We start from the raw sequence: 111,141 nt of genomic DNA, 5'->3' as shown, positions 1-111,141 counted from the left end.
CAATGTTCTCTCTGACTCTAATGGTATGGGCGATTTCTTATACCAGGAACACCAGGGTTTCAGTTTGACCACCCTAAGTGCATTTGTACAGTCAGTTTGTGTTAGAATAAAGAGATGTATGACTGTTCATGTTTTTCCGTTTTGAGATGAATGTTGCGTGTTATCTTAAAATAAAAACTTTGAAAACAGAACACCTAGTTGCTGCTTCAAATAAGCTTGGAATGTAACCGATTAAACACTTCCTTGTTGAGGTGTGCTTGATGGGTCTAGCAAATTACTCTTGCTTACACTATTTCCTATTGCAAATAGAAATATCAGTGATTTTCTTGAAACACAAGCTGCAGAAAATACAATCTAAAATAATATCTAAACTTCGGCTGTCAGATATGACAGTATCAATGATTTAGCACCACAGAAACACACAACCAACATGTATCCATCCCAACATGTCATGTGCTGCCAGGTTGGCAGTGCCAACATATGAAATCTTCTTTCCACCTTTCATATTGAGCTTGACAAACCAAACTTATGCCAACAGCCACTGAGGCTGAGCCATATATATATATATATATATATATATATATATATATATATATATATATATATATATATATATATATATTGTGTGTGTGTAGTAAACTGTTAGCATGCAGATATTTAGGAAATGAAAAGGCATAATCTTATACCAAGGAAAGGATGGGCCATGGTTCAATGCTTGCCCTTTTAGATTTTTGTGTGATAAGCTGATGAACTAAAAGGCTGTTATCAGTGCTGCTGCAGTAGCTAGTCCTAAATGCTATACCTATATGATGATTTTGCTGATGTTAATGTTAGCAGCTCTCTTGCATAGATTTGGATCCAGCAGTGTGGGAATGTTACTCGACGAGGACTGGTCGTCAGCGATGCCTGAGTGAATTCGAAGTCAGTGTTTTTTATCGGACGTGTTCTAGACCAACACTACAGATAGTGTGACTGTCCTATAGAGCAGTGGTTCCCAACCAGGAGTACTAGGACCCCTGGGGGTACTTGGCCTATCCACAGGGGGTACTTGAGAAGACTCATGAGACCATAGGCCTACTGGTAAAATGTACATGGGTACTCCAGGCAGAGCAACATTTAGTTGGTGGTACAGTATCCGAGAAAGGCTGGGAACCACTCCTATAGAGTAACGCACATTTCACTGTACACTGAGTCAGCTTTTTATGCTCCTTGCTGGATGCTGAGCAGCATATTGAAGGACGTGTCGGCCTATCAATGATTGCCTTGCCCCTTTGAACAAGCATGAGGAAGTGGGATTGAAGGGGATTGGCAAAGTAGATTATTTCATTATATATTTTACATGATCAAATTGAAATTAATAGATGTTCCATTTGGTTTCTTTCTATAGTGCACTGTATTCTCCAACATAATTTTGACAAGGCTTATCAGACCTGGTTATTTTTAATCTATTGTCCATCATGTTCTTGATTTGAACCTTCACAAAGATGTGAACCCTTTAAATAACATATAGAGCTCTATAAATATCAATGGAAAGGTATAAATACACATGGAACAATATTAAAAGAGGAATGGCTAATATTACGCAAAGTTGGCCAACCTCTGGCTAAAGAGAGCTCACTTCTTGGACTCACTTCAAGATAAGGCAGACCATCTTTGGAAACAAAATGTTTGTTTTATTTCGGATGAGAATAATAATACATGGACCACGGTTACATATGAGCGTGTCAGTGAGTCGGTTGAAAAGATCTGACTCCTAGTTTAGCTAATCCAACTCAACTGACTCAACTCACCACTGGAAAAATACACTGGACAATGATAACATGACCCTCAGCTCAGCTGAAAATGTGGCACCAAAATGGCAAAAATAAGTAAGATGTAAAAAATACTATAGCTACAGGCACTCGTAACGCAGCTAACAAACACACACAAAAGCCGAGGGTAAGTAAAACACAGCTGTTGAAATGTAGCCACACTGCAAAAACATCTATTGTTCTCTGAAAATTTGGAGCGAAATTGACCACTCAGAGGATGGTGGGAAAGGATTCTGAAAACGTATTGGAATGTAGACGTTGAAATTCCCTGCTTTTTGCCTCAGGTCTAACATGTTGATAGATAGATACCAGTGAGGCTGCTGAGGGGAGGACGGCTCATAATAATGTCTGGAACGGAGCAAATGGAATGGCATCAAACACATGGAAACCATGTGTATGGTGTATTTGATACCATTCCCCCGATTCCGCTCCAGCCATTACCACAAGCCCGTCCTCCCCAACAAAGGTGCCACCAACCTCCTGTGATAGATACACAATGAAAAGTAGGCCTACTTGAACTGTTTTCTTTGGTTTCGTTGACAAATGACAAAACCAAGGCCTGACAGTAGAGTTCAAACAGGAAAACAGGAAACCAAGTACTCTTATAATGAATTTCCTCCCACACAGACTCTGAGGGGAACATATGACCCCCGACCCCCATCCAAATGGCACTCATCCTCAATGTCTGAATGCAGCAACTTCTTGCAGTATTTGCAACACAGTTTGGTAGGATATGCGCTGCCGTTTAAAACAACAGACTATGCTCTATGCACCAATTCCACAGTAGTTAATATCCAGCCAAAAATCTTCGGGACATTGGAAGGGCCTGTCCAGGCTGACCATCATTTAAAAACACAGCTGTTAGTAGCTAGGTCATAACATCAGGTGCCAGAGCTTGGATTATGTCAATGAGTTAAAGAAAAGTAGTTAACGTTATCACAAAGGCAGCTGTAAGCAACATTATTTATTTTAAAGGGGCAGTGGTATTCTGGGTAATGTAGTTAAGTGGGGGTGAACCACACAAACATGAAGCCTTACACAGGGGCATTCATTTCATCAGTCTCAAGCTTCGGTATGAATGACCTTCACGCATGTTATTAAATTCATTACTAGTGTTGTCGAACTAGTCTAGTTGATTTGGTTGCAGGAAAATCACCAAAAATAGCGTGGATCGTTTTTCTTCCAGAAAGAAAAGAGGTGATGGGGATTGTGGGTAGTGTAGTGTAGGATGATATAAGGACCAATGAGGTAATTTTAATCCAACACACACACACCCACACACATTCATGCATGCTCATACACACACGCACACAGTACTTCGATGTCATCAATATCACTGACGTCTCATTGCATGTCACTTCAAAATATCAGTGTTGTGTCTGTCTCAGACATTCCAAAGTCACTTTTATTTTCTTTTTTTTCTGGAAAAGAAAATCCAAGAGAATTCTCTCACATAAATATTCCAAGTGTTGAGAAAATTATTTCCCAGTTTTTATCTAAAATGCACTAGCACAGGACAGAAAAAACAATGAATACCATGCTTCTGTTTCCAGAGGGCATTTTCAAAAAATAAAAACGTCCAATAAATATATCTTTAAAATAAACAATGTATATATATATAGATATATAAAGAGATATATCTGTCCTTCATACAGAAAGTTAAGATTAAAAAATCATGGCGGTGTATAAGAGATGTCATTTCAAAAAAATGCTTGTTGGACAATGCTGGGTGAGTGAACAAACCCCTTCCTCTTTCCTTCTCTCTTTCTCTCCTTCTCTCCTTCTCTCCTTCCTTTTCTATCTCCTCTCTACCTCAGCAATCTCAAAGTATGAGAACGCAGGGATTGCTCACCTTGGCAACAACAAAAAACAAACAAACCAACAAAACCTGAAATAATAGAAAGGAAAGAAGTTAGAAAAATGTAATAAAAGACCTAAAACGTAGATGAAAATGAAGTCGGGAAACAACAGCTGGCTATCATAAGATAAAGAACATTTATGCCTTTTTTTTTTCGGGTGGGGGGGTGAGTTTTTGTTGGTTTTCATGACGTTATGGTTGTTGTTGGTTTGTCATTTCTCCTTGAAAAGTCAAGTTCCGGGAGGAATCACATGATGGTGCAGCACTTGCAAGGCTGCTTCTCCTTGTTGTTGAGCTCAGTAGCGCCCCCTTCTGGCTCTCCCCCTTTCTCCCCCGCAGAGGCCGTCTCCTGGGGGGTCTTGGTGGGGTCAGCGGCGCTGCCGTTGGGCGGGGGCGACTGCTCTTCCTTGGCGCCTCCCTCGGTGACGGTCACGGTGGCTGGAGTGGGCCCCACCATCACATTCTTGCCCTTGCCGTCCTCGATGACCACCAGCTCGGCCTTGACGGTGCCCTCCAGGCCCAGCACCTTGTTGGTCTCCGCCTCGTCCTCCACACTCTGGTAGCCCATGAACACCATAGTGACAGGGTTCTCGGCGCTGGCCTCCACCTCGCCTCCACCTGGCTGGGGACTGGCGCCGCCTGCCTTGGCCTCCATGCCTGTGATCTCCTTCTGGGGTGTCGTCTGCTGCTCGGCGGCCAACTCAGCGTCGGTGGGGAAGACAGGGGCGGTGGAGGTGGCGCCAGCGGTGGTGGCGTCGCTCATCATGGACTCGTCAGCTTTGTGGATGAGCTCGTCCACCTCGTTGGCGCTGAGCTGGTGGACCCCGTTCTCCCCGTTCACCTCGTGTACCACTATGAGAAAGAGAGAGATGGAGAGCGACAGATGTGTCACTAACAGAAGAGACTCATGAGGTGGATGGATACGACTAGGAGAGAAAGTTGAGCTGCAGTCTTCATACAGGAGGAGGTGGATGGATACGACTAGGAGAGAAAGTAGAGCTGCAGTCTCCATACAGGAGGAGGTGGATGGATACGACTAGGAGAGAAAGTAGAGCTGCAGTCTTCATACAGGAGGAGGTGGATGGATACGACTAGGAGAGAAAGTAGAGCTGCAGTCTCCATACAGGAGGAGGTGGATGGATACGACTAGGAGAGAAAGTAGAGCTGTAGTCTTCATACAGGAGGAGGCCAGACTGATCCGTGGAGAACGGACACCAAATTAAAAAATATTCATTTTGGTCCGTGCGCGTGTGGAGTGTGTGACTTAAAATGCCTCCTCTTTTCTAATTGGCTAAACGGATGGTTATGTATCCTTCGGCCCATCAAAAGGTCAACTCATCTGAACTTTTGGTCCGTGAAAATGGATGGAAATTCTATAGACATCTCTGCTAACCATCAACTCCCATTGAGAAAGAATTGGAAATCACAGCTACGGATAAAATCAATGGGCCAGTCTGGCCTCGCCCTTAGCCTTACGCCAACACTAACTTTTGGCTATGCAGCAGAGGGTTCATTCTTCGGACCTTCAGGGCACTATCACAACCTAAGACATGATGGGCTGGTTTCCCAGACCAAGATTAAAGCCTACCCCTGAACTAAAAGTATACTCAATAGAGAATCTCCATTGAGAGTGCTTTTTAGTCTAGGAATAGGCTTAATCTGGGTCTGGGAAACCGGCTCTAGAGGTCCAAACCTGACACTGCACTCCCAAAGAAGTGAGAGGACCAGTGGGGATGTGTTGGTTGTGGCGGGTGGGGTGTAGGGAAGGATCATGCCCAATACCAGCAGGTGAACTAAAACAGCTACAGGGAGACCAACAGGACCATTTCAAATGGGTTTTCAATGTATTGACAGTTTTTTGTACCAATACATAATAGCCCAAGTTCACATTCACAAATGTAACTATTGAATTAGAGTTATTGGCTGAAAAGCAGGTCTATAAGTAGGGATGGACTTATTGGTCACCCTGCAACACTGTGTCATGCTATGCTTAACTACAGATGTAGGATCTTAATATGAGCCAGTTTGCTACAGCAGGAAAATAATCCTGCATCAACAGGAAATGTTCATTATTATGTTGATTATAATGAATAGACATTTTTGTAGGGGTAAATACATTTTTCGTAAGGAAAAATCAAGTCTGAAATTTTAAAGTGGAAATTAAAAACTTCAGAAGCCTCAAATACACTACAAGTTAAACATTTCCTGCATTGCTGGAAAGATCTCCTGCAACAGGGTGATGAAATTAACATCCTACATCTGTATGTAGTCCTTTTGCTATATGAGAAGTAAAATCACGTTAATAATATCTACAGTCAATGAGTGGATTCATGCCAATCATTATATGAGACAGAGTATATGGGAAGCTTTTATAGCCAAGTGGAAATACATTATGAAGTTTATTGAACCACAAGATGTAGCCTATGTCTTTAACTGGCTACGATCAAACAAGCAATGTCTGTAATAACTAGAATTTTAGGTATACTTATCTCAGATTATATCTTAATCTTGTGATATTATTGTTATAAATTTGTTCTTGTACATAAAACAGTATTCTATCATAGCTGTTAACACTTCTCGTAAAGGCATTCACTTTGCATGTCTTAGCTGAGTGTCTCCTTTTGCTGTTGGAATCATGTTGGGAAATCACCTTTCTGGTAATCCTCATACACCTTGACCCCTTGCCCAGAGAGGTTAATGGGCAGTAGGGTGTTGGTGGACAACACCTTAGTCTCGCCCGTGACATTGTCCCTCTCAACGGTGATCTCTACTGAGTACATCGCTGGGTGCATGGGGTGTCAACGAGAGGAGACGTTAGGGCCCTGCAGAGGTGTCCTCTCTCACTCTCCCTCTCACACACACTCACAGTCATCCCAAACATCTATATGTTACAAACTACATAGCCAATCTCTCTCTCTCTCTCTCTTTCTGTCATTTGTACCACACTGCCACATCATCTCTCTACCACTATTTATAAACAGGACTAGACACTCAGCAGTTCCACTAATAACCATTCACTATTCAATCACTTTTTTGTATTTTTTAAAGACAACCACTATACACAACAATGCTACAATGTTCCACTAAAAGCCATACTAAATCAGTCTACACTAGCCACCAATCAGTATGCCCATGTAACACCAACACACATGAAGTAAACATAACTACAATTCATGATATTCCTTTGACTGGGGTAGCTCCTGGATGGAAAAGGTAAGCCATATGTTTGCCGAATTACATGCACACCAGGTTGTAAGGAAAGCATGTACAAAATGCATGTCATTTGGATAATTATGCTATTACGCAACAGCTGAGACTGTGAAACTACTTTGCTTTTTGAAAGCAACACTATAATTTGTTGTAATGTGCACACTGTGTGTGAATCTAACGCTGCCATGACGACAGATAGAGAAGTTATACTTTTTAGCGGAGCTGCGTTGCCTTGGCAACATCGCATCATCTGATAATAACTACATATAGGGTATCTCCACACAACATAAATACTGTGAGAACTGAATACTCAGTATACCATCTCTTTACAAGCACTACTCTACTTTTTTTAACTCCTTTAGCCACAAATCACATTGAATGTCCACAAGAATGAATAAGAACAGACCAACACGCAGGCAGAGAGACAAACTCACACAAACTCATACACACACACACCCAAACAGATAGACAAACACAGAGAGACAGACAGTTGATCACTGTGAAGATTAGGACAGAAGACAAATGTTAGGGGAAAATACAGTACAGAAACACGACTGAGAGTGACAATAAATAGAGGACATGAAATACAGTATACCAAATCACTTCAGAGAATGCAACATGTTGTATGGCATTCTAATTGATTTTGTCTTCTCCTAAAGGTGTCGTGAGTACTTAGCTATGATGAAATACCCGAGTGGTCTGTCATTAAAATAGTTCCTCCCACGTGACTATGTGCTGGGAATACTGTTTAACCTTCCCACCCACACATTCACATTCACATAGTGTGCCGATGTACACTCAGGCACTACAGTACAGTCAGGCACTACAGTACATTCAGGCACTACAGTACATTCAGGCACTACAGTACATTCAGGCACTACAGTACATTCAAGCACTACAGTACATCCTTTTCACAGCATGGAACTGGTAGATGTATCATGTATCATGGGGTGGCAGGTAGCCCACCCATAACAGTCCCCTTGTATTGATCCCCCATAACAATCCCTCTATATTAATCCCCCATAACAGTCCCTCTATATTGATCACCCATAACATTCCCCTTGTATTGATCCCCCATAACAGTCCCCTTATATTGTATTGTTCCATATCAACGTATCTAGCTTCTAGATATCTAATGTATATCTATTATTTGTTTATAATAATACTAATTTGGGGGGTGTTTATATGTCTTGTTACACAGTTGTGGATGGACACTTGTACATGTGTGTAATGGAAATGTGTTTCATGCATATCCCAACTCCCCCTGAGACCCTGCAGGGAGTGGGGTATGTACTGGGTATAGTGATCATACTATGTTCCTTTCTTAGTTGATAGTTATTTAGCTGTTATATGATGGCCGTATTACACCATCAATGTTACCAAAACAAACTAATCCAGGAAAGCGTGGCAATTTGCATTTCATCCCAGCAGGTCTTGATTAAACCGAACAATAAGTAGCCCCATTCCACCCCCCTGCTCAGAAAGGGCTCTCTAGATGGGAGATGTATGGGGACCTGGGCTCAATAAGTAAAATAACTCATTAGTCACTGCCTCACTGTGGAGTACAGCCTTTCAGTGGAATCCCTCTCTCCTTTCAGGGCTACTGTGAGGCTGATGAAAGCGAATGTTTGATTAAAGGGGACAGAGGCCCACATGTAAGGAGAAGGAGGAAGGAGGAGGAGGAAGGAGGGCCAAGGGCCCCGTTATGACACTGCTGAAAAGCCCCCTGGATAGGAGGTGAAGCTGTCCCCAGCCATCTGTAACTGTTTGTGATTTCAATATCCTGAGCTATACTGAGGTGTTGTGTATGACAGTGGGGTAAATTGTCAAGCGTTTCGGTATCATGTTGCTGTCATTCAATGAAAATGTCATCGAAATGAAGATTCGATGATGTGTTACATTAGATGTGATACTGCTGACAGCACTCTTGAGGAGCTACTGCCCAGCCATTCAAACTGCTTGTGTTTATAATAATGAGTTCCACGTCGGAGTTACATATTGACGTAGCAGGTAGCCTAGTGGTTAAGAGCGTTGGACCAGTAACTGAAAGGGCGCTGGTTCAAATCCCCGAGCTGACTAGGTGAAAAATCTGTCGATGTCCCCTTGAGCAAGGCACTTAACCCTAATTGCTCATATAAGTTGCTCTGGATAAGCGTGTCTGCTAAATGACTAAAAATGTGCAAAATTATAGATTGTTTAATTACTAGATGGCAATGCCATTTTGTGCAACAAAATTCAGATTTAGGTTATGGGTTAATATGAGATTCTCTAACACTGTAATATCTATCAATGTCAATAATTATTTGGTAATGACAGTTTTTTTATTAGAAAAATCATAAATGTAACTAAATTATACAAAGCTGACATCAGATGTTGTACTCAGATCTATGTTAAGAGGCATCTATGTTTAAGACTTGAAAAAAGAAAAAAGAGAGTGAAAAAGCAGAATTTCTCTAAGATGTCTCTCTACAGTGTCTCAGTATGTGAGCTACAGGGTACCGAGACTCACCTGTTCTCATTATATCTGAGGCACCTCCGGACATGTCCAGACGAGGGCTGTTGTGCACTTTGAGCACTTCCTTGACCTCTATAAGCAGTCAAGGAAGTTGGGTGAGAAAGAGAGAGGGAGAGAGAAAGAGCAAAAGAGAGAGGAGAGAGAGAAAGAGCGAAAGAGTGAGGAGAGAGAGAAAGAGACAAACACAGAGGAGGTGCCCAGGTTTGGGACAAAGACAGATAAAGATAGAAGACTCCAATAGAATCTTATTGAGATGTCTTCCATTTCGGACAAAAATGGGCTCTATTGCATGTCTGATTGCACAGATACAATTTATATGATTAATATAATCAGTCAATAACGTATCAATTGACTATGAATCAATTAATATATTCCTGAATGAAACAAGGAATATATTCCTCTCATTTTGTTTTACATTGAAAGGAATAACATCACTTTAATATGCTTAGCATGACATTATAATCTAGAGTGAATCTAGGGGCAAAACATTTCTCTAAGATGTCTCTCTACAGTGTGTCTCAGTATGTGAGCTACAGGGTACCGAGACTCACCTGTTTTCATTATACCTGAGGCACCTCCGGACATGTCCAGACGAGGGTTGTTGTTTACTTTGAGCACTTCCTCTATAAGTGGTCACCGAACAAGGAAGTGGGGTGAGAATGAGAGAGGGAGGGAGAGAAAGAGAGACAAACACAAAAGACTTGTGAAAGAGGAGAGGAATGAGGAAGAAGATGTGTTACCTTGCACAGTGCCTGCCGGAGCCGCCTGAGAGAGAAAGAGAGAGAGAGAAAGAGAGAGAGAGAGAGAGAGAGAGAGAGAGAGAGAAAAAAAAAAAAAGTATTTTAATCCATTCATCGTAGAGCATCAAACTCAGAAAATCCAGTGTCAAACCCAGAAAAGACATGATCAAACCCAGAAAACGAATGATCAAACCCAGAAAACACATGATCAAACCCAGAAAACACATTGTATGGTGTATAGAATGAGAGAGGGTGACCCTTGCGTCGGTGACTTGCTGGTGCCAAGGCACAGCATGATGATTCAATCACAATTTATGGCACTGTCCGGATGGATGGCCATATGTTTACACATCATAGGAATGAAGCACACCTACGCCCGCTGCTTTCTCCAGGCAGGAACGTTCCCCAAGGGTTACTGGCGCCCTCATAGGAGTGAAGGCTGATGAAACTTGAGTTGACATAAATAAATGTAACTGTATGAATTGAATCAGGGGCGCAACTTTGGTATTAGAAGTGGTGGGGGGACGGGGGGGACGGGGACGACATAATATGAAAGTGAAAGTTGCGCCCCTGAATTTAATTTTCACGTTTGGATTATTTCAATAGCTCATAAAGAGCTGAACATTTTTACATGACACACTGTATTGTACGTGTTATGGATTTCTCTTTTCAGAGTTGCTGTTCTAAACTGTTTCGCCGGACGGCAGTCAGTTCAAAGCTGGAGCGGCACATTTATTTAGATTAAGTTGTGTTGATTAGATTAGGTCATGTTTGTGAAGTTGTATCCCTTTAGTTTCTATTGTTTCTGGCCAGTAGAGTGATGCTAATTATATAAGTCTCCTGAGTGGCGCAGTGGTCTAAGGCACTGCATCGCAGTGCTAGCTGTGCCACTAGAGATCCTGGTTCAAATCCAGACTCTGTCGTAGCCGGCCGCGACCGGGAGAACCATGGGGCGGCGCACAATTAGCCAGCGTTGTCCAGGGTAGGGGAGGGCATGGCCGGCAGGGATGTAGCTCAGTTGGTAGAGCATGGCGTTTGCAACGCCAGGGTTGTGGGTTTGATTCCCACAGGGGGTCAGTATGAAAATGTATGCACTCACTTAACTGTAAGTCGCTCTCGATAAGAGTGTCTGCTAAAAGGTAAAATATGCTTGGGGTTATGGAAATCGGATTCCGCCCTAGGTAGGGTGTCGTTGTAATCTCCTGGCTATACTTTGTAACGCCATAGTTGCAGTATATGCTATGTTACAGACTGATATATTTTTTACCTTATATTGAAGACTTATGGTATGCACTCTTTTGATAATTGTATTCTTATTGCATTACTTTTAAATTGGATGCATACAGTAGTAATATTCATACTTTAGGGTAATGATTGATGTAAAGATCTAATGGTAAAGTTAATTGCACTACACATCGTATGCTTTCACCTTTCCTCCTCTACTCTAAACTTGACTCAATTAATTTAATTCTAGAGCTCTGTTCACTAGAATCAGCTCAAAGTATCTAGATATTGTTAATTACATAACGGCTCTTTCTAGACACATGTACATTATAGTTATCTAATGGCTCTTTCTAGACACATGTACATTATAGTTATCTAATGGCTCTTTCTAGACACATGTACATTATAGTTATCTAATGGCTCTTTCTAGACACATGTACATTATAGTTATCTAACGGCTCTTTCTAGACACATGTACATGATAGTTTTCTGAGCCAGGCGATGCACAGGCTTGCTACCTTGCTAAAAGCACTTTCAGTGTAAACTTAAATGACTAAAACCAGATTTACTTTAATTTACTTTAAAACTGCAACATTTCCTCTCAGCTTCATGGCAGAATATGTAGAATATCAAGAAATGTGCTTTAAAACTGCAACATTTTCTCTCAGCTGCATGGCAAAATGTGTAGAATTGCAGGAAATTAGCTTTAAAATTGGCAACTTTTCTCTCAGCTCCATGGAGAAATTCGTAGAATGGCAGGAAATTGCCTTAAAAATGCAAACAATTGTCTACACCGCCAAGATGGGGGCCTCTAAAATGTTATCTGAAATTCAGCTGCGCTGACCGGACGACCGCACATCCTGCCACGCCCCTTGCCACGCCCACCACCTAAACCCCTTTTTTATCCAGAAAAAAACCTGGAATATAGAGTCAGATAAAAAATATTATCAGGTTAGAATTTCTCCTACACTTATCTGTCTTCCTCAGAAAGTTGGAGTGGATTTTCAGTCCATTCTACACTGTAAGGTAAATGGCATGCTTTCCATTTTTAGAAAGAGCTTTGTATTACTGCAGCAAACTTCACCACACAAGTATAGAAGGTGGGTCTATTTCTGCAATATGAATCATCAGGAGCCACACAGTCGAATAGCATCCGTTTAAAAAAATACTATAAGATTGAGTGAAACGGTTCTACTGACAACCCACAGCTATGAGGTATTGGATTTGCTTCTTGAAGAGACACTCTTATTCAAAACCATAGCTACATAATTAATTAACATTGTGTCACATATTTAACATATTTCTTTGAAAACCTAGTTTGAGGGAAGGAACATATTTTCCATTGAGGTACACCATAAAAAACATGGCCGACAAGGAAGCAAGAAAAACGATTGAGGTAGAAAGAGATGCCAAATTAAATAAGCACTTTCCCTTTGAGGAAAGCGGTGCCAGGATGGATGGTTTGAGGAAGTGGATATTGACTCGTGAAGGAAAGAGCCAATGAGTTCAAGAGGGAGACAGAAGACACAGAGCATCTTTTCTAGCCATTGCTATGAAACCCCCATGCTAAAAGCTACCCAGTGTGTGCTGTCAATATGGACTTACCCTTTGGGCAAGAGCCCCCCTCCTGTCAACAACTGTTCCCCACACACTGCTTGTCAGACCCAGTGTCTGACTCTCCAGGCCCATCCGGACTGTCACTAATGATATTACTGATGGCATAATATCAAGATGGCATTTGCTCAAGTGGACATGTCACTGTCAGTCTATCACAAGGCCAGTTACGGTACACACCGTTTTTTTTTGCTTTCATTTATGGCCCAAGGCTTGCTCTGGCAGTCCGGCCCCCTAAACGTCCCCCGTTCCTCGATTCCCACTCTCCTACTTCAAACATGCCCCCCAACACACTCACACACACACACACACACACCCTAGGCAAATACTCTTGTCTCCAATAGTGTGTGTCCCTGGTGAACCTGATGTGTCCAGCTGACTCGGGGTGGGGTGGGGGGGGACTCACTTTGTTGTCGGCTGTCTTGGCTTCCTCCTCCTTGGCTGCATCTGTCAGACTCTCTTTGGTGGAGGTCGCCGAGACGCCTGTCCCCAGCTCCTCCAGTTCCTGCTCCAGTCTGCAGAAAAGGGAGAAACGTGATCATTGACACACAGCCATGGTCAGTGACACTCACAAACAGTTTGAGAATGTGTTCCACACCATCTGTAGTATTCAAAAACAGTTTGAGATTTCTGTCTAGTCTATCTAAAATGTTTGTTTTTTGAGCAACTATGCACACAATGAAGGCTTTATAGTGTCAGAACATCTGAATGATTCAGAGGAGAACTGGGTGAAAGTGTTGTGGTCAGATGAGACCAAAATGGAGCTCTTTGGCATCAACTCAACTCGCTGTGTTTGGAGGAGGAGGAATGCTGCCTATGACTCCAAGAACACCATCCCCACCGTCAAACATGGAGGTGGAAACATTATGCTTTGGGTGTGTTTTTCTGCTAAGTGGACAGGACAACTTCACCGCATCAAAGGGACGATGGACAGGGCCATGTACCATCAAATCTTGGGTGAGAACCTCCTTCCCTCAGCCAGGGCATTGAAAATGGGTCGTGGATGGGTATTCCAGCATGACAATGACCCAAAACACACGGCCAAGGCAACAAAGGAGTGGCTCAAGAAGAAGCACATTAAGGTCCTGGAGTGGCCTAGCCAGTCTCCAGACCTTAATCCCATAGAAAATCTGTGGGAGCTGAAGGTTTGAGTTGCCAAACGTCAGCCTCGAAACCTTAATGACTTGGAGAAGATCTGCAAAGAGGAGTGGGACAAAATCCCTCCTGAGATGTGTGCAAACCTGGTGGCCAACTACAAGAAACGTCTGACCTCTGTGATTGCCAACAAGGGTTTTGCCACCAAGTACTAAGTTATGTTTTGTAGAGGGGTCAAATACTTATTTCCCTCATTAAAATGCTAATCAATTCATAACATTTTTGACATGCGTTTTTCTGGATGTTTTTGTTGTTATTCTGTCTCTCACTGTTCAAATAAACCTACCATTAAAATTATAGACTGATCATTTCTTTGGCAGTGGACAAACGTACAAAATCAGCAGGGGATCAAATACTTTTTTCCCTCACTGTATACACCCAGCTACAGAGCTCATCCACTGGGAAGGTGATACACTGATATTTTTCATCTAAAATGAATTGCTCAGAGCCAAAGAGAAACCCGTGAACTATCCCTTTAAATGTCCTCATATTGTTAAATACCAAAAAAATACTCACTGGGGCTTTCCTGGCTATGGCCTATCTAACAGAATTAAGCTCTTATTTGGGATAGGGACAATAGCTTCTCCTTAGCATTATCCCATTCTGTATTCTCCCTAGCTCCGGCCTTGACAGCGGCCATTGTTAGCTGGCGTTGCTCATTGGGAGTTGTGACAGTTTAGTGCCTGTGTTGCCCCAGTCTGAGCCCCAATACAGCCAGCCAGCGCCAGCGTTCTGCCAGGGCTGGGCTGCAGCAGCCAGGAGGAATTTAATCAGCGAAATGGACTGCCAGAGAAGAAGATTGATGACACTGTTTTGCTATGAGTGAGAAAGAAAATGGTTGGATGGAGGAGGGAGGGGGTGGGGGCTCATGGCTACTGGGTCTCCTTTATGTACTGGAGAGATTGATGAGTGCTGTTCCAGACGTTGTCTGCGTTCGTCTCTCCACCAGTGAGCACCCCCATTACTGCCTCTGCCATTCCCCCCACCCCCCACCCACTCTCTTAAGTCTGGCTAGTTTTGTCTAACTGGTATTGAGTGCTTTGCAGCATCTGATAGGCCTATACTCCTTTCCAGCTAAGAGTTCAACTTATGTCTTATTAAAATGTTTCAAAGAAACGTTGCATAAGGGTCTCAACCATAGCAAATGTGCTGCGCCACATTGCCAGAGAGCCGGCATGGCAAAATGAAATAGAGAGAACAGGAGATCAAGCTTTGACCATGTTAAGAGCAGGTTTTGCCTGGTTAAAGACTGGTGAACTAAAGATATATAATTAATCCAGAAACATATAAAGGTAGTAGGTACACCAGTGTTCCTGGGTTGTAGACGTACCTAATGATGTTCTCCTCCATCCCCTTGAGCTTGACTTCATCCTCCTCCAGCTGTTTCTTGGCCTCGTCCTGCTCCGACCCAGCAGCTCCATCCAGCAACCATTTTTCCCTCAGGGACTTTTGCTGGACAGGACAGAAGAACATAGGAACATCAATCACAGAGTAATGTCTGATATAAAATCACTTTTTGCTGAAGTTGATGTTTCATGGTAAAATGTGTGAAAGAGATAGCACATTGTAAACTGTAAGTCAGGAGTGTCAAACAATGTTGGCCCCATCAGCAAAATTACATTGACAAGTGCACCTTTGCCATTTCTAGAGGACAGAGACCTTGGAAAATAACACTATGAGACACTATTGTCCCCCCCAGATGTTTTTTAAAGATATTCTGATCTCTGGTTCATGGACTATAATGTGTAGGTGTATTAGCTTTGACATTAGCAACTGTTTCTTGTTCAGCTTATAATGCTTAATTTTAGGACTGTTTTGTGGACTGTTATCAGTCTATACACTCTCAGAAAAAAAGGGTACGGTTAGGGTACAGTATTGTTTCCCTACAAAAATATAAAAACACACATAATGAACAGTTGAAGTCGGAAGTTTACATACACTTAGGTTGGAGTCATTAAAACCCATTTTTCAACCACTCTACAAATGTCTTGTTAACAAACTATAGTTTTGGCAAGTCGGTTAGGACATCTACTTTGTGCATGACACAAGTAATATTTCCAACAATTGTTTACAGACAGATTATTTAACTTATAATTCACTGTATCATAATTCCAGTGGGTCAGAAGTTTACATACACTAAGTTGACTGTGCCTTTAAACAACTTGGAAAATTCCAGAAAATGATGTCATGGCTTTAGAAGCTTCTGATAGGCTAATTGACATCATTTGAGTCAATTGGAGGTGTACCTGTGGATGTATTTTAAGGCCTACCTTCAAACTCAGTGCCTCTTTGCTTGACACCATGGGAAAATCAAAAGAAATCAGCCAAGAACTTTTAAAAAATGATTGTAGACCTCCACAAGTCTGGTTCATCCTTGGGAGCAATTTTCAAACACCTGAAGGTACCACGTTCATCTGTACAAACAATAGTATGCAAGTATAAACACCATGGGACCATGCAGCCGTCATACCGCTCAGGAAGGAGACGCGTTCTGTCTCCTTGAGATGAACGTACTTTGGTGCGAAAAGTGCAAATCAATCCCAGAACAACAGCAAAGGACCTTGTGAAGATGCTGGAGGAAACAGGTACAAAAGTATCTATGTCCACAGTCAAACGAGTCCTATATCGACATAACCTGAAAGGCCGCTCAGCAAGGAAGAAGCCACTGCTCCAAAACGGCCATAAAAAAGCCAGACTACAGTTTGCAACTGCACACGGGGACAAAGATCGTACTTTTTGGAGAAATGTCCTCTGGTCTGATGAAACAAAAATAGAACTGTTTGGCCATAATGACCATCGTTATGTTTGGTGGAAAAAGGGGTGGCTTGCAAGCCGAAGAACACCATCCCAACTGTGAAGCACAGGGGTGGCAGCATCATGCTGTGGGGGTGCTTTGCTGCAGGAGGGACTGGTGCACTTCACAAAATAGATGGCATCATGAGGAAGGAAAATTATGTGGATATATTGAAGCAACATCCCAAGACATCAGTCAGGAAGTTAAAGCTTGATCGTAAATGGATCTTCCAAATGGACAATGACCCCAAGCATACTTCCAAAGTTGTGGCAAAATGGCTTAAGGACAACAAAGTCAAGGTATTGGAGTGGCCATCACAAAGCCCTGACCTCAATCCTATAGAAAGTTTGTGGGCAGAACTGAAAAAGCGTGTGCGAGCAAGGAGGCCTACAAACCTGATTCAGTTACACCAGCTCTGTCAGGAGGAATGGGCCAAAATTCACCCAACTTATTGTGGGAAGCTTGTGGAAGGCTACCTGAAACGTTTGACCCAAGTTAAACAATTTAAAGGCAATGCTACCAAATACTAATTGAGTGTTTGTAAACTTCTGACCCACTGGGAATGTGATGAAATAAATAAAAGCTGAAATAAATCATTCTCTCTACTATTATTCTGACATTTCACATTCTTAAAATAAAGTGGTGATCCTAACTGATCTAAGACAGCACATTTTTAATATGATTAAATGTCAGGAATTGTGAAAAACTGAGTTTAAATGTATTTGGCTAAGGTGTATGTAAACTTCCGACTTCAACTGTACCTGTAGATACCTTTTAGGGTACATAATCGAGTATAACGGTACATTTTTGTTACCAATATTTTGAATATAAAGTTACAATCATCACACACTCTAAAAAAAAGGGATACGGTGAAGGTACATTTCTGTTTCCCAGGGTGGAGGTGTGGATTAGTGGGGGCGTGGCTTTCAGTTAGTTATTTTTGGCCAGCTGTGAGTGGAAGTGTTGTACGAGTTTAAGTGGTCTATGGTTATGTAAATAACATTTTGAGCATGTCCACTGCCAGTTCTGAAGTCTTCATAAAGGCTTACATAAGAGCATGTGACAATAATTAATAAGACCATGTGCTGTAATTAATATTGTAGCGACCTTAACCTAACACTGAGTGACCTTGTCAAGCGTAACGGACCTCTTGGTGAAATGGTTAAGGTGTTGGTTTGACAGTCGCTGGACCCAGGTTCGAGACCCGGTCAGGTGTGTCAGAAGTGGGATGGCGTAGAGGCGTGTACACGTGAGTGACTTGATATAGAGAAAAGATTCATTTTTGCCACTTAAAAACAAACCGCTTTGTCACTGTGGTGGTAACCTAAAAAGGCAAATGTGTACCTTTTCTAAAGGTACGGTTTTGTACCTGTGTGAACTATATTGTACACTATTGTCTCTTTTAAGGTATGAACTGCAAGGGTACAACTATGTACCTACAGTATACAGTAACTAATGGTACATTGGACGTACCTTACAGGGTACCACTACAGTGACAAGTGGATCTACCCCTTTAAGTACAATTCTGAACCTTTTTTTCTGAGAGTGTAGGGATAGAAAGCCACACTATTAATACATTGCAGTTGTTGGAGGGACAGCGCTGTATTCTCACTATAGATTATCCTTTGGTGTTGGTATGCAATGTAATTGCATTTCAGGGGCTAACAATTAGCTTAAGGGCTAACAATTACACCAAGGTTGCTGTATGGCTATGATGACTATTTATAAAATGATAAGAAAACACCCTTTAGCTGTGTTTTACAGGACATACCACGGGTTCTCATGACTTGTTGCTTAAATATAGGCAGACTATAAGGCTAAAGGGCTACAACAGTTGCTTCAGGCAGAACCCAATATACTGCCACATTTAGCTCCTCGAAATAGGGCTTTATTGGACAATCCAATGCACTAGCCATGTGAATAGGAGCAGAGCTATTTTCTGAACAATCAATATGCATCACGGAATGGTCATTAACTGAGATCACTCCAGTCGGCTGGCTAAACTGACACCCAAAATAATCAAGTCAGCATGACAACACTAAAGCATATAAAATGTGAGAGGATCTTCATGAAAAAAAAAACATGCACAAGTTATGCTAATGCTAACAAATAACAGGAAAAACACAGCATGTAGTCTACATCCAATTACTTGTACAATCTGACCCTATAAAACAACGCATTTTACTGCACCTCTCCGGTGTATGTGACAATAATATTTTCTTTGTACTTATTAGGGTAACTGTAGCTTCCAGCAGTTGGTCACTGTTACATATCTTTCCACAGAAGGTTTTACATGGAACCCAAAATGGTTTTACCTGGAATCAAAAAGCGTTTTACCTGGAACCAAAAAGGGTTCTCCTATGGGGCTGAAGAACCCTTTTTGAACTCTTTTTTCTAAGAGTGTACAGTAGCCCACTACACCCAGGGCTCACACGGAGGCATAGCCGCCCTCAGAATCATGTGGCATATCCCTGTTGGTGTGTGGATACTGGATATTGAGACCTTTGAAACAATGCTAACGTGAATATAACAGACAGATAACGTCATATATTATATTAGCTATAATGCTTATATATGGTATTCATATTAAAGGCCCAGTGCAGTCAAAAATGTGATTGTCCTTTGTTTTATATATATTTCCACAATATGTGGTTAGAATAATACTGTGAAATTGTGAAAATGAAGATAATGCCCTTTTAGTGTAAGAGCTGTTTGAAAAGACCGCCTGACATTTCTGCCTGTTTTGATGGGATGGAGTTTTGGCCTGCCTGGTGACATTACCAGGTGGTTAATTAGACCAATAAGAAAGAGAGTTCCAAAACTCTCAGTAAGGTTTCTTAATGGTTACCCAGAAATGATTTGATATTGCGATAAAAACGGCTGCATTGGGCCTTTAACTAATACCAAACACACCAAGACAGTCGTGAAGAGGGCACGACAATGCCTATTCCCCCTCAGGAGACTGAAAATATTTGGCATTGGTCCTCAGATCTTCAAAATGTTATACAACTGCACCATCGAGAGCATCCTGACTGGTTGCATCACCGCCTGGTATGGCAAGTGCTCGTCATCCAACCGCAAGGCACTACAGAGGGTAGTGCGTACGGCCCAGTACATCACTGGTGCCAAGCTTCCTGTCATCCAGGACCTCTATACGAGTCGGTGTCAGAGGAAGGCCCTAAAAATTGCCAAAGACTCCAGCCACCCTAGTCATAGACTGTTCTCTCTGCTACTGCACGGCAAGCTGTACCGGAGCTCCAAATCTAGGTCCAAAAGGCTCCTAACCCCAAGCCATAAGACTGCTGAACAGCTAATTAAATGGCTACCCAGACAGTTTGCATTGACCCCCCTTTTCTAAAAAAATAAATAAAATAAATTGGTCATTTAGCAGACGCTCTTATCCAGAGCGACTTACAGGAGCAATTAGGGTTAAGTGCCTTGCTCAAGTGCACATCGACAGATTTTTCACCTAGTCGGCTCGGGGATTAGAACCAGCGACCTTTCGGTTACTGGCACAACGCTCTTACCCACTAAGCTACCTGCCGCCCTTTTCTAACGCTGCTGCTACACTGTTTATTATCTATGCGTAGTCACTTTACCCCTACCTACATGTACATATTACCTCGACTAACCTGTACCCCCGCACATTGACTCGGTACCGGTACCCCCTGTATATAGCCTCGTTATTGTTATTTTATTGTAATTTTTTTTTTTACTCTTATTTTTCTTATAACTGAATTTTTGGTTAAGGGCTTGTAAGTAAGCATTTCACCTGTTGTATTCGGTGCATGTGACAGATATAATTTGATTTGATAATAGCTACCCCAACCAAAAGTCCTGAAGTGTAGGCCATTCATCACTGATAAGGGCAGGGCTCATCTGTAAAAGAGAGCTTGGTCTCAGCATGACTCCCGGTCCAAATAAAGGTTCAATATAGAAATAGGGCCATGCTATAGGCCAGCTATAGATTAGACAACACAATAACAAATATACATTTAATCCTGATGAATACTTTTGTAGATCCCTTCATTGAATAATGAAGCTCACAATGTTACCGTATGGTTTTTAAAAAGCCCCCTCCTACTGTCAGCATGTGCTCTAATAATCCTTCATAAGAACATTTCAGATCAGTAACTAAGAAAAACTGAGCATTGTCTCTATTGGTAGTAGACATGTCATCCTCAAAGACAGATCATGTGCTTCGGCTGATAAAATCATAGTGTGTTGTCTGGCTGCCATCCAGTAAAGTGAATGGTTTCCTGGCATGCTACGCTAGTGACCTCACAGTGTACAGCAGGCCACTGACATTCTGGACTCCCCCAGATGGTAAATATAATGTCTTTGAAGATGCCACCTGGTGCTTTTCACATATTCAGCTACAGCATATATCTCTTTCTCTCTCTCTCTCTCTCTCTCTCTCTCTCTCTCTCTCTCTCTCTCTCTCTCTCTCTCTCTCTCTCTCTCTCTCTCTCTCTCTCTCTCTCTCTCTCTTTCAAAGAGCAGGGAAATATGTCACTGGGTAAATGTTCTTTTTGCAGCAATGAATGAGTCTCATGGCCCACCAGTGTATCCAGCGTAGAATAATATCACTATTCATTGATTCAATGATTCAACCACAGACAGGCAAACTCCATCTAACCCAACTATCTCATGACCCAACCATCTCACTCTTTAGCTGGTCTCTCTCTCTCTCTCTCTCTCTCTCTCTCTCTCTCTCTCTCTCTCTCTGTCTCTCTCTCTCTCTCTATGTCTCTCTCTCTCACTCTCTCTCTATGTCTCTATCTTTGTCTCGCTGTCTCTGTATCTCTTTCTCTCTTGCTAGTCTTGGTGCGTACAAATCATTATGTATTTATGTGTAAAGAGAACTCCTGTCATGATCAGTTTCCATATCCCTGCCACCTCTCTTTGATGCCACAGGGAGAGAAAATCTGCTGTCACAATCCTCTCTACTCTACCTCTCTAAAGTCTATACGCTCTCTCCTCGTCCTTCCCCTCCTTTCTCTCCTCCTCGTCCTTTCTCCTCTCCATTTCTCTCTCTCTCTCTCTCTCTCTCTCTCTCTCTCTCTCTCTCTCTCTCTCTCTCTCTCTCTCTCTCTCTCTCTCTCTCTCTCTCTCTCTCTCTCTCTCTCTCATCCCTCTGCATATCCTTTCTCCCTGCCCCTCCCTCTCTCCCTGTCCCTCCCCTGGTGGACTCTATGATTGGGTGACATCATCGCCTGTTCACACCCTTCCACAGACACGCACGCACGCGCACACACACACACCGTCGACACGGTGGATGCAAGAGGACAGCCACAGCAGATACCGCACATGTGTTTGATTCATTGTTCCAGCGGAGCACGATGCCCCTTAAACAAACAACACACATACTGTAGATATGCACACTCATAGACACACACACACACACACACACACACACACACACACTCAACAGTTAGCTTCACATTATACTTTTTTTTCTACAAATCAAACATGATCAGACAAGCAAAGTTATGTGCAAGACACTGTAATAGCTTCTCAATAGCCTTGTCATATTTCCAAATGGAAGTTGAACTGAATACAAATTGACAGAAAACTATAACTATAAGAAACAAGCTGCATATTGTGGTACTGTGAGTCCCAAATGGACATCCTTTCCTGTTTTACTGCCGTACTTCCTGTGTCCATCAGGGTTGGGGCCATTTCTATTTTTATTACTCAATCAACTCAGGAAATGTATTGAAATTCAATTAAGAAATCGAAAGAATCTTTATCAACAATAACGGTCCAATACAAATTGAGGAGTTGGATTTCAGTCCATTTCATTGATTGATTGGGAGGGCATTGACCTGTCCTCTCGCAGCCCTGTTGGCCATCCCCACGACCAATAGTCTATACTGTCCAAATCCCTGCACTAATCAAAAATAAATACAAATGAAACAACAATGTCTGCTATGAGACTGAAAAAAACAGAATGCACACACACTGGTCACTTAACATATACCATATTGATAAATGTTTTTTACGCTTAATGCCTGTTGTGTTTGCATAAAGAAGGGAGTTCTTAGCCCACTATTTGGAATGTGTGTTTATCCTGACGTGTCACTGCCGTTCGGTGGCCCACTCACCTGACTATTAGTGTCCTTGCGTGGTTTCCGTGGGGACCAGTCCCTTCCTCTAATCAGCAGATTGACCTTTCTAAACAAGGGAGCCATCGGAGCCCGGCTACATCAACATTCTAACACACTGTCAGGAACACACTCACGAGAGGGGACCAAACATTACACGATACACACAAGTCATCACTATTTAGCAGGTGTCTTTGGATGTGTCAGATTTGTATGTTTGTGTAGTTTTTATATTTCAATACTTGTATCAATGTAATCAGTAATCAGTGGTTCTATTTCTACACTGACTGTTAGGCAATGGGCCTTTGTAGCTCAGTTGGTAGAGCATGTAAAAATGTATGAACGCATGACTAAGTTGCTTTGGATAAAAGCATCTGCTAAATGGCATATATTATAATTACAATTATTCTCTATCACATTGGTCGAGAGGACCAATGGGGATTCAAAGACGTTATCATGGGCGGGTTTAGTGTGCGCTGTCAAATAATTTGACTGGGTTTGTCAAAAGTAGGGGTGTAGAATGATACAGGGCAGCTAGCCAACTGAACAGGCACACTGCTATTGGTCAGCCATACTGGTCTGAATTCACTCAACATTTAGCTTCCTGCCTCTCTCTCTCTCTCCCTATTTATATTCCCCCTCTATCTCTCTCTCCTTCTCTCTCTCTCTCTCTCTCTCTCTCACGCTCTCTGTTTCTGTTTCTCTCTATTTATCACTCTCTTTCTCTCTCTCTCTGTTTCTATAATATAAATAATATGCCATTTAGCAGACGCTTTTATCCAAAGCGACTTACAGTCATGTGTGCATACATTTTTACATATGGGTGGTCCCGGGGATCGAACCCACTACCCTGGCGTTACAAGCGCCATGCTCTACCAATTGAGCTACATCTGTTTCTCTCTATTTATTGCTCTCTTTCTCTCTCTATCTGCTTCTATCTCTACATATGTTTCTCTCTATTTATTGCTCTCTTTCTCTCAATTCCATTTCAATTTAAAGGGCTTTATTAGCATGGGAAGCATATATTTACATTGCCAAAGCAAAGGGAATAGACAATAAACAAATGTTATATTATTGGCTATGTACAGTGTTGTAACAATGTGCAAATAGTTGAAGTATGAAAGGGAAAATAAATAAACAGATAAATATAGGTTGAATATTTATCTCTCTGTTTCTATCTATCTATGTACCTCTCTCTCTCTCTCTCTCTCTCTCTCTCTCTCTCTCTCTCTCTCTCTCTCTCTCTCTCTCTCTCTCTCTCTCTCTGTTCAGTGTGCCTGCTGACTGGGCAGTTGAGCTCCATGGAAACTGCTAATGAATCCAGTTTTTGGATCTTATCTCTCTCTGGCTGGCCTGCCAGCTCTCTCTCTGCTCTCGTTGGGATAGCTGTATTAGCTGCCTCACTGATGACTATGTAGGCGGTCCAAATGGCACGCTGTTCCCACTATGGGCCCTGGTTAAAAGTAGTGCACTACTTAGGGAATAGATTGCCATTTGGAATGCATCCTATGTGGAGGCCTGCTACTATCCATTCACCCTCAGTCCATCCATTCAACAAACAAACATAAGAAAATAGAACAGTAGTAGAATCCAATATGGAGTTTGGTACAAGTTAATCTAATAAAAGGGTTTACTCTTGTTGTTTCAAAAAGTGAATTATAACTGAAGTGAATGGTAATTGTAAAGCGATGAAAGTGTATGTTTAAATGTTTCAGAGGCCACAAACTGCAGTATAAGAAACCGAATAAAAGCAAAAAGCAACGCAAGCAAAAGCGATAACGCCAAACACAATTTCCACTATACAAGAATGCAGCTAAACTAGCTGAAAGAACAGCAGGGCAAGACAATGCGCTGCATATTTAGCAGGGGAAGTGTGTTTTTTCCCTGCCTCAAAACAGGATGTCCTTTAAGCCAAACTTTTTGGTATTTTTATTCAGAGGGATTCTTCTTCTTCCGCTGTCTGAGCATAGGGCCTCCTCTGGCCAGCCATGTGCCTTCAGGACCCTTGAATACACACACAGACACACACACACAGACACACACACACAGACACACACACACAGACACACACACACAGACACACGCACGCAAACACACACATGCACACGCGCACATGAAGGCACTCAAACACACATGGACACACACACTTATGCAAACACACACACATGCGTGCACACACACATTCACCCTTTACTGATGCCCAGCGAAGGAGTTCAATTCTACCAGCCCCAGCCCTTTAAGATCCCAGAGTGCTCTCCTGCTGTGCCCATTCCATAGAGACTCCCCTCTACCCCTCTAGACTTTTAGGACTTGGTGCCCAGTTCCTGCCAGACCCTTGCAAACTCACTGCCAAGCCTTACTGGCACGGTTAACTACCCCACTAAAATCTGATGCATCAACGCAGCACTCATAAATAAACAATATATTAAAAGGAAAGGGCGTAGGAAACCATCATACTCAAGCCACCACACTCAGTGCAATTTCAGATATTGGATGTCGAGCTCCATAAAAAAAAAAACACTACGTTAAAATGTCTGAATAGCCTTACCAAAGCATGACGTACCAGAGCATGACTCTCTGATATTTAAGTGATACAAGAGGTAGAGATAGACGACCAAGACATTTGTTTTCCAGAGTCTCTGAGTTGCCATGACAACCACTACTGCAATCTTTTAAGTTCCAATAAAACTGAACTTTCCAATGCTCCTGCACCCAATTCCATTGTAATGTGTAGCCCACATAACTGTCCCCCCCAGTGTCCCCATCCCTCAGTTTCCCCCACCCCCCAGCGTCTCCCCACCCCCCAGTGTTCACCACCCCCCAGTGTCCCCCCAGTGTCCCCTACCCCCAGTGTCCCCCTCAGTGTCCCCCACCTCCCAGTGTCTCCCCACCCCTCAGTGTCCTCCCCCAGTGTCCCCACCCCCCAGTTCCCCCGTGTCCCCCCCCACCACTCTGTGTCCCCCAGTTCCACCCCAGTGTCCCCCCACCCTTCAGTGTCCCCCCAACCCTCAGTGTTCCCCCCGCAGTGTCCCCCACCCCCAAGTCCCCCCAGTGTCCCCCACCCCCAGTGTCCCCCACCCTCCAGTCAGTCACCCCCAGTGTCCCCCCAGTTTCCCCCCACCCCCAGTGTCCCTCCAACCTCCCAGTGTCCCTCCACCCTCCCAGTGCCCCCCCACTTCCCAGTGTCCCCCATCCCCCCAGTGTCCCCCACCCCTCAGTGCCCCCCTGCCCCCAGTGTCCAATCCTGTCCCCCTTCTTACCTTGAGGTGTGAAAGCTGTCTCCTGTCGTCTTCCAGCTGCCTCTTCTTGTTCTCGATCTCTGTCTGCCTCTTCCTCTTCTCCTATTGGTGCATATGGAAAATACTGTCAGTATCAGGGTAGAATCAAATCAAATCAAATTTTATTGGCCACATGCGCCGAATACAACAGGTGCAGACATTACAGTGAAATGCTTACTTACAGCCCTTAACCAACAGTGCATTTATTTTTAATAAAAAAGTAAAATAAAACAACAACAAAAAAGTGTTGAGAAAAAAAAGAGCAGAAGTAAAATAAAATAACAGTAGGGAGGCTATATATACAGGGGGGTACCGGTGCAGAGTCAATGTGCGGGGGCACCGGCTAGTTGAGGTAGTTAAAGTAATATGTACATGTGGGTAGAGTTAAAGTGACTGTGCATAAATAATTAACAGAGTAGCAGCAGCGTAAAAAGATGGGGTGGGGGGGCAGTGCAAATAGTCTGGGTAGCCATGATTAGCTGTTCAGGAGTCTTATGGCTTTGGGGTAGAAGCTGTTGAGAAGTCTTTTGGACCTAGACTTGGCACTCCGGTACCGCTTGCCGTGCAGTAGCAGGGAGAACAGTCTATGACTAGGGGGGCTGGAGTCTTTGACAATTTTGAGGGCCTTCCTCTGACACCGCCTGGTATAGAGGTCCTGGATGGCAGGAAGCTTGGCCCCAGTGATGTACTGGGCCGTACGCACTACCCTCTGTAGTGCCTTGCGGTCGGAGGCCAAGCAGTTGCCATACCAGGCGGTGATGCAACCAGTCAGGATGCTCTCGATGGTGCAGCTGTAGAATTTTTTGAGGATCTGAGGACCCATGCCGAATCTTTTCAGTCTCCTGAGGGGGAATAGGCTTTGTCATGCCCTCTTCACGACTGTCTTGGTGTGTTTGGACCATGATAGTTCGTTGGTGATGTGGACACCAAGGAACTTGAAGCTCTCAACCTGTTCCACTACAGCCCCGTCGATGAGAATGGGGGCGTGCTCAGTCCTCTTTTTTTTCCCTGTAGTCCACAATCATCTCCTTTGTCTTGGTCACGTTGAGGGAGAGGTTGTTATCCTGGCACCACACGGCCAGGTCTCTGACCTCCTCCCTATAGGCTGTCTCATCGTTGTCTGTGATCAGGCCTACCACTGTTGTGTCGTCGGCAAACTTTTAATGATGGTGTTGGAGTCGTGCCTGGCCATGCAGTCATGGGTGAACAGGGAGTACAGGAGGGGACTGAGCACGCACCCCTGAGGGGCCCCCGTGTTGAGGATCAGTGTGGCAGATGTGTTGTTACCTACCCTTACCACCTGGGGGCGGCCCGTCAGGAAGTCCAGGATCCAGTTGCAGAGGGAGGTGTTTAGTCCCAGGATCCTTACCTTAGTGGTGAGCTTTGAGGGCACTATGGTGTTGAATGCTGAGCTGTAGTCAATGAATAGCATTCTCATGTAGGTGTTCCTCTTGTCCAGGTGGGAAAGGGCAGTGTGGAGTGCAATAGAGATTGCATCATCTGTGGATCTGTTGGGGCGGTATGCAAATTGGAGTGGGTCTAGGGTTTCTGGGATAATGGTGTTGATGTGAGCCATGACCAGCCTTTCAAAGCACTTCATGGCTACAGACGTCAGTGCTACGTGTCGGTAGTCATTTAGGCAGGTTATCTTAGTGTCCTTGGGCACGGGGACTATGGTGGTCTGCTTGAAACATGTTGGTATTACAGACTCAGTCAGGGACATGTTGAAAATGTCAGTGAAGACACTTGCCAGTTGGTCAGCACATGCTCGGAGTACACGTCCTGGTAATCCGTCTGGCCCTGTGGCCTTGTGAATGTTGACCTGCTTAAAAGTCTTACTTTTAAGACGGTCAGTTTGAGGAAAGACAGTCAGGGTAAAGAGGACGAATGGACGGAGTAGGGATGGTATGATCACCCTACGAAACATTGGCAACCTGTTCTACCCCTGTAGGTTCCTGTTGCTCAGTGGATTGGGGAATAGTGCCAGCAACACTAGGATCGTCTACGTTTTCTAGTAAACAGTGACAGAACAGTGAGTTATCAGTGAATGGACCATTACGGCATTAAATGCCCAGAGCAACTGATATTTGGCCTCATTTGTTTGTATGTTGGGCTCCTCAGCTGGAATAAAAAACTAAAGACCAGTACTAACCATATTCAAGTGTGCACAGAAATATACACAAATACTTTTTATTCTCTCGTGTATTTACAGAGAGGCTACTGTGTCCAGACTGTCCATTCAATCTCCTCAGTAAATACAATCTACCACAGATCATAGCAATAAAGAAATGAAAGGTCCACACTGTTAGAAGAGCCACACTCCTGACACAGTGTCACGCCCGTCTATGAAATAGGACCAAAGCGCAGCGTTGGGAGTGAACATGATGATTTTAATTAAATGCTCACAACAACAAAAACAATAAACAACGAAAGCGTGACGTCTAGTGTACAACACGCACACACACGAACAAAATCCCACAACCCGAAAGGAAAACAGATAGATTAAATATGGCTCCCAATCAGAGACAAACAGCCGACAGCTGACACTCGTTTGCCTCTGATTGGGAGTCACACCGGCAAACATAGAAAATAAACCACCTAGAACACCCACCAGAGAAACCGAAAACATAGAATGAACACACCCTGGTTCAACATAATGAGTCCCCGAACCAGGGTGTGACAGTACCCCCTAAAGGCGCGGACTGTGACCGCGCCCTAAATACGAGCAAAACAGGGGAGGGCTGGGTGGGCATTCTTCCTCGGCGGTGGCTCCGGCTCGGGCTTGATCCCCACTCCCTCTCCAACCCCCAAAGTACTCCTGGTCCTGTCTAGCCCCGCTGGCCGGAGCCGGACTGACGACACGCGCCCCTGGCTTGGTGCGTGGAGCAGGAATGGACCGGAATGGGCTGGCGACGCACACCACTGACTTGGTGCGGAGAGCAGGGACGAGCCGGACAGGGCTGACGAGACGCACCACAGACTTGGTGCGGGAAGCTTGGATGGGCCGGACTGGGCTGGCGACGCGCACCGTATCCCTGGTGCGAGTGGCCGGAACAGGCCGGGTCGGGCTGGCGACGCGCACCGTATCCTTGGTGCGAGTGGCCGGAACAGGCCGGGTCGGGCTGGCGACGCGCACCGTATCCCTGGTGCGAGTGGCCGGAACAGGCCGAGTCGGGCTGGCGACGCGCACCGTATCCCTGGTGCGAGTGGCCGGAACAGGCCGGGTCGGGCTGGCGACGCGCACCGTATCCCTGGTGCGAGTGGCCGGAACAGGCCGGGTCGGGCTGGCGACGCGCACCGTATCCTTGGTGCGAGTGGCCGGAACAGGCCGGACCGGGCTGGCGACGCGCACCACCGGCACGATGCGAGGAACAGGAACAGGCCGCCCGTACTGGAGACACACACCACTGGCCCTACGCAGAGATCAGGAACGGGCCGGACCGGACTGGACACACACCCCAGTACCTCTCGCCGTGCCTCCACACTATCCCTCTCCTCTGTGACCAGTGGCCCCCTTAACCTGGCGGCCTCCTCTTCACACCCGCTGGACCGCTCCATCGCGGCCTCCTGCTGCCCCGTCGTCCACGTCGTGAGCCCCCCCCTAAAAATTTTCTGGGGGTCTTCCCAGGCCTCCAACATTCTCTCCCATCTCTCGCTCCTCTGTCTCCAACCCTCTTCACTCAGCTCCTCCATGGGCTTGACCCAATCGAAGCTGCCACGGAGATTTATTCGCGATGGCTCTTCGACACGCTGCTTGGTCTGGTCTTGGTGGGATTTTCTGTCACGCCCGTCTATGAAATAGGACCAAAGCGCAGCGTTGGGAGTGAACATGATGATTTTAATTAAATGCTCACAACAACAAAAACAATAAACAACGAAAGCGTGACGTCTAGTGTACAACACGCACACACACGAACAAAATCCCACAACCCGAAAGGAAAACAGATAGATTAAATATGGCTCCCAATCAGAGACAAACAGCCGACAGCTGACACTCGTTTGCCTCTGATTGGGAGTCACACCGGCAAACATAGAAAATAAACCACCTAGAACACCCACCAGAGAAACCGAAAACATAGAATGAACACACCCTGGTTCAACATAATGAGTCCCCGAACCAGGGTGTGACACACAGACCCTGTGGCTGTAGCGACCAACTACAGAGATAAGATTTACTAGGCCATTCCCCCCTACTAAGTACAGAGGAAACCATAGACACTCTCCTCCTAAAGAGCTGCCCCGTTCAACAATTACATACTCTGGCATGTGCTATGTCACAGTGTCCCTCCTTCAGGCTTGGTATTTGAATATGAAAGAGTTGTTTGAAAGGGCATTCTAGGCTGAACTTCATACAGTGCTGGATAAGATGACTAATCTAAATCAATATGTGCTCTATGTTGAGCATAGAGAAGGTTTGCTGGATAGAAATGGTTGATTTGAGGTTAAAGGAACACATGGCGTGACTAAAGTGTCCTCTCTTATGCCCTAAGATGACTTGGACTTCATATTCAACTTCCCAAACACACACGCACGCACATTAACACATGCACGCAAACACACACACACACGCACGCACGCACGCACGCACGCACGCACGCACGCACACACACACATACACACATTTTAAATACTTTATTTTAATCCACAAATCATACAACATCAAGAAGTATTCAAACATTTCACAGTTATGTGATACAAGGACACTTAAGGATACAAAAAGCACCTTCTTGTCCACACAGCTAGGTTGCCCATAACGGCTGAAACAGAGCAGTACCTTGCAAGTTACTTTGCCATAGTCTTAGACAGGCCTGCCATCTGAAGGCCACATACCGTAAGCCTATGTACATGGCCATCAACTTGCACTTTTATCCCAGGCTGTCCAAGCGTGATACGAGGGGCTGGTATTTAAGAAGCTTGTCAGCAAAGTTCCATGTAACAATCAAATGAGCAACCCACTTCCGAAATGAGCACCTCCCTCTGTCCTTCCCAACAACAACACACACATACACTCACACACACACACACACACAAACACACAATGAGCCGTGCATTTCTCATTGTGCCAGGCAGAGGAGGCTCCTCAGAGGAGGAAGGGGAGAACCATCCTACTCAGTGAATTTCATAAAAATAAAAGTAGTGAAACATTTAAAAAAGTTGTCCTTTTTAGATACAACTATACTAAATATGTTCACATGTCACCAAATAACTGATTAAAACACACTGTTTTGTAATGAAGGTCTACAGTAGCCTCAACAGCACTCTCTCGGGTAGCACCATGGTGTAGCCTGAGGACAGCTAGTTTCTGTCCTCCTCTAGGCACATTGACTTCGATACAAAACCTAGGAGGCTCATGGTTCTCACCACCTTCCATAGACTTACACAGTAGTTATGACGACTTCCGGAGGATGTCCTCCAACCAATCAGAGCTCTTGCAGCATGAACTGACATGTTGTCCACACAATCAAAGGATCAGAGGATTAATCTAGTACTGAAAGCATAAGCTACAGCTAGCTAGCACTACAGTGCATAACATGTGGTGAGTAGTTGACTCAAAGAGAGAGAAAGACAATAGTTGAACAGTTTTGAACAAATTAATTTCTTAAAAAATTAAGGAGAAGCAGCAGAGACAGAAAGAGAGAGAGAGCAAGAGAGAGAGAGAGAGAGAACTATATTTAGTTGTATTCTTTTCACTTTCACTTAGCCTACTTAGCTTGCTAATGCAGCTAGCTAATTTAGCCTACTCAAACACCCGGCTCAAACAGCGAGGAATGCTATTTGTTAGCTAGCTGGCCAAGGCTATCCAACACTGGAACTCTTCCAAGTCAAGGTAAGCTTTCAGTTTTATAAATGTATTGCCACCAGGGCCCTCCGGTGCAACTGCTAAACCGCTTGCTGTACACTGTACTGCATGATTGTAGCGGGTTTACTAAAGCATTAGTTCTAGTAGCTATAACGTTAGCTAATATGGTGACAACGATGTAGGCTGTGTGTAGTGGTTAGCTTGTGTTGACAGCTGTTGTGTTGTGCACTGAAGTCCACAAGGGAAGGTGAGTGGAGGAGAGCACGTACATACGAGAAGGAATTATACAACGAGTTATGATGCTGTTTGTATGTGGCTGCTATGAATGTGAACTGTGGGTTATCAGGGGTGTATTCATTCCACCAATTCTGTTGAAAAACAATTCCTAAACGGAAGCAATCGGAACAAAATGGTGATAAACCTACCTGAATATGTCCAATAGAAACTCTCGTTTGCAACTGTTTGGACTAATGATTACACCATAGATCAGCTAGATGCAGGCAAGAGTGTGCAAGGCGGTATTGAATGTGCCACTGTCTGTCACCTCGATTACTCCAATTTGTCTCTAGACCTGTGCACCTACGTTATAAACGTTCATTCGTAGTCTTGGTTGTAACAACCTCATAATGGATATAGGGAACATTTGAGTAGTAGCCTAAACCTATCGATGTTACATTGAGCTGGGTGAATGGAATATGAATGACAGTCATCCAATATGCTGTAATAGAAATAACAGTCATGTTCATAAATGTTTCTATTGTTTATACATTTTATCCCTAAATTTAAACAGCACATACCGCCACTGGTGGCAGGGTATTATGTTAAAAAGATCTGGCCATACTCTGCATGACTTCCTCTCTGTCTCCAGACAAGCCAGCTCCAAGCCAGCTCCAAGCCAGCTCCAAGCCAGCTACAAGCCAGCTACAAGCCAGCTACAAGCCAGCTACAAGCCATAGAAATACAATACACCTGCCAAGCCTGCTATAAGCCTGCCAACTAAAACCCAATCAAAGACAATCCACTTGCCCCAACATCCAGGCACTTGTTTATCAGAGAATAATTGGATAGGTGTGAGCAATATTGTTGAAGCTATCAGCCTATTAGATGGCAAGGTGCAGCTATTATTGGCAATACCTATTTGATTCTTTCAGATTTAGAGGAAGATTGGTGGCAATGGGATAGGGGCTTTTTTTTTTTTAAACAACAACAATACAAAACAAAGACAATACGAATGGCCGCTCCCATCAGTGGGTGAGCTCGCCCCCACCCACCCCGAGATGCCAGCAGGGCGAAGCCCCCACCCACGGCCCAAAGGGATTTTCCAAGGGCGGAAAGGACCAAGCCTCGCCAGACGCCCGGGAAGGCATTGAAGAGAGCACACCCATAACCACCAGGACCGACACACACTGAGGGGAACACTGAGGGGAACACTGAGGGGTGGGGGGACAGTGGGGTGGGGGGGACACTGGGGGGTGGGGGACACTGGGGGGTAGAAAGACACTGGGGGTGGGGGGACACTGGGGGTGGGGGAACATTGGGGGATGGGGGGACACTGGGGGTCGGGGAACAGTGGGGTGGGGGGGACACTGGGGGGTGGGGGAAGACTGGGGGTTGGGGGACACTGGGGTGTGGAGGAAACACTGGGGGTGGGGCACACTGGGTGGTGGGGGAAGACTGGGGGTTGGGGGACACTTGGGGGTGGGGGGGACACTGGGGGTGGGGGAACACTGGGGGTTGGGGGGGACACTGGGGAGTGGAGGGACACTGGGGGGTGGTGGGGAGGTAACACTGGGGGATGGGGGAGGGGACACTGGGGGGACACTGAGGGGTGGGGGGGACACTGGGGGGTGGAGGGACACTAGGGGGCGGGGGGACACTGGGTGGTGGGGGAACAGTGGGGTGGGGGGACACTGCGGGATGGGGGTAGACTGGGGGTTGGGGGGACACTGTGGGGTGGGGGAACATTGAGGGGTAGGGGGACACTTGGGGTGGGGGAACACTGGGGGGTGGGGGAACACTGGGGGGATAAGGTAATAAGGTATTGGCTGAGCTTTTCACATGCCCATGTGATAGCCAACGCCTCCTTCTCCACTTGTGCATACCTTTACTCTGTGTCGGATAAGCTTTGTGAGATGTATGCTACTGGACGTCATTCCATGTTGTCTTGCATCTGTGTGAGGACCGCCCCAAGCCCAAACGATGATGCATCTGCTGACACCTTTGTCTTAGCGTGGGTACAGTACTGGGCCAGCACTCTCTGTGAGGTCTCCTTTGATTTTGTCAAACGCCGCCTGTTGCATGTGACCCCATGACCAGTCATTCTCTTTGGCTTAAAGTCTCTCAGGGGTTTGGTTGTGTCTGAAAATTGTGGGAAGAACTTACCCACATATGTGGCCATGCCTAAGAAGGTCCTGACTTCAGCCATGTTCTGGGGGATGGGCATGTGATGGTGCTGATCTTGTCTGGCTCTGTTCCAGCTGCACTGTGTCCCAAGAACAAGACCACTGACTGTGTGAAAGTACATTTTTCATTGAGTTTCAGGCCAGTCTCCTGGAGTCTGGTCAGAACTGCTGTAAGTCTTTCATCATGTTCTGCTCTGTCCTGTCCGCACAAGAGCACGTCATCTATGATGCCCCTCAGCCCATCCAACAGCTGGGACATGCGTCTTTGGAAATGCTCAGAACCAGAAGCGATTCCAAATGGCAAAACGTTGAAACAGTACCGGCCAAACGGTGTTATAAACGTTGTGAGTGCCCTACTGTCTGGTGACAGGGGTATCTGACAGATGCCTGAGTGGGCATCCAGCTTTATGAAGACCTGTGAGCCATCCAACTGAGCCAGCGACTGCTCCACTGATGGTAAGATGTGTCTCTCTCTGCAGAGTGCCTCATTCAAGTCAGTCATGTCGACACAGATCCTAATGTCCCCATTGGCTTTTGGGACCACCACCATCCCTGCACACCAGTCAGTGGGACTCTCCATTTTAGACACAGACCCAATTTATTCCATCCTCGCCAACTCTTCTTTTACTTTGGCCAATAAAGGGATAGACACACGGCAGGGGGTGGTAAGGGCATAGGGGACGGCATCCTCCTTCAGGCGGATTTTGTAGTTACCTTCTAGTCTTCCTAGGCCAGAAAACACTTTGGGGAATTTCTTTTTGAAAACCTTCCCTGGGTCCTCCAGTTCGCTCACTCTCTCAATGAGTTGCAATGCATCAATTGCTGGCAGCCCCAGCAACGATCTGGCCAGAGAGTCAATGACGAAGACAGGCTGGATGGCACTTTTGTCTTTACTCTCCAGTTTACTCACCATCTGCCGTACCACTGGTAATATCTTATTACTGGGCCCGTACAGTTTTTTGTTTGTAGGGAGCAAAGGGCCATCTCTACTGTAGCTATACAGTAGCGAGCAGGCCTTCCTAATTGACCTGGCCCAGGTATCCTGGATGGATATCGATCTCATTCCGCCAGTAGAGGATGCCTGGTTGTTCTTTAAAAGTGCTTTCCTCTCAATCTTAAATAAGCATGCCCCATTCAAAAAATTCAGAACTAAGAACAGATATAGCCCCTGGTTCTCCTCAGACTTGACTTCCCTTGACCAGCACAAAAACATCCTGTGGCGTACTGTATTAGCATCGAATAGCCCCCGCGATATGCAACTTTTCAGGGAAGTTAGGAACCAATATACACAAGCAGTTAGGAAAGCAAAGGCTAGCTTTTTCAAACAGAAATGTGTATCCTGTAGCACTAACTCCAAAAGGTTTTGGGACACTGTAAAGTCCATGGAGAATAAGAGCACCTCCTCCCAGCTGCCCACTGCACTGAGGCTAGGAAACACTATCACCACCGATAAATCTACAATAATCGAGAATCTCAACAAGCATTTTGCTACGGCTGGCCATGCTTTCCACCTGGCTACCACTACCCCGGCCACCAGCTCTGCCCCCTCCGCTGCAACTTGCCCATGCCCCCCCCACAAATCACCCTTTTTTTCTAAAAATAGCCGCCGAAATTGTCGCAACCCCTATTACTAGCCTGTTCAACCTCTCTTTCGTAACGTCTGAGATCCCCAGAGATTGGAAAGCTGCCGCGGTCATCCCCGTCTTCAAAGGGGGTGACACTCTAGATCCAAACTGTTACAGACCTATATCCATCCTGCCCTGCCTTTCGAAAGTTTTGGAAAGCTAAGTTAACAAACTTATATAAGATCACCGACCATTTCGAATCCCACCGTACCTTCTCCGCTATGCAATCCGGTTTCCGAGCTGGTCATGGATGCACCTCAGCCACGCTCAAGGTCCTAAACGATATTATAACCACAATCGATAATAGACAGTACTGTGCAGCCGTCTTCATCGACCTGGCAAAGGCTTACGACTCTGTCAACCACCGCATTCTTATTGGCAGACTAAATAGCCTTGGTTTCTCAAATGACTGGTTCGCCTGGTTCACCAACTACTTCTCAGATAGAGTTCAATGTGTCAAATCGGAGGGCCTGTTGTCTGGACCTATGGCAGTCTCTATGGGGGTGCCACAGGGTTCAATTCTTGGGCCGACTCTTTTCTCCGTGTATATCAATGATGTCGCTCTTGCTGCTGGTGACTCTCAGATCCACCTCTATGCAGACGACACCATTTTGTATACATCTGGTCCTTCATTGGACACTGTGTTAACAAACCTCCAAAAGAGCTTCAATGCCATACAACACTCCTTCCGTAGCCTCCAACTGCTCTTAAACACTAGTAAAACTAAATGCATGCTCTTCAATCGAACGCTGCTGGCACCCGCCCACCCGACTAGAATCACTACTCTCGACGGGTCTGACCTAGAGTATGTGGACAACTACTAATACCTAGGTGTCTGGTTAGACTGTAAACTCTCCTTCCAGACTCACATTAAGCATCTCCAATCCAAAGTTAAATCTAGAATCGGCTTCCTATTTCGCAACAAAGCCTCCTTCACTCATGCTGCCAAACATGCCCTCATAAAACTGACTATCCTACCGATCCTTGACTTCGGCGATGTCATTTACAAAATAGCCTCCAACACTCTATTCAGCAAATTGGATGTAGTCTATCACAGTGCCATCCGTTTTGTCACCAAAGCCCCATATACTACCCACCACTGTGACCTGTACGCTCTTGTTGGCTGGTCCTCACTACATATTCGTCGCCAAACCCACTGGCTCCAGGCCATCTATAAATCACTGCTAGGCAAATCTCTGCCTTATCTTAGCTCATTGGTCACCATAGCAACACTCACCCATAGTATGCGCTCCAGCAGGAATATCTCACTGGTCATCCCCAAAGCCAACACCTCCTTTGGCCGCCATTCCTTCCAGTTCTCTGCTGCCAATGACTGGAACGAACTGCAAAAATATCTGAAGATGGAGACTCTTATCTCCCTCACTAACTTTAAGCATCAGTTGTCAGAGCACCTTACCGATCACTGCACCTGTACACAGCCCTTCTGAAATTAGCCCACTCAACTACCTCATCCCCATATTGTTATTTATTTTGCTCATTTGCACCCCAGTATCTCTATTTGCACATCATCTCTTGCACATCTATCATTCCAGTGTTAATACTAATTGTAATTATTTTGCACTATGGCCTATTTATTGCCTTACCTCCATAACTTGCTACATTTGCACACACTGTATATATATTTTCTGTGGTATTTTTGACTTTATGTTTTGTTTTACCCCATATGTAACTCTGTGTTGTTGTTTTTATCGCACTGCTTTGGTTTATCTTGTCCAGGTCGCAGTTGTAAATGAGAACTTGTTCTCAACTGGCTTACCTGGTTAAATAAAGGTGAAATAAATAAAATAAAAATAAATACAGACTAGTGGGGATTGATGTCACTGCTGCCCCTGTGCCTAGTTTCAATGGCACAACCTCCCCATTGAGTTTAATGTCTGAGTGCCAGCCAGCGTTGTTTTCCCTGACTTCCCCCAGAAAGATGCTGTCCTACTGTGACTGCTCCTCCTCCTCATGCTGATCAACAGACCGCTGAAAAGTGTCCTCTCCTGTGACGTTTCCATCATTTGCTGGGCAATCTTTCCAGCTGTGGAAAGGGGATTTCCAAACATTTGCGACAAATACTTGAACTGGCTACTGGCGCTGTCTGTGATTGTTTTCTCCACGTCTGTCTCTGTTCTGTGTTCCCCTCTGTTTTTTTTTTGCACTTTAGGAAAATGCATGTATTTCCTCACTGCATCGACTACTGTATTTCCTCACAGCATCGCCTGCTGTTTTTTTTACTGTCTCACTTTGCCTAACCTGGTTTACAGCTTTGGACAAGGTAAGCTGTGAATCCAACTGTAACTTTTCAGAAAGTGAGATATTTCTTATTCCCCACTACAATCCGATCTCGGATCAGTTCTTCCCTGAGTGCACCAAACTGACAATGTTCCGCTAGCTTGTGAACAGCTGTGATAATGCTGTCAGCGGTTTTACCCTGCTCCTGTTTGCGCACATTAAACCTAGCTCTCTCAAATACAATGTTGTATCGCCATAGGAAATGCATTTCAAAGCAGTCTTTAACGGCACTGTAGTTACATTTCTCTTCCTCAATCAACGGTGAAACATTTAATATATCCTCTGCTTCATCACCCATAGAGTAAATCAGTGTATTAACTTGAAATGCCACATTTTTCACATTTAATTCTGAAGCTACTCTGTACCTTTCAAAGCGCCTGATCTATTTTGGCCAGTTTTGAATGTCCATACAATCAAAATTCTCAGGGGGATTCGGCTGCTTCAGCCACACCCGTTGCTAACAGGTGTATAAACTCGAGCACACAGCCATGCAATCTCCATAGTCAAACATTGGCAGTATAATGGCCTTACTGAAGAGCTTAGTGACTAGAGTGTGCAAAGCTGTTATCAAGGCAAAGGGTGGCTACTTTGAAGAATGTCAAATATAAAATATATTTTGATTTGTTTAACACCTTTTTGGTTACTACATGATTCCATATGTGTTATTTCATAGTTTTGATGTCTTCCTTATAATTCTACAATGTAGAAAATAGTAAAAAATAAAGAAAAACCTTTGAATTAGTAGGTGTGTCCAAACGTTTGACTGGTACTGTATATGTTTTATTGTCACATACACCAGATAGGTGCAGTGAAATGTGTTGTTTTACAGGGTCAGCCATAGTACTACAGTGAAGATGGCTGGCCTGGTGTCTCAGTTGGTTAGAGTGCAGAGTTCATAACACTACAGTTGTGGGTTAAATTCCCATGTAGGCAGAATAACTGTGTTCTTAAGCTAAATTGTTTTATTAGCGTTATGGATGACATAGGGCATACAAATAGAAGAGTGGTGAGAAATATGGGAAATGCCAGGGGTGTTGAGGGTATTGGCATGAGGCTGTATTGGAAGTGAGTGTTTGTTAGCATTGTTTTTTACAGTGCCCATTTAAACTGTGCAGCCTGCAGCACTGGCCTTGGCTAGGTCTATCTGTAGGTTTTGCTCATGCAGCATTATTGAAAAGGGACAGAATTAAATTGAAAGAATGAGAGAAGGAGACAGAGAGAGAGAGAGAGAGCGAGAGAGAGAGAGAGGGAGAAGGGGAGGGAGAAAGAGAGAGAGAGAGAGAGAGAGGGGTAGAGATGGAGGTAGAGATGGAGACAAGTGAGTACCTCTCTCCTCTCTCTCCATCCAGGCAGAGTTATAATAAGGCAGAATCTTTAAAGATAAATTAGTTTATGTGTGTGTGTGTTTGTGTACAGTATGTGTAGGGCAGATTAAGACATAGCGAAAAAAGATAGTTAGAAGGAGAGCGAGATAGAGGGAGAGGAGAGAGAGAGTTTGGGGTGTCTTTGGAGGAAGACGCTGAAAGACATGGGCTTAGGGATCAAAGGTTTTAATTCTCCTTCCCAGTTGGTAAGCATGAATGATTAAAGCCACTAAAGATGAACGCTCGAGAAACACTCATGGAACACCTATGGAAAGCTCAAGACGTAAATGAAAGTGGAGGAGGAAATCTCCAATAAAATCCATCAAACCCAAGCCAGTCCATCTACTACTGTATATACAGTGGGGGAAAAAAGTATTTAGTCAGCCACCAATTGTGCAAGTTCTCCCACTTAAAAAGATGAGAGAGGCCTGTAATTTTCATCATAGGTACACAAAATGAGAAAATCACATTGTAGGATTTTTTATGAATTTATTTGCAAATTATGGTGGAAAATAAGTATTTGGTCAATAACAAAAGTTTCTCAATACTTTGTTATATACCCTTTGTTGGCAATGACACAGGTCAAACGTTTTCTGTAAGTCTTCTTTCACACACTGTTGCTGGTATTTTGGCCCATTCCTCCATGCAGATCTCCTCTAGAGCAGTGATGTTTTGGGGCTGTCGCTGGGCAACACGGACTTTCAACTCCCTCCAAAGATTTTCTATGGGGTTGAGATCTGGAGACTGGCTAGGCCACTCCAGGACCTTGAAATGGTTCTTACGAAGCCACTCCTTCGTTGCCCGGGCGGTGTGTTTGGGATCATTGTCATGCTGAAAGACCCAGCCACGTTTCATCTTCAATGCCCTTGCTGATGGAAGGTTTTCACTCAAAATCTCACGATACATGGCCCCATTCATTCTTTCCTTTACACGGATCAGTCGTCCTGGTCCCTTTGCAGAAAAACTGCCCCAAAGCATGATTTTTCCACCCCCATGCTTCACAGTAGGTATGGTGTTCTTTGGATGCAACTCAGCATTCTTTGTCCTCCAAACACGACGAGTGGAGTTTTTACCAAAAAGTTATATTTTGGTTTCATCTGACCATATGACATTCTCCCAATCCTCTTCTGGATCATCCAAATGCACTCTAGCAAACTTCAGACGGGCCTGGACATGTACAGGCTTAAGCAGGGGGACACGTCTGGCACTGCAGGATTTGAGTCCCTGGCGGCGTAGTGTGTTACTGATGGTAGGCTTTGTTACTTTGGTCCCAGCTCTCTGCAGGTCATTCACTAGGTCCCCCCGTGTGGTTCTGGGATTTTTGCTCACCGTTCTTGTGATCATTTTAACCCCACGGGGTGAGATCTTGCTTGGAGCCCCAGATCGAGGGAGATTATCAGTGGTCTTGTATGTCTTCCATTTCCTAATAATTGCTCCCACAGTTGATTTCTTCAAACAAAGCTGCTTACCTATTGCAGATTCAGTCTTCCCAGCCTGGTGCAGGTCTACAATTTTGTTTCTGGTGTCCTTTGACAGCTCTTTGGTCTTGGCCATAGTGGAGTTTGGAGTGTGACTGTTTGAGGTTGTGGACAGGTGTCTTTTATACTGATAACAAGTTCAAACAGGTGCCATTAATACAGGTAACGAGTGGCGGACAGAGGAGCCTCTTAAAGAAGAAGTTACAGGTCTGTGAGAGCCAGAAATCTTGCTTGTTTGTAGGTGACCAAATACTTATTTTCCACCATAATCTGCAAATAAATTCATTACAAATCCTACAATGTGATTTTCTGGAGAAAAAAATTCTACATTTGTCTGTCATAGTTGACGTGTACCTATGATGAAAATTACAGGCCTCTCTCATCTTTTTAAGTGGGAGAACTTGCACAATTGGTGGCTGACTAAATACTTTTTTCCCCACTGTAAGCATATTAAGTGTTGCAATCGTTTCCCTGCTCAGTAATGTCAGAGTATGCAGTAGATTATACTGTATAGAAAGTGTTTTGAGGGTGAGAGTGTAGCATGATGTGGCATGATGATCTCATCACTTACCGCTATAGCCTGGATTCTCTCCTGCTGTGACAGCGCCTCAGACATCCTGGCAGAATGAGAGAGAGAGAGAGGGAGAAAGAGAGGGGAGAGAAAGAGAGAGAGAGAGAGATATGGTTAACAAGAAACCCAACGGACAATTGGCCGTGAAGACAACATTCTGAAGACACAGCCAGTCTAATAGGTTTGTGGTGGTCTTGGATACTATGGGTCTCTTTGCATTTGAAACATGTTGATATTGAGAAGTATGGGTAAGGCCAAGTTGCATTCCTTCCACCCATTGTTACCTTCATTACAAACTATTAAGTTGCTTTCACAAACAGGCATTAACAAGCATCTCCCTCCCTCTCCTTCTCTCTCCTTTGATTACAAACACACAGGAGTAGCCCCATGTTGCCAAAGCACTGAGTAAAATGAATACCAGTCAGTAGCACTTCATAAATCGGGGCGGGGGAGGGGGAGATCTGAATTTCATCCTCCCGTCTCATTGACAGTTGTAAAATCTCATTCGCACAGGTCAAGCATTTTACTAGAGAGAAAACACATGTATGCATCTACGCTTTCATACCTGAGGAATTCAGAACATTTGCAGATCAGTGCCATGGCTGCTTAGCTTTCCTACACAGATTATTTCCTAGATACACTCATAGTCATGTGTATGGTTAATAATCATATGATTATGGTTAATAGTCATACGTGTATGGTTAATAATCATACGTGTATGGTTAATAGTCATGTGTATGGTTAATAATCATATGTATATGGTTAATAATCATGTGTGTATGGTGAATAGTCATATGTGTATGGTTAGTAATCATATGTGTATGATTAATAGTCATGTGATTGATTTATAGTCATGTGTATGGTTAATAGTCATGTGTATGGTTAATTGTCATGTGTGTATGGTTAATAGACATGTGTGTGGTTAATAGTCATGTGTGTATGGTTAATAGTCATATGTGTATGGTGAATAGTCATATGTGTATGGTTAATAATCATATGTGTATGATTAATAGTCATGTGTGTATGATTTATAGTCATGTGTATGGTTATTAGTCATGTGTATGGTTAATTGTCATATGTGTATGGTTAATAGACATGTGTGTGGTTAATAGTCATGTGTGTATGGCTAATTGTCATGTGTATGGTTAATTGTCATGTGTGTATGGTTAATAGTCATGTGTGTATGGTTTATAGTCATGTGTATGGTTAATTGTTGTGTGTACGGTTAATAGTCATGTGTGTGGTTAATAGTCATGTGTGTATGGTTAATTGTCATGTGTGTATGGTTAATTGTCATGTGTATGGTTAATTGTCATGTTGTTAATAGTCATGTGTATGGTTAATAATCAAATATATGGCTAATAATCATATGTGTATGGTGAATAGTCATATGTGTATGGTTAATAATCATATGTGTATGATTAATAGTCGTGTGTATGATTTATAGTCATGTGTATTGTTAATTGTCATGTGTATTGTTAATAGTCATGTGTGTGGTTAATAGTCGTGTGTATGGTTAATTGTCATGGGTGTATGGTTAATAGTCATGTGTATGGTTAATTGCCATTTGTGTATGGTTAATAGTCATATGTGTATGGTGAATAGTCATATCTGTATGGTGAATAGTCATATGTGTATGGTTAATAATCATATGTGTATGATTAATAGTCATGTGTGTATGATTTATAGTCGTGCATGGTTAATTGTCATGTGTGTATGGTTAATAGTCATGTGTGTGATTAATTGTCATGTGAATGGTTATTAGTCATGTGTATGGTTAATTGTCATGTGTATGGTTAATAGTCATGTGTATGGTTAATAGTAATGTGTATGGTTAATTTTCATGTGTATGGTTAATAGTCATGTGTATGGTTAATAGTCATGTGTATGGTTAATAGTCATGTGTGTGGTTAATAGTCGTGTGTGGTTAATTGTCATGTGTATGTGTGTATGGTTAATTGTCATATGTATGGTTAATTGTCATGTGTATGGTTAATAGTCATGTGTATGGTTAATAGTCATGTGTGTGGTTAATAGTCATGTGTATGGTTAATAGTCATGTGTATGGTTAATTGTCATGTGTATGGTTAATTTTCATGTGTCTGGTTAATAGTCATGTGTATGGTTAATTGTCAGGTGTATGGTTAATAGTCATGTGTGTGGTTAATAGTCATGTGTGTGGTTAATAGTCATGTGTATGGTTAATAGTCATGTGTATGGTTAATTGTTATGTGTATGGTTAATAGTAATGTGTATGGTTAATAGTCATGTGTATGGTTAATTGTCAGGTGTATGGTTAATAGTCATGTGTATGGTTAATAGTCATGTGTATGGTTAATTGTCATGTGTATGGTTAATAGTCATGTGTATGGTTAAATGTCATGTGTATGGTTAATAGTCATGTGTATGGTTAATAGTCATGTGTGTGGTTAATAGTCGTGTGTGGTTAATTGTCATGTGTATGTGTTTGGTTAATTGTCATGTGTCCCGAGTGGCGCAGTGGTCTAAGGCACTGCATCGCAGTGCTAGCTGTGCCACTAGAGATCCTGGTTCGAATCCAGGCTCTGCTGTAGCCGGCCGCAACCGGGAGACCAATGGGGCGGCGCACAATTGGTCCAGGTAGCTCAGTTGGTAGAGCATGGTGTTTGCAACGCCAGGGTTGTGGGTTCGATTCCCACGGGGGGCCAGTATGAAAATAAAAAAGAATAATGTATGCACTAACTGTAAGTCGCTCTGGATAAGAGTGTCTGCTAAATGACGTTAATAGTCATGTGTATGGTTAATTGTCCTGTGTATGGTTAATTGTCATGTGTATGGTTAATTGTCATGTGTATGGTTAATAGTCATGTGTATGGTTAATTGTCATGTGTATGGTTAATAGTCACGTGTATGGTCAATAGTCGTGTGTTTGGTTAATAGTCATGTGTGTGGTTAATAGTCATGTTTTTGGTCAATAGTCATGTGTATTGTAAATAGTCACTGTCACACCTTGGCTCTGGGACTCTATATGTTGAGCCAGGGTGTGTTCATTCTATGTGTTCTGTTTCTATGTTGGGTGTTCTAGGTTGTGTATTCTATGTTTGCCTGAGTGACTCCCAATCAGAGGCAACGAGTGTCAGCTGTTGGTTGGTTGTCTCTGATTGGGAGCCATATTTATACTGTCTGTTTTCCCTTGGTGTTTGTGGGTTTTTGTTCCGTGTTCGGTCATTGTCACCGTGGACTTCACGAGTCGTTTATTGTTTTGTGCTTTAATATAATAAAGTAACATGTTCGTTCATCACGCTGCGCATTGGTCTACTTCTCTCCCTGACGATTGTGACAGAAAAACCCACCATACCAGGACCAAGCAGCGTGTCCAGGAGCAGGCAGACTGGACATGGGAGGAAGCGCCAGGAAAGGAGATGGAGAGGCTGGCGATGGCCCAGGTGGGCAAATCGTGGTCCTGGGAGGACATGCTCGGGGGCAAAGGGCCATGGGCAAGGATTAAGGCCCTGGCGAGAGAGGAGCAGCGGCGTCAGCAGTGTCATCGTCGGAAGGACGAGAGGCAACCCCAAAAAATGTTTAGGGGGGGGCTCACTGCATGGGCGGCTGGGCAGCAGGAGGCTGCCACAGGGCGATTTGGAGAGGAGGCCACCGGGTTTGGGGGGCCAGAAGGCAGGTTGGCGGAGCCTGGAAGGAGAGCGGAACCAACGTCCCGTACTCAGGCATGGCAGCATGGGACGGGGCAGGTTCCGCGGTATGCGGAGCGGCGTTCTGTGCCACGAGTGGTCCGGCATAGTCCTGTACGTCCTGTGCGAGCGCCCCGCACGTGTCGTGCGAAGGCGGGTATGCAGCCAGGACGGAGTGTGCCGGCTCAACGCTCGTGGTCTCCAATGCCTCTCCGCGGTCCCGGATATCCTGCTCCAGTGTCACGTACTGTTATGCCAGTACGGGTACACAGCCCTGTACGTCCTGTGCGGATGTCTCACACAGAGTGTGTGAGGGTAGGCATTCAGCCGGGACGGGTTGTGGCCGCTCTTCACTCCAGGTCTCCTATCCGTCTCCACAGCCCGGTTCGGCCTGTCCCTGCTCCACGCCCCAAGCCTACGGTGTGCGTCGCCAGCCCAGTCCGGCCTGTCCCTGCTCCACGCCCCAAGCCTACGGTGTGCGTCGCCAGCCCAGTCCGGCCTGTCCCTGCTCCACGCACCAAGCCTACGGTGTGCGTCGCCAGCCCAGTCCGGCCAGTCCCTGCTCCACGCATCAAGCCTACGGTGTGCGTCGTCAGCCTGGTCCAGCCCGTTCCTGCTACTCGCACCAAGCCAGGGGGTGCGAGTCGTCAGCCTGGTCCAGCCCGTTCCTGCTACTCGCACCAAGCCAGGGGGTGCGAGTCGTCAGTCCGGTGAGGCCCGTTCCTGCTACTCGCACCAAGCCAGGGGTGCGAGTCGTCAGTCCGGTGAGGCCCGTTCGGCTCCACGCACCGGCCAGGGGTGCGAGTCGTCAGTCCGGGTGAGGCCCGCTCGGCTCCACGCACCAAGCCAGGGGTGCGAGTCGCCAGTCCGGGTGAGGCCCGTTCCGGCTCCACGCACCAAGCCAGGGGTGCGAGTCGCCAGTCCGGTGAGGCCCTGCTCGGCTCCACGCACCAAGCTAGGGGTGCGCATCGTCAGCCCGGTCCAGCCGTTGCTGCTCCACGCACCAAGCCAGGGGTGCGCATCGTCAGCCCGGTCGGTCAGTTCCTGCCTCACGCACCAAGCCAGGGGTGCGCGTCGTCAGTCTGGCACAACCCGTGCCTGGGTCATCGGTGCCAAATCAGGTACCGCTCAACTGCTCCACAACGGAGCTGAAGCTAGCCGCTCCTGCTACGTCCAGGTCAGCTCCAGCCAGCGGGGCCAGACCGGACCAGGGGCGCTATGGGGGGTTTATTGGAGGGTGGTGGGCAAGGCCGGGGCCGGAGCCGCCGCCGAGGAGGTGTGCCCACCCAGCCCTCCCCTGTTTTGCTCTTGTTGAGACGCGGTCGCAGTCCGCGCCTTTAGGGGGGGGTACTGTCACACCCTGGCTCTGGGACTCTATATGTTGAGCCAGGGTGTGTTCATTCTATGTGTTCTGTTTCTATGTTGGGTGTTCTAGGTTGTGTATTCTATGTTTGCCTGAGTGACTCCCAATCAGAGGCAACGAGTGTCAGCTGTTGGCTGGTTGTCTCTGATTGGGAGCCATATTTATACTGTCTGTTTTCCCTTGGTGTTTGTGGGTTTTTGTTCCGTGTTCGGTCATTGTCACCGTGGACTTCACGAGTCGTTTATTGTTTTGTGCTTTAATATAATAAAGTAACATGTTCGTTCATCACGCTGCGCATTGGTCTACTTCTCTCCCTGACGATCGTGACAGTCACGTGTGTGGTCAATAGTCACATGTGTGGTTAATTGTCACGTGTATGGTCAATAGCCGTGTGTATGGTCAATAGTCGTGTGTTTGGTCAATAGTCATATGTGTTTGGTTAATAGTCATGTTATGGTTAATAGTCATGTTATGGTTAATAGTCATGTGTATGGTTAATAGTCATGTTATGGTTAATAGTCATGTGTATGGTTAATAGTCATGTTATGGTTAATAGTCATGTTATGGTTAATAGTCATGTGTATGGTTAATAGTCATGTTATGGTTAATAGTCATGTGTATGGTTAATAGTCATGTTATGGTTAATAGTCATGTTATGGTTAATAGTCATGTTATGGTTAATAGTCATGTTATGGTTAATAGTCATGTTATGGTTAATAGTCATGTTATGGTTAATAGTCATGTGTGTGGTTAATAGTCATGTTATGGTTAATAGTCATGTTATGGTTAATAGTCATGTCATGGTTAATAGTCATGTTATGGTTAATAGTCATGTTATGGTTAATAGTCATGTTATGGTTAATAGTCATGTGTATGGTTAATAGTCATGTGTATGGTTAATAGTCATGTGTATGGTTAATAGTCATGTTATGGTTAATAGTCATGTTATGGTTAATAGTCATGTTATGGTTAATAGTCATGTTATGGTTAATAGTCATGTTATGGTTAATAGTCATGTTATGGTTAATAGTCATGTTATGGTTAATAGTCATGTTATGGTTAATAGTCATGTTATGGTTAATAGTCATGTGTATGGTTAATAGTCATGTTATGGTTAATAGTCATGTTATGGTTAATAGTCATGTTATGGTTAATAGTCATGTTATGGTTAATAGTCATGTTATGGTTAATAGTCATGTTATGGTTAATAGTCATGTTATGGCTAATAGTCATGTTATGGTTAATAGTCATGTTATGGTTAATAGTCATGTTATGGTTAATAGTCATGTTATGGTTAATAGTCATGTTATGGTTAATAGTCATGTTATGGTTAATAGTCATGTTATGGTTAATAGTCATGTTATGGTTAATAGTCATGTTATGGTTAATAGTCATGTGTATGGTTAATAGTCATGTTATGGTTAATAGTCATGTTATGGTTAATAGTCATGTTATGGTTAATAGTCATGTTATGGTTAATAGTCATGTTATGGTTAATAGTCATGTTATGGTTAATAGTCATGTGTATGGTTAATAGTCATGTTATGGTTAATAGTCATGTTATGGTTAATAGTCATGTTATGGCTAATAGTCATGTTATGGTTAATAGTCATGTTATGGCTAATAGTCATGTTATGGTTAATAGTCATGTTATGGTTAATAGTCATGTTATGGTTAATAGTCATGTTATGGTTAATAGTCATGTTATGGTTAATCTGGTCTAGAGCTACAGTAGGACCCTATAATTAATTCACATCACTGACTCCTGATTAAGAAACAAATACTGTAGTAAAGAAAGTAACACCTTGTATATAGAACTTAATAGGTGGAATAATGCCAAAAAATTACGACCACACAAATCGCTGATTCATTGGCAACAGCACAACTTATCACTACTCACACACATTCTTTTATTTATGAAAACCATCAAACTTATTACCACTCTCTCAGCACCTTCAAGAAAATAATGATTTATCAAATAGATTCCATCGATAATTTTGTAGAACAGCCACCTCATATTTTCTTATTTTGAGATCTTTGTGGGGAAATAAGGATGCGCTTGAACAGTCATCAATCAAACGAGGAAATTCCATTCATTTTAAGAAACAGAAAGAAAGAAATTAGAACAAGGGTCATTGAACAAAGAAAATATTGATGTCGGGCAATAATATGCTGTATTATGACAATGTTTCTCCATCGCATGCCAGGCTAATTGATTCCAGAAGTGGTCCCCACAAGGCATCTTGCCGTGATGCAGTCTATCCATATTTTCACACATTCATACACAATAAAACACATTAACACACAGTGAATCCCATATGGTCCCACTTTACATGAAGTGCCCTATAAAACCTATGTACAGTATTTACCTGGTACTGTAGGCTACAGTATATGTTATTACAAAGTACTTACAGCTGTTGTCCTGTTTGCGGTTTATGTTATTACACACATTTGAATCTTTATATGAATTATATTTGTAACCAAACTCAAATTAATTGTAGCTAAGTCTACCCTTAGTCCAGAACTGTTTAACCGAACCATACATTGTGGCTACCACAGCAGGACCATGTTATCAGAGTTATACAGGATTGGTCCTCTCTCTGGCCAGTTAGACTTTGACCCTGGACTCATTTTGCTCCTGCATGTTCCAGAAGATTATTGATCTGCCATGTCTATTGTGCAGCCACCCTTATCTCTAGGCTCCTGTTCTCATCTCTGATAGGTCAGTGTAAGAATGCCAAAAGGACTTCCTCTCCTTGACTTTTCACCCCAGAGAAAACACATCAAAAGGACAATCAAGCCACAAGCAGCAAATGGCCAGTAGCTTAGTAGAGTGAGTGCACTATTCCAGGTGGCAGGTAGCCTAGAGGTTAAGAGAGTTAGACAAGTAACTGAAAAGTCGCTGGTTCTAATCCCTGAGCCGACTAGGTGAAAAATCTGTCGATGTGCCCTTGAGCAAGGTACTTAACCCTAATTGTTCCTGTAGGTCGCTCTGGATAAGAGTGTCTGCTAAATGACTAAAATATACTCAAGACTCCTTATCCAAAAGCACTGTCGACAACCACGGTAATGCATCGCCACTCTGGGTCTAGTGTGCTAGCCAAGATGGCTGGCACTGTAATGTCATAATAAGCTAAATAACAGTTAGACAAGTCGAGCGTGAAATAGTACAAGAGACAAGCTGAGGCTCAAGCTGGCTCAATATAAGCTTTTTTCACAATCGTTTTTTGGGGTGGTTGAAAATTGAGGAATTCTTTCCTGGAGGAGACTGCAGGGGATCAGTGTCGAGAGAGAGAGAGAGAGCATGCCAATGTTTCCCCTCACTTTCACCACAGAAAGGTTGCAAAAGCCCCCCGAAAAACTGCCAGACTTCCAATACCAAAATATGACATCAAACAAGTGGAGGATAACTTGTTAAGGTGGGGGTTAACAACCCTCCCTCCCCCTTACTCATTGTAGTCAAGGTAACAGAAACCTCAAACTGCAACACAGTGTCTGACAGGGGGGTCCACTCCACAACAAGACAGCCACTCTTCATGTGCTCTTAGAATGTCTGGGAAGCCTCAGAGCTCCTTATCAGAGCCCTCTCCATAGGGAGAGGAGAGGGAGAGGAGAGGTATGCATGCATCCCACCCTGACACCACCACCACCAGTAGCAGCACCATTCCATACAGTCCCTGACTGGGGGTGTGTTGATCAGGAGTGTCTGAACCAACCCCCCCTCTGATAGCCCCGTTTGAAAGATGAGATGTACAGCATGCCATGAGGGAACGCAGGAATGCCTGGCCTCCGCTACAGCCCTTCTCCACCGACCCAACACCACCGCTACCCCAACATGTGTTTCTCATCCCCCAGGAACCACCCCACAGCCCCCCCCACCCACCCACCCACCGCACATACTGTAACACACACCAACTGTAAAAATATCATGCGTTTTTAAGGGCTCATAAGTGAAATATGCTTGGCTGCTTGGCTTACAGTGGACAGTGGTATGAGAAGCTGAGGGGGTAAGCAGAAAAAGGGGAGAGCAGGAGGTTATAATTTACTACGAGGGCCTTTTTATTTTAACAAGGCGAGCCAGCAGAACTCAGCCTAGGACCATGTGTACCAGGCAAAAGAGAGGAGAAAATGTTTTATTGTTTCAAGTTTCAAGTTTTATTTGTCACATGCACAAGTACAGTGGAACGCTTACCTTGCAAGCCCTACCCAACAGTGCAGTATTCAATATCAAAATAGTAGAACTAATTTATGTATTTTACCCCGAGAAATAAGAAATAAGAGAGGAAGCTATATACAGGGTCAGTGCCAGTACCACATTTACTGGAGTATTGAGGTAGATATGTACATGTAGGCAAGGATTAGGAGAAAGTGATTGGTAACAGGATGAATAATAATAACAATAGTAAACAGCATGGCAGCAGCATAAGTGGTGGGTGGGTGGGTGTGTGGTTGTGGTGAGTGTGTCTATGTAAGTGTGAGTGTGTGGGTGAGTGCAAGAGTGTCAGTGTAGGTGTGAAAAGTGACTGGTAGCAGGAATATATAAATACTTATGGTAATATATGAATGGTAATATTCTATATACATGTAAACAGGAGTAATAGTGACCAGTAGCAGGATAAATAGATAGATACTAATGGTAATGGCAATCAATAATAAATGAACAGCAGTGTAGTGGTAGTAATACATCTAATCAATAATCATTTAGCCTTATTGCCAGGGGATAGAAGCTGTTTAGGAGTCTGTTGGTCTGAGCCTTGATGCACCGGTACCGCCTGCCGGACATAAGCATGGAGAACAGTCCATGTCTCGGGTGGCTGGAGTCTTTTGAAAAATGTCGGGCTTTTCTCAGACACCGCCTGGCATGTACGTCCTGGATGGCTGGGAGCTCACCCCCAGTTATGTGCTGGGCCTTCCGCACCACCCTCTTTAGGGCCTTCGGGTCGAGGGTGGTGCAGTTGCCATACCAGACGGTGATACAACCAGTCAGGATGCTCTCGATGGTTCAGCTGTAAAAGTTCCTAAGGCTCTTAGGGGCCATACCAAATCGTTTCAGCCTCCTGAGGGAGAAGAAGCACTGCCGTGCCTTCTTCACGACTGTGCTGATGTGAGAGGAACATGTTAAGTCCTCAGTGATGTGGACACAGAGGAACTGGAAGCTCTTGACCCTCTCCACTGTGGCACCATCGATGTGGATGGGTGTGTGCACCTGCCCCTGTTTCCTGTAGTCCATGATCAGCTCCTTGGTCTTGCTGACAATGCCAGGTCTCTGACCTCCTACCTGTAGGCTGTCTCATCGCTGTTGGTGATCAGGCCTACCACCTTCATGTCGTCAGCCAACTTGATGATGGAGTAGGATGTCGAGCGTGGCCACACAGTCATGGGTGAAGAGGGAGTACAGGAGGGGGCTAAGCACATACCCCTGGGGGGCCCCCGCGTTGAGGGTCAGCGTGGTGTTGTTGCCTACCCTTACCACCTGGGGGCGGCCCGTCAGTAAGTCCAGGATCCAGTTGCAGAGGGAGGTGTTCAGTCCCAGGGTCCCGAGCTTGATGACGAGCTTGGAGGGCACTATGGTGTTGAATGCTGAGCTGTAGTTTATGAACAGCATCCTCACATATACAGTGGGGAAAAAAAGTATTTAGTCAGCCACCAATTGTGCAAGTTCTCCCACTTAAAAAGATGAGAGAGGCCTGTAATTTTCATCATAGGTACACGTCAACTATGACAGACAAATTGAGGAAAAAAATTCCAGAAAATCACATAGTAGGATTTTTAATGAATTTATTTGCAAATTATGGTGGAAAATAAGTATTTGGTCACCTACAAACAAGCAAGATTTCTGGCTCTCACAGACCTTTAACTTCTTCTTTAAGAGGCTCCTCTGTCCTCCACTCGTTACCTGTATTAATGGCACCTGTTTGAACTTGTTATCAGTATAAAAGACACCTGCCCACAAGCTCAAACAGTCACACTCCAAACTCCACTATGGCCAAGACCAAAGAGCTGTCAAAGGACACCAGAAACAATATTGTAGATCTGCACCAGGCTGGGAAGACTGAATCTGCAATAGGTAAGCAGCTTGGTTTGAAGAAATCAACTGTGGGAGCAATTATTAGGAAATGGAAGGCATACAAGACCACTGATAATCTCCCTCGATCTGGGGCTCCACGAAAGATCTCACCCCGTGGGGTCAAAATTATCACAAGACCGGTGAGCAAAAATCCCAGAACCACACGGGGGGACCTAGTGAATGACCTGCAGAGAGCTGGGACCAAAGTAACAAAGCCTACCATCAGTAACACACTATGCCGCCAGGGACTTAAATCCTGCAGTGCCAGACGTGTCCCCCTGCTTAAGCCAGTACATGTCCAGGCCCGTGCTAGAGTGCATTTGGATGATCCAGAAGAGGATTGGGAGAATGTCATATGGTCAGATGAAACCAAAATATAACTTTTTGGTAAAAACTCAACTCGTCGTGTTTGGAGGACAAAGAATGCTGAGTTGCATCCAAAGAACACCATACCTACTGTGAAGCATGGGGGTGGAAACATCATGCTTTGGGGCTGTTTTTCTGCAAAGGGACCAGGACGACTGATTCGTGTAAAGGAAAGAATGAATGGGGCCATGTATCGTGAGATTTTGAGTGAAAACCTCCTTCCATCAGCAAGGGCATTGAAGATGAAACGTGGCTGGGTCTTTCAGTATGACAATGATCCCAAACACACCGCCCGGGCAACGAAGGAGTGGCTTCGTAAGAAGCATTTCAAGGTCCTGGAATGGCCTAGCCAGTCTCCAGATCTCAACCCCATAGAAAATCTTTGGAGGGGAGTTGAAAGTCCGTGTTGGCCAGCGACAGCCCCAAAACATCACTGCTCTAGAGGAGATCTGCATGGAGGAATGGGCCAAAATACCAGCAACAGTGTGTGAAAACCTTGTGAAGACTTACAGAAAACGTTTGACCTGTGTCATTGCCAACAAAGGGTATATAACAAAGTATTGAGAAACTTTTGTTATTGACCAAATACTTATTTTCCACCATAATTTGCAAATAAATTCATTAAAAATCATACAATGTGATTTTCTGGATTTTTTTTCCTCATTTTGTCTGTCATAGTTGACGTGTACCTATGATGAAAATTACAGGCCTCTCTCATCTTTTTAAGTGGGAGAACTTGCACAATTGGTGGCTGACTAAATACTTTTTTTCCCCACTGTATATTCCTATTTTCTAGGTGGGAGAGGGCAGTGTGGAGTGCAATTGTGATTGCTTCGTCTGTGGATCTGTTGGGGCGGTATGCAAATTGTAGATGGCTGTATTGTCTGGGGAAAACGCCTGCTTGCTGCTGTGTGCCCAGTCAGCAGCTTTGGACTGACAGGCCGTAGAGGAGAGAGAGGGAAAGGACAGGACAAAGCCGGCTACCATCACTGCTGCCTTATCTGAATGCTATATAATACTGTAGCACTCTCTAAGACACTGCATAAACAATGCTAGCATACACACAGCGATACATGCTTTACACATCAGCCCCAGCTAAACCATATCCACCAATATAAATATGTATGGGCTTTCTACCAATATGTATGGGCTATCTACCAATATGTATGGCCTATCTATCAATAAGTAAAGGCTACCCACCAATATATACGGTTTGATGGAGGCTGTTGGAGTGGCTACAGTACATCAGGAGATGAACTCATTCATCTTAGTGGAAACCTTTAGAGGGCGAGTGGGGGTCAAACTGTAGTGGTGAATCTATTACGTAACCTTGCATTATTCACGTGAAAAATCAACAGTCTAGACAGGATTTATTTTGTTCCTTCCCAGCTGCAGTTACTCAGTGCATTCTTTGATAGCTCTGGATTCTCTAAAATGAAGATCATATCTCTCTGAGCATTCACATGCTAATTTTCTCACTGTCACATGCACATTTTCATGGAGTGCCAACAACGGCAGAGGGGTTCAGGTTTTGGTCAGCCCTCAAAGAGAAGCTTGTTCCCCTTCCACAGACACGGCTTCGTTTTCATTTAAAAAAAATCCCATATAAATGTTTCATAAAAGCGTGAATTGTTGCGTTGCCCAATATTAGCCCTTGAAGCTTTTCGTCATTAGAGATAGGCTGATGAATGTATCAATATGAGGCCAAGCAAAATGTCCATGGTAAACCGCGGTGGGAATGTTCAGACTTCCAGCATCAACACATTTGGCTCTAATGCCTCTGGGGGTATTGCAGAGCACTGGCCAATTTCACTCATGAATACTGACCATAAACTGGTGCATAATGTCCAGCCCTTTTCATTACGCTTGAACATTTCATTGGAGGTGAATCTGAGGGCGCTGTGACCTGATGTGTGTGTGTGCGCGTGCGTGCGTGTGTGCGTGTGTGTGAATACCTGTGTGTGCGTGCATGTGTGTGTGAGGGTGGTTGTATGTGGGTGTATCCCAGAAGAGGGCCTGTCAAAGCACCAGTGAAAATGCACTGCTGCAATAAGCTAAGCTCCATAGGGGCATACAGGAGCTATATACAGATGGAGGGGGTGGGGGGGAGCTTAAGGGATCACACCTAAAATATGACAGGGATGCAGCAGATGACAGACAATAATGCAGGGGGTCTATAATAGTGACATTAATAGTGATATTAATAATGATATTAATAGTCACACCAATGCCATCACTTAATACTACACATTCTTAGAAAAAAGGGTTCCAAAAGGGTTCTTTGCAGAGGGATAGGGTTCTACCAAGAACCGTTTTGATCAGAATAACCCTTTTTGGAAGACAAGGGTTCTTTGTAAGGCAAAGGGTTCTACCTAGAACCTTTAATATCCTAAGAACCGTTTTTGGAAGAAATAGTTATTTGATGATTCTTTGGGAGGCAAGAATAATTATTTGGAAGGCAAGAAGGGTTCTACATAGAACCGTATATAATATTTCCCAGCATGCTCTACTGCAGTGAGATTTTCAGAATGTTTAGTTTTACTGTAATATCTGTGTTTTTGTATTTACATTGATTGGTTAATACATTTTATGCTACACAAAAATAAATAACATACAGTTTTCTAAATGAATCCAATCTGTTGGATTTATTGCACCCGTAATTTAGATGGTTGTTCAAGTTTAGATGGTTGAGGTAGTATCAGTATTCAATCTTCCCTACCCTGTCAGTCATTCTGAATGCAGGATGCGGGTGATTAGCAATTCCACTTGTTGGATATCCTAACTCTGGCTGGATTCCAATCAATAGGAATTACACATCACTTTGCCAGCCAGCATAATGTGACTTGCAGGCCTGATGTGACCTGTAAACCAGGAGATTCCTAACACCAGGAGATGGTCTACACTCGGTTTGTTGTTTTTATGAAATAATTTTTATGAAATAATTTTTAATCATAGCTAAAGTTTGTATTGCTACGCATTCCGTGACGCGGTCAGCCTTTACAGCTGGGACCGCAAGTTTGTGTCCCAGATTCCTGTTAAGTAGCAGCTAAGTAACAGTTAGCTGCTAGCCATCATGAAAACGGAGCAGGCTAACACTAGCAGTGCTAGCCGACCAGTGTTTTTATCCACAGCTGGGCACAAATGCTTCTGGTGTAAGAGGATTTCTACACAATCACAAGATGAAGGTAAGTCGCTCTGGATAAGAGAGTCTGCTAAATGACTAAAATGTAAAATGTAAATAAGGTGGAACTGGAAAATGGACAGGGATTTGTCTGCCCTAAATGCAACACCATCAAGCAGCTTAGGGAAGAGATCCTCTAGCTGTTAGCTGCAAGAAAAGGATAACCTGCTTTCTAACCGACCTTGCTGTAACCCAGGCAAACCGAATCTCAGTTTTAAATGCCTCTTATAGCAAAGCTGTTGATGAGTCGAGTGGTGTACTTAGAAATCAGCCCATGGGAGACTGGACACTCGCAAGGCATAGGAGATCGGGGAGGCAGTCTGGCCACCCTTCATCTATCCGAGAAGATCCGATCCAGCTAAAAAACAGCTTTGCTCCGCTTGAGACAGACCTACCAGCCCCGGGAGTCAGCACGGATCCTGGGTGTATATCAATAGCCGGCGGCAGCCCAGTGGCACTCTCCCCGCGGCCGCCACAGTTCAGCAGGTCGCTTCCCCATCGGATTCCATCACGACCACCATCATTGTGGGCAGCTTGATGCTGAGAGATTTTGGCCTGCCTACGATCTGTGGACCGACCAAGGTCCTCTGTCAACCCAGGAGTCCGTGTCCATGACATCAGCGCCCTTCTGCCCACGGTCTGGTAGTGCTCCAGTTCTCCCTGTCAGAATAAGCAACAGAGGACTTGGAAAGCATATCAACTAATGCGTAACCTAATTTATGTTCCTTTAACTCCGCCTTCTAGTGAGTTTATACAACCTGTCATCTCCTACCATTCTGATAGATCGGAGACTGTCAGAAAACGTGGTTGTAACGTTAATAATTTGGTTGTTATTCTATTGGTTACCTCGAGGCAGATGCCCCAAGGGACAGAGTGGCCCACACTCATTGAATATGGCGCTTTCAAATGTTAGAGCAATCACAAGGAAAACCTTTCTAGTGAATGACCTCATTAGTGAGCGCAAAGTTGATTGCGTGTTTCTCACTGAAACATGGCTGTCATCAGACTGTAGTGCCGCTTTTATTGAAATCTCCTCCCGGATTACAGTTTTTCATACTATCAGAAAAGGGAAAAAGGGTGGGGGGACAGCCTCTATTTTTACTAATGCTCTCAGCTGTAAGGACATTTCTTTTGGCGACTTTGGGTCTTTTGAGGAACATGCTATACTGTTTAAATGTCACCAGTGCTGACCATAACCCTGTATAAGCCATCAAAGCACTGCCCCACTTTCTTTATTGATTTATCTGAACTATTGTCCTTGAGAACTATGATAAAATCATTGTGTTGGGCGATTTTAATATTCATGTTGACAAAGAGACTGACTCCAAGGCCATTGAATTTATTAATCTTTTTAGCTCTATGGACTTTATCCATGTCACGGAATCAGCCGAGGCTGCCCCTCCTCCTTGCTCGGGCAGGCTTCGGCGTTCGTCGTCCCCGGAGTACTAGCTGCCACCGATCTATGTTTCGGTGTTTGTCTAGTTTGTCCTGATTGTTTTCACCTGTTTCCCATTATGTTATATTGTATTCCCTTTATAACCCCCTGTCTCTCATTGGTTATTGTGTGTGATTGTTTTCCGTTAGGTCGGCAGTGCTGGTTGTATGCGATTATTGTTTCTCCCTGTTTGGAGTTTTGTTTTGTACTTTCTTTACTGTGTTGAGTAAAGTACGTTCTGCCAGTAGTTCGGTGTCCTGCGCTTGACTTCGTTTCCCGCATACACGTCACCCTGACAATTCAACTTGTTACTGGGCCCACCCATCACCACGGCCATACTCTGGATCTGGTTATTACCAAGGGGCTCTCTATTGACATATCCTCTATTGTTGATGTTGCTTTATCTGATCACCACTGTGTATTTATTACTACCTTGTTGCCCATAGCACAGGGTAATACTGAACGCATTATTAAGAAATGCAGTCTTACCTCTAAAGTTGCTACAGAGTTTATTGAGTGTATGAACAATACTCCACCACCTATTCTGCCTTCCTTTAATAGCAAATTAAAGGGCAACCATTGATGCCATAGCTCCAGTAAAGTTGAAAAAGGCCACATCCAAACAGAGAGCCCCTTGGATGAGTGAGGAAAGTTGCAGGTCCATTATGATATTCTGAGAGAGCAATTTGGCATATATAGAAATGCCAGACAGGTTCATTTTTCTAACTTGTTCACTATTAATCAAAATAATTTGGATGTGCTCTTCTTGACCATTGATGGCATGATAAATCCTACCCCCGCAAACCTATGTGAACTTTCCTCCACATCTAAGATAAGATAACCAACAACAAGCAAGACCTGATGAGAAGTTTGATGATATGTGCCCTAGCCTACCATGCAAAGGCACTATGGATTTATTTTCTCAGGAAAGTGATATCACAACTTAAGCCTTCTACCTGCCTCCTCGATCCTATCCCCACCACCTTCTTCAAACCAGTTTTTAATTGCATATCTGAAGAAGTGCAAGCTATTGTTAATCACTCCCTGTTCACAGGCACTTTTCCCCACTGCACTAAAAACTGCTATGGTGAAACCCCTTCTGAAGATAATTAATCTAGATGCTTCAGCTCTTAGCAATTTTCATGCCCACCACAACACAGAGACAGCCTTAGTTAAAGTGGTAAATTATCTTAGAGCCAACACAGATGCCAAACAGCTCTCTGTCCTTGTACTCTTAGATTGAAGTGCTGCATTCGATACTGTTGATCATGATGTCCTTCTGGACAGACTGGAGAGGCCTCTCTGGTCCAGTTCGAAATTGGTTAAGGACCTATTTAACCGGTCAAGCATTTTTGTCACCCTTGGTGAACATATTTCAGAGAAAATACATATCACATGTGGCGTTCCACAAGGTTCGATTTTGGGTCCGGTACTGTTCAGTTTATATATGTTACCCCTTGGCAGCGTTATCAGAAAGCACAGCATTGACTTTCACTGCTATGCAATCGATACACAACTTGATATTTCTGTGTCACCAGAGGATTTTAGCTCCACAGATAAATTATTAGACGGTATAAGTGATTTAAATACTTGGATGGGTCACAACTTCCTCTAGCTAAATCAAGACAAGACTGAGGTACTTATTGTTGGTGCCAAAGCACAGAGAGAGAATCTAGCCGCACATTTTAATTCACAGGCAATAAAGATAAAACACCAGGTAAAAAACCTAGGTGTTATTTTAGATTCTGAACAAAATTTTGAATGTGACCAAAATAGCTTTTTACCACCTGAGAAACATTCCCAAGGTGCGGCAGTTTCTCTCTCAGGCTGATGCAGAGAGACTCATCCATGCTTTTATTAGAAGAAGGCTTGACTATTGTAATGCTCTCCTGTCTGGTCTACCCAAGAAAGCCATTGGTCAACTGCAAAACATACAGAATGCTGCAGCACGGGTACTGACTAAGACCAGACGGTGAGCACACATCACACCGGTTTTAAGGTCTCTGCACTGGCAGCCTGTGAGTTTTAGAATTAATTTGAAGATTCTTCTATTGTTTTAAATCAATCCACGATTGTGCACCACAATACATGTCAGATGTGCTTTTAAGTTATGTACCCGGTAAGTCATTCAGGTCCTCTGGCACTGGCCTTTTAACTATCCCAAAGCCTAGGACCAAGAGGCATGGAAAGGCAGACGTTAGTTATTATGCCCTCAGCCTGTGGAATATCCTGCCAGAGAACCTGAGGGGGGCCGAAACTGTGGACATATTTAAAAGCTTTTCTTTTCCTTAGGATGCTTTATAGTTGTTCAGTTTGTGTCATTCTTTAGTTTTTTACGTTATGTTTGTTGTGTAGTAAATATTTCAGCTTTTATTTTCATTGTTTTTTATTAGTTTTTTCCTGTAAAACACATCCATGTCTGAAATGTGCTGTATAAATAAAGCTTGATTTCATTTGATTTGACCACTGTGTTAGGGTATAACTAGGGCCTCAAAAAAGGCCTTATGATCCAAAAAAGGCCAGATGTCCCTTCTGTCTTCAAGAGAGCGAGAGTTGCACCCCTCCTCAAAAAACCTACACTCGATCCCTCCGATGTCAACAACTACAGACCAGTATCCCTTCTTTCTTTTCTCTCCAAAACTCTTGAGCGTGCCGTCTCTAGCCAACTCTCCTGCTATCTCTCTCAGAATGACCTTCTTGATCCAAACCAGTCAGGTTTCAAGACTGGTAATTCAACTGAGACTGCTCTTCTCTGTGTCACGGAGGCTCTCCGCACTGCTAAAGCTAATTCTCTCTCCTCTGCTCTTATCCTTCTAGACCTATCCGCTGCCTTTGATACTGTGAACCATCAGATCCTCCTCTCCACCCTCTCCGAGTTGGGCATCTCCGGCGCTGCTCACTCTTGGATTGCGTCCTACCTGACAGGTCGCTCCTACCAGGTGGCGTGGCGAGAAACTGTCTCCGCACCACGTGCTCTCACCACTGGTGTCCCACAGGGCTCAGTTCTAGGCCCTCTCCTATTCTCTCTATACACCAAGTCACTTGGCTCTGTCATATCCTCACATGGTCTCTCCTATCATTGCTACGCAGACGACACATAATTCATGTTTTCCTTTCCCCCTAAGAGGGATATATACTCTAGAGTCTGGTGTCAGTGAGAGCAAGGACAATGACACAGTTCTGTGTGTGGGAAACAAAACAAAAAAAAGAGAAATATGTCCGCTCAGCTTGATTAGATTAGGCAGGTAAAAAGTTCAAGGGATATGGGAAAATGAGTGAGCACAGGTGCAGAGTCACTTCAAATACTGAGAGATGTGTTCTGCTTTGTTGATGTGGTCTGGGGATTTCTACTGAGCTTGGTGCTATTCAAAGTGCTTCATAATAACAATTTGGAAACCAAAGCATAAACCAAACAGTTTCCTCAGCAAGATACTTGGTCAAATATGACAGAATGATGCGCATACTTTTAAAACAAATGCAGTGTTAGTGCAGAGGCACCTATGCTCACTAGCAATGTAATTATACACAGCGATCGGTAAGCATTTCACTGTAATGTCTGCACTTGTTGTATTCGGCGCATGTGACCAATAAAATTTGATTTGATTTGATTTACATGAAGCCTAGGCTATTATTTTCCACTTTTATCTGAATTCAGAAATGAAAGAATAAGACAATGATAAAAATAAAAATAAAACATTCGCTTTTGGATCAAGCCCATTTTACGCTTTCTCTGTATCCTTCCTGATAAAAAACAGCTCATTGAGAATAAGGAATCTGAGGCATCTATTCTGTATTCCCAAAGAAATCAAACACACAAATGAGCTGAAACAGATGTTTTTCCTCTCAGGCGGAGAGTATGTCTAGCTGGGCCTGCCTAGTTTACTCTGCTGTTTCCACTGTTAGGTCTTCAGTTCAAAGCCAAACACTTCACTGGTCAGGCTTTCTGTTTTGAAAGCAGGGCTGAGTATGTCTTGCTGTCACGCCCAAAAAACAAAACAAAACATGCGGGCGGGCGGGCGACAAAGAGAAGCTTTGAGGCTTCATGACCGATACTACTGTCCCTCACAATGACAGGAAATATTCTGCAGAGTCTGCAAAAAGAAGCACTAGAGAGCCTGATTTGCCCTGATTCTCTCTAGTCTGCAGTGTAATGTGTTCGAGGCCAACGGGCATATCCTGTGCCTCGTCACATGGAGGGAGACGTGTGGGACACAGACACAGTGACAGACTGGGTGGGGTCACATCATGCAGACTGACAATGAGCCAGTAAAAGAGAAGAGCTTGGGGGGTTTTCTATCCCCAAACACAACACTGTGGCACTTCCTCCAACACCCCTCTACAAGCAGCAACAGAAGGGAGGGGCACAGAGTCAGACACCACTACTAATCTTTAATAAATTGTCTTGCCCTGCTGGCTTGTTGAGAATAGGGTGGGGTACTTGCAATGAATACTCATAAATCTAGTCTTTATTTGGGTTGGTAATATAGCTCATTTTAGTGTCCTTTTGACTTACGACAGCTTATCTGGTCCTACAGAATCACAGCTCAGCTATTGGATAATATGGTTAACCATTACGTTGACCTTGCCGATTTGGATTTTGTTGTTAAAACATTACATAATCAAAATGTGTTGTTGACAAAATAATGAAAAGGGCTGTCTGGTTCCTCAATAAGTAGATACAATTAAGCTAGTTGTAGTTGAACAAGTCATTGCATGTATAGATTATTTTTTACTTGATGTGCGACATGACTTGAAGAAACTTGTGAGTCGACTTGACTTGCTCTTAGAATGCGCGACTTGGACTTGACTCGAGACTCGACTCCGAATAGTAATGATTTGGTCCCACCTCTGGTAAGCCATTACAGTGTCACTGCCGGTTTCAAAACCTACAAACAACAACAATGAAAGAAGAGAAATGGAGACAGACGATGATGTAATGCCATTAACTACTAAGCCTCATGGGAAAGGTGTGGCCGGTGTTGTGGCTGCTACTGTCAGTGCACTCTGTACCCTAGGCTAGGGTTGCAAAATTCCTGAAAAGTTCCAAGGGTTTTCATAAATCCCAATGGGAGGATTCCCAAAATCAGGAGTGCATAAACAGGGAAAGAATCTTTCAACTGGGAATCATTCAGCCGTGATTTCTGAAAAAACTGGGAATTTTGGGAAACTTTCCTGAATTTTGCAATTCTACCCAAAGCTGGCCTGTCTTCTTTCCCTAGCCCCGACCACTATCTCCACTGGACAATAGAGACTCCAACGCCGAATCAAACCCTAAACAGGCTAATGGGACGTGCCCTGATAAGGTCCACACAGATAAATAATCCCAGCCCAATAAAATCATGAGGAAATGTCACCACTGACAAGTTCAGGGCTCAGGGATTATTAGCTTAACCTTTTAGCATGAAGACCAAGGAGGGGAGAAGACAGAGGAAAAGATCCCAAAGCTTTTGCTGATGGATGAATTTGCAGCATGGCTTTGAGTAGATTACAGGGTGCATTTTGTAAACCGAAAGGGAGGCATTGAAAGCGCTACACTCCCAAATCAGATCCGGTTGTCACGATATTTGACCTTTTACTATTGTGTATTTCAAAAGGAAATTGTACCCATTCCAAAATGCTCTTGAATGCTTTTGTCTAGAAATAGTTACAATTGTTTATTGTTCAGGAACAGTGTGTGTTGGTTTGTTGTCTAATCTCAAACTTTGGCGATCAATGAATCTGTGTTAACGTGTGGGTTTACTTGGTCTCATCCTGTTTGGACAACAGGATGGGGTGTGACACTGTGAACCATTAGAGTCTGTAATAAAAGTCTATTCGCAGCCACATACATTAGTGAGAAACACACAGAAAACAGCCCTCTGAGTATGACAATGCATATGAATGTCATGTGAATGAATATTGCTCCTGTAAGTCGCTCCGGATAGGAGCGTCTGCTAAATGACTCAAATGTAAATGTATACTGAACAAAAATATAAACGCAACATGTAAAGTGTTGGTCCCATGTTTCATGATCTGAAATAAAAGATCCCAGAAATTGTCCATATGCAAAAAAAGCATTTTTATCTAAAATTGTGTGCACAAATTTGTTTACATCCCTGTTAGTGAGCATTTCTCCTTTGCCAAGATAATCCATCCACCTGACAGCTGTGGCATATCAAGAAGCTGATTAAACAGCATGATCATTACACAGGTGCACCTTGTGCTGGGGCCAATAAAAGGCCACTCTGAAATGTGCAGTTTTGTCACACAACACAATGCCACAGATGTCTCAAGTTTTGAGGGAGCATGCATGCTGACTGCAGGAATGTCCACCAGAGCTGTTGCCAGAGAACTGAACATGAATTTCTCTACCATAAGCAGCCTCCAACATCGTTTTTGAGAATTTGGCTGTACGTCCAACCGGCCTCACAACTGCAGACCACGTGTATGGCGTCGTGTGGGCCAGCAATTTGCTGTCAACGTTGTGAACAGAGTGCCCCATGGTGGCAGTGGGGTTATGGTATGAGCAGGCATAAGCTTCGGACAACGAACACAATTGCATTTTATCGATGGCAATTTGAATGCACAGAAATACAATGATGAGTTCCTGAGGCCCATTCTGAGGCCCATTGTGAGCCCCATTTTTAAAAAGAAAGTTATCTGTGACCAACAGATGCATATCTGTATTCCCAGTCATGTGAAATCCATAGATTAAGGCCTAATTAATGTATTTCAATTGACTGATTTTCTCATATGAACTGTAACTCAGTAAAATCTATAAAATTGTTGTATGTTGTGTTTATATTTTTGTTCGGTATAAACATAGCAAAAATGTAATATTCTGGTGCTTAAAACGAGATGACAAAGGTCATTACACGGCTGTATTCAGTCTGCTCAGTTGACTGTGCGACGAGAAAACAAATAGAAACTATATATCTACCACTCTTTGATATTTAAGTCTAGTGCTGAGGCCTTACAGGGGGCATGGCCCACTATCTAGTCATCATTCAGGGGGGTATGAGCCGCTTAGAAGCAATGTGACCTTGCCTGCACGAGTACCAATGGAAGTCCTGCACTGTAAATGTTTTCCAATTATCATTTAGCATACGCTCTTATCCAGAGCGACTTACAGGAGCAATTAGGGTTAAGTGCCTTGCTCAAGGGCACATCGACAGATTTCTCACCTAGTCGGCTCGGGGATTAGAACCAGCGACCTTTCGGTTACTGGCACAACACTCTTAACCACTAAGCTACCTGCCGCCCCTGTTATGACACACAGCGGTGGTGCACTGAATGTCCACTATACCCTGGGGCAAAGTAGCTGTGACTGGGAGAGGGAGTGGGAGTATAGCAGATTTGAGAGGATAAATTGTGTTTGGTTATCAGCGAACGGCTGATTGGAAAACTATTGAGGCCCTAAGGCTATCACAAAGCACCGTACAGAGGACACTCAGGATTGGTTCTAACAAAGGTCAAAGTAGGACATGGCATGACCTTGTGACATGAATTAGCAGAAAGTAGGAGTGACATAAGCGCTTCTTCATAACAGGTCAATGATCATGTCAGACTTTCATACTAGGCTAACAGTTTTTAGCGTCCAGGCAAAGGACACTTAACTCACCTCTTTAGTCCATTAACACTCAGATAACACAGTTGTCTGTGCAAGAGTACAATGAGAAATATACTGTTCACATAATACTGTTAAAACAATACAAGATCATAACACTTGTCTCAGGGCTGGAAGTCACGAATGAAGTGTGGTCTCAAAGATCTCAAAGTCAAATTGATCAAATAAATATTTCAGACAAATGCTAGAACTTGGGAGATATTTTTGCTGAAAGTAAATCCCATAAGCATCATACTGTTATTGTATATAATGTTCAAGTAAATGAGAGTAAATCAAAGCTCTTAAAGGGATGGTTCAACCATACCTTTAAAGGCTGGATGATGGCATTTATGGTGGAGACAAACAAGAAACAATCAATAACTGGCCTTTCGTTGAATAACTGAGTGTAGATGTAAATTATATAAATGTATCAAAGCCTTGTTTGTAGTCATAGTCTATCTCTGTTTTTAGAGGCCAAACCTTTCTCCAGAGCTGTCGGCCACATAAAGCACTACGCTGAGATTAACACATTTTTGTTGTGCAATTCTGTAAAGCTGTTATTAATTAAAAGGACTCTAACAAACTGTCCGGCTGACAGAAAGAATGCTGCCATGGTTTCTATGGAGACCTTCCCTGCAAAAAAATAATCCGGGGGGACTAGTTGCTGTGCTGGGGAAAAAAAGCAACACAAAATCAATCTATACTCCTCGATCTTGTCCGATTCCCGAACCCTTGGAGTTGTTACCAGTGTAAAACCAGTGAAAGCAAAAGTACAGAGTGGCAGTGGCACAGTTGGCTGACGACTCAAACTGAATTATTCACTGCTCTTTGTTCGCTACATATTTCAGTCTGAAACTGCCATCGTTGAAGTCGTTTGTGGTGACGTCAAAATAAGGGGTGTTGTACAAAACAAAGTCATTAGCAATTGGATCATCTCTAACCAATCAGAGTATCAAAGCCAATGACAAATATTTAAAACGCTGCTTTACCCACGTATGTTCTGGCTCTGGCCCAAACCATCAGTTTCTAGGACCAATCAGAACTGTTAGAATGTGTTTGCATTCCAGAAATAGTTGGGGAGGTACTCAGATCCAGACTCAATGTGGAGAAGAAACTAACTTCTGTGGACGTAGCATATGGCCGGAGCAAGGAGTTTGGGTAGCCAGGCTAGTTGCACAGTACATTGAAACATATTTACCACTATGTGTTAAAACACAACATGAAAAGACTAAAGGCTTTTTAGTAGCTTTGTAGGGCTACTACGCATATATTACAGCTATGTATCTACAATGTATATACAGTGCATTCGGAAAGGATTCAGACCCCTTGGCTTTTTCCACATTTGTTACATTAAAGCCTTATTCTAAACTTGATTAAATAAATAAAAATCCTCATCAATCTACACACAATACCCCATAATGACAAATTGAAAACAGGTTTGTATACTTTTTTGGAAGTTTATTAAAAGTAACAAACAGAAATACCTTATTTACATAAGTATTCAGACCCTTTGCTATGAGACTCGAAATTGAGCTCATGTGCATCCTGTTTCCATTGATCATCCTTGAGATGTTTCTACAACTTGATTGGAGTCCACCTGTGGTAAATTTAATTGATTGGACATGATTTGGAAAGGCACACACCTGTCTATATAAGGTCCCACAGTTGACAGTGCATGTCAGAGCAAAGACCAAGCCATGAGGTTGAAGGAATTGTCTGTAGAGCTCCGAGACAGGATTGTGTCGAGGCACAGATCTGGGGAAGGGTACCAAAATGTTTTTGCAACATTGAAGGTCCCCAAGAACACAGTGGCCTCTATCATTCTTAAATGGAAGAAGTTTGGAACCACCAAGACTCTTCCTAGAGCTGGCTGCCTGGCCAAACTGAGCAATCGGGGGAGAAGGGCCTTGATCAGAAACATGATGCTCACTCTGACAGAGCTCCAGAGTTCCTCTGTGGAGATGGTAGAACCTTCCAGAAGGACATCCATCTCTGCAGCACTCCACCAATCAGGCCTTTATGGTAGAGCGGCCAGATGGTAGACACTCCTCAGTAAAAGGCACATGACAGCCCGCTTGGAGTTTGCCAAAAGGCAGCTAAAGACTCTCAGACCATGAGAAACAAGATTCTCTGGTCTGATGAAACCAAGATTGAACTCTTTGGCCTGAATGCCAAGCGTCACGTCTGGAGGAAACATGACACCATCCCTACGGTGAAGCATGGGGGTGGCAGTATCATGCTGTGGGGATGTTTTTCAGCATCAGGGACTGGGAGGCTCGTCAGGATCGAGGGAAAGATGAACGGAGCAAAGTACAGAGAGATCCTTGATGAAAACCTGCTCCAGAGCACTCAGGACCTCAGACTGGGGCAAAGGTTCACCTTCCAGCAGGACAACGACCCTAAGCACACAGCCAAGACAACGCAGGAGTGGCTTCAGGACAAGTCTCTAAATGTCCTTGAGTGGCCCAGCCAGAGCCCGGACTTGAACCTGATCTAACATCTCTGGAGAGACCTGAAAATAGCTGTGCAGCGACGCTCCCCATCCAACCTGACAGAGCTTGAGAGGATCTGCAGAGAAGAATGGGAGAATCTCCCCAAATACAGGTGTGCCAAGCTTGTAGTGTCATACCCAAAAAGACTCAAAGTTGTAATCGCTGCCAAAGGTGCTTCAACAAAGTACTGAGTAAAGGGTCTGAAAACGTATGTAAATGTGATATTTCAGTTTTACATATTTTTTTACATTTGATAACATTTTCTAAAAACCTTCGTCATTATGGGGTATTGTGTGTAGATTGATGAGGGAAAAAAACAATTTCATTCATTTTAGAATAAGGCTGTAACGTAACAAAATGTGGAAAAAGTCAAGGGGTCTGAATACTTTCAGAATGCACTACTGCTATTGGCTATGTATCTATAAAGACTAAGGCTAAATACCACTCTTTGAAGTCAGTTCAAACGGCCCTGAAGTGTCATGGCCACCACCAGAGACATACATGTGTCTGTGCGCTAACCCTCGACAACATGACCCACACCACAGTGTCACACTGCCCTCCACTGCATGAGGTCTGGTCTGCCCCAAAGGCTACGTTGAATGTGTGTCACTGTGACTGATGGATGACAGAGGGGGACTAGGACACCACTGGCTGTCTTGAGGATCACTCTTGTGGGCTGACTGGGATGAGGTAACTTATATTGTCCTTCTTTCAAGACTGCTGGAATATTCCTTGTATAATACTGTAAGATTTGTACTATACTGTATCTAATCATATGTTATTAAGATTGGAATAAACCCAATGGATGTTGAGAAAAAGTGAATGAGGACCGATGCAGAGAAGAGAGGAAGGGGAGGATGAAGAAGGAGGAGTGGAGAGATGGCAGGGAGCGGATCTGTAACATTCTCATGGCCATAGGCTCCCATTGTACTTTCATGTATCCCTTTATCTTTTGTATGAGTCAGTCACTGACACTTAGTCAGCCCTAATGACATAGGGATAAAACACTAGTCATGTTTCCTAGAACACATGTCTATGGCATCAGCTCACTCAGCCATATTGGAACAGCCCATTTCTGTCAACACGGGAGAAAATGAACGCCTGCCCTAGCACCTACACATGCACGCCCACCGCTGACACAATTAGAGCAGGCACGGCCCTCTGGTACCGTTATCTCCTGCTCCCTGATATTTCCATAAAGCGCGACATGCACACCGCAGCACTATAACATTCAGGAACCCCATATACAGCGCGCTATTATTCAGGAACATGCATTACACATTCCCCATATTGATCCCCGAAAAATTCAAACCTCACTGAGAGCCTAAATCGACAGACAATTACGCATAGTATTTTTGGTTGCCCATTCAAATCCACGGTAATTACACATGGGGACATATTATCGAGAGTGGTTATTTAGGGCAAATGTTTCATTTCACTTGACTCCCCAGCTGTTGCTAGATTATATGCTTTACATAGACTGCCGATTGATCATGCGGTTTTGCCGTAGTCTAGATATGGGTCCAATGTCTTTCACAGCATAAGCACAAAAGGAGGCTATTTAAAAAAAGCCGACAAATAAAAGCAATGCATGTGAATACCATTCCATTATTTTTTGTCTGCCTATTGATGTTTGAATGTATAATCAAACTATTCACTCAGCCCAATAACATCCTATTTTCACTGTTTCCAAAAAAGAAATCCCACAGTGCACTCCCCAAAAAGGCACACAGTGCAATTGGCTAGAGTGCATATTTGTCCCCCTTTTGCAGGTGTGGCAAAAAGGGGGGAAATCGTTCAAATTGAGCACGCCCAATGCAACACATGCAGTTAAAGTCAAAAGGCTACTTACTCCATGTTTCACTACCGGCCCGTTTCACCAACTCCGCTGTATTCGACTGAAAGGTGTATTTTGCCTTTATTATCAACAGGAGTAGCTAGTCTTTCTCAGTGCCCACTACCATCAATTTTGGTCTACGGACCCCCTCCCCTTCAGTCAGAGCGGTGAAGTCGAGAAATCGGCGGTGTCCCTCCCCTGTAGCTGGCTTTGGTGGAGAGCAACGCGCGTCCCGCAGATTTGGCAACACACAACCCTTTAAATCAGCGGCCAAAATAATTATTTGCCTTTGCTAATGCGTTCAAAATAACTTCTAAACATTCCACAACGCTGCTCCCACCATTCCCTGTTTTATGAGGATGTCTTTTGTTCAGGGTTTGAGCTCATACGCCGCAATGTTGTATCGTTTGTTCCCAGCGCGCGCGAGTGAGGTGAGGAGATACGCCCCCACATGAATAGAAAATAAGAAAATACTGTGTAGTCATGGAATCGATATAGCTCGACTATAATTCTCACACTGGACATATCAATGAATGTATTATTTAGGAGATGAAAACTGTTAAACATGGAAACTGTTAAACATAGGCTACCTTATGCAATGATGTACAGTGCATTCGGAAAGTATTCAGACCCCTTGATTTTTTCCACATTTTGCTACATTACAGCCTTATTCTAAAATTGATTAAATAGTTTTTTTTCCTTATCAATCTACACACAATACCACATAATGACAAAGCAAAAACAGGTTTTTATAAATATCACATTTACATAAGTATTCAGACAATTTACTCAGTACTTTGTTGAAGCACCTTTGGAAGCGATTACAGCTTCAAGTCTTCTTGGGTATGACACTACAAGCTTGGCACACCTGTATTTGGGGAGATTCTCCCATTCTTCTCTGCAGATCCTCTCAAGCTCTGTCAGGTTGGATGGGGAGCGTCGTGTTCAAGTCCGGGTTCTGGCTGGGCCACTCAAGGAAATTTAGAGACTTGTCCTGAAGCCACTCCTGTGTTGTCTTGGCTGTGTGCTTAGGGTCGTTGTCCTGTTGGAAGGTGAACCTTCGGCCCAGTCTGAGGTCCTGAGAGCTCTGGAGCAGGTTTTCATCAAGGATCTCTCTGTACTTTGCTCCATTCATCTTTCCTTCGATCCTGATGAGTCTCCCAGTCCCTGACGCTGAAAAACATCCCCACAGCATGATGCTGCCACCACCATGCTTCACCGTAGGGATGGTGCCAGGTTTCCTTCAGACGTGACGCTTGGCATTCAGGCCAAAGAGTTCAATCTTGGTTTCATCAGACCAGAGAATCTTGTTTCTCATGGTCTGAGAGTCCTTTAGGTGCCTTTTGGCAAACTCCAAGCAGGCTGTTGTGCCTTTTACTGAGGAGTGGCTACCGTCTGGCCACTCTACCATAAAGGCCTGATTGGTGGAGTGCTGCAGAGATGGTTGTCCTTCTGGAAGGTTCTCCCATCTCCACAGAGGAACTCTGGAGCTCTGTCAGAGTGACCATCGGGTTCTTGGTCACTCCCTGACCAAGGCCCTTCTCTCCCGATTGCTCAGTTTGGCCGGGCGGCCAACTCTAGGAAGAGTCTTGGTGGTTCCAAAATTCTTCCATTTAAGAATGATGGAGGCGACTGTGTTCTTGGGGACGTTCAATGCTGCAGAATTGTTTTGGTACCCTTCCCCAGATCTGTGCCTCGACACAATCCTGTCTCGGAGCTCTACGGAGAATTCCTTCGACCTCATGGCTTGGTCTTTGCTCTGACATGCACTGTCAACTCTGGGACCTTATATAGACAGGTGTGTGCCTTTCCAAATCATGTCCAATCAATTGAATTTACCACAGGTGGACTCCAATCGAGTTGTAGAAACATCTCAAGGATGATCAATGGAAACAGGATGCACCTGAGCTCAATTTCGAGTCTCGTAGCAAAGGATCTGAATACTTATGTAAATAAGGTATTTCTGTTTTCGCTTTGTCATTATGGGGTATTGTTGTGTAGATCGATGAGGTATCTTTTTTATTTAATCCATTTTAGAATAAGGCTGTAATTTAACAAAATATGGAAAAAGGGAAGGGGTCTGAATACTTTCCGAATGCACTGTATCCTAGGCTACTCACCTGTTAGCCTACACTACAGCATTTAAAGTCGTCTAGGCCCTATCATCAAAGAAAGGAATGGTACCATCATTGAGAGGGCTATTAAGGTTTTTTTCTACTTTCTCCCATAGTGTGAAATATACTTAAATAAAGTTTGATTTGAGTTGATAGTGCATTATATAAAGAGTTATGTGTGCTACCTTAAGCCAGAACTACATTAAAATGTGTCCTTAGTCAACCTGCACTGTTAACAGATTATCATATCCATAACTGCAAATGATTTGCCTCAGAGGACATTGAAGTTTTTTTTCTCTTTAATCTAACAGTCATGGGGAACCATGAATACTGTCAAATTGTTGCTGGGGTAAAACAGATGGCACTTTGGACATAGACAGTGTTACCTCCAGACAAGAGGTTCCCAAACGTTGTTCCATCAACTTCCATGGACCAATGGTGATCTGCCAGGTGCAAAGGTCTAAATGATCTGTGTGATGGCTTTCAACTACTTTCATTGCAATTATATATTATTGAAACTAAAGACTCTTAAAGGGGCAATCTGCAGTTGCTACATCCATTTTTGGACTTTAGATGTCATGATTTGTACCCATTGGTTTTTGAAGAATATAACAACTGTCATGCCCCATCAGAACCCAAAATATAAGCTTGTAAACAAAGTCAATGTAAACAAATACTATATAGCCTCAAAACATGGTTAAAACTATCAAATTGATGTTATTGATATCCATAGCTCTGTCTTTGAATTTGAGAGTGGTTTCATTTGTCTTGCCACATCCCTCAGCTTTTTACTGAAACAGGGGTGGGGGAAGACACTTTGTTATTGTTTCAACTTCTGATTGCCGCTTTAATATGACCATTGCTCTCTTATGCCATTGCCCACTTTAGGCCTGCCAGTGCTATTGTTTATGGTGCGACACTTTGTGACACTGATTTCAGTGATTGATGAATTGATAACTGGACTCCAGTAGCAGAAATAGGTCACTTAGGTCATAGGCCTACATGTGGAATGATCTCTAGGCTAAATCACTGTTGTGGGAAATTGGTTTGAAGGGATAGTGCACTCAAAAACTGTATTTTAATATTTTGTTAATTGGCCCACTGTTAATAGATAGTTTAATAGTTTTTGAGTGAACTATCACTTAAGTAGGACTACATGTTTCTCTCAACGATCAATACACATGTGTATGGAGGGGGTGGAATTAAGCATCTCAATTAATTAATGTTGATAATATGATGTTAAAGTCATATTAGTAATTAAACATTTACAGTTGAAGTCAGAAGTTTACATACACTTAGGTTTGAGTCATTAAAACTCGTTTTTCAACCACTCCACAAATTTCTTGTTAACAAACTATAGTTTTGGCAAGTCGATTAGGACATCTACTTTGTGCATGACACAAGTAATTTTTCTAACAATTGTTTACAGACAGATTATTTCATTTATAATTCACTGTATCACAATTCCAGTGGGTCAGAAGTTTACATACACTAACTTGACTGTGCCTTTAAACAGCTTCTGATAGGCTAATTGACATCTCAAAGAAGAAGAGGGCTCCAGGCAGCCGAGCGGAAATGGAGGAAAACTAGACTCCCTGCGGACCTGTCATCTTTTCACTCACTCCTCTCTACATTCTCTTCCTCTGTTTCCGCTGCTAAAGCCACTTTCTACCACTCTAAATTTCAAGCCTCTGCCTCTAACCCTAGGAAGCTCTTTGCCACCTTCTCCTCCCTGCTGAATCCTCCTCCTCCTCACCCTCCCTCCTCCCTCTCTGTGGATGACTTCGTCAACCATTTTGAAAAGAAGGTTGACGACATCCGATCCTCATTTATTAAGTCAAATGACACCGCTGGTCCTGCTCACACTGCCCTACCCTATGCTTTGACTTCTTTCTCCCCTCTCTCTCCAGATGAAATCTTGCGACTTGTGACGGCCGGCCGCCCAACAACCTGCCCGCTTGACCCTATCCCCTCCTGTCTTCTCCAGACCATTTCCGGAGATCTTCTCCCTTACCTCACCTCGCTCATCAACTCATCCTTGACCGCTGGCCATGTCCCTTCCGTCTTCAAGAGAGCGAGAGTTGCACCCCTCCTCAAAAAACCTACACTCGATCCCTCCGATGTCAACAACTACAGACCAGTATCCCTTCTTTCTTTTCTCTCCAAAACTCTTGAGCGTGCCGTCTCTAGCCAACTCTCCTGCTATCTCTCTCAGAATGACCTTCTTGATCCAAACCAGTCAGGTTTCAAGACTGGTCATTCAACTGAGACTGCTCTTCTCTGTGTCATGAAGGCTCTCCGCACTGCTAAAGCTAACTCTCTCTCCTCTGCTCTTATCCTTCTAGACCTATCCGCTGCCTTTGATACTGTGAACCATCAGATCCTCCTCTCCACCCTCTCCGAGTTGGGCATCTCCGGCGCTGCTCACTCTTGGATTGCGTCCTACCTGACAGGTCGCTCCTACCAGGTGGCATGGCGAGAATCTGTCTCCGCACCACGTGCTCTCACCACTGGTGTCCCCCAGGGCTCAGTTCTAGGCCCTCTCCTATTCTCTCTATACACCAAGTCACTTGGCTCTGTCATATCCTCACATGGTCTCTCCTATCATTGCTACGCAGACAACACACAATTCATTTTCTCCCTTCCCCCTTCTGATAACCAGGTGGCGAATCGCATCTCTGCATGTCTGGCAGACATATCTATGTGGATGTTGGATCACAACCTCAAGCTGAACCTCGACAAGACGGAGCTGCTCTTCCTCCTGGGGAAGGACTGCCCGCTCCATGATCTCACCATCACGGTTGACAACTCCATTGTGTCCTCCTCCCAGAGTGCAAAGAGCCTTGGTGTGACCCTGGACAACACCCTGTCGTTCTCCGCTAACATCAAAGCAGTGACCCGATCCTGCAGGTTCATGCTCTACAACATTCGCAGAGTACGACCCTACCTTACACAGAAAGCGGCACAGGTCCTAATCCAGGTACTTGTCATCTCCCGTCTGGATTACTGCAACTCGCTGTTGGCTGGGCTCCCTGCCTGTGCCATTAAACCCCTACAACTTATCCAGAACGCCGCACGCAGCCCATCTTGTGTTCGACCTTCCCAAGTTCTCTCATGTCACCCCGCTCCACTGGCTTCCAGTTGAGTCTCGCATCTACTACAAGACCATGGTGCTTGCCTACGGAGCTGTGAGGGGAATGGCACCTCCTTACCTTCAGGCTCTGATCAGACCCTACACCCAAACGAGGGCACTACGTTCATCCACCTCTGGCCTGCTAGCTCCCCTACCTCTACAGAAGCACAGTTCCCGCTCAGCCCAGTCAAAGTTATTTGCTGCTCTGGCACCCCAATGGTGGAACAAGCTCCCCCACGACGCCAGGACAGTGGAGTCACTGACCACCTTCCGGAGACACTTGAAACCCTACCTCTTTAAGGAATACCTGGAATAGTATAAAGTAATCCTTCTCCCCCCTTAAAAAAGAAGAAAAAAAGTGGTTGTCCCACTTGCTATCATAAGTTGAATGCACCAATTTGTAAGTCGCTCTGGATAAGAGCGTCTGCTAAATTATGTAAATGTAAATTTGAGTCAATTGGAGGTGGACCTGTGGCTGTATTTCAAGGTTTACCTTCAAACTCAGTGCCTCTTTGCTTGACATCATGGGGAAAAAAAGACATCAGCCAAGACCTCAGAAAAAAATGTGTAGACTTCCACAAGTCTGGTTCATCCTTTGCAAGATGCTGGAGGAAACAGGTTACTAAAGTATCTATATGCACAGTAAAACGAGTCCTTTATTTACATAACCTGAAAGGTCGCTCAGCAAGGAAGAAGCCACTGCTCCAAAACCGCCGTAAAATAGCCAGACTACGGTTTGCAACTGCACATAGGGACAAAGATCGAACTTTTTGGAGAAATGTCCTCTGGTCTGATGAACAGAAATATAACTGTTTGGTCATAATGACCATCATTATGTTTGGAGGAAAAAGGGGAAGGCTTGCAAGCCGAAGAACACCATCCCAACGTGAAGCACGGGGGTGGTAACATCATGTTGTGGGGGGGATTTGCTGCAGGAGGGACTGGTGCACTTCACAAAATAGATGGCATCATGAGGAAGGAAAATAATGTGGATATATTGAAGCAACATCTCAAGACATCAGTCAGGAAGTTAAAGCTTGGTCGCAAATGGGTCTTCCAAATGGACAATGACCCCAAGCATACTTCCAAAGTTGTGGCAAAATGGCTTAAGGACAACAAAGTCAAGGTATTGGAGTGGCCATCACAAAGCCCTGACCTCAATCCTATAGAAAATGTGTGGGCAGAACTGAAAAAGCGTGTGCGAGCAAGGAGGCCTACAAACCTGACTCTGTTACACCAGCTCTGTCAGGAGGAATGGGCCAAAATTCACCCAATTTATTGTGGGAAGCTTGTGGAAGGCTACCCAAAATGTTTGACCAAAGTTAAACAATTTAAAGGCAATGCTACCAAATACTAATTGAGTGTATGTAAACTTCTGACCCACTGGGAATGTGATGAAATAAATAAAAGCTGAAATAAATCATTCTCTCTACTATTATTCTGACATTTCACATTCTTAAAAGAAAGTGGTGATCCTAACTGACCTAAAACAGGGAATTTTTACTAGGATTAAATGTCAGGAACTGAGTTTAAATGTATTTGGCTAAGGTGTATGTAAACTTCCGACTTCAACTGTACATGTAAATTCTCTTAAAAGTCAGCTAATGAGAAATGGTTGTATGTTTTACATATAGATGTGTAAACTCAACAAAGAAAGATAACTTGTGATACAATGAAATCAATGAAATATATTTACTTCAGTTAAATTATGACCTGCATCCTTCACTACATTTCATAGGCCTGGAAATAGCTGTGAAATAAGGAAAATAAACACGTGTATAACTCAGCTTCATTATTTTCAGACATAATGTTCATCATATGACACATTGAGGTTACTGGTTCTTATATTAAAGGCTCCTACATGGTTGGATTCTCCTCTTGGATCTAATGCAATACTGTTTCGCAGTGACCATCAATCAACCAAGACATTCCATTTAGTGTAGGAGATTGCCACCTACTGGACACTTGTAGCACCATCTAAAACAGGGGCTCCTGCAGAGCTGTCTGGTGTGCACATTGTTGTTCCATCCCAACTATAAAACACCCAGTTCTAGTAATTAGCTGCTCATTAGGACCTTGATTTGCTGAATCATGTGTGTTACTGCAGGGATGGAACAAAAGCCTACATACTGTAGCTTTTCAGGAGTAGGGTTGGCCTATTGATAAACAGTGATTATATTGATTAAACCATTGTGCCTGTAGATGGGGTAAGAGCCCAACTCCTGTGAAAACATCTTACTGTAAGACAGACTTGCACACAGACAGTCTTCAAATGATTTTTACCCAAGCATGACACACAAATAGGAGAATGCACTTATTGGTTGTTGGTAAAAGACTTCAAAGAGCATGCAAAGCCGTACTATATAAAATCAGATCATTTTCACCCAGCACTGTTGTAAAGCACTAATAGCCATTGTTATTCTGCAGTGTTCCTTTGGTTTAGTCTTGCCAAATATCTACACCTATCAACAATCACATGGTTTCCATTCCCCCAGTAATCTTATCCGTTGCTGTAATGCAGCTCTGTGCTGTGAGGAAAACCCTGTCTACTACCTGCTGCATGCTGCATCCAGCTCCACCACCACCAATGATCCCATCAAAGGATGGGACAGAAAGCGGCTTTACATGTTGTGGTGACTGTCTGGCTGCTCGCTGGGGCCAGCCCATACAGAGGATCAGACACCAAACAAACCATATTGGCTGTTCACTGTGTTGTGTTGGCTGCAAAATAGAAGAGCTGATCATTTAGTGGCAAGCGTAGTTGCATCAGATTCAGAACATATAGGCTACCAGTCGAGATGCATCAGATTGTCTTGCGATAGATAACAAGTCATCTTCTGGGGTTTGATGAGCATAGCTAATGTGTCATTATTTCCACTTAAAACACTAAAACATATCTAACCCAACAATGTCCACCAGAATAGTAATGTTAGTCCACTCTAAATCAGAGAACCCAGACAATAGTCCCCTGTAGGATAGCTTAAACTTAATTTCCCCCAGACAAATGTTGCATACTTGAGGGGGGAATCGCGTCTCTATGCGATGACTAGTACAATGCCTAATGTCTGCCCCCCCCTCTCAATTCAATAGGGCTTTATTGGCATGGGAAACGTGTTTACTTTACCAAAGCAAGTGAAATAAACAATAAACAAAAGTGAGAGGACACAAAATAACATCAACAAAAACCTATTATAAATTAACAGTAAACATTGCACTCACAAAGGTTGTAAAATGATAAAGACATTTCAAGTGTTACATTATCAGCTATGTACAGTTTTTTCGCAATGTGCAAGTAGTTGTAGTACGAATAGTAGCAGAAGATAAATAAACAGATAAATATTGGTGGTATTTACAATGTTGTTTGTGCTCCACTGGTTGCCCTTTTCTCATGGCGGCCTCTCTCAATAGCGAGGCTATGCTCACTGAGTTTTTCTTAACTCAGGATCAGTCACAGTGGTCAGATATTCTGCCAGTTATCTTTTTGCTTTCTCATAATTTGGTTGGGTCTAATTGTGTTGCTGTCCTGGCTCTGTGGCGTCTGTTTGTGTTTGTGGACAGAGCCCCAGAACCAGCTGCATGAGGGGACTCTTCTCTAGGTTAATCTCTCTGAAGGTGAGGGCTTTATGGTAGAATGTGTGGTTGTTATGTGAATTATTAAACTATTTCAGTGTCTCTGTGCGTCTCCCAAAAGCTTGTAAGTCTTTTGGGATTTAAGTAACGGACAGAGTCCCGATCTGCATAGTCAGAGATATTTATTCATTGAGAATTCTGCCATCACAATTTCAGAGTCCATCTTTTATACTCATACGTCATACAAAAAATCCTGCCCCCCCCCTGTAGGCGGGCTGTAGTTTTCCACTCTAAAACTGCTCTCCTGACCATCAGTTCACACACACACACATATACACACATGCATACACACATACTGTACATACACACACACTTTCTTATCATAGCCTACTACCTGCATTCCTCAGTTATTGCCGTTCTCACAATATTCTGCACCATTTTTTCATACTCATTAAAAAGCCTAACAGTTTCTCTACTCCCTAAATTATCAGTTGCCTTTGTTGTCTGGCCTAACTCTTACTAACATTGCTAAATAGTGGCTCAATGCCATAGTCTTTACTGGTCCTACACTCACACATTTCTAACACATTATACACAGTTTCAGGGTGTAATAATTAGTCATTAATAATTAATCTATCAGTGGTCATCGATTCCTTTTAGGTGGTTGTAGAATTTAACAGCGCTTCTCTGGATTGTGATAACTAGTGGGCAGTGGCGGCTCCTGAAAAAATTCTCAGGAGGGGCAATTTTTCTGATGATTTAGGTGACCTACACACATTTAAAAAAAGATATGTCCAGCAACAACATGAAGACAGGGGCAGCATATAAGTCAATACCAGAAGCATTTATTGACTGATCTCAAAAGTGTTGGCTTACCAGGGTTGGTGGAGCCCTCAGTTTCATCTTTGCCTCGCAAAGCTAACTCAAACACTCCGCAAAACTTCACACACTGGATTAGCCGGCTGAGGATGTGGCGGTTCTTGCTAATGTCGTAGTAAATATATTTGTTATAGTGAATATGGAATATGATATGTTGAGTAAAATGTTGTGCTAAGATCTATTTAGGTCAGGAGCTGGTTATAAGTTCTGTTCCTATCCAATAACAATGGACAAAAGGGTCCTATCTTGTCAGCCTTGTCAGCAGGTGGCCAAGGACAACACCCACGCCATAGGCCTCTCAGTTCTTCCAACTCACGAGTTCTTGCTCTGAGGACACACACACACACAAACACACACACACACACATCATCACTGTTAAACACACACACACACACACACACACATCATCACTGTTAAACACACACACACACACACACACACACAAAAATCCCCTCTCTTAGGCTGAACATTTGAAGACAGAGAACCCGACTCAGAGCCAATGCAACAGTGACAGTAGCCTGCAGGGGACCTCGCCCAACTCATCAGGACCAATCAGAAGATCAGAACTACTAGATTGAACCTACTTCATTTATTGCATAAAATGTCTGCACACAATGTTTCGGGGCTCTCTTCAGATAATAATAATAATAATAATAATGCCATTTAGCAGACGCTTTTATCCAAAGCGACTTACAGTCATGCGTGCATACATTTTTGTGTATGGGTGGTCCCGGGATCGAACCCACTACCTTGGCGTTACAAGCACCATGCTCTACCAGCTGAGCTACAGAAAGTGGATACTCATGGATGCGCATTGCAATTGTAAAATGTCAACACAATTGGAGACACCACGTCATTTTTGGAGACATGTTATTGACAGTAAACTATTGTAGATGCGACTGCTAACTAACTAAAACATTTTAGCTGGCTAGCTAATCATCTTAGCTAAATGTGGGGCAAACAATTCAGTTATTTACCGTTAATTTGAGGGATTGGGGTGAAAGAAATCGAGTTACATAGTGATACTTTACGATATACTGTATTGACAATATCGCAATATTTTAGCGCTAGTTGGCTGTACCTGCACCAAAACACCATTATTGTTCCTTCATAGCTTGTTCTCAATCTTTTCACATTGGGAGCCAATTTGTTTTCAGCACTTTTATTTCCATGACTGATCAAAACTCGTTCTCATGGCTTTCTGATCCCTCTGCAACAGATATATGGTGCGCAATAAAATCACAGTATCGAATCGCAATACGTATAGAATCATGAGACTCGCAATGCTGATGCATATATCTTATCGTGAGGTTCCTGGCAATTCCCAGCCCAAGTTCATTTGCCACAACAAATCTCTTCGCTAGCAAACGCGATGTCTTCTCCAAAACGGCAATGTGTCTCCAGCAATGTTTACTTTTTTGACGTTCTATGGCATCTCCACTTTCCAAGCATATATGACCACATGTAATATTTTGGTAAGTGATGCAAATAGTGAACTATGTAGGGCCAGGATGTAAAATATATGTAGCTGCAGCAATTTCTCTTATCTGATATGGTAAGTAATGGGGCTTAATTTGTAGCTCCCTAAGAGTTTGACGAACGGGTCCGTGAACGCGATTCCAGATATATTTACCTCTGAATAAACTGCCTTTATTACACCATATCCACATCCAGTAAACTTGTGATTATCAACACTAACCTCATCGTTGTGGCGGCGGACAGCTAGCCTGTATCCCTCGTCATCCAGTTGAGTGAGTGGCAATGTCTTTTTTCGTTCGTACCAATTTTTGGAAAATCCTCGGGTGTAGGACTTTCCGCCTTTAGTAGAAACCTGTTGAATTATTAAATTTGGTCTGGGAGGTCCTAATTGTTTCGTTGCCAATTTATCTTAATTTGTTCGCCGACAAAAAGGAACTTCTTTCAAACAATCCACTCTTTTCTCAGTTACGTTCATGGTTACGTAACGTATGACGAAAGCGTAAGTGCAAGCCCACAGACACCCATTGAGATTGTATTGAAGGCTCTGAAATTTGAAAAAATAGATTTTACATGGGAGTCTATGACAGAAGTTCTGGGCGATTTTCAATCTGACTGAAATCGCCCCAAAAGGGGGTGGAGCCATTTGAAGCACGACTTTAGCCTGATTCGACATTTAGTGGCAGTGTGGCACTGTGGCAGATCAGACGTATAGATTACAACACTGATAACTACTGTTGCCGTGATATAATTGATTAGAAAAAAAATCCCTTCCTTTTCCCGTTTGGCAGTGCGTCGCCCATATCGCCCTATTGAACAGGCCGTCCCTGCTAGTGGGTATAGTCCTAATTTTGCTCTGCATGCGTTGTTTGGGGTTTTGCATTGTACACAAAGTATATTTTTGCAGAATTCTGCATGCAGTCTCAATTCTGTGTTTGTACCATTTTGTGAATGATTGGTTGGTGAGAGGACCCCAGACCTCACAAACATAGAGGGCAATGGGTTCTATAACTTCCCACGGGGGGCCAGTATGAAAAATGTATGCACTCACTAATTGTAAGTCGCTCTGGATAAGAGCGTCTGCTAAATGACTAAAATGTCAAAAATAACTGATTGAAGTATTTTTAGCCAGATCATAATTGTGATGTTGAGTTTTATGTTTCTGTTGATGTTGTAGAAGGCCCTTCTTTCCCCTTGTCTCTTAAATCGTTCACAGCCTTGTGGAAGTTACCTGTGGTGTTGATGTTTAGGCCGACATAGGTATAATTATTTGTGTGCTCTAGGGTAACGGTGTCTAGATAGAATTTGTATGTGTTACCATAGCCGCGGGAAGTAGTGGTATTGAGGGTGCTGCATTATCCTCTGAAAAAACGGAATAAAAAAATATACAGTACCACTCAAATGTTTGGACACACCTACTCATTCAAAGGTTTTTCATAATTTTTACTATTTTCTATATTGTAGAATAATAGTGAACACATCAAAACTATGAAATAACACAAAAAAGTGTTAAACAAATCAAAATATATTTTATATTTGAGATTCTTCAAAGAAGCCACCCTTTGCCTTGATGACAGCTTTGCACACTCTTGGCATTCTCTCAACCAGCTTCATGAGGTAGTCACCTGGAATGCATTTAAATTAACAGGTGTCCCTTCTTAAAAGTGAATTTGTGGAATTTCTTTCCTTCTTAATGCGTTTGAGCCAATCAGTTGTGTTGTGACAAGGTAGGGGTTGTATACAGAAGATAGCCCTATTTGGTAAAATACCGTCAATATTATGGCAAGAACAGCTCAAATAAGCAAAGAGAAATGACAGTCCATCATTACTTTAAGACATGAAGGTCAGTCAATACGGATAATTTGAACGTTTCTTCAAGTGCCGTCGCAAAAACCATCAAGCGCTATGATGAAACTGGGTCTCATGAGGACCGCCACAGGAAAGGAAGACCCAGAGTTACCTCTGCTGCAGAGGATAAGTTAATTAGAGTTACCAGCCTCAGAAATTGCAGCCCAAATAAATGCTTCACAGAGTTCAAGTAACATACACATCTCAACATCAACTGTTCAGAGGCGACTGTGTGAATCAGGCCTTCATGGTCGAATTGCTGCAAAGACACCACTACTAAAGGACACCAATAAGAAGAAGAGACTTGCTTGGGCCAAGAAACATGAGCAATGGATATTAGACCGGTGGAAATCTGTCCTTTGGTCTGATGAGTACAAATTTGAGATTTTTGGATCCAACCTCCGTGTCTTTGTGAGACGCAGAGTAGGTGAATGGATGATCTCCACATGTGTGGTTCCTACCGTGAAGCATGGAGGATGAGGAGTGATGGTGTGCTTTGCTGGTGACACTGTCTGTGATGTATTTAGAATTCAAGGCACACTTAATCAGCATGGCTACCACAGCATTCTGCAGCGATATGCCATCCCATCTGGTTTGCACTTAGTGGGACTATCATTTCTTTTTCAACAGGACAATGACCCAAAACACACCTCCAGGCTGTGTAAGGGCTATTTGACCAAGAAGGAGAGTGATGAAGTGCTGCATCAGATGACCTGGCCTCCACAATCACCCGACCTCAACCCAATTGAGATGGTTTGGGATGAGTTGGACCGCAGAGTGAAGGAAAAGCAGCCAACAAGTGCTCAGCTTATGTGGGAAGTCCTTCAAGACTGTTGGAAAAGCATTCCTCATGAAGCTGGTTGAGAGAATGCCAAGAGTGTGCAAAGCTGTCATCAAGGCAAAGGGTGACTACTTTGAAGAATCTCAAATATAAAATATATTTTGATTTGTTTAACACTTTTTTGGTTACTACATGATTCCATCTGTGTTATTTCATAGTTTTGATGTCTTCAAATCAAAATCAAACAAAATGTATTTGTCACATACACATGGTTAGCAGATGTTATAGCGAAATGCTTCTAGTTTCGACAGTGCAACAATATCTAGCAAGTAATATCCAACAGTTCCACAACAAATACCTAATACACACAAATCTAAGGAAAGGAATAAGAATATATAAATATATGGATGAGCAATGTCATTATCAGAGTGACATAGGCTAAGATGCAATAGATAGTATAGAATACAGTATATACATATGAGATGGGTAATGCAAGATATGTAAACATTATTAAGATAGTATAGAATACAGTATATACATATGAGATGGGTAATGCAAGATATATAAACGTTATTAAGATAGTATAGAATACAGTATATACATATGAGATGAGTAATGCAAGATATGTAAACATTATTAAGATAGTATAGAATACAGTATATACATATGAGATGGGTAATGCAAGATATATAAACATGATTAAAGTGGCATTATTAAAGTGACTAGTGTTCCATTTGCTAAAGTGGCCAGTGATTTTCAAGTCTGTATGTAGGCAGCTGTAATGAATACTCAGACAGAGTGGTAAGATCCAATCGCAGAATAGCGATGCTTTATTAAAGTACAGACAAGGGAAAGGCTTAATCGTGGTCGGGCGGGCTGTGGTCAAAACCTGGCCAGGCATAGACAGGCAGAGGTACCAAAGGAGCGGGCTTAGTCGTAGTCGAGGTCACAGGCACAGGATCCGAGAACGGTAATCACTGGGGTAGACAAGTAGAGGATTAAGCAATACGGGGAGTCAACTAACAAGGCACTGGTCGGATACACGGGTAATCAAAACAACAAACTCTCTCTCTCTCACTCGGAACAAAACGCTTAGCAAGTCACAATGGAACAATACCTCGCGCCGACTGAGCTTCTGAGCACACCTTAAATCCTATACTAATTACTGACAGGTGTGCTCAGAACTCAGGTGAATCAGATCGAGTCTGATGACTCCCCCTCTCAGTAGATCGGGGAAGTGTCAGACTCTGTCTAGATCCTGCCAAACCCCGATCCCTTACAGTATCCCCCTCCCCAGGGCCGGCTCCTGACGGCCTTCTACCTCTACCGGGTGGTCTTCCTCTGGGTCGGGATCCTGGATGATCTGTGTGCTCAGCGTGGAAAGTGGCCTTGAGAGCGGGATCCAGTATATCCTTAGCCGGAACCCAGGACCGTTCCTCAGGTCCATATCCCTCCCAGTCCACGAGATATTCGATGCCCCCTCGTCTCCGTCTTGACTCCAGTATCTCGTGGACTGTATATGAATTGGTAATTTGAATGAATTGGTAATTTAGCAGACGCTCTTATCCAGAGCGACTTACAGGAGCAATTAGGGTTAAGTGCCTTGCTCAAGGGCACATCGACAGATTTTTCACCTAGTCGGCTCGGGGATTAGAACCAGCGACCTTTCGGTTACTGGCACAACGCTCTTAACCACAAAGCTACCTGCCGCTACGTTCCCCTGTATAGATGGTGTCCTGTTCATCCTCCAAAGGTGGTGTAGTAGGTTGTTGAGCGATTGGTGGATACATCGGGCTATAATGGACAGGTTTCAGCAGGGAGACGTGGAACGTAGGGTTTATCCTGTAGTGTCGAGGGAGGAACAGACGGTAGGTAACAGGTACAGTGGGGAAAAAATGTATTTAGTCAGCCACCAATTGTGCAAGTTCTCCCACTTAAAAAGATGAGAGAGGCCTGTAATTTTCATCATAGGTACACGTCCACTATGACAGACAAATTGAGAAAAAAAAAATCCAGAAAATCACATTGTAGGATTTTTTATGAATTTATTTGCAAATTATGGTGGAAAATAAGTATTTGGTCACCCACAAACAAGCAAGATTTCTGGCTCTCACAGACCTGTAACTTCTTCTTTAAGAGGCTCCTCTGTCCTCCACTCGTTACCTGTATTAATGGCACCTGTTTGAACTTGTTATCAGTATAAAAGACACTTGTCCACAACCTCAAACAGTCACACTCCAAACTCCACTATGGCCAAGACCAAAGAGCTGTCAAAGGACACCAGAAACAAAATTGTAGACCTGCACCAGGCTGGGAAGACTGAATCTGCAATAGGTAAGCAGCTTGGTTTGAAGAAATCAACTGTGGGAGCAATTATTAGGAAATGGAAGACATACAAGACCACTGATAATCTCCCTCGATCTGGGGCTCCACGCAAAATCTAACCCCGTGGGGTCAAAATGATCACAAGAACGGTGAGCAAAAAACCCCAGAACCACACGGGGGGACCTAGTGAATGACCTGCAGAGAGCTGGGACCAAAGTAACAAAGCCTACCATCAGTAACACACTACGCCGCCAGAGACTCAAATCCTGTAGTGCCAGACGTGTCCCCCTGCTTAAGCCAGTACATGTCCAGGCCCATCTGAAGTTTGCTAGAGTGCATTTGGATGATCCAGAAGAGGATTGGGAGAATGTCATATGGTCAGATGAAACCAAAATAGAACTTTTTTGGTAAAAACTCAACTCGTTGTGTTTGGAGGACAAAGAATGCTGAGTTGCATCCAAAGAACACCATACCTACTGTGAAGCATGGGTGTGGAAACATCATTCTTTGGGGCTGTTTTTCTGCAAAGGGACCAGGACGACTGATCCGTGTAAAGGAAAGAATGAATGGGGCCATGTATCGTGAGATTTTGAGTGAAAACCTCCTTCCATCAGCAAGGGCATTGAAGATGAAACGTGGCTGGGTCTTTCAGCATGACAATGATCCCAAACACACCGCCCGGGCAACGAAGGAGTGGCTTCGTAAGAAGCATTTCAAGGTCCTGGAGTGGCCTAGCCTGTCTCCAGATCTCAACCCCATAGAAAATCTTTGGAGGGAGTTGAAAGTCCGTGTTGCCCAGCGACAGCCCCAAAACATCACTGCTCTAGAGGAGATCTGCATGGAGGAATGTGCCAAAATACCAGCAACAGTGTGTGAAAACCTTGTGAAGACTTACAGAAAACGTTTGACCTGTGTCATTGCCAACAAAGGGTATATAACAAAGTATTGAGAAACTTTTGTTATTGACCAAATACTTATTTTCCACCATCATTTGCAAATAAATTCATTAAAAATCCTACAATGTGATTTTCTGGATTTTTTTTCCTCATTTTGTCTGTCATAGTTGACGTGTACCTATGATGAAAATTACAGGCCTCTCTCATCTTTTTAAGTGGGAGAACTTGCACAATTGGTGGCTGACTAAATACTTTTTTTCCCCACTGTACATACATTTGTTTAGCTGTAATGTTCAAAACGGGAGTCTCACTCACCGGTTTGGCAGTTCCGAGGCGATATCCTGAGGTACGGTTAGGTCGTACCGGACATTGACGCACGAAATGACCCGACTGACCACAATACAGGCATAGTCCGTCTTGCCGACGTTGTTGTCTCACCGACCCTTGTAGAGGTGACCGTCCCAGTTGCATAGGTTCCTCCTCAGATTCTCTCCTCCCGCTCTGTCGCTTGCATAGGACCAGTGATCGAGGGCTCCCGAACTGTGGATGCCTGGTGTTGCACTATAAGATTATCAATAGAGATGGCAATTTTGATAAACTCATGTAGCGTAGTGATATCTCCTCGACAAGCCAACTCAGTCTGTACGTCTTTGCGCAGCCCTCACGGAAAACTGTGAGCAAAGCAGTCTCGCTCCATCCGCTACCGGCTGCTATAGTACGGAACTCTAAAGCGTAGTCGGCTACTGTGCGACGGCCCTGCTGAAGTTCGCATAGCTGATCTCCCACACTACGCCCAGATACTGGGTGGTCGAACACCTCTTGAAACAGTCTCTTGAACTGAACTTCCTCATTCAGCTCGGGGACCTCAGCTGCCCAAAGCGCAGTAGCCCAATCCAGTGCTCTTCCCGTTAGCAGAGAAATCATGAAATCCACTCTGCTACGGTCATCGGAAAACATGGAATGATTATACGACGTATACAGGGACATCTGGAGTAGAAACCCCTGACATTTGCCAGGTTCCCCGTCGTACCTTGTCGGTATAGAAATCGGAGGTGCATGACGAGGACTGACCGTACTCGGGGTGATGCCTTCCGCTGCACCAGCGTTGAGTAGCTGTAGGAGTTCATCCATGCGTTTCTCCTGTATCTCCCATCGCCTCTGTAATTCCGCTGGATCCATGGTAATGGCGAGGTATTCTGTAATGAATACTCGGACAGAGTGGTAAGATCCAATCGCAGAATAGCGATGCTTTATTAAAGTACAGACAAGGGAAAGGCTTAATCGTGGTCGGGCGGGCTGTGGTCAAAACCGGACCAGGCATAGACAGGCAGAGGTACCAAAGGAGCGGGCTTAGTCGTAGTCGAGGTCACAGGCACAGGATCCGAGAACGGTAATCACTGGGGTAGACAAGTAGAGGATTAAGCAATACGGGGAGTCAACTAACAAGGCACTGGTCGGATACACGGGTAATCAAAACAACAAACTCTCTCTCTCTCACTCGGAACAAAACGCTTAGCAAGTCACAATGGAACAATACCTCGCGCCGACTGAGCTTCTGAGCACACCTTAAATCCTATACTAATTACTGACAGGTGTGCTCAGAACTCAGGTGAATCAGATCGAGACTGATGACTCCCCCTCTCAGTAGATCGGGGAAGTGTCAGACTCTGTCTAGATCCTGCCAAACCCCGATCCCTTACAGCAGCAGCCTCTCTGTGCTAGTGATGGCTATTTAACAGTCTGATGGCCTTGAGATAGAAGCTGTTTTTCAGTCTCTCGGTCCCAGCTTTGATGCACCTGTACTGACCTCGCCTTCTGGATGATAGCAGGGTGAACAGACAGTGGCTCGGGTGGTAGTTGTCCTTGATTATCTTTTTGGCCTTCCTATGACATCAGGTGCTGTATGTGTCCTGGAGGGCAGGTAGTTTGCATCCGGTGATGCGTTGTGCAGACCGCACCACCCTCTGGAGAGCCCTGCGGTTGTGGGCGGTGCAGTTGCCATACCAGGCGGTGATACAGCCCGACAGGATGCTCTCAATTGTTCATCTGTAAAGGTTTGTGAGGGTTTTAGGTGACAGGCCAAATTTCTTCAGCCTCCTGCGGTTGAAGAGACACTGTTGCGCCTTCTTCACCACACTGTCTGTGTGGGTGGACCATTTCAGTTTGTCAGTGATATGTACGCCGAGGAACTTAAAGCTTTCCACCTTTTCCACTGCTGTCCCGTCGATGTGGAGAGGGGGGGTACTCCTCTGCGGTTTCCTGATGTCCACGATCATCTCCTTTGTTTTGTTGACGTTGAGTGAGAAGTTATTTTCCTGACACCACACTCCGAGAGCCCTCACCTCCTCCCTGTAGGCTGTCTCATTGTTGTTTTAATAAAGCCTACTACTGTTGTGTCGTCTGCAAACTTGATGATTGAGTTGGAGGTGCGCATGGCTACGCAGTCATGGGTGAACAGGGAGTACAGGAGGGGGCTGAGTACACACCCTTGTGGGGCCCCAGTGTTGAGGATCAGCGAAGTGGAGATGTTGTTTCCTACCTTCACCACCTGGGGGCGGCCCGTCAGGAAGTCCAGGACCCAATTGCACAGGGCGGGGTTGAGACCCGGGGCCTCAAGCTTAATGATGAGCTTGGAGGGTACTATGGTGTTGAATGCTGAGCTATAGTCAATGAACAGCATTCTTACATAGGTATTCCTCTTGTCCAGATGGGATAGGGCAGTGTGCAGTGCGATGGCGATTGCACCGTCTGTGGATCTATTGGGGCGGTAAGCAAATAGGGTGATAGGTAAGGTGTCTCCCCCCACCCCCTACAGGTTTATCTTTGGTCTCTTTGTTGCCTCTCTGATTAATGCCCTCCTTGCCAGGTCTGTGAGTTTTGGTGGGCGGCCCTCTCTTGACAGGTTTGTTGTGGTTCCATATTCTTTAAATTTTTTAATAATGGATTTAATGGTGCTACGTGGGATATTTTTTTATAACCCAATCCTGATCTGTACTTCTCTACAACTTTGTCCCTGACCTGTTTGGAGAGCTCCTGGTGGTGCCCCTTGCTTAGTGGTGTTGCAGACTTATTAAGGGGCTTCATAGCAAAGGGGGTGAATACATATGCACACACTACTTTTCTGTTATTAATTTTTTAGAATTTTTTTCACTTCACCAATTTGGACTATTTTGTGTATGTCCATTACATGAAATCCAAATAAAAATCCATTTAAATAACAGGTTGTAATGCAACAAACTAGGAAAAATGCCAAGGAGATGAATACTTTTGCAAAGCGCTGTAATTATCAGATTCAAGTTACAAATGTAAACACTCAAATAGGCCCAGTGTAGTAGTGCACCGGGCCTTTACTAGTCCTGTCTCAGCGGTCCGATATAGACGTCTTCAGCGACGGCAAAATGAAATATCTGAAAAACATCGCAGCACACCCATCCCCAAACTACTTCCCAATATGGTCCTGGCTACTGGACCTTTTTTGGAACAACGTTATTTTTGTCATACTGAGATTCATTGTCAGGGCCCAAGTCTGACAGAATCTGTGTAGAAGAACTAAGTGCTGCTGTAGGCCCTCCTTGGTTGGGGACAGAAGCACCAGATCATCAGCAAACATTTGATTGAGTCCAGTAGGGTGAAGCCGTGTGCTGCAAACTGTTCTAGTGCCCTCGCCAATTCATTGATATATATGTTGAAGAGGGTGGGGCACAAGCTGCATCCTTGTCTCACACCATGGCCCCGGGGAAAGAAATCTGTGTGTTTATTGCCAATTTTATGTTGGAGTCTGCTTTTTATGATACCGCAGAGGATTATTCTGAGATTGCTGTTGACGCAGATTCCACTGTAATTATTGGGGTCATATTTGTCTCCACTTTTGTGGATTGGGGTGATCAGACCTTGGTTCCAAATATTGGGGAAGATGCCAGAGCTGAGGATAATGTACAGTGGGGGAAAAAAGTATTTAGTCAGCCACCAATTGTGCAAGTTCTCCCACTTAAAAAGATGAGAGAGGCCTGTAATTTTCATCATAGGTACACGTCAACTATGACAGACAAATTGAGGAGAAAAAATCCAGAAAATCACATTGTAGGATTTTTAATGAATTTATTTGCAAATTATGGTGGAAAATAAGTATTTGGTCACCTACAAACAAGCAAGATTTCTGGCTCTCGCAGACCTGTAACTTCTTCTTTAAGAGGCTCCTCTGTCCTCCACTCGTTACCTGTATTAATGGCACCTGTTTTAACTTGTTATCAGTATAAAATACACCTGTCCACAACCTCAAACAGTCACACTCCAAACTCCACTATGGCCAAGACCAAAGAGCTGTCAAAGGACACCAGAAACAAAATTGTAGACCTGCACCAGGCTGGGAAGACTGAATCTGCAATAGGTAAGCAGCTTGGTTTGAAGAAATCAACTGTGGGAGCAATTATTAGCAAATGGAAGACATACAAGACCACTGAAACTTCTCCCTCGATCTGGGGCTCCACGCAAGATCTCACCCCGTGGGGTCAAAATGATCACAAGAACGGTGAGCAAAAATCCCAGAACCACACGGGGGGACCTAGTGAATGACCTGCAGAGAGCTGGGACCAAAGTAACAAAGCCTACCATCAGTAACACACTACGCCGCCAGGGACTCAAATCCTGCAGTGCCAGACGTGTCCCCCTGCTTAAGCCAGTACATGTCCAGGCCCGTCTGAAGTTTGCTAGAGTGCATTTGGATGATCCAGAAGAGGATTGGGAGAATGTCATATGGTCAGATGAAACCAAAATAGAACTTTTTGGTAAAAACTCAACTCGTCGTGTTTGGAGGACAAAGAATGCTGAGTTGCATCCAAAGAACACCATACCTACTGTGAAGCATGGGGGTGGAAACATCATGCTTTGGGGCTGTTTTTCTGCAAAGGGACCAGGACGACTGATCCGTGTAAAGGAAAGAATGAATGGGGCCATGTATCGTGAGATTTTGAGTGAAAACCTCCTTCCATCAGCAAGGGCATTGAAGATGAAACGTGGCTGGGTCTTTCAGCACGACAATGATCCCAAACACACCGCCCTGGCAACGAAGGAGTGGCTTCGTAAGAAGCATTTCAAGGTCCTGGAGTGGCCTAGCCAGTCTCCAGATCTCAACCCCATAGAAAATCTTTGGAGGGAGTTGAAAGTCCGTGTTGCCCAGCGACAGCCCCAAAACATCATTGCTCTAGAGGAGATCTGCATGGAGGAATGGGCCAAAATACCAGCAACAGTGTGTGAAAACCTTGTGAAGACTTACAGAAAACGTTTGACCTGTGTCATTGCCAACAAAGGGTATATAACAAAGTATTGAGAAACTTTTGTTATTGACCAAATACTTATTTTCCACTATAATTTGCAAATAAATTCATTAAAAATCCTACAATGTGATTTTCTGGAAAAAAACATCTCATTTTGTCTGTCATAGTTGACGTGTACCTATGCTGAAAATTACAGGCCTCTCTCATCTTTTTAAGTGGGAGAACTTGCACAATTGGTGGCTGACTAAATACTTTTTTTCCCCACTGTAGAAGTAAAAAAATAGGCCATTTGAATTTGTGGTCTGTATATTTTATCATTTCGTTTAGTATACCATTAACACCAAAGGCCTTTTTAGGTTGGAGAGTTTGTACTTTGTCCTGTAGCTCATCCAATGTAATTGGAGAATCCAGTGGGTTCTGATAGTCTTTAATAGCTGATTCTAAGTTTTGTAAATTACCATGTATATGTTGCTGCTCTTGGTTCTTTGTTATATGGCCCAAAAGGTTGGAGAAGTGGTTTATCCACACATCTCCATTTTGGATAGATAACTCTTCATGTTGTTGTTTGTTCAATGTGTTCCAATTTTCACAAAAGTGATTTGATTCTATGGATTTCTTCAATTACATTGACATGCTATTCTTTATTCTTTCTTAGTGTATTTCTGTATTGTTTTAGTGTTTCAGCATAGTGAAGGCATAAGCTAAGGTTTTCTGGGTCTCTGGGTTTTTGGTTGGATAGGTTTTTCAATTTCCTTCTTAGGTTTTTACATTCTTCATCAAACCATTTCTCATTGTTTTTAGTTTTCTTAGTTTTTTTGCCTGAATTTCAATGTGATATGTTAGCTAATAGATCAAATATACTGTTAATGCTTCCTACTGCTAAGTTTACACCTTCACTATTGCAGGGAAACATTTTGTCCAGGAAGTTGTCTAGGAGGGATTGGGTTTGTTGTTGGCCAATAGTATTTTGGTAGGTTTGTACAATACCTTCCTTCCATCTATAGCATTTCTTAATAGCATGTAGTTTATTCGGCTTTGATGCCTCATGTTTGAGTATTGCTCTGTTCAAGTAGATTGTGATTTTGCTGTGATCTGATAGGGGTGTCAGTGGGCTGACTGTGAACGCTCTGAGATACTCTGGGGTGAAGTCGATGATAAAGTAATCTACAGAGATGAGCTATAGGTGTACCTACCGTAGGAGTCCCCTCGAAGCCTACCATTGACTATGTACAGACTCAGCATGACACAGAGCTGCAGGAGTTGTGACCTGTTTTTGTTGGTTGTTTTGTCGTAGTTGTGTCTAGGAGGGCATATTGGGGAGGGGATACTGTCACCTCCAGGTAGGTGTTTGTCTCCCTGTGTGCTGAGAGTGCCAGGTTCTTGTCCAGTTCTGGCATTTCGGACACCACAGACTAGTACATGTCCCTGGGCCTGGAAATGGTTGAGCTTCCCCTCTAGGATGGGGACGCTGTCTTCATTAAAGAATGGAGATTATAGTGGGGGGATATAGATAGCACACAGGAGGATTTTTTTCTCTGTTGAGATAATTTCCCTATTTATTTCTAACCAGATGTGAAATGCTGCTGTATTAATTAATTGAATAGAGTGGGTTATGTCTGATCTATACCAAATTAGCATAAACCTGAGTCCTGTCCCTGTTTCGCTCCTGGTAGTTTGGTGGATGGGACTACCAGCTCTCTGTAACCTAAAGAGCAACCAGTGGGTCCATCTCCTCTATACCATGTTTCTTGTAGGATGAGAATGTCTGTATTTCCAATTTCTTTGGTGAAGTCTGGGTTCCTGCTATTTAGGCCAAAAGCAGGTGATTGTATATTCCAGGATGAGATTGTAAAAGCTTTGTGTTCCATAGTGTCCAGTGTTATTATTCGTGTGGCTTGGTTTCGGACCATTAGGTTTGAGAAGAGCATGCTGAGCATCTGGTGAATGCCTCTTAAGTCACAGGATGGGACTTGGTTGGGTGTAGGAGTGGGGGTTGGGCCTGTTTGCCAGCTCACAGCCTGTGTGGCTGTCATGTTGAGGTACTTGCTGCAAGGGTGGGGGGCATGGGGGCAGCAGGGGCATAGGCCTGATCTGGGGGGCCTATATAGGGTGTGGCCGGCGTTGGTTTGGGGGAGTGTCGACTGGTTGGGGTGGGGGTGTGGCTGGTGGTGCTGTGGTCTGGGTGTAGGTCCTCTGGGTGCAGGTCTGGGGGGAATCTCACAGGTCTGGGAGGGAGTCTTGCAGGTCTGGGCAGGGTGCTTATCGCTCTGTTGCTCCTGTGTGAGGTGCTGGGGCTGTGGTTGAGTGCGATGTCTTTCAGGGTTCTGGCAAAGGTGGGGACCACACGGCCTTGTAGATGTGTACCTGGTCATAGAGGCTGTCCAAATCCAGGGTGCAATGATGGGCCAGGTAAACATTGGGTTTAGAGGCACAGTCAAAGGAAATGCTTGCATTCACCCGTTGTATGGTGGCAGGGTGAACATATTTTTGTGGTAGCAGGGAGGAGATGACCACTCATGTGTTAGGGAAAGTGGAAGAAGCTTTTTCAATCACTCCCTTGAGTGCTGTGGCCACCCTTTCTTCCTGGGCCCTCGGGTCATTTGTTTTGTGCCTGTGTGTATTATTAGGATAGGAGTAAAAACAAACAAAAGATAACTATTGTAAAATAGATTGTGTCTGTAAAATGTATATAGTGTGTATAAGCTGGAAGTATAAGTATAAGTGTTGTTGTTCATTAGTTTACTCCAATTAGGGGAGGGGTGGTAGGGTTATTGGAAAATAATAAAGGAAAATATATTTTTAAAAGATGTGTATATGTACAGTGCCTTGCAAAAGTATTCATCCCCCTTGGCGTTTTTCCTATTTTGTTGCAGTACAACCTGTAATTTAAATTGATTTTTATTTGGATTTCATGTAATGGACATACACAAAATAGTCCAAATTGGTGAAGTGAAATAAAAAAAATTACTTGTTTCAAAAAATTCTAAAAAATAAATAACTGAAAAGTGGTGCGTGCATATGTATTCACCCCCTTTGCTACCAGTTGGTCCAGGTTGAGATCGGTGTCCCTGCAGTCCAGTTCCCGACGGACGTCCTCCCTTAAGCTGCAACGATAATGGTCGATCAGGGCCCTCTCATTCCATCCCGCGCTGGCTGCTAAAGTTCTAAACTCCAGCGCAAACTCCTGCGCGCTCCTCATCTCCTGTCGTAGGTGGAACAGACGTTCACCCGCCGCTCTCCCCTCTGGTGGAAGATCGAATACTGCCCGGAAGCGGCAGGTGAAATCCTCGTAGCGGACAGTTCTCAAGTCTATTCCTCCCCACTCGGCATTGGCCCATTCAAGCGCCTTCCCCGATAGACAGGAGATGAGGGCAGACACGCTCACGTATCCCGAGGGTACCGGGTGAATGGTGGCCAGGTAGAGCTCTACCTGGAGGAGAAATCCCTGGCACCCGGCAGGTGTACGGTCATATGCCCTCGGGAGCGAGAGCCGAATCCCACTGGACCCAGATGGCGGAGTGGTGACCAGTGTTGTAGGTGGTTGAGTGGTTGGAGATGGTGATGGGATACCACCTCTCTCCCATCGTTCCATTGTCTGGAACACTCGTTCCATGGTGACACCGAGAGTCTGAATCATCATCTCTTGTCATTGGACTCGTTCCTCCATCGTCTCGGTTAATCCGGCTGTTCCTGCTGACTCCATAATGGTGCGTGTTTCTGTCATGAATGTCTGTGGAATGCGGTAGGCCAGAGTCAAGCGCAGGACACAGAATGAAATGAAAATCTACTTTACTGTATAGTAAAGAAACAAGCAAAACCTCCAACACAGGGAGGAGCAACCCGCTCACAAACGACACTCGTAACAATTAACAAACACGCACAACACACAGTGGGAGCGAACAGGTTAAATAGGGAAGGACATAATACATAATGGGAAACAGGTGTGCAACACTAGACAACAACCAGATGAACATAGAAACATAAAACATAGATCGGCAGCAGCTAGTACTCCGGTGACGACGAACACCGAAGCCTGCCCGAGTCAGAAGGAAGGGCAGTCTCGGCAGAATCCGTGACACTGTTTCAGTCTTCCAGAGATTTGAGACTGGGACGGAGGTTCACCTTCCAGCAGGACAATGACCCTAAGCATACTGCTAAAGCAACACTCGAGTGGTTTAAGGGGAAACGTTTAAATGTCTTGGAATGGCCTAGTCAAAGCCCAGACCTCAATCCAAATGAGAATCTGTGGTATGACTTAAAGATTGCTGTACACCAGCGGAACCCATCCATCTTGAAGGAGCTGGAGCAGTTTTGCCTTGAAGAATGGGCAAAAATCCCAGTGGCTAGATGTGCCAAGCTTATAGAGACATACCCCAAGAGACTTGCAGCTGTAATTGCTGCAAAATGTGGCTCTACAAAGTATTGACTTTGGGGGGGTGAATAGTTATGCATGCTCAAGTTGTCTGTTTTTTTGTCTTATTTCTTGTTTGTTTCACAATAAAAAATATTTTGCATCTTAAAAGTGGTAGGCATGTTGTGTATATCAAATGATACAAACCACCCAAAAATCAATTTTAATTCCAGGTTGTAAAGCAACAAAATAGGAAAAATGCCAAAGGGTGAATACTTTTGCAAGCCACTGTATATATATATGAACAGTGTCAGTCAAAAGTTTGGACACACCTACTCATTCAAGGATTTTTCTTTATTTTTACTATTTTCTACATTGTATAATAATAATGAAGACATCAAAACTATGAATTAACACATATGGAATCATGTAGTAAACAAAAAAGTGTTAAACAAATCAAAATATATTTTCTATTTGAGATTCTTCAAATAGCCACCCATTGTCTTGATGACAGCTTTGCACACTCTTGGCATTCTCTCAACCAGCTTCACCTGGAATGCTTTTCCAACAGTCTTGAAGGAGATCCCACATATGCTGAGCACTTGTTGGCTACTTTTCCTTTACTCTGCGGTCCGACTCTTCCCAAACCATCTCAATTGGGTTGAGGTCGGGGGATTGTGGAGGGCAGGTCATCTGAAGCAGCACTCCATCGCTCTCCTTCTTGGTCAAATAACCCTTACACAGCCTGGAGGTGTGTTGGGTCATTGTCCTTTTGAAAAACAAATGATAGTCCCACTAAGCCCAAATGTCCCAGATGGGATGGCGTATCGCTGCAGAATGCTGTGGTAGCCATGCTGGTTAAGTGTGCCTTGAATTCTAAATAAATCACTGACAGTGTCACCAGCAAAGGACCATGACACCTCCTTCTCCATGCTTTACGGTGGGAAATACACATGCGGAGATCATCCGTTCACCCACACTGCGTCTCACAAAGACACGGCGGTTGGAACCCAAAATCTCCAGACCAAAGGACAAATTTCCACCGGTCTAATGTCCATTGCTTGTGTTTCTTGGCCCAAGCAAGTCTCTTCTTTTTATTGGTGTCCTTTAGTAGTGGTTTCTTTGCAGCAATTCGACCATGAAGGCCTGATTCACACAGTCCCCTCTGAACAGTTGATGTTGAGATGTGTCTGTTACTTGAACTCTGTGAAGCATTTATTTGGGCTGCAATTTCTGAGGCTTGTAACTCTAATGAACTTTTCCTCTGCAGCAGAGGTAACTCTGGGTCTTCCATTCCTGTGTCAGTCCTCATGAGAGCAAGTTTCATCATAGCCCTTGATGCTTTTTGCGACTGCACTTGAAGAAACTTTCAAAGTTCTTGAAATATTCCGTATTGACTGACCTTCATGTCTTAAAGTGATGATGGACTGTCGTTTCTCTTTGCTTATTTATGTATATATATATGTATATATGTATGTACGTATGTATGTGTATATATACAGTGGGGAGAACAAGTATTTGATACACTGCCGATTTTGCAGGTTTTCCTACTTACAAAGCATGTAGAGGTCTGTAATTTTTATCATAGGTACACTTCAACTGTGAGAACTGAATCTAAAACAAAAATCCAGAAAATCACATTGTATGATTTTTAAGTAATTAATTTGCATTTTATTGCATGACATAAGTATTTGATACATCAGAAAAGCAGAACTTAATATTTGGTACAGAAACCTTTGTTTGCCATACGTTTCCTGTAGGTCTTGACCAGGTTTGCACACACTGCAGCAGGGATTTTGGCCCACTCCTCCATACAGACCTTCTCCAGATCCTTCAGGTTTCGGGGCTGTCGCTGGGCAATACAGACTTTCAGCTCCCTCCAAAGATGTTCTATTGGGTTCAGGTCTAGGCCACTCCAGGACCTTGAGATGCTTCTTACAGAGCCACTCCTTAGTTGCCCTGGCTGTGTGTTTCGAGTCGTTGTCATGCTGGAAGACCCAGCCACGACCCATCTTCAATGCTCTTACTGAGAGAAGGAGGTTGTTGGCCAAGATCTCACGATACATGGCCCCATCCAGCCTCCCCTCAATACGGTGCAGTCGTCCTGTCCCCTTTGCAGAAAAGCATCCCCAAAGAATGATGTTTCCACCTCCATGCTTCACGGTTGGGATGGTGTTCTTGGGGTTGTACTCATCCTTCTTCTTCCTCCAAACACGGCGAGTGGAGTTTAGACCAAAAAGCTATATTTTTGTCTCATCAGACCACATGACCTTCTCCCATTCCTCCTCTGGATCATCCAGATGGTCATTGGCAAACTTCAGACGGGCCTGGACATGCGCTGGCTTGAGCAGGGGGACCTTGCGTGCGCTGCAGGATTTTAATCCATGACGGCGTAGTGTGTTACTAATGGTTTTCTTTGAGACTGTGGTCCCAGCTCTCTTCAGGTCATTGACCAGGTCCTGCCGTGTAGTTCTGGGCTGATCCCTCACCTTCCTCATGATCATTGATGCCCCACGAGGTGAGATCTTGCATGGAGCCCCAGACCGAGGGTGATTGACCGTCATCTTGAAGTTCTTCCATTTTCTAATAATTGCGCCAACAGTTGTTGCCTTCTCACCAAGCTGCTTGCCTATTGTCCTGTAGCCCGTCCCAGCCTTGTGCAGGTCTACAATTTTATCCCTGATGTCCTTACACAGCTCTCTGGTCTTGGCCATTGTGGAGATGTTGGAGTCTGTTTGACTGAGTGTGTGGACAGGTGTCTTTTATACAGGTAACGAGTTCAAACAGGTGCAGTTAATACAGGTAATGAGTGGAGAACATGAGGGCTTCTTAAAGAAAAACGAACAGGTCTGTGAGAGCCGGAATTCTTACTGGTTGGTAGGTGATAAAATACTTATGTCATGCAATAAAATGCAAATTAATTACTTAAAAATCATACAATGTGATTTTCTGGATTTTTGTTTTAGATTCCGTCTCTCACAGTTGAAGTGTACCTATGATAAAAATTACAGACCTCTACATGCTTTGTAAGTAGGAAAACCTGCAAAATCGGCAGTGTATCAAATATTTGTTCTCCCCACTGTACAAAAAAAATATATTGGTGATTGGAAATGATGCAGACATTTACATTGATGGAAGCTACAATCTATCTTCAATATTAAAAGCTGATCTACCCCCTTAAAAAAATTAAATAATAATAATAATAATATTTGTGGCTCACTATTTGGCGAGCACTGACTTGCTGTCGCACTGTTTTGATCAATTTGTTATAATCCATTTATTAATGGTAGATAATGCATTTACAAATGATTAAATAACCATTAATAACGTAATTACAAACCCTTTATAAACCCTTTACAACTGGAACCTTATTGTAAAGTGTTACCAATGTGGGTGCATATTATGTGTGAGCAAATTATGAAGTGAGTGTTTGTGTGTGTGTGTTGGAGTGTCCAACTACGCTCTCACAGTCTCATGTCAGAATTAGACGTTTAGCCATGTTTCTCAAAGGTAACATTTCAAAGTTGTTGCAAATGTCACATTTCAAAGTATTTAAGGTTAAGTTTAGGCATTAACTCAGAAATCTTAATGTTAGGCATTAACTCCGAATGGTTAAGGTAAGGGTTAAGGTTTGGGATAGGCTTAAAACAAAAATCTCAAAAACAACTTTCTATCACTGGATTCGAACTTGCAACCTTTGAAATCAAGGTGGGCCCTCCTGTAGCTCAGTTGGTAGAGCAAGGCGCTTGCAACGCCAGGGTTGTGGGTTCGTTTCCCACGGGGGGGGCAGTATGAAAAATGTATGTACTCACTAACTGTAAGTCGCTCTGGATAAGAGCGTCTGCTAAATGACTAAAATGAAAATTTAAATGTTACCCATCCCCGTCCACAACGCCCTAGCAAAACCGAAACCTACAGCGCTCACTGTTGCCCCTAGTGGCCGGTTTCCAAGTCATCTCCTGACGGCCTCAGACATGGATGGACGTCGAATACTGACTTGTGACCTGGCTGGGAGTGTGAGTGTGCATTAGTGTGTAGGGCCCTGTGAGTGTGCATAAACACAGTGTAAAAATCCAATCAAATACAAGGGCCAATTCAGATAGTCTGTATAGTCATTTAGTTAGCTATTTAGTTAGCTATTTAGTTAGCTATTTAGCAGTCTTATGGTTTAGGGATGGAAGCTGTTCAGGAGCTTGTTGGAGTCAGACTTGATTCACTGTTACTGCTTTCCATGCGGAAGGAGAGAGAGCTTGGGTGGCTGGAGCCTTTAATGATTTCCCAGGCCTTCCTTTCACAATGTCTGATATACATTTTTTACATTTACATCATTTAGAGGTCCTGGATGGCAGGGAGCTTGGCCCCAGTGATGTACCAGGCTTTACAAGCATTTAGCTACACCCGCAATAACATCTGCTAAACACGTGTATGTGACCAATAAAATGTGATTTGATTTGGCTGTCCGCACCACCCTCTGTAGCGCCATGCGATCGAGGGCAGTGCTATTGCCATACCAAGCAGTGATGCAACCAGTCAAGATGCTCTCAGTGGTTCAGCTGTACAACTTTTTGAGGATCTGAGGGCCCATGCCAAACCTTTTCAACCTCCTGAGGGGGAAGTATTGTGTGTCCTCAGTGGGTGTGGGGGATTGTCAGGATGGCTATTAGGGGGGCTGACAGGGGGTGCTAGGAGGGGGTGGGGTCTGATGGGTTGGTGGGTCCTGTCTTGTCTGTCCTGCGTGTGGTCGGGGTATGAAGTGGGCTGTTCTGTTGGCTTCTCTTGGGGGATGGCCAGCTCTCTCATGAGTTGTTCATTGTCGCACCTCAGCTTTCTCACCCCCTCCTTCAGGACTCTCCCCTCCTTCTCCAGCCGGGCTGTTTTTCCTCTCCCTCCTGATGCAGTTTTGTTACCACAGTCCAGAATGCAGACACGTCTCTCTCCCTCTTCAGCTCTCCGGGGATGGTTGAGGGGGTGTTGTTGTATTTGTATTTGTATTTATTATGGATCCCCATTAGCTGCTGCCTTGGCCTACTCTTCCTGGGGTCCAAACATATTAAAGTACTTACATTACATATAAAACAAAATATAAAACAGTATATCATATGACATTATTACACCACTACCTATCTACAATACCATACAACAATATCACAATGTGTGCATATGCATGTGTCTATACCCTTGTGTGTCTCTTCACAGTCCCCGTTGTTCCATAAGGTATATTTTTACCTGTTTTTTTTATCTGCTTGCAGTTACCTGATGTGGAATAGAGTTCCATGTAGTCATGGCTCTATGTAGACTTTGCGCCTCCCATAGTCTGTTCTGGACTTGGGGACTGTGAAGAGACCTCTGGTGGCATGTCTTGGCCGGTCTGTTAGGGCCTGTTCTGTCTGGAATGTGTTGAATTTCTGTTTGAGCTCTACGAACTGTGTGTCTTCCCGACACACAGATTCTCCAACAGCTTGCACACAGCCCCTGAGTTGGTATGGCAGTTGCCGTGGTAACTCGACATGTCTCCATTTGCTCAGATCAATGGGAAGGTTTATGTGCAAGCCCCTGGAAGCCCCTCAGCTCAGAGGGAATGGTGGAGAAGGAGCGGTGTGTGCGTGTGTGAGTATAAGTGTGTGTGCGTTTATGTGTGTGTGGTTTTGTGCTACACTGAGAGGATGCCAAAAGGACAAATGGAGGAGGGTGTGTGTATGTGTGTGTGTGTTGGGGGAGGGGGGGTTGCGGTTGCTTCATGGCCCAGCGGATGCTCGAAGGGTCCCTCTCTCCTACTCAATTTTGACACTTCAGTTCTCGTTGCGAGAAAGGGATTTTATTGTTGCGCATGGGAATCAATGAGGGATTTCATTGTTGCCCAGTGCAATCAGTAACTATCGGTAATTGCCATTTGATGGGTTGAGCGTCAACGGGCACCACAAGCACACTGCAAGATGCAATATAAGACAATTCTCAACACAGAAGGTAGGGCTTACAGGCTTGCAAACACAGAGCATACAAAACTATGTAGAGAAATGACATTTTATTATATTGTATAGGACGTTACTTTATATGTTGGAACCACAGGTAGGAAAAACGTGACAAGACTCAAGATACAGAATTGGACAGAAATTGTCAAATGACAAGTCAATGTTTTACACACATACAATTTGGCACATGAGCTGTGTCTACGGTTCATAGTTGTTTACTTAGCACACTGCCAGAAACTGATTTTGTAATTTGGTTGAACTGTCCCTTTAATCCACACAATCTGAATCCTCTTTTTGTCTGTGTTGCCGGCGGTGAAGATCATAACAAACTATCAAAGGGTGTACTGCAAGCCTGATTAATCATGCTGCTGCAAATTAAGAGCTCTGAACCTGTCATGCCAAAAAGTGTCCTCCTGCTAAAAAGTGTCCCCCTGCTAAATAGTGTCCCCTTGCTAAAAAGTGTCCCCCTGTGTTATGATGAGTTTCTGGTATTGAGGAGTTCAAGATGCAAGAATTTACTTAGACATTCTGTGGAGATTTTATACCAAGTATTTATTGAATCACAAGCTCGTGGGTTCATCTAACAAACGGTCATGGCTTTGCCCTTCGTCAGTTGAACTCCCTAACAAAGAAGACAGTCTACCTTATATACCCTTTTGGTCCTCCTTCCTTTCACATACATCTGGTAACCATCATAGCACTCCCTTTCTCTGTTATTATTAACCTTTGCCCCCAGGTCACTACATCCTGTCCATCACTCATGCTATCCTAAACATCACTAATCTACCTTGACATAATGGAATGTAGACTTCATGGCCCCAAACCACTCATCTCTTAACTCTTCCTCTGTCCTCACAACACTATGACATGACATCATTATACCATAAAAACATCATATCAATCCACTCTTTTTTTTTTATTTTGTGGTAAGTGACATGACTTAACCCCAACAATTCACATATAACTTTATATAAAATACAATATTCTCCCATCAGTAGTACATACATCTCTGAATAGATCCTAAACTATGCTAGATAATTGAGAATTGATTCCTTCCACCTTTCATACCTGAATCCAACTCGATTCTCCATTTATTTAATCAACAAAGGTATACATTCTCAGTCATCTATCTTATGTGATATCAAACCTCTCAAACCCCTATAAACTCAGTCTGAGTAAAAGATAAACACATAATTAACTACTATATATTCATGCTCATAATCTATGTAGTCAAAACCTTATTTTTTTTATATATATAAGGACCAATCCCACATAGACATCCCCTCTTTTAAAATGATCCCTTTTTCTGATACACGCAATCAAAAAAAAAACACACATAGAAATAAATTGTGACCATCATGACATCATCCCCACAAATACAAACATCAATGACACTTTGTAAATTACATGGATATTACAATATATGTAAATGAATTATTTAGAATAATAGCACCCTATTATCGTCAAATTTAATTAACTCCTTACATCTCATTACATAACTCAATACAACTCATCGTCCCCCTTTAAAAATATAGAATTTTAAACGTTCGTTACAGTTCAGCTTTACCACAGATAAGCAGATTTTGACATAATTAAAAAATTTTAAGTCTGCTTACCTGTTAGTTGAGCTGTGAACTGCATCCTGTTCGTTTAGACGCCAATATATTATGATACGTTTCTGGTATTGAGGAGTTCAAGATGCAAGAATTTACTTAGACATTCTGTGGAGATTTTATACCAAGTATTTATTGAATCACGAGCTCGTGGGTTCATCTAACAAACGGACATGGCTTTGCCCTTCGTCAGTTGAACTCCCTAACAAAGAAGACAGTCTACCTTATATACCCTTTTGGTCCTCCTTCCTTTCACATACATCTGGTAACCATCATAGCACTCCCTTTCTCTGTTATTATTAACCTTTGCCCCCAGGTCACTACATCCTGTCCATCACTCATGCTATTCTAAACATCACTAATCTACCTTGACATAATGGAATGTAGACTTCATGGCCCCAAACCCCTCATCTCTTAACTCTTCCTCTGTCCTCACAACACTATGACATGACATCATTATACCATAAAAACATAATATCACCCTGCTAAATAGTGTCCCCCTGCTAAAAAGTGTCCCCCTGATAAATAGTGTTCCCCTGCTAAATAGTGTCCCATTCCACTATTCACCTGTTATATATAGACGCGTTTACTAATAATTTTGTTTTCTTTACAATTAATGAAAACAAGTACCCTTTGGTGCCATATAGCCATTTAAATGTAATTCTACCTAGAGTGGCACAATATCTGAGGGATGGTCATGACCATCACATCGTATTGCACCATAGGGGGCAGACACACATACTGACCACTGACATGCAAGCACACCGATGCCTTATGTAGGCTGCACTGACACACAGACACAGGCAAACATGAAAGCACTCCCAAGGGCCCTCTCTTTTTTCTCTCTCTTTTTTACTATAGCTTATTCATTCTGTATGAAAATACTTAACATTTTAGTCTTTGATTTTGCCACAATTGAAGTGAAGAGGGAATTCAGGAACTCTTGGAGGGTAGTGGAAGTTGATAATTTGTTCTTTTTAAACGCTTCTTCAATGATAAAAACTAATGCGTTTCGGTCGTTAGCCTTCGTCATGTTTTGACCCTGATGAAGGGCCCTCTCTTTCCCTCACTCTCTCTCTCTCTCTCTCCCTCACACACACACACACACACACACACACACACAGACAAACACACACACACACACACACACACACACACACACACTCGCACACACGCACTCACACTCACACTCACTCACACACACACACACGAACAGACAAACACACTCGTACGGACGTCCACACGTACACACAAGTGCTGTTATCTGGTCTGATGCAGAGACAGGGAGATGGGGATTGGTGGGGGAAATGAAAGGGAAGGACCAGAGGGAGAAAAGCCTATTGCAGCACAAATGACCAGAACACTGAGCAGAGCAACAGTAGGACAGAACACTGAGCAGAGCAACAGTAGGGCAGAACACTGAGCAGAGCAACAGTAGGGCAGAACACTGAGCAGAGCAACAGTAGGACAGAACACTAAGCAGAGCAACAGTAGGACAGAACACTGAGCAAAGCAGCAGTAGGACAGAACACTGAGCAGAGCAACAATAGGGCAGAACACTGAGCAAAGCAACAGTAGGGCAGAACACTGAGCAAAGCAACAATAGGGTAGAACACTGAGCAGAGCAACAGTAGGACAGAATACTGAGCAGAGCAACAATAGGATAGAACACTGAGCAGAGCAACAGTAGGGCTGAACACTGAGCAGAGCAACAATAGGATAGAACACTGAGCAGAGCAGCAGTAGGACAGAATACTGAGCAGAGCAACAGTAGGACAGAACACTGAGCAAAGCAACAATAGGACATAACACTGAGCAAAGCAACAGTAGGGCAGAACACTGAGCAGAGCAACAGTAGGGCAGAACACTGAGCAGAGCAACAATAGGACAGAACACTGAGCAGAGCAACAGTAGGGTAGAACACTGAGCAGAGCAACAGTAGGACAGAACACTGAGCAGAGCAACAATAGGACAGAACACTGAGCAGAGCAACAATAGGACAGAACACTGAGCAGAGCAACAATAGGACAGAACACTGAGCAGAGCAACAGTAGGACAGAACATTGAGCAGAGCAACAATAGGACAGAACACTGAGCAGAGCAACAATAGGACAGAACATTGAGCAGAGCAACAGTAGGGCAGAACACTGAGAATATGCTATGTGTGAGCTTTAGAAATGGTTGACCTGGATCATAAGATGGAGTCACTGTTTAGAGTCGAAAATCTAATTGAAAAGGGGACATTGAGCCACCAACTTGGTACTATCAGATTTGTGTAATAACCTTGTATAGGTCACGTCGAAACGATCTAAATATAACTGTTGAGTTGTTGGCTAAGTTCAAGTTCAAGTTTGGTAACATTGTACAGACTAGTACAGTGGAACGCTTAACTTGCAAGCCCTACCCAACAGTGCAGTATTCAATATCAAAATAGTAGAACTAATTTATTTATTTTACCCCGAGAAATAAGAAATAGGAGAGGAAGCTATATACAGGGTCAGTGCCAGTACCAAATTTACTGGAATACTGGAGTATTGAGGTAGATATGTACATGTAGGCAGGGATTAGGAGAAAGTGATTGGTAACAGGATGAATAATAATAACAATAGTAAACAGCATGGCAGCAGCATAAGTGGTGGGTGGGTGGGTGTGTGGTGGTGGTGAGTGTGTCTATGTAAGTGTGAGTGTGTGGGTGAGTGCAAGAGTGTCAGTGTAGGCGTGAAAAGTGACTGGTAGCAGGAATATATAAATACTTATGGTAATATATGAATGGTAATATTCTATATACATGTGAACAGGAGTAATAGTGACCAGTAGCAGGATAAATAGATAGATACTAATGGTAATGGCAATCAATAATAAATGAACAGCAGTGTAGTGGTAGTAATACATCTAATCAATAATAATTTAGTCTTTTAGGAGTCTGTTGGTCTGAGCCTTGATGCACTGGTGCCGCCTTCCGGACGGGAGCATGGAGAACAGTCCATGTCTCAGGTCGCTGGAGTCTTTGGCAATTTTTCAGGGCCTTTCTCAGACACAGCATGGCATGTACGTCCTGGATGGCTGGGCTTGGAGTGATGTACTGGGCAGTTTGCACCACCCTTTGTAGGGTCTTCCGGTCGAGGGACGGTGCAGTTGCCATACCAGATGGTGATACAACCAGTCAGTATGCTCTCGATGGTGCAGCTGTAAATGTTCCTAAGGATATTAGGGGCCATGCCAAATCATATCATCCTACTGAGGGAGAAGAAGGATTACTTTATCCTATCCCAGGTATTCCTTAAAGAGGTGGGGTTTCAAGTGTCTCTGGAAGGTGGTGAGTGACTCCGCTGTCCTGGCGTCGTGAGGGAGCTTGTTCCACCATTGGGGTGCCAGGGCAGCGAACAGTTTTGACTGGGCTGAGCGGGAACTGTGCTTCCGCAGAGGTAGGGGGGCCAGCAGGCCAGAGGTGGATGAACGCAATGCCCTCGTTTGGGTGTAGGGACTGATCAGAGCCTGAAGGAAAGGAGGTGCCGTTCCCCTCACAGCTCCGTAGGCAAGCACCATGGTCTTGTAGCAGATGCGAGCTTCAACTGGAAGCCAGTGGAGTGTGCGGAGGAGCAGGGTGACGTGAGAGAACTTGGGAAGGTTGAACACCAGACGGGCTGCAGCATTCTGGATGAGTTGTAGGGGTTTAATGGCACAGGCAGGGAGCCCAGCCAACAGAAGTTGCAGTAATCCAGACGGGAGATGACAAGTGCCTGGATTAGGACCTGTGCCGCTTCCTGTGTAAGGCAGGGTCGTACTCTCCGAAGGTTGTAGAGCATGAACCTACAGGATCGGGTCACCGCCTTGATGTTAGCGGAGAATGACAGGGTGTTGTCCAGGGTCACGCCAAGGCTCTGTCAACCGTGATGGCGAGATCATGGAATGGGCAGTCCTTCCCCCGGAGGAAGAGCAGCTCCGTCTTGCCGAGGTTCAGCTTGAGGTGGTGATCCGTCATCCACACTGATATGTCTGCCAGACATGCAGAGATGCGATTCGCCACCTGGTTATCAGAAGGGGGAAAGGAGAAGATTAGTTGTGTGTCGTCTGCGTAGCAATGATAGGAGAGGCCATGTGAGGATATGACAGAGCCGAGTGACTTGGTGTATAGCGAGAATAGGAGAGGGCCTAGAACTGAGCCCTGGGGGACACCAGTGGTGAGAGCACATGGTGCGGAGACAGATTCTCGCCACGCCACCTGGTAGGAGCGACCTGTCAGGTAGGACGCAATCCAAGAGTGAGCCGCGCCGGAGATGCCCAACTCGGAGAGGGTGGAGAGGAGGATCTGATGGTTCACAGTATCAAAGGCAGCAGATAGGTCTAGAAGTACAAGAGCAGAGGAGAGAGAGTTAGCTTTAGCAGTGCGGAGAGCCTCCGTGACACAGAGAAGAGCAGTCTCAGTTGAATGACCAGTCTTGAAACCTGACTGGTTTGGTCATTCTGAGAGAGATAGCAAGAGAGATAGCAAGAGAGTTGGCTCAAGAGTTTTGGAGAGAAAAGACAGAAGGGATACTGGTCTGTAGTTGTTGACATCGGAGGGATCGAGTGTAGGTTTTTTGAGAAGGGGTGCAACTCTCGCTCTCTTGAAGACGGAAGGGACATAGCCAGCGGTCAAGGATGAGTTGATGAGCGAGGTGAGGTAAGGGAGAAGGTCTCCGGAAATGTTCTGGAGAAGAGAGGAGGGGATAGGGTCAAGCGGGCAGGTTGTTGGGTGGCCGGCCGTCACAAGTCGCAAGATTTCATCTGGAGAGAGAGGGGAGAAAGAAGTCAAAGCATAGGGTATGGCAGTGTGAGCAGGACCAGCGGTGTCATTTGACTTAACAAACGAGGATCGGATGTCGTCAACCTTCTTTTCAAAATGGTTGACAAAGTCATCCACAGACGGGGAGGAGGGGGGAGGGGGAGGAGGATTCAGCAGGGAGGAGAAGGTGGCAAAGAGCTTCCTAGGGTTAGAGGCAGATGCTTAGAATTTAGAGTGGTAGAAAGTGGCTTTAGCAGCAGAAACAGAGGAAGAAAATGTAGAGAGGAGGGAGTGAAAAGATGCCAGGTCTGCAGGGAGTCTAGTATTCCTCCATTTCTGCTCGGCTGCCCGGAGCCCTGTTCTGTGAGCTCGCAATGAGTCGTCAAGCCACGGAGCAGGAGGGGAGGACCGAGCCGGCCGGGAGGATAGGGGATATAGAGAGTCAAAGGATGCAGAATGGGAGGAGAGGAGGGTTGAGGAGGCAGAATCAGGAGATTGGAGGGAGAAGGATTGAGCAGAGGGAAGAGATGATAGGATGGAAGAGGAGAGAGTAGCGGGAGAGAGAGAGCGAAGGTTGCTACGGCGCATTACCATCTGAGTAGGGGCAGAGTGAGTAGTGTTGGAGGAGAGCGAGAGAGAAAAGGATACAAAGCAGTGGTCGGAGACTTGGAGGGGAGTTGCAGTGAGATTAGTAGAAGAACAGCATCTAGTAAAGATGAGGTCAAGTGTATTGCCTGCCTTGTGAGTAGGGGGGGACGGTGAGAGGGTGAGGTCAAAAGAGGAGAGGAGTGGAAAGAAGGAGGCAGAGAGAAATGAGTCAAAGGCAGACGTAGGGAGGTTGAAGTCACCCAGAACTGTGAGGGGTGAGCCATCCTCAGGAAAGGAACTTATCGAGGCGTCAAGCTCATTGATGAACTCTTCAAGGGAACCTGGAGGGCGATAAATGATAAGGATGTTAAGCTTGAATGGGCTAGTGACTGTGACAGCATGGAATTCAAATGAGGAGATAGACAGATGGGTCAGGGTAGAAAGAGAGAATGTCCACTTGGGAGAGATGAGGATTCCTGTGCCACTACCCCGCTGACCAGATGCTCTCGGGGTATGCGAGAACACATGGTCAGACAAGGAGAGGGCAGTAGGAGTAGCAGTGTTTTCAGTGGTAATCCATGTTTCCGTCAGCGCCAAGAAGTCGAGGGACTGGAGGGTAGCATAGGCTGAGATGAACTCTGCCTTGTTGGCCGCAGAGCGGCAGTTCCAGAGGCTGCCGGAGACCTGGAACTCCACGTGGGTCGTACGTGCAGGGACTACCAGGTTAGAGTGGCAGCAGCCATGCGGTGTGAAGCGTTTGTATGGCCTGTGCGGAGAGGAGAGAACAGGGATAGACAGACGCATAGTTGACAGGCTACAGAAAATGGCTACAATAATGCAAAGGAGATCGGATTGAAATGAACTAAACATCTGGGAAAGCGAGAGAGCGGGGCCTCCCTCACTTACGTTTCACTGAAACACCCAAATATAACTCTCCCAACTTCCACCTCAGAAACTATAATTGTTGTAAACTACAGCGGTTCAATGTTTTCTAGGAATAGACTAACTTAGTTTATTCAGCTAGCTAACTTGGTACAGTATTCTTCCGTGAAAACCATCCAGGGCACTGAATCCTATGACGCCACAGCCAACTAGCATGCCAGCCTCCAACAACACGGTTTAGCACCAATACTCGGACACAACAAACCACCAGTGTGTCAACACGCCAAGCAGATCATTTGTGTCCATGTCTAACGTTGTGTAAAGTTCTGGGTTAGTCCCGACAGCTTGAGCGAGTCCATCGTCAACTTATTCAGCCAGTTAGTTAGCTAGAATAGTTAGCATACTAGCTAGCCATTGCTTTCTGCCAACGAAAAAAAACTAGCTAGTCCAGGTAGTGGGTTAGCTAGCCTCGTGCTTCACCGGGCTCAGCCGAATACAATACTTACCTACAATAATTACATACAATAACCTACGATAACTACAATAACCTACGATAACTACCTACAATACGTAACTACAATCTAAATACATGGTTTAAGCTATACTCTACACCATATAGGCCATATAAGCCAAGCTTACCTCCCGCCAGAGAGAGACACAACCTCACTCGACGACGACTTCTCCAGCGAACATAAGTTCTGTCTTGAAACAAGCCCTAACCCCTACCTCCCAGGGCACTTGGATCCAGGAGGGAGGATATTAACAAGTCAACCGAGTGTATTGAAGGGTAAGATGGAGTTACTACCATAATTATTTCTGATCTACCCAAGTGTCTAGACT

General features: G+C 44.1%; 1 protein-coding gene across 3 annotated transcripts; it reads right to left on the bottom strand.

Annotated features, from left to right (window-relative positions):
* Positions 1–2,516: 2,516 nt before the first annotated feature.
* On the bottom strand, positions 2,517–70,267 carry LOC121576486 (paralemmin-1). 3 transcript variants are annotated; one of them, XM_041889656.2, is made up of 8 exons: positions 69,854–70,267; positions 41,845–41,890; positions 26,289–26,369; positions 15,458–15,579; positions 13,379–13,487; positions 10,135–10,159; positions 9,946–10,017; positions 2,517–4,521 (listed from the first exon to the last, which is right to left on the bottom strand). In XM_041889656.2, the coding sequence occupies exons 1-8, from the start codon at positions 69,856–69,858 to the stop codon at positions 3,917–3,919; spliced, it is 1,065 nt and encodes a 354-aa protein (XP_041745590.1). In that variant the 5' UTR covers positions 69,859–70,267; the 3' UTR covers positions 2,517–3,916. The 3 variants fall into 3 exon arrangements, with proteins under 3 accessions (XP_041745590.1, XP_041745589.1, XP_041745591.1); XM_041889655.2 differs by lacking the exon at positions 9,946–10,017 and adding an exon at positions 6,320–6,451; XM_041889657.2 differs by lacking the exon at positions 9,946–10,017.
* Between the last annotated feature and the right edge of the window lie 40,874 nt (positions 70,268–111,141).

Source organism: Coregonus clupeaformis, chromosome 11 (genome assembly GCF_020615455.1).
Source record: "Coregonus clupeaformis isolate EN_2021a chromosome 11, ASM2061545v1, whole genome shotgun sequence".
Classification (NCBI taxonomy): domain Eukaryota; kingdom Metazoa; phylum Chordata; class Actinopteri; order Salmoniformes; family Salmonidae; genus Coregonus; species Coregonus clupeaformis.
Note: the sequence above shows the minus strand (reverse complement) of the source record. Positions and strands in the feature narration are given on the sequence as shown.

Excerpts from the sequence above, each read along its gene's own strand:
- LOC121576486 (XM_041889655.2), bottom strand. Across the intron at positions 13,488-15,457 it reads ATGGAGGAGAACATCATTAG|ACTGGAGCAGGAACTGGAGG; the intron begins GTACGTCTACAA and ends CCTTTTCTGCAG. Across the intron at positions 6,452-10,134 it reads TCCGGCAGGCACTGTGCAAG|CGATGTACTCAGTAGAGATC; the intron begins GTAACACATCTT and ends CCATGCACCCAG.